This window comes from Salmo trutta, chromosome 36 (assembly GCF_901001165.1).
Source record: "Salmo trutta chromosome 36, fSalTru1.1, whole genome shotgun sequence".
Classification (NCBI taxonomy): Eukaryota; Metazoa; Chordata; class Actinopteri; order Salmoniformes; family Salmonidae; genus Salmo; species Salmo trutta.
The window spans coordinates 34956626-35074462 of NC_042992.1; the positions used below are offsets into that span (position 1 = coordinate 34956626).

General features: G+C 43.0%; 5 protein-coding genes and 1 pseudogene across 7 annotated transcripts; 2 read left to right on the forward strand and 4 right to left on the reverse strand.

Moving 5' to 3' along the window:
• The first annotated feature begins 3273 nt into the window (after positions 1-3273).
• LOC115176154 (titin-like) lies at positions 3274-39124 on the forward strand. The gene is given in 6 exon segments (XM_029735982.1): positions 3274-3413; positions 3916-3989; positions 4417-4665; positions 6516-12538; positions 14323-19617; positions 19620-39124. Coding segments are annotated over 5 exon segments (30294 nt in total). The 5' UTR covers positions 3274-3413; positions 3916-3967; the 3' UTR covers positions 38325-39124.
• An 8259-nt stretch (positions 39125-47383) lies between these two features.
• Positions 47384-58838, reverse strand: LOC115175955 (acyl-protein thioesterase 2-like). Its single transcript, XM_029735639.1, has 10 exons — positions 58759-58838; positions 56481-56573; positions 52308-52339; positions 51522-51587; positions 51285-51332; positions 50751-50821; positions 50481-50554; positions 50195-50296; positions 49769-49945; positions 47384-49478 (listed from the first exon to the last, which is right to left on the reverse strand). Exons 2-10 carry the CDS (start codon positions 56556-56558, stop codon positions 49428-49430), a joined length of 699 nt encoding a protein of 232 aa, XP_029591499.1. The 5' UTR covers positions 56559-56573; positions 58759-58838; the 3' UTR covers positions 47384-49427.
• Positions 58839-58980: 142 nt separating this feature from the next.
• On the reverse strand, positions 58981-61893 carry LOC115175956 (PITH domain-containing protein 1-like; annotated as a pseudogene).
• A 1213-nt stretch (positions 61894-63106) lies between these two features.
• Positions 63107-100085, reverse strand: eloa (elongin A). Its single transcript, XM_029735643.1, has 12 exons — positions 99972-100085; positions 98874-98930; positions 98145-98260; positions 97496-98016; positions 96803-97128; positions 96479-96590; positions 96038-96193; positions 95431-95528; positions 79420-79600; positions 69609-69738; positions 67968-68113; positions 63107-63918 (listed from the first exon to the last, which is right to left on the reverse strand). The coding sequence occupies exons 1-12, from the start codon at positions 100080-100082 to the stop codon at positions 63857-63859; spliced, it is 2016 nt and encodes a 671-aa protein (XP_029591503.1). The 5' UTR covers positions 100083-100085; the 3' UTR covers positions 63107-63856.
• klhl43 (kelch-like family member 43) lies at positions 82030-112356 on the forward strand. Of its 3 annotated transcripts, none has more exons than XM_029735641.1 (6): positions 82030-82119; positions 106974-107475; positions 107609-107955; positions 108320-108619; positions 108786-108961; positions 110356-112356. In XM_029735641.1, exons 2-6 carry the CDS (start codon positions 107034-107036, stop codon positions 111140-111142), a joined length of 2052 nt encoding a protein of 683 aa, XP_029591501.1. In that variant the 5' UTR covers positions 82030-82119; positions 106974-107033; the 3' UTR covers positions 111143-112356. The 3 variants fall into 3 exon arrangements, with proteins under 3 accessions (XP_029591501.1, XP_029591500.1, XP_029591502.1); XM_029735640.1 differs by lacking the exon at positions 82030-82119 and adding an exon at positions 102286-102557; XM_029735642.1 differs by lacking the exon at positions 82030-82119 and adding an exon at positions 102286-102541.
• Positions 112357-113104: 748 nt separating this feature from the next.
• On the reverse strand, positions 113105-115586 carry LOC115175962 (60S ribosomal protein L11). Its single transcript, XM_029735648.1, has 6 exons — positions 115565-115586; positions 114698-114848; positions 114458-114564; positions 113952-114083; positions 113713-113823; positions 113105-113184 (listed from the first exon to the last, which is right to left on the reverse strand). Exons 1-6 carry the CDS (start codon positions 115568-115570, stop codon positions 113155-113157), a joined length of 537 nt encoding a protein of 178 aa, XP_029591508.1. The 5' UTR covers positions 115571-115586; the 3' UTR covers positions 113105-113154.
• Between the last annotated feature and the right edge of the window lie 2251 nt (positions 115587-117837).

Here is a 117837-nt window from a genome sequence, read left to right on the forward strand (position 1 = left end):
ATGTATAGCCTTTTTTAGTAAGGGGTCCTTTAATCTCGTCCAAAGAACCCAACGTTTATATAGAACCCCCCAAAAAATGTGTAAGCACTTCACGATCAGTGTGGAGTACAGGATACTACAGAATTCTATAGTAAACTAGTATTTGTGGGTAGTGATTCAGTTACCTCTGTCCCTTATTTTAATGTCAACCCTCTTACATGAACTGAACTCTCATTTTAATATGGTGAATCTATTTAAAAATATATTTTACAATGAAATATTGAACATCTAATAGTCAAAATAGTGTAAAAGCAGGTGAGCTGGTTCTACTATTTTCTGCCATTTTCTGTTTTTTTTTGTGGTTGAAAACTGAGCAGGTCAAACATAACACGTCAACCCTGGCTCATATAGATAGACAGGCTATAATGTTTTAACAATACAAATGTTTTGTGAAGCTTGCATTCAATTGCCGCTTGCTGTTGCACACAACTTTCCATTCACCCTGTCACAACGGGATTTATGGCTGATTTAAGATGAAATTGTCAACTCTGTTACCTTATATGGCACTTAATAGGCACTTACTATGGTATTTTTTTATTTAACCTCTTGAGATGGGAAAACATGTTTTTTTATGAAGTTGAACATGTGCTTATGACAGAATGTTAAAATCCATCCCCCCAATCGAATTGGTGGAATGACCCATCACTGGAAGCATTTTCAGGTGTCCTTTATTCAATGATAATAAGTGCTGTCTTTCTGCTGAATACCCTTAAGCATGGTTCAGCTAGAGCTCGAATACACATTTGATATTTCAACAGTGATACCTGATGATTGGAGCTGCTTTACACAAGAAAGCAAAAAAGAGACCATGTTTGTATGTGGCTTTATTAACTCAATGATAATGAGCTTTCATTGTCTTCTTATATGCCCCTTTTATTTATCCTATGGTTCAGACTTGGTGTACAGGGAGAATATTGTAAGAATGGCCCATTTTCTGAATTCTATATTGTACATTTAGTAACAGTTCAAGTCGGACGTTTACATACACCTTAGCCAAAGACAAACTCAGTTTTCACAATTCTTGACATTTAATCCTAGTAAAAATTCCCTGTCTTAGGTCAGTTAGGATCACCACTTTATTTTAAGAATGTGAAATGTCAGAATAATAGTAGAGAGAATGATTTATTTCAGCTTTTATTTATTTCTTCACATTCCCAGTGGGTCAGAAGTTTATATACCCTCAATTAGTATTTGCCTTTAAATTGTTTAACTTGTGTTCAACGTTTCGGGTAGCCTTCCACAAGCTTCCAACAACAAGTTGGGTGCATTTTGGCCCATTCCTCCTGACAGAGCTGGTGTAACTGAGTCAGGTTTGTAGGCCTCCTTGCTCGCACACGTTTTTTCAGTTCTACCCACAAGTTTTCTATGGGATTGAGGTCAGGGCTTTGTGATGGCCACTCCAATACCTTGACTGTGTTGTCTTTAAACCATTTTGCCACAACTTTGGAAGTATGCTTGGGGTCATTGTCCATTTGGAAATCCCATTTGCGACCAAGCTTTAACTTCCTGACTGATGTCTTGAGATGTTGCTTCAATATATCCACATAATTTTCCTACCTCATGATGCCATCTATTTTGTGAAGTGCACCAGTCCCTCCTGCAGCAAAGCACCCCCACAACATGATGCTGCCACCCACGTGCTTCACGGTTGGGATGGTGTTATTCGGCTTGCAAGCCTCCCCCTTTTTCCTCCAAACATAACGATGGTCATTATGGCCAAACAGTTCTATTTTTGTTTCATCAGACCAGAGGACATTTCTCCAAAAAGTACGATTTTTGTCCCCATGTGCAGTTGCAAACCGTAGTCTGGATTTTCTATGAAGGTTTTGGAGCGGTGGCTTCTTCCTTGCGGAGCAGCCTTTCAGGTTATGTCGATATAGGACTTGTTTTACTGTGGATATAGATACTTTTGTACCTGTTTCCTCCAGGTGCAAGGAAACAGGTTGTTCTGGGATTGATTTGTACTTTTCGCACCAAAGTACGTTCATCTCTAGGAGACAGAACGCATCTCCTTTCTGAGCGGTATGATGGCTGTGTGGTCCCATGGTGTTTATACTTGCGTACTATTGTTTGTACAGATGAACGTGGTACCTTCAGGCATTTGGAAATTGCTCCCAAGGATGAACCAGACTTGTGGAGGTCTACAATTCTGTTTCTGAGGTCTTGGCTGATTTGTTTTGATTTTCCCATGATGTCAAGCAAAGAGGCACTGAGTTTGAAGGTAGGCCTTGAAAAAACATCCATAGGTACACCTCCAATTGACTCAAATTATGTCAATTATCCTAACAGAAGCTTCTAAAGCCATGACATCATTTTCTGGAATTTTACAAGCTGTTTAAAGGCACAGTCAACTAAGTGTATGTAAACTTCTGACCTGCTGGAATTGTGATACAGTGAATTATAAATTAAATAATCTGTCTGTAAACAATTGTTGGAAAAATTACTTGTGTCATGCACAAAGTAGATGTCCTTACCGACTTGCCAAAACTATAGTTTGTTAACAAGACATTTGTGGAGTGGTTGAAAAACGAGTTTTAATGACTCCAACCTAAGTGTATGTGAACTTCCGACTTCAACTGTATATTGACTACATCCGTCTTAGATCGTTCATTAATGTCTTAATTGAAATTACAGATATTGCCTCTTATCTGTTCGTCGTCCCCTTATGCCATAGTCTGTACATCTCAATTGTCAGTAGAAACCACATTTTTAAGCAAGTCAGCCATATAAGTTATGTTTTTTTAAAAGGCAGTAAATGAGGCTGAATGAACTGTTTCGCTGCCAGACAAGGCTCCGCTGATAGCCAGATGTAATAGTGGTAAGGTTTCACTCCATGGTGCTGAAAAGAAAGACAGCTTTATGTATTGCCCTAACAGTTTTTGTGCACCGTTGTTCACCGTTCTAGTGCAATTAATTTAATGTTTATTGTTGTGTTGTGGCTTTGCTGGCATGCATCTAAAAAACAAATGTTGAGTTTGTCCCACCAAGATTTACATGCTAAAATCGCCACTGGTGTGTTCACATGATTATTTTGCAAGTTCTGGGTTGGGGACTTCGGGTTGTCTGGCACCCACCCTTATCAGGACCCCACCCTTATCAGAGAGGGCCAGACTAAGGGCAAGATGCATATTAAGATATTTTACCACCCCTGTGTTGCCTTCCAACCAATCAAATGGAAGCTCACTTTCTGTTACATTTATCCACCTTCAAATTAAGTGGACACCAATGGTGTGGAAAGAGAAGATATCAAATGTTTATGAAACCTCTGCCTATTTGCTTTCTCTACTGATCTGGTATGACTGCAAAACCTACACCAACACCACATCGGACAAGCAAACGGAATAAATTCTACTCACAGATCGGTGAGTACTAAGGTGAGATGTTGTTTTAATAATTGACTCAGATAAGATACTATATACTTTATTGGTACATTCTCGATGGAAAAGTGTCTTCTGCTTTTTCCCCAACTCCTCTGATATGACATACTGTAGATTATCTACCAATACACCAATATATTAGATATTATGTTCTATAAAAAATGTGTACTACAAAAAAAACAGAACCAAAACCTTATAGAGAAAATTCAGGGACATACAGTAGGGAGGACAGAAGTAAGAAAGTTGTTATTTGAAAAAAAGAAACAGTCGAAAACGCAAGGTCTCTAAAGGTGTTATTTGTTGGCATATCGATATGTTTTGTAAATGTGAAATTTGAAACCTATTTCTCATCTTGTCGTGATATTTTTTTGTGAATCATACTTATGTGTATATGAGTATAAATATTTGGTGTGTATGCACGCGCGCATGTGCCTGCCTGCGTGCGTGCGTGTTCAAACTGAGTTTGATAACATAAAGCCACCTTATCCATTTCAACCAGGCCAGTGATCTCATAGACAGCAGCCCCCTAAGGAACATTGGAAGAGGCAAACATGGCAAAATCAAGAAACCACGGTACATCTTGCGTTCTGCAAAACAGTATATACCCTTTTGCTCTTCAGGATTGAGTTCTTATTATGATTTATATATATATAATAATTCAGCCATCATTTTCTAGTGAGTGATAAATTATAGTATTATATTATTTTCAATGATTAAAAATGAAACTATAATTCTATTTTGTGACATCTTTCGATATGTGTTTTTTGATTGACATTTCACCCTTGGCATGTGTGTGCATTGAATCATAAAATAATGACATCTAGAACAAGTAAAAATTACAATTTATTCAGTTTGTACTTATCAGGAGTCACCTGTAACTATATAAAATGTTATAGAATCTTACAAAAATCTTAGCCAGTTATACTTCAAATAAAGCTAGATGATAATGAATGAATTAATACATTCAGCAACTCATTGATATGAATTTATTAAATCCTAGTGGGGGACTTCTTGGAGGAGTTCAGAGAGCAGATCATTGCGCAGGTGAGATTATCTGGGCCCATAGCAGACGCTGTGATCTCACAACATCTTATCCCAGAAGAGCTGGCACACAGCGTCCGTGCAGCCCAGACCCCACAAGACCAGATGAGGGCTCTGTTTGAAGCCGTAGAGAGAGAGACACCCCAAACCAAACTTGCATTCCATCTGATATTGAGACGGAAAGAGCCTGAACTCATGGACAAGCTAGGTAAGATGAATTCATATGTATAATCTTCGGTCCACCTTATTATAAAATTGTTGGAACATTCTAGACATGCTCTTCACCATAAATGTATCTGCCATAAAGTTGTTATTAAACGAACAACACTGTTTTTTTTTATCAAGACGAGCAAGATTTTGTTGACGGCGGAGATAGTTTTTTTTAGTTTTAAAGTTCATTTCCTGCAATTCTAAACTTTTTATCATGAGGTGTAAAGAAAATATCGCTGTTTTAAAGAACGTTTCTGAAATTTCTGAAATGTAAATACAAATTTCATGCAATTCTACAAATTTTGCCATGGGTCAGTGATATTTTTTTGTTGCTGTTTTACAGCTAATCTCCTGCAATTCTACCCATTTTGCCATAGGGTGTAGAGAAATCTTTTCAGCTTTAAACAGGGGTTGGAACCGGTTCAGGGAACAGAACCTAAAACCGGAAAATAGTAAACATTTTCGAGGAACGGAAACAGAACCGGGCATGAAAGTGATCTCTAGTGTTCCGGAACAGAAACATTATTTTAAAAGCATAGGAACTGGTTAATAATGTTCCAAGCATTTTTTTTCAGTCCCTCAAAAAACGCAATCAAAGCACCTAAACAAAGCACTCATTCTGTCACTTAGAACCGTCTCCTTCCAGCGTCTGCCTACTAGTTTTCTAGGCTAGTTAAGGATACTATAGTTATCACGTTTCACCGTGGATTTATTACTTACAAAAAGGTAAGACGTGTTTTGAATTCCAGTGTTGCTGGATACATAAACTTGTTAGCTATCTCTGGTCCAGGGCGTTGATCTAGCCTTAGCGTTGAGCCAACTCTCAGACATTCAAAGTTCCTCCATATTAGCTGCTCCTCCGAAGGTATCTAGCTAGTATATAATTATATAATTCAGTGAAGTAATGATAGGCCTACTAATATCCTAAACACATTATAATGCACGTCAAATCATGATGCCCAGCGCTTCAAGCCAAGCCTCAACCATTTCAGTTACATCTCGCGCCCTACACTTGTCTGTCCATCAAGCATGTAAAGAACTACCTTGCCCGTCCATAGAAAGCTGCTCTATCTGCACTGATTGGTGGAATAATATAATGAGCTAAATGTAAAAACATTGTCAATTTCACAAATACTGGTTCCTTGTCAGAATGAAACGATAGGAAAATTATTTCGGTTCCAGCCCATGGATAATTTCCTGCAATTCTACACATTTTTCCATGACTTATACCATGTAATATTATATCTGAATGAGAGTGACTAACAAAATCAATGGGGGACCCCCTGGAGGTCAGGGCCCTTGGTCACCTGCCCTGTGTGCCTAGTCAGTATTCGGCCATGAGTACTACAAGTTTCGATAGCTGGCTATATCAACTTAGGAATCAAAAAATTGTTAGCTGACATGGCTAATTGAGTGACTGTCAGTGACTGCTATAACAAGAGAAAGACTTCTTGTGCACAACCATATTTCGAAATTGTGCCTTATATTCTAAGGTTGAGACCTCAGTAAGTTGAGACCTCAATATGTCCCCCCCCCAAAATAAATAACGTACATTTTTGCATGTCCACTTTTGGTCACTAACTTCTCTACCATGTTACAGGATAACAAATGTAAATGTAAATGATAACAGTATGCACAGGGGGATATTTTAAATGCCTAGTTGTTGTTGTAATTCATCTAGCTTCCACATGGGTGAGACATTCTACATGTAGCGCCTTTAAGAAAGGCTGCTTTAAAGTATGGCCAGGTGTTCTTTATCTGAAAAAGTGCTCACCTTTTTATAAATGCTATGCTCACTGGTTTGCTTTGAGAAAACTCTGATGTATTGCTCTTCCTCACCCACAACAGAGCAGAGACAACGAAACAGTAAGATGACACAGACAGGATTGGATCAAAGGTATGGAGATACCACAACATTAGAGGATAAGACAACACCAAAACGTGGCATACAGACAAAAAAGGAATCTCTTAAGAGACGAAGACAAGAAACAATGCAAGCAATTGAGGAGATTGAAAAACTTTGGGAGGGGTCAAGAATGGAGAGAAATGAAACTAACTACATGAAAGCAAAGATTAAGCAACAACAAGATGAAATAGAAAGGCTAATGGCTGAGAAACAAGAGCAAAACACAAAGATGGAGCTGATGAGGATGGAGATACAGAATGTGAATGAAAAACTGAAACAGAACATGGAGGAAATAAATGTAGAGAAAGACAGAATACGACAAATGTGGGCTGATGTCCAAACAGAGAAAGACATTCTGGAGAGAAGACACAACGAGACCATTAACGAGAGACAGAGTTTGGAATTGATCAAGTATGAGACATTGAGAGCAAAAGAGGAGATGGAGCACTGCAAGGAAACAACAAAACAAGAGCAGGAGAAAATGGAACAGATAAAGGCTGACATTCAGGGACAGATAGAGGACATGGAAATAAGAATTGCAGAAACCAATCAAGTAAAAGAAAAAATGGAAGCGATGAAGGCCGATGTGCACAGGGAGCAAGGTCAGCTGGAGACAAAAAGAGATGACATTAAAAGACAAAAAGAACAATTTGAGCAGATTAAATGTGAGATAAACAAAGTAAAAGAAGAGATGGATCGAAGGTGGTATGAAACTGAAAAAGAAGAGCTTGAGCAGAGAGTTAGGATCCAGCAAGAGAAAGAGGAACTTGCAAATGTAAAAGCTGAGCTGCAGAGAGCTAAAGAGGAGGTTGATCAAAACAGGGAGAAGATGAAGCAAGAGAAGGACCTGGTCAACAAAATTAAAGCAGAGATTCTTCTAGAAAAAGATTCACTTGAGAAGGACAAACAAGAAACATTAAGAAAACAAAAGGAGTTGGAGCAGATCAAGTATGCAATTCAAATGGACAAAGAGCAGATTGAGGAAAACAGAGAGGAAGCAAAGCGAGAGAATGATAAAATGGAACAGAGGGAAGCTGAACTGCAGAGACAAGTGGAAAAGATTGAGAGAAAAATTGAGGAGACAAAGCAAGAAAATGACAGAATGGAAAACATAAAAGCAGAGGTACAGAGAACGAAAGAAGCACTGGAGAAACAAAAAGATGACACCAGGAGAGTGAAGGAGGAAATAGAAAAAAGAAGGTATGAGACTGTCAAGGAGGAGCTGGAGCAGAGAGCTGAAATACAGAGACAGAGGGAAGAAGTGGAAATGCTAAAGTCTGAAATGCAGAAAGCCAAGGACGTTGAAAAAATAAGAGAAAACCGAGAGAGAGAGGAAGCCAAAAAGTGGAGTGAAGAAGTAAAGCGACAGAGAGATGGGATCAAACAATTGAGAGCTGAAATTCAGAAGGAAAAATACAACGTGGAGAGGAAAAAGCAAGAGACAATGAGAGAGAGGCGAGAATTGGAGAGGATTCATTTTGAAACATTGAGGATGAAAGAGGAGAATGAGCAAAGCAGGGAGATCACAAAAAGAGAAAAGGAGCAAATGGAGCAGATGAAAGTTAATATACAGAGACAGATAGAAGATATAGAAGATAAAGTTAAAGAGACAAAACAAGCAAAAGACAAAATTGAAGAAATGAAAGCAGAGATACAGAGACAACGTGAAGATTTGGAGAGTAGAAGGGAAAAGACAGAGAAAGAGAGAGAGTATTATGAAGAGGTTAAGTATGAGATAATTCAATTGAAAGAGGAAATGGAAAGGAAATGGTGTGACACAGAGAAAGGAGAGATGGAACAGAGAGCAAGAGCACAGCAAGAGAAGGAAACACTTGAAAGGTTGAAGGAGGAAAAACAGGAAGTGCAAGAGGAGATAGAAAGAAACAAGGTGGAAACGCAACGAGAAAGAGAAGACCTAGAAAAAATTAAAGCCAGTGTAAAAGACGAGAAAAACATTGCAGAGAAAATATCAGACGAGGCCAAAATAAAGAATGAGAACTTAAAGGAAATAGAGCGTAAACTTCAGGAAGAAAGGGAAGACATCCAGAGGAGCAAGCAAGTCATAAAGCAAGAGAAGGAAGAGATCGTAGAGATGAAGGCTGAACTCCAAAAGCAGATGACAGAAATAGAGAACCGTGTGAAGGAGGCAAACAGAGCAAAATATGAGGTGGATCAGGCAAAGGTGGTCGTACAAAAAGTGGAGTCCCAGCTGAAAAAGCAAAGAGATGAGGCTGGAAGACTAAAAGATGAAATTGAGAAACAGAGATATGAAGCAGTGAAAGAAGAGCTTGAACAACGAGCTGAAATCCAAAGAGAAAGAGAAATGTTGGAGAAAATAAGAGATGAGATACAGAGAGCTAAAGATTCCGAAGAAATACAGCTTCAGAACGAAAAAGGGGACATACAAAAGATGGATGAAACAAAGCAAGAGAGGGAGATGCTTGAGCAAATTAAAACGGAGGTTTTGTCAGAAAGGGCCATATTGAAAAGACAAATCCATGAAACCGCAAGAGAAAGAGACGACTTGGAATTGCTTCGGTGTGAGACCCTGAAGAAAAAGCAGGAGTTTGAGAAAAAGAAGGATGAAGCTGTCAAGGAAGAGCTTGAACTGAGAGCTGAAATGCTGAGAGATAGGGAGGAGATAGAGAGAACCAAGAAGAAAATAGAGAGGGAGTTAAAACAAGGCAGGGATGCCACAAGTCTAGAGAGAGACGAAGTCGAACGGATGAAGATTGAAATACAGAACCAGCACGAGGAAATGACAAGATCCATTGAGAGGACAAAGCAAGCCAGAGACGTGATGGAACAGATGAAAGATGAAATTCAGAGAGAAAAAGAACTTTTGGAGAGAATAAGGGAAGAAACAATAAGAGAGAAAGAACCCTATGAAAAGGTCAAGTATGAGCTAAACAGAGTAAAAGAAGAGATGGAAAAACTCTGGGACGATGTACAGAGGGACGAACAGGAAGAGAGAGCCAAACTGCAGAGAGAAAATGTGGAGTTGAATAAGAGAATGGAGGAAATTAAGAAAGAGGTTAACCAGATTGAAACAATTAAATTTGACCTAGAGAGACAGAGAGATGAGATTGAAGCAAGGATGGAGAAGACAAAGAGAGAGATGGACAAGCTGGAACAGACGAAGGCTGAAATACAAAGACAGAAAGAGGACATTGAAAACAAGATGACAAAAACAAAGAGTGAGAAAGATGAGATGGAAAGGATCAAATCTGAGATACAGAAGCAGAAAGAGGAAATTGAAAACAAAATGCAACAAGCAAAGACAGAAATGGATGAGTTGAAAAGTGTGAGGGAAGATATTCAGAGACAGAGACAAGAGATCGAGAGCATGATGCAAAAGGCCAAGAGAGAGATTGGAGAGATGGAACTAGTGAAGACTGAGATGCACAGGAAGAAAAAGGACCTTGAACAGATGATGAGAAAGACTATGAGAAAAAAGGAAGAAATGGAAAAGATGAAGGAGGAAATAGAGAGAGCTGAAGAAGAGATGGAACAAAGAAGGGAAGAGACCAAAAGGGAGAGAGATGCAATTGAACAGGCGAAGGCTGAAATAGAAAGAGCAAAAGAGGAACTGGAGATTTGTCTGGAAGAGAGCTTTAGAGATATTGATGAGAAGGAACAGATGAACGCTGAGATACAGAGATTAATCCAAGAGGTAGAGCGAACCAGAGAAATGGTACGACAAACAAAAGTGGCAATGGAAAACAGGATGGAAGAAAGCAATATGGAGATGGGTGACAAAGACAGAGTGAATGCTGTAATCCAGAAATTGATTCTAGAGGTGGAACAAACCAGAGAGGTGTTAAGAAGGGTGAAAGAAGAAATGGAACAGAGCAAGGAGGAGTTAAAAGAGGAAAAGGACAAACTCAGACTGATGAAGACGGAGACACAAAAAAGAAAAAAAGAGCTGGAGCAAAGGATGGAGAAGATCACGCGAGAGAGGGATGAGTTAGAACTGGTGAAGTCAAAGATACAGAGACATAAGGAAGAGCTGAAACAGAAGATGGAAGATGGAAAGACTGAGAGTGAAAACATGGAACAGATGAAAGATGAAATTGAGAAACAGAGATATGAACAACGAGCTGAAATCCAAAGAGAAAGAGAAATGTTGGAGAAAATAAGAGATGAGATACAGAGAGCTAAAGATTCCGAAGAAATACAGCTTCAGAACGAAAAAGGGGACTTACAAAAGATGGATGAAACAAAGCAAGAGAGGGAGATGCTTGAGCAAATTAAAACAGAGGTTTTGTCAGAAAGGGCCATATTGAAAAGACAAATCCATGAAACCGCAAGAGAAAGAGACGACTTGGAATTGCTTCGGTGTGAGACCCTGAAGAAAAAGCAGGAGTTTGAGAAAAAGAAGGATGAAGCTGTCAAGGAAGAGCTTGAACTGAGAGCTGAAATGCTGAGAGATAGGGAGGAGATAGAGAGAACCAAGAAGAAAATAGAGAGGGAGTTAAAACAAGGCAGGGATGCCACAAGTCTAGAGAGAGACGAAGTCGAACGGATGAAGATTGAAATACAGAACCAGCACGAGGAAATGACAAGATCCATTGAGAGGACAAAGCAAGCCAGAGACGTGATGGAACAGATGAAAGATGAAATTCAGAGAGAAAAAGAACTTTTGGAGAGAATAAGGGAAGAAACAATAAGAGAGAAAGAACCCTATGAAAAGGTCAAGTATGAGCTAAACAGAGTAAAAGAAGAGATGGAAAAACTCTGGGACGATGTACAGAGGGACGAACAGGAAGAGAGAGCCAAACTGCAGAGAGAAAATGTGGAGTTGAATAAGAGAATGGAGGAAATTAAGAAAGAGGTTAACCAGATTGAAACAATTAAATTTGACCTAGAGAGACAGAGAGATGAGATTGAAGCAAGGATGGAGAAGACAAAGAGAGAGATGGACAAGCTGGAACAGACGAAGGCTGAAATACAAAGACAGAAAGAGGACATTGAAAACAAGATGACAAAAACAAAGAGTGAGAAAGATGAGATGGAAAGGATCAAATCTGAGATACAGAAGCAGAAAGAGGAAATTGAAAACAAAATGCAACAAGCAAAGACAGAAATGGATGAGTTGAAAAGTGTGAGGGAAGATATTCAGAGACAGAGACAAGAGATCGAGAGCATGATGCAAAAGGCCAAGAGAGAGATTGGAGAGATGGAACTAGTGAAGACTGAGATGCAAAGGAAGAAAAAGGACCTTGAACAGATGATGAGAAAGACTATGAGAAAAAAGGAAGAAATGGAAAAGATGAAGGAGGAAATAGAGAGAGCTGAAGAAGAGATGGAACAAAGAAGGGAAGAGACCAAAAGGGAGAGAGATGCAATTGAACAGGCGAAGGCTGAAATAGAAAGAGCAAAAGAGGAACTGGAGATTTGTCTGGAAGAGAGCTTTAGAGATATTGATGAGAAGGAACAGATGAACGCTGAGATACAGAGATTAATCCAAGAGGTAGAGCGAACCAGAGAAATGGTACGACAAACAAAAGTGGCAATGGAAAACAGGATGGAAGAAAGCAATATGGAGATGGGTGACAAAGACAGAGTGAATGCTGTAATCCAGAAATTGATTCTAGAGGTGGAACAAACCAGAGAGGTGTTAAGAAGGGTGAAAGAAGAAATGGAACAGAGCAAGGAGGAGTTAAAAGAGGAAAAGGACAAACTCAGACTGATGAAGACGGAGACACAAAAAAGAAAAAAAGAGCTGGAGCAAAGGATGGAGAAGATCACGCGAGAGAGGGATGAGTTAGAACTGGTGAAGTCAAAGATACAGAGACAAAATGAAGAGCTGAAACAGAAGATGGAAGATGGAAAGACTGAGAGTGAAAAGCTGGAACAGATGAAAGATGAAATTCAGAGAGCAGTTGCAGAGATAGACCTGGCCAGGGAGGAGATACAAAGAGAAAAAAGGATGATCAAAGAGGACAATGCAAAGAAAGAGAAGGTATGTACCGAATTATTGTGTTACATATTTTTTACAAGACTTTTAGGGCCAACATCCCAAAGATTGGTTGTCAAATTTGTTGTGGAAAAATCTCTGATTCACATGCAAAAATCTCTGATCTCTGCTAATTAAGTCCAAACTCAAAATAAATCAACACAGGAATTGAAGTAAACAGAAACTTTCATTTTTTTTATAATGCCATCAATAAAATATACTGAAAAAAAATATGAACGCAACATGTGAAGTGTTGGACAAAAAACTATTTCTCTCAAATGTTGTGCACAGATTTGTTTACGTCCGTTTGTGAGCATTTATCTTTTGCCAAGATAATCCAAGAAGCTGATTGAACAGCATGATCATTACATAGGTGCACCTGGTGCTGGGGACAATAAAAGGCCACTCTAAAATGTGCAGTTTTGTCATACAACACAATGCCACAGATGTCTCAAGTTTTGAGGGAGCGTGCAATTGGCATGCTCACTGCAGGAATGTCCACCAGAGCTGTTGCCAGATAAATGAATGTTAATATCTCATAAGCCGCATCCAACGTCATTTTAGAGATTTTGGCAGTACATCCAACCGGCCTCACAACCGCAGACCACGTGTAACCACGCCAGCACAGGACCTCCACCTCTGGCTATTCACCTGCGGGTTGGTCGGACAGCCATCCGGACAGCTGATGAAATTGTGGGTTTGCACAACCAAATAATTTCTGCCCAAATTGTCAGAAACCGCGTCAGGGAAGCTAATCTGCGTGCTCGTCATCCTCACCAGGGTCTTGACTTGACTGCAATTTGGCGTCATAACCAACTTCAGTGGGCTAAGGCTCACCGTTGATGGACACTGGCACGCTGGAGAAGTGTGCTCTTTACGGATTAATCCCGGTTTCAACTGTACCGGGCAGATGGCAGATGGCATCGTGTGGGTGAGCGGTTTGCTGAGGTCAATGTTGTGAACAAAGTGGTCCATGGTGGCGATGGGGTTATGGTATGGGCAGGCAAACACAATTGCATTTTATCAATGGCAATTTGAATGCACAGAGATACCGTGCCGAAATCCCGAGGCCCATTGTCATGCCATTCATCCGCCACCATCACCTCATATTTCAGCATGATAATGCACGGCCCCATGTCGCAAGGATCTGTAAAAAAAAATCCTGGAAGTTGAAAATGTCCCAGTTCTTCCATGGCCTGCATACTCACAAGACATGTCACCCATTGAGCATGTTTGGGATGCTCTGGATCGACGTGTACAACAGCGTTTTCCAGTTTACGCTAATATCCAGAAACTTTGCACAGCCATTAAAGAGGAGTGGGACAACATTCCACAGGCCACAATCAACAGCCTGATCAACTCTATGTGAAGGAGATGTGTCGCGCTGCATGAGGCAAATCGTGGTCACACCAGATACTGACTGGTTTTCTGATCCACACCCCTACTTTTTTAAGGTATCTTTGACCAACAGATGCAAATCTGTATTCCCAGTCATGTGAAATCCATAGATTAGAACCTAATGAATTTATTTAAATTGACTAATTTCCTAATATGAACTGAACTGAAATTGTTGCATGTTGCTTTTATATTTTTGTTCAATGTATATTTCAAAATGAATCAGAGAAGTAACTTTAAGTAACTGTGTATATGGAGCTCTCCATCCTCATTACGGTTATCCACAGGGTGAATGTCAAATTGTGAAATTGATTCATTAAGACATAATGTAGTTTCTATGTAAAGTGCCCAGAAGGCAAGTTTCTAAGCTCAAATCAATTTTCTCCTTTGGAAAGGATATGATGGAGTCTATGAAAGCTGAGCTTGACAGACAGAAAGAGGAAAAAAACGGAATGAAAAAGGAAATGCCAATGATGAAGGCCATGGTCCAGAGACCACAGGATGAAACAGAAAAAACATATCTTGGAGATATGACAACTGAGATACCATTTGAGTCACAAGAGCTAAGAACCGCCATTGAAAAAGAAAGAAGAGACTTGGAACGCAGAGAGAAAAGGATTATGAGAGAGAAGTATGACCTGGAAAAGTCAAAAGCCGAGTTTGAGAAGGAAAAGGCTGAGATGGAGAACCTGATCACAAAACAACGAGAAGAGGACAGACAAATTATTGAGGACATAGAAAAGAAAAAAGAAAATCTCAAGCAAATGGATGCAGAGATGCAAAGAAAAAGACAGGTAATCGTAAGGGAAGTGCAATATAAAAAACAAAAGATGCAGGCCTTTAAAAAAGCAAAAGATAAGTTTAAACAAACGCAAGTTAAATTTAGCAAAGAGAAAATTGAAATGGGAAACATCAAAATGGCTACCGTGGCGGAAAGAAAGAAATTAGCAGTAGAGCAAGCTTACATAGAGAAACGTAAGGAGGAGATGGAAGCCATCCTTGAAATGACAAAGAAGGAGAATGAAGATCTGCTGAACTTAAAAGCTAAAATAGAGGGATGGAAAGAAGACAAAGATGAATGGGGTGAAAGCCTGAAAAGAGAAAGAAAGGAACTTGAAAATGTGAAAGGTGAGACGCAAAAAGAAAAAGAGGACATGATAAGAAACAGGAACATTTTGGAAAAAGAGAAAAAGGACTTGGAGCTGATGAGATCTGAGACGCAGAAAGAAAATGGGAAGATGGAACAAGAGAAGCTTAAGGTACAAGTTGAGAGAGAAAAGCTTGATCAAATGAAACTGGAGTTACAGAGAAAGTCCAATGACCTAGATATGATCATAGAAGACACAAAAAGGGAGAAAGTAAGTGCATCACAAATTTCAATCCAAATACAACAACAAAAGAATGAAATTGATTGTTTGGTGGAGGAGACAAAGAGGAGTAAAATAGAAGAAGAATTGATGAGAGCTGAAATAAAAAGACAGAAAGAGGAAATACACAGCAAACAAGACATTCTATCAAAGGAGAGAGAAGATCTGAATAAACTCAGAACAGAGGTAAACAATCAGAGAGAAGAGATTGAAAAAGAGCAAATGAAAGAGACATTTCTAATTAATCAGACAAAGACAGAGATGGAACAAGAGAGATGTGAGTTGGACAGAAAAAAGAAAATGATAGAGCAGAATATGGATGAGCTAAAGCAGAGAAAGTGTGAGATGAGAAAAGTAGAAAACATGATTGTCGAGCTTAAAAAAGAAGAAGAGAGTATAACAAATGAGATGAATAGGATGAGAAAGAACACAGAGCAGAAAAATCTTGAAACACAGAGACGGTCTGAAGACATAAATCAGCTCATGGATGAGACAAGACGGGAGAGGGGGAAGGTTGAAGAACTGGCTATCCAAACTCAGAAACAAAGAGAAGAAATGGTGGGTTTCATGGAAAAGAACAAACAAAAGCAGAACGAACTGGAACTCATGAATGACAAGATTGAAAGAGAGAAACAAGACATCGAAGAAAGTCGGGATGTGCTAACAAAGGAGAGAGAGGAGCTGGAACAAATGAGGAATGAGACACAGCAACAGAGAGAGGAGACAGAATCTCACATGAAAGACCAAAGGAAAGAGAAAGAACATTTGGAACAAATGACGACGGACATGAAAAAACAGTTGCTAGAGATGGATAATGACAAGGAAATGATAGAAAGCTCAATGGGTGAACAGAGATTGAAAGAGGCAGAAATGGTGAGAGAAAAGGAGATCATGGAAAACAAGATGGCTAGACTCAAAGACGAAGAGGATGGAATGCGGGAAGAAATAGGAAGGAAGATGGACAACTTGAAGCAGGAAAGTCATGAAATCAAAAGACTTAGAGATGAAATTGACAGTGAAAAGGACCAGCTGAATGCAAAATTGCTTGAGTTGGAAAAAATGCGTGAAGAACTAGTTAGAGAGAAGAAGGAAGTGAAAGACAGGAAGGATGAAATACTGAAAGAGAAAGATCAGTTGGAAGAGAGGCGAGGTAAGATAAGTAAGGAGAAAGAGGAATTGGATATCAGTCTTGAACTGATGAAAAGACAAGGGGAAGACTTGACGAGCTTGAAGGCTGAAGCAGAAGCACAGACCGAGCCTATGGAAAAAGACTGGAAGGAAAAGCTCACGAGGGAAAGACAACAATTTGAAGATGTAAAGGAGGAGATACAGAAGGAAAAAGAAGCCTTTGAGAGAAAGAAGGGATTGACCATGAAAGAAAGAGATGAGTTTGAGCTGATGAAGTCTGAAACCCAGGGACAATTGGAGGAAATAGAACAAAACAAACAAGACATTCGTGTGGAGAAGGAAAAGCTGGATCAGATCAAAGCTGAGTTAGAAAGACGATCTGAAAACATAAATCAGGTCATGGATGAGACAAGACGGGAGAGGGGGAAGGTTGAAGAACTGGCTATCCAAACTCAGAAACAAAGAGAAGAAATGGTGGGTTTCATGGAAAAGAACAAACAAAAGCAGAACGAACTGGAACTCATGAATGACAAGATTGAAAGAGAGAAACAAGACATCGAAGAAAGTCGGGATGTGCTAACAAAGGAGAGAGAGGAGCTGGAACAAATGAGGAATGAGACACAGCAACAGAGAGTGGAGACAGAATCTCACATGAAAGACCAAAGGAAAGAGAAAGAACATTTGGAACAAATGACGACGGACATGAAAAAACAGTTGCTAGAGATGGATAATGACAAGGAAATGATAGAAAGCTCAATGGGTGAACTGAGATTGAAAGAGGCAGAAATGGTGAGAGAAAAGGAGAACATGGAAAACAAGATGGCTAGACTCAAAGACGAAGAGGATGGAATGCGGGAAGAAATAGGAAGGAAGATGGACAACTTGAAGCAGGAAAGTCATGAAATCAAAAGACTTAGAGATGAAATTGACAGTGAAAAGGACCAGCTGAATGCAAAATTGCTTGAGTTGGAAAAAATGCGTGAAGAACTAGTTAGAGAGAAGAAGGAAGTGAAAGACAGGAAGGATGAAATACTGAAAGAGAAAGATCAGTTGGAAGAGAGGCGAGGTAAGATAAGTAAGGAGAAAGAGGAATTGGATATCAGTCTTGAACTGATGAAAAGACAAGGGGAAGACTTGACGAGCTTGAAGGCTGAAGCAGAAGCACAGACCGAGCCTATGGAAAAAGACTGGAAGGAAAATCTCACGAGGGAAAGACAACAACTTGAAGATTCAAAGGAGGAGATACAGAAGGAAAAAGAAGCCTTTGAGAGAAAGAAGGGATTGACCATGAAAGAAAGAGATGAGTTTGAGCTGATGAAGTCTGAAACCCAGGGACAATTGGAGGAAATAGAACAAAACAAACAAGACATTCGTGTGGAGAAGGAAAAGCTGGATCAGATCAAAGCTGAGTTAGAAAGACGATCTGAAAACATAAATCAGGTCATGGATGAGACAAGACGGGAGAGGGGGAAGGTTGAAGAACTGGCTATCCAAACTCAGAAACAAAGAGAAGAAATGGTGGGTTTCATGGAAAAGAACAAACAAAAGCAGAACGAACTGGAACTCATGAATGACAAGATTGAAAGAGAGAAACAAGACATCGAAGAAAGTCGGGATGTGCTAACAAAGGAGAGAGAGGAGCTGGAACAAATGAGGAATGAGACACAGCAACAGAGAGTGGAGACAGAATCTCACATGGAAGACCAAAGGAAAGAGAAAGAACATTTGGAACAAATGACGACGGACATGAAAAAACAGTTGCTAGAGATGGATAATGACAAGGAAATGATAGAAAGCTCAATGGGTGAACTGAGATTGAAAGAGGCAGAAATGGTGAGAGAAAAGGAGAACATGGAAAACAAGATGGCTAGACTCAAAGACGAAGAGGATGGAATGCGGGAAGAAATAGGAAGGAAGATGGACAACTTGAAGCAGGAAAGTCATGAAATCAAAAGACTTAGAGATGAAATTGACAGTGAAAAGGACCAGCTGAATGCAAAATTGCTTGAGTTGGAAAAAATGCGTGAAGAACTAGTTAGAGAGAAGAAGGAAGTGAAAGACAGGAAGGATGAAATACTGAAAGAGAAAGATCAGTTGGAAGAGAGGCGAGGTAAGATAAGTAAGGAGAAAGAGGAATTGGATATCAGTCTTGAACTGATGAAAAGACAAGGGGAAGACTTGACGAGCTTGAAGGCTGAAGCAGAAGCACAGACCGAGCCTATGGAAAAAGACTGGAAGGAAAAGCTCACGAGGGAAAGACAACAATTTGAAGATGTAAAGGAGGAGATACAGAAGGAAAAAGAAGCCTTTGAGAGAAAGAAGGGATTGACCATGAAAGAAAGAGATGAGTTTGAGCTGATGAAGTCTGAAACCCAGGGACAATTGGAGGAACTAGAACAAAACAAACAAGACATTCGTGTGGAGAAGGAAAAGCTGGATCAGATCAAAGCTGAGTTAGAAAGACGATCTGAAAACATAAATCAGGTCATGGATGAGACAAGACGGGAGAGGGGGAAGGTTGAAGAACTGGCTATCCAAACTCACAAACAAAGAGAAGAAATGGTGGGTTTCATGGAAAAGAACAAGCAAAAGCAGAACGAACTGGAACTCATGAATGACAAGATTGAAAGAGAGAAACAACACATCGAAGAAAGTCGGGATGAGCTAACAAAGGAGAGAGAGGAGCTGGAACAAATGAGGAATGAGACACAGCAACAGAGAGTGGAGACAGAATCTCACATGGAAGACCAAAGGAAAGAGAAAGAACATTTGGAACAAATGACGACGGACATGAAAAAACAGTTGCTAGAGATGGATAATGACAAGGAAATGATAGAAAGCTCAATGGGTGAACTGAGATTGAAAGAGGCAGAAATGGTGAGAGAAAAGGAGAACATGGAAAACAAGATGGCTAGACTCAAAGACGAAGAGGATGGAATGCGGGAAGAAATAGGAAGGAAGATGGACAACTTGAAGCAGGAAAGTCATGAAATCAAAAGACTTAGAGATGAAATTGACAGTGAAAAGGACCAGCTGAATGCAAAATTGCTTGAGTTGGAAAAAATGCGTGAAGAACTAGTTAGAGAGAAGAAGGAAGTGAAAGACAGGAAGGATGAAATACTGAAAGAGAAAGATCAGTTGGAAGAGAGGCGAGGTAAGATAAGTAAGGAGAAAGAGGAATTGGATATCAGTCTTGAACTGATGAAAAGACAAGGGAAGACTTGACGAGCTTGAAGGCTGAAGCAGAAGCACAGACCGAGCCTATGGAAAAAGAATGGAAGGAAAAGCTCACGAGGGAAAGACAACAACTTGAAGATGTAAAGGAGGAGATACAGAAGGAAAAAGAAGCCTTTGAGAGAAAGAAGGGATTGACCATGAAAGAAAGAGATGAGTTTGAGCTGATGAAGTCTGAAACCCAGGGACAATTGGAGGAAATAGAACAAAACAAACAAGACATTCGTGTGGAGAAGGAAAAGCTGGATCAGATCAAAGCTGAGTTAGAAAGACGATCTGAAAACATAAATCAGGTCATGGATGAGACAAGACGGGAGAGGGGGAAGGTTGAAGAACTGGCTATCCAAACTCAGAAACAAAGAGAAGAAATGGTGGGTTTCATGGAAAAGAACAAACAAAAGCAGAACGAACTGGAACTCATGAATGACAAGATTGAAAGAGAGAAACAAGACATCGAAGAAAGTCGGGATGTGCTAACAAAGGAGAGAGAGGAGCTGGAACAAATGAGGAATGAGACACAGCAACAGAGAGTGGAGACAGAATCTCACATGGAAGACCAAAGGAAAGAGAAAGAACATTTGGAACAAATGACGACGGACATGAAAAAACAGTTGCTAGAGATGGATAATGACAAGGAAATGATAGAAAGCTCAATGGGTGAACTGAGATTGAAAGAGGCAGAAATGGTGAGAGAAAAGGAGAACATGGAAAACAAGATGGCTAGACTCAAAGACGAAGAGGATGGAATGCGGGAAGAAATAGGAAGGAAGATGGACAACTTGAAGCAGGAAAGTCATGAAATCAAAAGACTTAGAGATGAAATTGACAGTGAAAAGGACCAGCTGAATGCAAAATTGCTTGAGTTGGAAAAAATGCGTGAAGAACTAGTTAGAGAGAAGAAGGAAGTGAAAGACAGGAAGGATGAAATACTGAAAGAGAAAGATCAGTTGGAAGAGAGGCGAGGTAAGATAAGTAAGGAGAAAGAGGAATTGGATATCAGTCTTGAACTGATGAAAAGACAAAGGGAAGACTTGACGAGCTTGAAGGCTGAAGCAGAAGCACAGACCGAGCCTATGGAAAAAGACTGGAAGGAAAAGCTCACGAGGGAAAGACAACAACTTGAAGATGTAAAGGAGGAGATACAGAAGGAAAAAGAAGCCTTTGAGAGAAAGAAGGGATTGACCATGAAAGAAAGAGATGAGTTTGAGCTGATGAAGTCTGAAACCCAGGGACAATTGGAGGAAATAGAACAAAACAAACAAGACATTCGTGTGGAGAAGGAAAAGCTGGATCAGATCAAAGCTGAGTTAGAAAGACGATCTGAAAACATAAATCAGGTCATGGATGAGACAAGACGGGAGAGGGGGAAGGTTGAAGAACTGGCTATCCAAACTCAGAAACAAAGAGAAGAAATGGTGGGTTTCATGGAAAAGAACAAACAAAAGCAGAACGAACTGGAACTCATGAATGACAAGATTGAAAGAGAGAAACAAGACATCGAAGAAAGTCGGGATGTGCTAACAAAGGAGAGAGAGGAGCTGGAACAAATGAGGAATGAGACACAGCAACAGAGAGTGGAGACAGAATCTCACATGGAAGACCAAAGGAAAGAGAAAGAACATTTGGAACAAATGACGACGGACATGAAAAAACAGTTGCTAGAGATGGATAATGACAAGGAAATGATAGAAAGCTCAATGGGTGAACTGAGATTGAAAGAGGCAGAAATGGCGAGAGAAAAGGAGATCATGGAAAACAAGATGGCTAGACTCAAAGACGAAGAGGATGGAATGCGGGAAGAAATAGGAAGGAAGATGGACAACTTGAAGCAGGAAAGTCATGAAATCAAAAGACTTAGAGATGAAATTGACAGTGAAAAGGACCAGCTGAATGCAAAATTGCTTGAGTTGGAAAAAATGCGTGAAGAACTAGTTAGAGAGAAGAAGGAAGTGAAAGACAGGAAGGATGAAATACTGAAAGAGAAAGATCAGTTGGAAGAGAGGCGAGGTAAGATAAGTAAGGAGAAAGAGGAATTGGATATCAGTCTTGAACTGATGAAAAGACAAAGGGAAGACTTGACGAGCTTGAAGGCTGAAGCAGAAGCACAGACCGAGCCTATGGAAAAAGAATGGAAGGAAAAGCTCACGAGGGAAAGACAACAACTTGAAGATGTAAAGGAGGAGATACAGAAGGAAAAAGAAGCCTTTGAGAGAAAGAAGGGATTGACCATGAAAGAAAGAGATGAGTTTGAGCTGATGAAGTCTGAAACCCAGGGACAATTGGAGGAAATAGAACAAAACAAACAAGACATTCGTGTGGAGAAGGAAAAGCTGGATCAGATCAAAGCTGAGTTAGAAAGACGATCTGAAAACATAAATCAGGTCATGGATGAGACAAGACGGGAGAGGGGGAAGGTTGAAGAACTGGCTATCCAAACTCAGAAACAAAGAGAAGAAATGGTGGGTTTCATGGAAAAGAACAAACAAAAGCAGAACGAACTGGAACTCATGAATGACAAGATTGAAAGAGAGAAACAAGACATCGAAGAAAGTCGGGATGTGCTAACAAAGGAGAGAGAGGAGCTGGAACAAATGAGGAATGAGACACAGCGACAGAGAGTGGAGACAGAATCTCACATGGAAGACCAAAGGAAAGAGAAAGAACATTTGGAACAAATGACGACGGACATGAAAAAACAGTTGCTAGAGATGGATAATGACAAGGAAATGATAGAAAGCTCAATGGGTGAACTGAGATTGAAAGAGGCAGAAATGGTGAGAGAAAAGGAGAACATGGAAAACAAGATGGCTAGACTCAAAGACGAAGAGGATGGAATGCGGGAAGAAATAGGAAGGAAGATGGACAACTTGAAGCAGGAAAATCATGAAATCAAAAGACTTAGAGATGAAATTGACAGTGAAAAGGAACAGCTGAATGCAAAATTGCTTGAGTTGGAAAAACTGCGTGAAGAACTAGTTAGAGAGAAGAAGGAAGTGAAAGACAGGAAGGATGAAATACTGAAAGAGAAAGATCAGTTGGAAGAGAGGCGAGGTAAGATAAGTAAGGAGAAAGAGGAATTGGATATCAGTCTTGAACTGATGAAAAGACAAAGGGAAGACTTGACGAGCTTGAAGGCTGAAGCAGAAGCACAGACCGAGCCTATGGAAAAAGACTGGAAGGAAAAGCTCACGAGGGAAAGACAACAACTTGAAGATGTAAAGGAGGAGATACAGAAGGAAAAAGAAGCCTTTGAGAGAAAGAAGGGATTGACCATGAAAGAAAGAGATGAGTTTGAGCTGATGAAGTCTGAAACCCAGGGACAATTGGAGGAAATAGAACAAAACAAACAAGACATTCGTGTGGAGAAGGAAAAGCTGGATCAGATCAAAGCTGAGTTAGAAAGACGATCTGAAAACATAAATCAGGTCATGGATGAGACAAGACGGGAGAGGGGGAAGGTTGAAGAACTGGCTATCCAAACTCAGAAACAAAGAGAAGAAATGGTGGGTTTCATGGAAAAGAACAAACAAAAGCAGAACGAACTGGAACTCATGAATGACAAGATTGAAAGAGAGAAACAAGACATCGAAGAAAGTCGGGATGAGCTAACAAAGGAGAGAGAGGAGCTGGAACAAATGAGGAATGAGACACAGCAACAGAGAGTGGAGACAGAATCTCACATGGAAGACCAAAGGAAAGAGAAAGAACATTTGGAACAAATGACGACGGACATGAAAAAACAGTTGCTAGAGATGGATAATGACAAGGAAATGATAGAAAGCTCAATGGGTGAACTGAGATTGAAAGAGGCAGAAATGGTGAGAGAAAAGGAGAACATGGAAAACAAGATAGCTAGACTCAAAGACGAAGAGGATGGAATGCGGGAAGAAATAGGAAGGAAGATGGACAACTTGAAGCAGGAAAATCATGAAATCAAAAGACTTAGAGATGAAATTGACAGTGAAAAGGAACAGCTGAATGCAAAATTGCTTGAGTTGGAAAAAATGCGTGAAGAACTAGTTAGAGAGAAGAAGGAAGTGAAAGACAGGAAGGATGAAATACTGAAAGAGAAAGATCAGTTGGAAGAGAGGCGAGGTAAGATAAGTAAGGAGAAAGAGGAATTGGATATCAGTCTTGAACTGATGAAAAGACAAAGGGAAGACTTGACGAGCTTGAAGGCTGAAGCAGAAGCACAGACCGAGCCTATGGAAAAAGACTGGAAGGAAAAGCTCACGAGGGAAAGACAACAACTTGAAGATGTAAAGGAGGAGATACAGAAGGAAAAAGAAGCCTTTGAGAGAAAGAAGGGATTGACCATGAAAGAAAGAGATGAGTTTGAGCTGATGAAGTCTGAAACCCAGGGACAATTGGAGGAAATAGAACAAAACAAACAAGACATTCGTGTGGAGAAGGAAAAGCTGGATCAGATCAAAGCTGAGTTAGAAAGACGATCTGAAAACATAAATCAGGTCATGGATGAGACAAGACGGGAGAGGGGGAAGGTTGAAGAACTGGCTATCCAAACTCAGAAACAAAGAGAAGAAATGGTGGGTTTCATGGAAAAGAACAAACAAAAGCAGAACGAACTGGAACTCATGAATGACAAGATTGAAAGAGAGAAACAAGACATCGAAGAAAGTCGGGATGTGCTAACAAAGGAGAGAGAGGAGCTGGAACAAATGAGGAATGAGACACAGCAACAGAGAGTGGAGACAGAATCTCACATGAAAGACCAAAGGAAAGAGAAAGAACATTTGGAACAAATGACGACGGACATGAAAAAACAGTTGCTAGAGATGGATAATGACAAGGAAATGATAGAAAGCTCAATGGGTGAACTGAGATTGAAAGAGGCAGAAATGGTGAGAGAAAAGGAGAACATGGAAAACAAGATGGCTAGACTCAAAGACGAAGAGGATGGAATGAGGGAAGAAATAGGAAGGAAGATGGACAACTTGAAGCAGGAAAGTCATGAAATCAAAAGACTTAGAGATGAAATTGACAGTGAAAAGGAACAGCTGAATGCAAAATTGCTTGAGTTGGAAAAAATGCGTGAAGAACTAGTTAGAGAGAAGAAGGAAATGAAAGACAGGAAGGATGAAATACTGAAAGAGAAAGATCAGTTGGAAGAGAGGCGAGGTAAGATAAGTAAGGAGAAAGGGGAATTGGATATCAGTCTTGAACTGATGAAAAGACAAAGGGAAGACTTGACGAGCTTGAAGGCTGAAGCAGAAGCACAGACCGAGCCTATGGAAAAAGACTGGAAGGAAAAGCTCACGAGGGAAAGACAACAACTTGAAGATGTAAAGGAGGAGATACAGAAGGAAAAAGAAGCCTTTGAGAGAAAGAAGGGATTGACCATGAAAGAAAGAGATGAGTTTGAGCTGATGAAGTCTGAAACCCAGGGACAATTGGAGGAAATAGAACAAAACAAACAAGACATTCGTGTGGAGAAGGAAAAGCTGGATCAGATCAAAGCTGAGTTAGAAAGACGATCTGAAAACATAAATCAGGTCATGGATGAGACAAGACGGGAGAGGGGGAAGGTTGAAGAACTGGCTATCCAAACTCAGAAACAAAGAGAAGAAATGGTGGGTTTCATGGAAAAGAACAAACAAAAGCAGAACGAACTGGAACTCATGAATGACAAGATTGAAAGAGAGAAACAAGACATCGAAGAAAGTCGGGATGTGCTAACAAAGGAGAGAGAGGAGCTGGAACAAATGAGGAATGAGACACAGCAACAGAGAGTGGAGACAGAATCTCACATGAAAGACCAAAGGAAAGAGAAAGAACATTTGGAACAAATGACGACTGACATGAAAAAACAGTTGCTAGAGATGGATAATGACAAGGAAATGATAGAAAGCTCAATGGGTGAACTGAGATTGAAAGAGGCAGAAATGGTGAGAGAAAAGGAGAACATGGAAAACAAGATGGCTAGACTCAAAGACGAAGAGGATGGAATGCGGGAAGAAATAGGAAGGAAGATGGACAACTTGAAGCAGGAAAGTCATGAAATCAAAAGACTTAGAGATGAAATTGACAGTGAAAAGGAACAGCTGAATGCAAAATTGCTTGAGTTGGAAAAAATGCGTGAAGAACTAGTTAGAGAGAAGAAGGAAGTGAAAGACAGGAAGGATGAAATACTGAAAGAGAAAGATCAGTTGGAAGAGAGGCGAGGTAAGATAAGTAAGGAGAAAGAGGAATTGGATATCAGTCTTGAACTGATGAAAAGACAAAGGGAAGACTTGACGAGCTTGAAGGCTGAAGCAGAAGCACAGACCGAGCCTATGGAAAAAGACTGGAAGGAAAAGCTCACGAGGGAAAGACAACAACTTGAAGATGTAAAGGAGGAGATACAGAAGGAAAAAGAAGCCTTTGAGAGAAAGAAGGGATTGACCATGAAAGAAAGAGATGAGTTTGAGCTGATGAAGTCTGAAACCCAGGGACAATTGGAGGAAATAGAACAAAACAAACAAGACATTCGTGTGGAGAAGGAAAAGCTGGATCAGATCAAAGCTGAGTTAGAAAGACGATCTGAAAACATAAATCAGCTCATGGATGAGACAAGACGGGAGAGGGGGAAGGTTGAAGAACTGGCTATCCAAACTCAGAAACAAAGAGAAGAAATGGTGGGTTTCATGGAAAAGAACAAACAAAAGCAGAACGAACTGGAACTCATGAATGACAAGATTGAAAGAGAGAAACAAGACATCGAAGAAAGTCGGGATGTGCTAACAAAGGAGAGAGAGGAGCTGGAACAAATGAGGAATGAGACACAGCGACAGAGAGTGGAGACAGAATCTCACATGGAAGACCAAAGGAAAGAGAAAGAACATTTGGAACAAATGACGACGGACATGAAAAAACAGTTGCTAGAGATGGATAATGACAAGGAAATGATAGAAAGCTCAATGGGTGAACTGAGATTGAAAGAGGCAGAAATGGTGAGAGAAAAGGAGAACATGGAAAACAAGATGGCTAGACTCAAAGACGAAGAGGATGGAATGCGGGAAGAAATAGGAAGGAAGATGGACAACTTGAAGCAGGAAAGTCATGAAATCAAAAGACTTAGAGATGAAATTGACAGTGAAAAGGAACAGCTGAATGCAAAATTGCTTGAGTTGGAAAAAATGCGTGAAGAACTAGTTAGAGAGAAGAAGGAAGTGAAAGACAGGAAGGATGAAATACTGAAAGAGAAAGATCAGTTGGAAGAGAGGCGAGGTAAGATAAGTAAGGAGAAAGAGGAATTGGATATCAGTCTTGAACTGATGAAAAGACAAAGGGAAGACTTGACGAGCTTGAAGGCTGAAGCAGAAGCACAGACCGAGCCTATGGAAAAAGACTGGAAGGAAAAGCTCACGAGGGAAAGACAACAACTTGAAGATGTAAAGGAGGAGATACAGAAGGAAAAAGAAGCCTTTGAGAGAAAGAAGGGATTGACCATGAAAGAAAGAGATGAGTTTGAGCTGATGAAGTCTGAAACCCAGGGACAATTGGAGGAAATAGAACAAAACAAAGAAGACATTCGTGTGGAGAAGGAAAAGCTGGATCAGATCAAAGCTGAGTTAGAAAGACGATCTGAAAACATAAATCAGGTCATGGATGAGACAAGACGGGAGAGGGGGAAGGTTGAAGAACTGGCTATCCAAACTCAGAAACAAAGAGAAGAAATGGTGGGTTTCATGGAAAAGAACAAACAAAAGCAGAACGAACTGGAACTCATGAATGACAAGATTGAAAGAGAGAAACAAGACATCGAAGAAAGTCGGGATGTGCTAACAAAGGAGAGAGAGGAGCTGGAACAAATGAGGAATGAGACACAGCAACAGAGAGTGGAGACAGAATCTCACATGGAAGACCAAAGGAAAGAGAAAGAACATTTGGAACAAATGACGACGGACATGAAAAAACAGTTGCTAGAGATGGATAATGACAAGGAAATGATAGAAAGCTCAATGGGTGAACTGAGATTGAAAGAGGCAGAAATGGTGAGAGAAAAGGAGATCATGGAAAACAAGATGGCTAGACTCAAAGACGAAGAGGATGGAATGCGGGAAGAAATAGGAAGGAAGATGGACAACTTGAAGCAGGAAAATCATGAAATCAAAAGACTTAGAGATGAAATTGACAGTGAAAAGGAACAGCTGAATGCAAAATTGCTTGAGTTGGAAAAAATGCGTGAAGAACTAGTTAGAGAGAAGAAGGAAGTGAAAGACAGGAAGGATGAAATACTGAAAGAGAAAGATCAGTTGGAAGAGAGGCGAGGTAAGATAAGTAAGGAGAAAGAGGAATTGGATATCAGTCTTGAACTGATGAAAAGACAAAGGGAAGACTTGACGAGCTTGAAGGCTGAAGCAGAAGCACAGACCGAGCCTATGGAAAAAGACTGGAAGGAAAAGCTCACGAGGGAAAGACAACAACTTGAAGATGTAAAGGAGGAGATACAGAAGGAAAAAGAAGCCTTTGAGAGAAAGAAGGGATTGACCATGAAAGAAAGAGATGAGTTTGAGCTGATGAAGTCTGAAACCCAGGGACAATTGGAGGAAATAGAACAAAACAAACAAGACATTCGTGTGGAGAAGGAAAAGCTGGATCAGATCAAAGCTGAGTTAGAAAGACGATCTGAAAACATAAATCAGGTCATGGATGAGACAAGACGGGAGAGGGGGAAGGTTGAAGAACTGGCTATCCAAACTCAGAAACAAAGAGAAGAAATGGTGGGTTTCATGGAAAAGAACAAACAAAAGCAGAACGAACTGGAACTCATGAATGACAAGATTGAAAGAGAGAAACAAGACATCGAAGAAAGTCGGGATGTGCTAACAAAGGAGAGAGAGGAGCTGGAACAAATGAGGAATGAGACACAGCGACAGAGAGAGGAGACAGAATCTCACATGGAAGACCAAAGGAAAGAGAAAGAACATTTGGAACAAATGACGACGGACATGAAAAAACAGTTGCTAGAGATGGATAATGACAAGGAAATGATAGAAAGCTCAATGGGTGAACTGAGATTGAAAGAGGCAGAAATGGTGAGAGAAAAGGAGAACATGGAAAACAAGATGGCTAGACTCAAAGACGAAGAGGATGGAATGCGGGAAGAAATAGGAAGGAAGATGGACAACTTGAAGCAGGAAAGTCATGAAATCAAAAGACTTAGAGATGAAATTGACAGTGAAAAGGAACAGCTGAATGCAAAATTGCTTGAGTTGGAAAAAATGCGTGAAGAACTAGTTAGAGAGAAGAAGGAAGTGAAAGACAGGAAGGATGAAATACTGAAAGAGAAAGATCAGTTGGAAGAGAGGCGAGGTAAGATAAGTAAGGAGAAAGAGGAATTGGATATCAGTCTTGAACTGATGAAAAGACAAGGGGAAGACTTGACGAGCTTGAAGGCTGAAGCAGAAGCACAGACCGAGCCTATGGAAAAAGACTGGAAGGAAAAGCTCACGAGGGAAAGACAACAACTTGAAGATGTAAAGGAGGAGATACAGAAGGAAAAAGAAGCCTTTGAGAGAAAGAAGGGATTGACCATGAAAGAAAGAGATGAGTTTGAGCTGATGAAGTCTGAAACCCAGGGACAATTGGAGGAACTAGAACAAAACAAAGAAGACATTCGTGTGGAGAAGGAAAAGCTGGATCAGATCAAAGCTGAGTTAGAAAGACGATCTGAAAACATAAATCAGGTCATGGATGAGACAAGACGGGAGAGGGGGAAGGTTGAAGAACTGGCTATCCAAACTCAGAAACAAAGAGAAGAAATGGTGGGTTTCATGGAAAAGAACAAACAAAAGCAGAACGAACTGGAACTCATGAATGACAAGATTGAAAGAGAGAAACAAGACATCGAAGAAAGTCGGGATGTGCTAACAAAGGAGAGAGAGGAGCTGGAACAAATGAGGAATGAGACACAGCGACAGAGAGAGGAGACAGAATCTCACATGGAAGACCAAAGGAAAGAGAAAGAACATTTGGAACAAATGACGACGGACATGAAAAAACAGTTGCTAGAGATGGATAATGACAAGGAAATGATAGAAAGCTCAATGGGTGAACTGAGATTGAAAGAGGCAGAAATGGTGAGAGAAAGGGAGAACATGGAAAACAAGATGGCTAGACTCAAAGACGAAGAGGATGGAATGCGGGAAGAAATAGGAAGGAAGATGGACAACTTGAAGCAGGAAAGTCATGAAATCAAACGACTTAGACATGAAATTGACAGTGAAAAGGACCAGCTGAATGCAAAATTGCTTGAGTTGGAAAAAATGCGTGAAGAACTAGTTAGAGAGAAGAAGGAAGTGAAAGACAGGAAGGATGAAATACTGAAAGAGAAAGATCAGTTGGAAGAGAGGCGAGGTAAGATAAGTAAGGAGAAAGAGGAATTGGATATCAGTCTTGAACTGATGAAAAGACAAAGGGAAGACTTGACGAGCTTGAAGGCTGAAGCAGAAGCACAGACCGAGCCTATGGAAAAAGACTGGAAGGAAAAGCTCACGAGGGAAAGACAACAACTTGAAGATGTAAAGGAGGAGATACAGAAGGAAAAAGAAGCCTTTGAGAGAAAGAAGGGATTGACCATGAAAGAAAGAGATGAGTTTGAGCTGATGAAGTCTGAAACCCAGGGACAATTGGAGGAACTAGAACAAAACAAAGAAGACATTCGTGTGGAGAAGGAAAAGCTGGATCAGATCAAAGTTGAGTTAGAAAGACGATCTGAAAACATAAATCAGGTCATGGATGAGACAAGACGGGAGAGGGGGAAGGTTGAAGAACTGGCTATCCAAACTCAGAAACAAAGAGAAGAAATGGTGGGTTTCATGGAAAAGAACAAACAAAAGCAGAACGAACTGGAACTCATGAATGACAAGATTGAAAGAGAGAAACAAGACATCGAAGAAAGTCGGGATGTGCTAACAAAGGAGAGAGAGGAGCTGGAACAAATGAGGAATGAGACACAGCGACAGAGAGAGGAGACAGAATCTCACATGGAAGACCAAAGGAAAGAGAAAGAACATTTGGAACAAATGACGACGGACATGAAAAAACAGTTGCTAGAGATGGATAATGACAAGGAAATGATAGAAAGCTCAATGGGTGAACTGAGATTGAAAGAGGCAGATATGGTGAGAGAAAAGGAGAACATGGAAAACAAGATGGCTACACTCAAAGACGAAGAGGATGGAATGCGGGAAGAAATAGGAAGGAAGATGGACAACTTGAAGCAGGAAAATCATGAAATCAAAAGACTTAGAGATGAAATTGACAGTGAAAAGGAACAGCTGAAAGCAAAATTGCTTGAGTTGGAAAAAATGCGTGAAGAACTAGTTAGAGAGAAGAAGGAAGTGAAAGACAGGAAGGATGAAATACTGAAAGAGAAAGATCAGTTGGAAGAGAGGCGAGGTAAGATAAGTAAGGAGAAAGAGGAATTGGATATCAGTCTTGAACTGATGAAAAGACAAAGGGAAGACTTGACGAGCTTGAAGGCTGAAGCAGAAGCACAGACCGAGCCTATGGAAAAAGACTGGAAGGAAAAGCTCACGAGGGAAAGACAACAACTTGAAGATGTAAAGGAGGAGATACAGAAGGAAAAAGAAGCCTTTGAGAGAAAGAAGGGATTGACCATGAAAGAAAGAGATGAGTTTGAGCTGATGAAGTCTGAAACCCAGGGACAGTTGGAAGAAATAAAACAAATCCAGATGGAAAGGGAGGAAATGAAAAGTGTTATTGAGGATTTCAAGAGAAAAGAATCTAATTGGGAAGTGATGAAAACGGAGATTGAGACAAAGAAACGTGAAACAGAAAATATCATGGAAATGATCTCAAAAGAAAAGGACAACATCGAAAAAATGAAGATTGAAATGGAAAGGGAGAGGGAAGAAATTGATATCACCAAGGGCAAGATGGTGAAGGAGATGGATGAGCTGGAACAGAGAAAAGCTGAGATCGAGATTGGAAAATATGAAGCAGAAATGCTGATGGCTGAACTGAAAGAGGAAGAGCAAAGTATGAAGAAAGAAATTTGCACGATGAAAGACAGTCTAGAGCAGATTAAAGCTGAAATACAACCACAGAGAGAAGACATTGAAAGCAAGATGGTGGAGCTGAATGTCCAAAAGGCTGAGTTGGAAAATGCTATGACAGATATCGACAGACAAAAAGAGGACATGCAATGCCAAAGACAGCAAATTGATCAAAACAAACAACAGATGAGAAAGGAAAAGGATGATCTGGAAAGGATTAAGATGGAGATAGATACACGATCAGAAAATCTAGAAACTCTTTTTGAGAAAACAAAGAGGGAGAAAGAGGATGCTGAGATAATGGCTATTCAAGTCCAGAAGGAAAGGAAGGAAATTGAAAGTATTGTCGAAGAGAACAACAAACGGACAGAGAAACTGGAATTCATGAAAACTGTGGTGGATAAAGAGAAACAAGAAACAGAAAACATCAAGGACATGGTAACAAAGGAGAAGAGTGAACTGGAACAGATCAAGATGGAGTTAGAGACACGATCTGAACATCTAGACAACATAATGGATGAGACAAAGAGGGAGAAAGAGAATGTTAATGACATGACTGCCCAAATCCAGAAAGAAAAAGAGAACATTGAAAACTTGATAGTCAACAACAACAGACAGAGAGAGGAACTGGAATTGATGAAAGCTGAACTAGAGAAAGAGAAATCAAAGACTGAAAATGTCAAGGATGTGCTATCAAAGCAAAATAATGATCTTAAACAAATGAAGATTGAGATGGAAAGAGAGAGAGAAGAAATGAATAACACTAAGGACAACATTGCAGTTGATATGAATGAGCTGGAACAGAGAAAAGCTGAGATAGAGAATAGAAAATATGAAGCAGAAAGTTGGATGGCTGAACTGAAAGAGGAAGAGCAAAGAGTGAAGGAGGAAATCTGCAAGATGAAGGAGAACCTGGAACAGATCCAGACAGGAATACAACTACAGAGAGAAGACATTGAAAGCAAGATGGAGGAGCTGAATGTAAAACAGGCTGAGATGAATAAGGCTATGGCAGATATCAACAGAAAAAAAGAGGATACGCAAAATCAAAGGGAAGAAATACAACAAGACAAACAAAAGATGCAAGATGAAAAGGATGAACTGGAACAGATCAAGATGGAGTTACAAACACGATCAGATAATCTGGAAAACCTCATTGAGGAGACAATGAGGAAGACGGAGAACATTGAAAGTATGGCTTTCCAGATTCAGAAGGAAAGGGAGGAAGTTGAAAGTATTGTTGAGGATATCAAGACAAGGAAAGCTGATCTGGAATTGATGAAAGCAACGGCTGAAGTAGAGAAGCAAGAAACAGAAAACATCAAGGAAATGATCTCTAAGGAAAAAGACAAACTAGAACAAATGACGATTGAGATTGAAAGAGAGAAGGAAGAAATTGATATCACCAAGGGCAAGATTGAAATGGATATGTATGAGCTGGAAAATAGAAAGGCTGAGGTAGAGAATGGAAAATATCAATCTGAAAAACTGATTGCTGAATTGAAGGAGGAAGACCAAAGAATGAGGGAGGATATCAGGAAGATGAAAGAAAACCTAGATACTGAAATACAGCTGAAGAGAGATGATATTGAAAGTAAAATGGAAGAGTTGGATGTCAAAAAGAGAGAGCTGGAAAACATGTTGACTGATATTTACAGAGAAAAGGAGGAAATACAAAACCAGAGAAAGGAAATAGAAGAAGAGAAACAAAATATACAAGATGAAAAGGATGGGCTGGAACAGATCAAGGCTGATTTACAGATGAAGAGCAAAAAGGAGAATGTTGAGGGCATGGCTGTCCAATTCCAGAAGGAAAAGGAGGAAATTCAAAGTGTAATGGTAGAACCCGAGATAAGAAGAGAAATACCGGAATTTACAAAAGTGGAGGTAGAGAAGGAAGAAACAGAGAATATCAAGGACATTGTATTAAAGGATCAAAAGTATCTGGAACAAATGAAGATTGAGATGGAAAGAGAAAGAGAAGAAATTGATAATACCAAGATCAAGATAGCAATCGATATGGAAAGGCTGGAAGCGACAAAGGTTGTAACAGAGAGAAAACTGAAAGAAGAAGAACAACAAATGAGGGAGGTTATCAAGAAGATGGAAAGCAATCTGGAGCAGATTGATGCTGAAATGCAGCTGAAGAGAGAGGACATTGAAAGTAAAATGGAAGAGCTGAATGTCAAAAAGAAAGAGTTGGAGAACACCATGACAAGTATCAACAGACAGAAAGAGTACATGCTAAACAAGAGGGAGGAAATGGAACAAGAGAAACAAAAGATGCAAGATGAAAAGTATGAGCTGGAACAGATTAAGATAAAGTTACAAAAACGATCAAAACTTCTAGACAATCTAATTGAGGAGACAAAGATGGAGAAGGAGACTATTGAGGACATGACTGTCCAAACCCAGAAGCAAAAGGAGGAAATTAAAAGTGTTATTGAGGATATCAAGACAAAGAAAGATGAATTGAAATTCATTAAAGCTGAGATAGAGAAAGGAAAAGAAGAAACACAAAACATCAAGGACATGGTATCAAGCGAGAAAAACAATCTGAAACAAATTGGGCTTGAATTGGAAAGAGAAAGAGAGAAAATGGATAAAAGCAAGGGAACATTAGAAACAGATGTTGGTAAGCTAGAACGAACAAAGTTTGAGGATGAACAGTGGATTTATGAATTGAAAGAAGAAGAGCAAAGAATGAGGGAGGATATCGAGAAGATGAAAGACAACCAAGAGCAGATCAATGCTGAAATACAATTACAGCGAGAGGACATTGCAGCCCAAATGGCAGAGATAAATGTCAAAAAATCAGACTTGGAAAACATCCAAGCTGATCTAGACAGACAGAAAGTAGAACATGATGAGATGAAAAAATATATATTTGTGGAAAAGAATCAACTGGACGAGAGGAATGCTGCCTTGCAAAAACAAAGGGAGGAGGTGGGTAAAATCATGGAACCAACAGCTATTGTGAAGAAAGATGTAATAATGGCTGAAGTACAAACACAGACAGAGCCCATGGAAGACAGCTTGGAGGAACAGCTCAAAAGTGACATGGAAGAAGTTGAAGGTCATGGCATAGATAAAGAGGACCTGGAACAAACCAACAGGCTGACAATGATAGAGAGGGATGAGTTGGAATCCATGAAGTCTGAAATAGGAAAACAAAGACAGGAAATAGAGGAGAACAAACAAAAGATACAGGATGAGAAGGATGAGATTGAAAAGATCAAGAATGATTTACAGAAACGGTCAGAGAATTTAGACAACCTCATGGAAGAGACAAAGAGGGAAAAGGAGAATGTTAAGGACAGGGCTGTTCAAATTCAGAAGGACAAGGAGGAAATTGAGCATGTTATTGAGGATAGCAAGACAAAGAACGCTGAACTGGAAATGTTGAAAGCTGAGATAAAGACAGAGAAACAAGAAACATTCAACCTGAAGGACATGATATCAAAGGAGAAACGTGACTTGGAACAAATTAAGATGAAGATGGAAAAAGAAATACAAGAATTGGATAACACCAAGGACATGATAGAAATTGATATTAGTCAGCTGGAACAAAGAAGGGTTGAGTTAGAAGGAGAAGAAGATGGAATGAAAAATCTGATGGCTTCACTGAAAGAGGAAGAGCAGAGTATGAAAGAGAATATTGGGAAGATGAAAGAAAATTTAGAGCAGATTAATGCTGAAATACAACTACAGAGAGATGACATTGCAACCCAAATGGAAGAGTTAAATGTAAAAAAAAAAGAGTTGGAAAACATTCAAATGGACATCGACAGACAAAAAGAACAGATGGACAAAACACAAAATGCTATAATCATGGAAAAGAATGAACTGGAAGAGAAGCTTGCTGGCACGCAAAAACAAACGGAGGAGGTGGAAGCCATCATTGAAATGACAAAGAGGGAGAAGGAGGATGTGATGAGGATAAAGGCTGAAATAGAGGAACAGAAAGATCAAATGGAAGACAACCTGATGGAAACTCTGAGACACGACAAAGAAGAACTTGAATGCCTGAAAGAAACAGAAAGAAAGGAGGAAACTAAGGGCATAAAAGAGAAGACAGAGAGGGAGAAGGATGGGTTAGAACGGGTTAACATAGAGTCCCAGAGAGTGTTGGAAGATCTGGAGAACGTTGTGGAGGAAACCATGGAGAAAGAGGGTACAGAGGAAATGGCTATCCAAATACAAAAGCAAATGGAGGACAATGTGAGAATCATTGAGGAGATGGAGCAAAAGAAGGCATATTTAGAGCTGATGAATGTTAAGATGCAAAGTGAGAGAGAAGAAATAGACTCTAACAAGGCCATGATTGAAAGGGAGAAGGATGACCTGCAACAAATGAAGTCTAAGATTACACAGCAAAGATGCGAAATTGAACAAATTACAACCGTCTTAAAGGATGAGAAGGACACTCTTGAGCAATTTAAGACTGATATGGAAAGACAGAGACAAGAGATGATGAACAATATGGACTTGGTGGAAAGAGAGAGAGATGAACTGGAAAAGACAAGGTCTGAGATGGAACACATGACAGCTAAAATAGAAAGACCGAAGGAGGAAATTGACATAAGAAAGGGTGCAGCAATGATGGAGGTGCCTCAGCTGGAGGAAAGAGAAGACAGCAATCAGAAACCGAGTTTTGAAGTCGTCTTCATCTCAGATACAACACAGACAGAAAAAATAAAGGATGAACCCAAACAAAGCGAGGTTGAGACACTTCAGACAAAGGAAGAAACGATGGACTCAATCAAGAAGGACAGAGATGATCTAGAACAAATGAGAGCTGACATACAAAAACACATGGAAGACAGAAATAAAAGCAAGAATGTGACAGATTGGGGGAAGTATGAGTTGGAACAAAGACAGTTACTACTAAACCAGCATGAGGAGGAAATAGAAAGCTTGAGGCAAAAGTTACAGGTGGAGAGAGAAGTGCTGGATGAGGTTATGAATGACATACAAAATAAGCATGACATATTAAAGAGTGAGAGGGATCAATTGGAAAAGATAAGGGTTGAGTTCCAGAGAGAAAAGGATACAGAAGGTTACTGGATTACTCAACATAAAGAAGAGGAGGGGAGGAAAATGGAACACCTGGAGCGGTCTTCTGCAGAGACAGACACTCTTAGCTCAGGAGCAGACAATATAATGGCAGTAGGCAGTAGAGAGATGGACAAGAAGAAAGAAATAACACATACAGCAGAGACAAAACAAGAAAGTGGAGACATGGAGGAAGTCAAACTGGTAAAGCAAGAAACAGAAAAAGATGTAAGCAAAACTGGGTATAAAGAGAAAAGGAGCTATATAAATGCTGTGACACAAACGCAAGAAATTGAGGAAGTAGGACAGCTGAAGAACGAGGATGAGGAGGGTGAGCTTGCACTACTGATGGTTGAAATAGACAAACAGAGAAAAGAGATTGAAAACAACATGGTGGAAATAGAGAGACAGAAGAAGGAGCTGCAACAGATCAGAGCTGAGATACAGACAGCCAAAAATGAACTGGTGGAGACTGAGATGCACGGACAGATCAAAGATTCCAGTGAGATCCAGAGACAGGTCGAAGATTCCAGTGAGATCCAGAGACAGGTCGAAGATTCCAGTGAGATCCAGAGACAGGTCGAAGATTCCAGTGAGATCCAGAGACAGGTCGAAGATTCCACTGAGATCCAGAGACAGGTCGAAGATTCCAGTGAGATCCAGAGACAGGTCGAAGATTCCAGTGAGATCCAGAGACAGGTCGAAGATTCCACTGAGATCCAGAGACAGGTCGAAGATTCCAGTGAGATCCAGAGACAGGTCAAAGATTCCACTGAGATCCAGAGACAGATCAAAGATTCCACTCAACTCAGAGAAGAAACTGAGAACAACCTCGGACAGAAGACAACTACAACGCAAGTGGAGTTGGATCAGACAACAGATGAAAGGCTCCCAAAGAGAGATCATTTGGAGAAAATCCGTCAAGAGGCTCAGGCAGACAAGGAAGAGATTGAGAAGATTAAGCACAGAGTTCATGAGATGAAAGAACATCTAGAGGAAAGACTAGCAGTGATTCAGAGACATGAGTTGGTACAGAGAACAAGGATACAAAGAGAGAAAGAAGAGCTAAAGAAGATGAAAGAAGAGTTGGAGAGAGACAGCCAAGCTCGGCAAACAGAGTGGGACAGAGGCAGGAGGAAACTTCAGGAGAAGGACCAAGAGCTTGAGATGCTAAAAGTGGAGATGTTCCGAGAGATCGAGAGACTGCAGGTTAATATGGAAAAAGAGATGGAAACACTCAAGACAAGTGACAAAGGTATCCAAACCTCAGACATGGTATTAACCATAGAAGAAGAGAGAATGTGGTTGATGGAGGAATCAACAACAGAGGAGTACAGTATGCTGGCAGAAATAAGCCAAGAAACAGAGCATACCACAGTGGATATGACATTCGCCAGTTCATCACTGGAGCTCCAGGGTCAATCAGAGGAGCTCACAGTGATAGAGGATGCTCAGATGAGCGTAGTAGGAGCAGAAGCTTCTCCATTCAGCAGGTTGCTACGGTGGCTTTGGCGCTACTGCTGTAACTGCTGCCGCTGTTGTGACTGCTGCGGAAGGGAGTGTGAAGAAGAGGAGGAGAACATAGTATAGTCCCAACTCTTAAGTCAGCAAAATTGTGCTTCAATAGAAGCTTAGAGTACATGAAGTTAAACAACTTTAATTCAATGTGTATTTATTTTTTCATAGCTTTTCCAGATAGTTGCATTTAGTGTGCAATAGTATCGCCAGCCTTCACAACAATATCAGTGGGGCTCAAAATAAATGAATTGCTATGTAAAGACTGTGTGAAAAAAATCTCGTTCAGTAATATGAATTGTGAAACAACACCATCAGTTATTATTCATTCAGTTACATCATGTATGATATGTATTCTACTATGCCCAAGTGATATGAAATCGTGTTGAGATTATGATATGCAACAACCTGATTTATATGGCTAAATTGCAGTGTTGTAAGTGTTGTGCAGTATTGCAGTGCTATGTATTTACAATTATGACGAACTAAGTTTGCACTGAATATTACATCTAGAGAGAGCAAAACGTACCTTTATTTATTTATTATATTTTATAATGAAATATATATTTATTATATCTTTTTACAGCTTTTGTTAAAGGTGCACTGGATACTAAATGGACTCTCATCAAGATTTGTCGTAATAATTTGTCAAAACAAGTTATTTCTATTACTTTTAGTTTTCTTATTTTTATACACACGGAATTTGCAATAAACAAAGCGCCATTCTATATTTTTCTCAGGGACAGTTGTTGTTCTTTAAGCCAGTACTTTGTAAGTGTAAAAGCCTTGTAATTCATTTATAAGCGTGTGATTCGAATGTATTTGATTTGGTTATTTCTGCATCTCTTTCTCTATACATCCACAATTACAACAAACATTTGTTATTATGTTTTCATATGGGATGAATTTACAGTGCAGTAATGGATACTAATAGTGACTGAAGAAGTACAAAATACACTGGATTATTTTGATATGAGTATTGGCTCCCTTTATGAACTTCAGTGAGGTCTGTGATTCACTCAGTCAGTCCTAATTTAAAAGCATTTACATTGCAAGGTTGGGTCAATAATCAGCAATGACAGTAACCCAGACACAGAGGGTTAGGTTGGCCTCAGCAGACCTAAACCATTGTTGTCGGAGGCAGCTGAAAGGGCACACTAATAAAGTAGTCATTACCCAGGAAATTGCTTATAACTTGTTCCTTGTCGTGAATGGCAAGGAAAGTTACTCAAAGTTGGCACAGGAACTTGGCAGTGGGGCATACACACTTGCCCCACAACAGTGGTCTGTGAGAGCTGAGTTTGAAGTTTTACGAAAGCTTCATGTCATGTCAAAAGAATCAATGCACTATGGGCCGGTTTCCTGGACTAAAAAGGATACTCTATGGAGACTATCCATACTTTTTCTTTTTAGTTCAGGAATAGGTTTAACTAGATTATTCTCTCAAGTATCATTTTGACCCAAAGACCGATGGGAGATGCAGGAATAAAAAGCAATTCTCACTCACAATATGACAGACACTATTAAAAGTGCAAGAATATGCAAATCAAAAAATTACATTTCTGACATTGGAGGGAACATTCATATTCCAGTGGAAAAGCACAGCTGCAATGCCTGGGAAATCCATCAATCACTTGTTACGGTGGGGGCAGAGCTAGGGTGGTTTATCACCTTAGTTCCTTAGATTTTTACTCCTGTGGGTATCACTGGAGATAGGGGTCAGCCGAACCTGTCCCTGGTGCTCTTAGTCCGATTCCTTGTCCTCTCGTGTTTATTGCTGGGTATGGGACTTAGAGTATAAAGCATAAATTCTACCAGATAGACTAGTGCTTCCTGAGTTAGAGATTTTTAGTGGTAGTTCCTTTGTGCTAGATTCTTTATCCCTTTTAATATCTTACTATTATAGACTCATCTGTTTCCAGTAGAGGGCGTCCCTCTCCTTCCTTTGTAGGAGATCTAAGTATTCAGAGTATTATACTTCCTGGTTTAAATAACGATACTGCAGAGTCGTCATTTATAGTTAGCAAGCGCTTAACAATTAAGCGTCAAAGTTGCGTATTTATTTTGTATTCAATCATCACAAATGATCAATGAACCTACCAGGTACAACCCCAAAGCCGTAAACACGGGCACCCTCATAGATATCATCCTAACCAACTTGCCCTCTAAATACACCTCTGCTGTTTTCAACCAAGATCTCAGCGATCACTGCCTCATTGCCTGCATCCGTAATGGGTCAGCGGTCAAACGACCTCCACTCATCACTATCAAACGCTCCCTGAAACACTTCAGCGAGCAGGCCTTTCTAACCGACCTGCCCGGGTATCCTGGAAGGATATCAACCTCATCCCGTCAGTAGAGGATGCCTGGTTATTTTTTTTAAATGCCTTCCTCACCATCTTAAATAAGCATGCCCCATTCAAGAAATGTAGAACCAGGAACAGATATAGCCCTTGGTTCTCTCCAGACCTGACTGCCCTTAACCAACACAAAAACATCCTGTGGCGTTCTGCATTAGCACCGAACAGCCCCGGTGAAATGCAACTTTTTAGGGAAGTTAGAAACCAATATACACAAGCAGTTAGAAAAGCCAAGGCTAGCTTTTTCAAGTAGAAATTTGCTTCCTGCAACACAAACTCAAAAAAGTTCTGGGATATTGTAAAGTCCATGGAGAATAAGAGCACCTCCTCCCAGCTGCGCACTGCACTGAGGATAGGAAACTCTGTCACCACCGATAAATCCACAATAATTGAGAATTTCAATAAGCATTTTACTATGGCTGGCCATGCTTTCCACCTGGCCACCCCTACCCCGGTCAACAGCACTGCACCCCCCACAGCAACTCGCCCAAGCCTTCCCCATTTCTCCTTCTACCAAATCCAGTCAGCTGATGTTCTGAAAGAGCTGAAAAATCTGGACCCCCACAAATCAGCCGGGCTAGACAATCTGGACACTTTCTTTCTAAAATTATCTGCCGAAATTGTTGCAACCCCTATTACTAGCCTGTTCAACCTCTCTTTCGACATCTTAACCGCCATAGATAAGAAACAGTACTGTGCAGCCGTATTCATTGACCTGGACAAGGCTTTCGACTGTCAATCACCACATCCTCATCGGCAGACTCAACAGCCTTGGTTTCTCAAATGATTGCCTCGACTGGTTCACCAACTACTTCTCCGACAGAGTTCAGTGTGTCAAATCTGAGTGCCTGTTGTCCGGGCCTCTGGCAGTCTCTATGGGGGTGCCACAGGGTTCAATTCTTGGGCTGACTCTCTTCTCTGTATATATCAATGAGGTCGCTCTTGCTGCTGGTGAGTCTCTGATCCACCTCTACGCAGACGACACCATTCTGTATACTTGTGGCCCATCTTTGGACACTGTGTTAACAACCCTCCAGTCGAGCTTCAATGCCATACAACTCTCCTTCCGTGGCCTACAACTGCTCTTAAATACAAGTAAAACTAAATGCATGCTCTTCAACTGATCGCTGCCTACACCTGCCCGCCCGTCCAGCATCACTACTCTGGACGGTTCTGACTTAGAATATGTGGACAACTACAAATACCTAGGTGTCTGGTTAGACTGTAAACTCTCCTTCCAGACTCACATAAAACATCTCCAATCTAAAGTTAAATCTAGAGTTGGCTTCCCATTTCGCAACAAAGTATCCATCACTCATGCTGCCAAACATACCCTCGTAAAACTGACCATCTTACCGATCCTCGACTTTGGCGATGTCATTTACAAAATAGCCTCCAACACCCTACTCAACAATTGGATGCAGTCTATCACAGTGCCATCCGTTTTGTCACCAAAGCCCCATATACTACCCACCACTGCGACCTGTACGCTCTCGTTGGCTGGCCCTCGCTTCATACTCGTCGCCAAACCCACTGGCTCCAGGTCATCTATAAGACCCTGCTGGATAATGTCCCGCCTTATCTCTGCTCGCTGGTCACCATAGCTGCACCCACCTGTAGCACGCGTTCCAGCAGGTATATCTCACTTGTCACCCCCAAAGCCAATTCCTCCTTTGGCCGCCTCTCCATCCAGTTCTCTGCTGCCAATGACTGGAACGAACTACAAAAATCTCTGAAACTGGAAACACTTATCTCCCTCACTAGCTTTAAGCACCAGCTGTCAGAGCAGCTCACAGATCACTGCACCTGTACATAGCCCATCTATAAATATCCCAAACAACTACCTCTTCCCCTACTGTATTTATTTATTTATTTTGCTCCTTTGCACCCCAGTATTTCTACTTTGCACACTCGTCTACTGTCAAATCTACCATTCCAGCGTTTTAATTACTATATTGTATTTACTTTGCCACCATGGCCTATTTATTGCCTTTACCTCCCTTATCTCACCTCATTTGCTCACATTGTATATAGACTTATTTTTCTACTGTATTATTGACTGTAGGTTTGTTTTACTCCATGTGTAACTCTGTGTTGTTATATGTGTCAAACGGCTTTGCTTTATCTTGGTCAGGTCGCAGTTGTAAATGAGAACTTGTTCTCAACTTGCCTACCTGGTTAAATAAAGGTGAAATAAAAAATACATGAAAAAAAATATTTAAAAAATCAGTATCACATAAGCAGTTTAAAACACTTTTACAAATAATTCCTATCCTGTTGTTCCTATATCAGTTTACAGCGTGTCTACGTGTAAGAATATTTACCAGTTCCTTGTTGACACGAGTAGAGGGTATTAGGAGTCCAATCCAGGAGAGTGTACTATGAATTATTTTAGTCGGCTATGTTCCTTTGGGTGGAACGCTATCGCTTATACTTCCTTGAGTTGATAAGTGTACTTTGAGACCTTTGGATTGATCAACTACAAGACAGTGGCCAGAACAACCTCGTTCTGAGGTTGTTTCACTAGTATCAAGTACGTGAGGGAAGGTACTCAGTCTAGCTGTATCAGGGCTGTTTGTGCAGAGTTCCTAGATTGTACTTGACTTTTCGTTGAAATCTTACACCTTCTATCAGAGTCGTTCGGTATATCATTTACATTTACATTTACGTCATTTAGCAGACGCTCTTATCCAGAGCGATTTACAAATTGGTGCATTCACCTTATGATATCCAGTGGAACAACCACTTTACAATAGTACATCTATATCTTTTTGGGGGGGTGGGTAGAAGGATTACTTTATCCTATCCCAGATATTCCTTAAAGAGGTGGGATTTCAGGTGTCTCCGGAAGGTGGTGATTGACTCCTCTGTCCTGGCGTCGTGAGGGAGCTTGTTCCACCATTGGGGTGCCAGAGCAGCGAACAGTTTTGACTGGGCTGAGCGGTAACTGTGCTTCCGCAGAGGTAGGGAGGCGAGCAGGCCAGAGGTGGATGAACGCAGTGCCCTTCTTTGGGTGTAGGGACTGATCAGAGCCTGAAGGTACGGAGGTGCCGTTCCCCTCACAGCTCCGTAGGCAAGCACCATGGTCTTGTAGCAGATGCGAGCTTCAACTGGAAGCCAGTGGAGTGTGCGGAGGAGCGGGGTGACGTGAGAGAACTTGGGAAGGTTGAACACCAGACGGGCTGCGGCGTTCTGGATGAGTTGTAAGGGTTTAATGGCACAGGCAGGGAGCCCCGCCAGCAGCGAGTTGCAGTAATCCAGACGGGAGATGACAAGTGCCTGGATTAGGACCTGCGCCGCTTCCTGTGTAAGGCAGGGTCGTACTCTGCGAATGTTGTAGAGCATGAACCTACAGGATCGGGTCACCGCCTTGATGTTAGCTGAGAACGACAGGGTGTTGTCCAGGGTCACGCCAAGGCTCTTAGCACTCTGGGAGGAGGACACAATGGAGTTGTCAACCGTGATGGCGAGATCATGGAACGGGCAGTCCTTCCCCGGGAGGAAGAGCAGCTCCGTCTTGCCGAGGTTCAGCTTGAGGTGGTGATCCGTCATCCACACTGATATGTCTGCCAGACATGCAGAGATGCGATTCACCACCTGGTTATCAGAAGGGGGAAAGGAGAAGATTAATTGTGTGTCGTCTGCATAGCAATGATAGGAGAGACCATGTGAGGATACGACAGAGCCAAGTGACTTGGTGTATAGCGAGAATAGGAGAGGGCCTAGAACTGAGCCCTGGGGGACACCAGTGGTGAGAGCACGTGGTGCGGAGACGGATTCAAGAAGGTCATTCTGAGAAAGATAGCAAGAGAGCTGGCCAAGGACGGCACGCTCAAGAGTTTTGGAGAGAAAAGAAAGAAGGGATACTGGTCTGTAGTTGTTGACATCGGAGGGATCGAGTGTAGGTTTTTTGAGAAGGGGTGCAACTCTCGCTCTCTTGAAGACGGAAGGGACGTAGCCAGCGGTCAAGGATGAGTTGATGAGCGAGGTGAGGTAGGGGAGAAGGTCTCCGAAATGGTCTGGAGAAGAGAGGAGGGGATAGGGTCAAGCGGGCAGGTTGTTGGGCGGCCGGCCGTCACAAGTCGTAAGATTTCATCTGGAGAGAGAGGGGAGAAAGAGGTCAAAGCATAGGGTAGGGCAACGTGAGCAGGATGTCGTTTGACTTAACAAACGAGGATCGAATGTCGTCAACCTTTTTTTCAAAATGGTTGACGAAGTCATCCGCAGAGAGGGAGGAGGGGGGGATTCGGGAGGGAGGAGAAGGTGGCAAAGAGCTTCCTAGGGTTAGAGGCAGATTCTTGGAATTTAGAGTGGTAGAAAGTGGCTTTAGCAGCAGAAACAGAGGAAGAAAATGTAAAGAGGAGGGAGTGAAAAGATGCCAGATCCGCAGGGAGGCTAGTTTTCCTCCATTTCCGCTCGGCTGCCCGGAGCCCTGTTCTGTGAGCTCGCAATGAGTTGTCAAGCCACGGAGCAGGAGGGGAGGACCGAGCCGGCCGGGAGGATAGGGGCCATAGAGAGTCAAAGGATGCAGAAAGGGAGGAGAGGAGGGTTGAGGAAGCAGAATCAGGAGATTGGTTGGAGAAGGTTTGAGCAGAGGGAAGAGATGATAGGATGGAAGAGGAGAGAGTAGCAGGAGAGAGAGAGCGAAGGTTGCGACGGCGCAATACCATCTCAGTAGGGGCAGAGTGAGTAGTGTTGGAGGAGAGCGAGAGTGAAAAGGATACAAGGTAGTGGTCGGAGACTTGGAGGGGAGTTGCAGTGAGATTAGTAGAAGAACAGCATCTAGTAAAGATGAGGCCAAGCGTATTGCCTGCCATGTGAGTAGGGGGGGACGGTGAGAGGGTGAGGTCAAAAGAGGAGAGGAGTGGAAAGAAGGAGGCAGAGAGAAATGAGTCAAAGGTAGACGTAGGGAGGTTAAAGTCACCCAGAACTGTGTGGTGTGAGCCATCCTCAGGAAAGGAACTTATCAAGGCGTCAAGCTCATTGATGAACTCTCCAAGGGAACCTGGAGGGCGATAAATGATAAGGATGTTAAGCTTGAATGGGCTAGTGACTGTGACAGCATGGAATTCAAATGAGGAGATAGACAGATGGGTCAGGGGAGAAAGAGAGAATGTCCACTTGGGAGAGATGAGGATTCCAGTGCCACCACCCCGCTGGCTCGATGCTCTAGGGGTATGCGAGAACACGTGGGCAGACGAGCAGAGAGCAGTAGGAGTAGCAGTGTTATCTGTGGTGATCCATGTTTCCATCAGCGCCAGGAAGTCTAGGGACTGGAGGGTAGCATAGGCTGAGATGAACTCAGCCTTGTTGGCCGCAGACCGGCAGTTCCAGAGGCTGCCGGAGACCTGGAACTCCACGTGGGTTGGGCGCACTGGGACCACCAGTTCTAGTTACACTTATTTAGATCTCCCTGTATAGCGTAATAAGATTCCAATTGGTGCTCTAAGAGAATTCGCTAGCCGTGCAGTGCAGTAGCTCTGTCTCTAAAATTTGGTCACACTCTCCCATTGAATTCTATCTCCTTATATACTCTTTTAAACTCTGCCTATGGTTTCAGCTAGACAAGTTATCTATGTCATGGTGTGCTAGAGAAGTTATCTAGCCCCATTTCCTGTAACAATTGTATCCAGTCAAGTGAGTCATCCTCTTCAGCCACTGCTCTCTCTACCCAAATAGGGTCATCGATGGAAACAGTAGCAGAAGTTGAGTATTGTACAGGAGACCCCACAGCCATTCTTTGTGATTTTGCTACACACTCATGTGCCTGGATCCTATTTACCATTTTTGTCAAATTACTGTTTGCCTATAACCCAATAAAGACACCATTAATAAATGTGTTCTGTTTCTTTTTTCATTCCCCTCACATCATTATAGCTTATCTGTGAGTTTGTGCTTCGCATTATCGAATGTAATAAGCACCCCATGTCTGGAAAAAGGCCTAACAATTGCATCGGTGGCAAGAATGCATCTGTGGTAGGCTATCTCCTAGCCTACATATTATATTTTGAGAGATTTGCAGGCAGTGGTTAACTATATGTGCCTTTTTTTCCGAAAATAGGCTTGTGAAATGTGATGAACTATAAGACAATGGTCGACAATGCAGTGCTGCAAACAGATGCCATTTCCTGAGTTTCTGAACTCACCTCACTCCTCTTGGGGACAGGTCGACTTTTGTTAACTTTCTGAAACACAACTCAAAGGCAAAAAAAAAAAACTATTATATAGCTAAATGTCTCAAGAAACATTACGTTTACCTTTCTGAAGCCGTTAAGGTAGTAGAACAATTCATGCATGTCATTAGGCTACACTTAAGTGACAGACTCCTTTCAAACAGACTCGATCATTTCATTCCCTGAAATATTTATGTTATATAGCTTGTTCTGTTCATTTAGCGTGTTAACTACCACTTAACTACCCAAATACATACATTTTTTAGGACTAAACTTTATATCGGTGTCATTACAGCGTCTGTGATAGCATGGGCAGCGCCATTGAGGCTACAACCCATAGGAATTCCCATCCAGTTGGCTACTTTAAAAAAGGGCAGAAGCATGGTGGAAGCCCTCAATGGCGCTGCCCATGCTAAAACATCTTTTGGGCCACTAGAGGCCTCTATCATTCTCTATGGTCTGCACTGCAGAAGTCTGCACAAGAGACGTGTACATGCACGCTTTGGCTGTCCCTAATTTCTTGAACGATGTGATGTACAGTTCACAGACCAGAAATATTACTACCATAACCATTCCACAACAAAAAAGCTCAACTCAAATGCACTGTTGTTATTTGCATCATTTATTCCACACATACAGGTGTCTTGGAAAAATCAAATAACCTGAGGGACAAACAGCCGCTCAACATGTTTTAGCCAGTCAAATTAAAAAGACACAAAGACGAGATGACAAAGTGACCAAACGCATTGAGACAAAATGACAAATCAAAATGAGTCACAACCGTAAAAATTCAAACAATTACAAAGTACAACTCAGGAGAACATGAGACACTTTATCCAACCTTGTCCCACATGGAATTAGGTGACCGGATGGGACTAGAAGGCAAAAAGGGATGGAAGACAAATAAGAGAAAGTAACAGAGAAAAGAATACAAAAGGTAGCCCACTAGTACAAGTGAAAAGTAACAACAGTTGTGTTGGGTCAAGGAATATGACATGGGGAAACATGTAATAACAGACAAATTAGGGAGTGAGACATTCATTAAATAGCGGAACAATCAATAGAGATTTTTTTATTCTCCAATGTCTACCCTTTTAAATTAGGTTTCAGTAACACAGAATAGGTCATCATACAGAGAAAACATTGACAAAAGGAAAATACAGAACACCTTATTATAGCACACTAACTCAGAGTTAAAGTCATACACCCAAGCGCCACAAGTTGTTCAAGATTAATGCTTTAAAAAAAAAATCACCCTTCAATTAAAAGTTACAGCTTTTTTCCTATCAAAGCCTTCCCAGTGTATACCCATTTTAAAATTTAACTAGGACCTTTTCACACTTTACTAGTGGGTGCCAGTAAGTTGTCAAATGAGTAAATAGTTTTGCTCGACAGTAAAAATGACCTGTCAGCGTGAGAGCTGAAACTGATTTGTGCTGGACACATGGATGGAATGGAACTTGGCTCACTGGTCAAATGCTAGATGCTGAGAGGGATCGGCTAGGAAGAGCTGCAGTCAAATGAGTCAAGTTCTGTCTACTACACTTTATGTCCTGGTCTGGTTCCATCTGGTGTGAGACAACACCAATCTAGGTTTAGCTTTGCTGACTATTTATTTCGTGCAATAAACGAACAAGCAGCTAAAATAATTTAGAGGATTTTTTTAAGCCCTAAGGTGTATGAAATTCAACATTTTAATCTTTATCAGTCAATACATTTTTATGAAATCCTGCCACGTCATTTTGGACATGCAATGGAAATAATGTCTGATTTTATACATTTATTTTTGTTATCATTCCCATTCATGTCAAACCAAATAAATCATAAAATGTACACTTTATCCACATCATCAATAGCCCTAAATTGTGGTAAAGAACAGAAGATGGTGGCAAAAGTAATGATCCATAGGTTTCCTTTATTTCCTTTTTTTATTTTTAGAATGTCAGATATTTGAATCAGCACAAGTAGGGGCACCCAGGAGTAACGGGGAACCCATGGGTAGCTGGGGTGTGACCACAACCCCACCAGTGGCCGTGAACCCGTTGGGAACAGCATGCAGAGCAGCGTGGCACCAGAGTCACTCCAGACGGCACCAGAGTCACTCCAGGCGGCACCAGACCTCGGGGCCTGAGGACCAGAACCACAGGCTGCTGAACCTGAGCCAGGCTCTCTGACACCAGGTGGCATCTAGCAACAGGGCCACCTGCAAACTAACTGCTTCACTGACTGACTGACTGACTCACTGACACACACAGCATCGGAGGGAAACAGGAGTGGAGGTTGTGAAAGGAAAGAGAGATTGAGAGAAAGAAAGAGGGGACAATGGCGGGTTGGATAAGAGAGAAAAGAATCCCAGGGGAATGTACTGTGTGAGTGAGTGATTCTCGCTCAAAAAGGTAAGACTTGAGTGTGCACTTCAGTGTGTTAACAAATGTGCGTTTATAAATGGTGTGTCCAGTATGATGTGCGTTGGTTGGATTTTTTTGGAATGTATTATGTGCATATGATGATGATATGTGAAATTAAGTGTTACTGTGTATGTATGTATGGGGAGGGGGCAGTGCTCATGGCTGTTTCCAGTGGGAGAATGGCAGGTCAGAGGTGAGAAGTCAGTGTCTAAGGGTCACAGTGGGGTTGAGGCGAGGTCAGATTCGGGGCAACTGCTTCTCAATGAATTCCTTCACTGCTGCCATCTCCTGCAAAATCAAAATAAAGAGGCTTATAAGAAACCGAACACCATGAATACTTCCAAACCGATACTCATAGAAAACCATTAGCACACATAGAACAACATTGATACTCATAGAAAACCATTAGCACACATAGAACAACATTGATACTCATAGAAAACCATTAGCACACATAGAACAACATTGATACTCATAGAAAACCATTAGCACACATAGAACATCGATACTCATAGAAAACCATTAGCACACATAGAACATCGATACTCATGCACGTTACAACCAACATCCCCTTTTACCTGAGGACAGGAGCTGTGCACGAGTCCCGGGTAGGTCCGGAAGGTAATTTTCTGAGGGTTGACGATGACCTTGAGCTTCTCGGCCGTCATGGCCCCAAACTGCACTGGGATCATGGGGTCCATCTCCCCATGACACTGCAGTATGGGCATGTCTCTGTTCCCACTGGCGCTCGCCGCCTAATGGGAACAACAGACCATTACATCCAATTAATACAATGCAAAAGGTGAAGACCAAGACCAGGTTCTAACACCAAAATCACATATCCAGTTCATTCATATCTACACAGCAAAATCATCAAGACCAACGGAGAGTACATTTTCCAGTTTGGAATCCAGCCCAGTAATAAAAGAAACAGCTCTGTGGAATGTTCAGGGGCCAGAGAGTACCGTGCATTTTGGACAAACAAGTAAGCTGTGTAACTGTACCTGTGGGAAACTCTTGTGAAGCGGTAACCAGCAACTGAGAGCGACCACGCCCGCCAATTGCTGCTGACAGGTGAGAGCGGTATACAAGGACAGAGCCCCACCCTGGGAGACGGAACAATAGAGGGAAATAGGGGTAGAATGTGTTTAGACCTATAATGTTCACATGGTTAACACAGTTTAAACAGCAATGTTGAGAAGAAAAAAAAAATCACTGATAATCAGGAACTCCAAAAAAAGAGGACTTAATTTGCACAACACCTCCGTAGCGATTCACATTGACGCTTACCTGAGAGAACCCTCCAAGCAGCACACGATTGGCGGGTATCCCATTCTTTGCCTCATGGTCGATTATGGCCTTGACTGTGGAAAAGAATGAAAACGGAAATTGAACATATACAGTATATAGTCGGGGTGATAATGTCTAGTAATGATGCACACTGTGCTTTCGCTAACATGGTTGTGTGAATAGAGATTGGTATGATATCTATATGCATCTACAATGATATATATATAGATATATATATATATAGTACTGGTGTCACACTGAATGACTTACTGTTCTCCGCTGCCCTCTTGATGCCAGCCTCGTCCTCTGGAGAATCTGGGCTGAGACCCATCAGGTCAAACCTACAGATCCATGGTCAGTCAATTGAATACACATCTCATACAGTGAACTCCAAAAGTACTGGCACAGTGAAATGTTTTGTTGTTTTGGCTCTGTACTCAAGCACTTTGGGTTTGAAATGATTCAATGTCGATGAGGTTAAAGTGCAGACCATATCAGATGAACCGTTTAGAAATTATAGCACTTTTTGTACATTTTAGGGGACCAAAAGCTCAAATTCCCTGAGATTAAAGCTGACAGTCTACACTTCAACCGTCAATATGTCACTGGCCCAATACTTTTGGAGCTTACTGTATATCTTATGTGCCCCTGGTATCCAGATAGTGTGTGAATCCGTCTTTGAAGGAATTCCTCGTTCGACAAATCTTTTACCCAAAGGAAATCTCTTTTCCACTGAAGTGTAGGTTAGAGTCAAGCCATTGGCCAATGACATATTTTTCAGATCAGTGCAAACATATAACTCACCATGAGGGCATGGTCATCTTCATATTGAGAGTGACGGGGATTCTGGGACTGCGGACAAACAAGCGAATCAATGTGAGTACACATGGGTGGAGGAATACAAAGTGGTTGTATAGAAAGATCAGAGATGAGACACTACCAAATAGAAGATTCAACTCTCTGATTACATCCTACTCTGGAAATTGAGACAGAGGCACTTAAGCAAAGAAATAAACTTGTTAGAAAATCATACAGACTTACGCGTGGGGGCAGATATACTTTACATGTGGCAGTCGGATAGCCGTCATGGCATCTGCCCAGCTATGCCTGACAACATGAAGAAAAAGAGCAAGTCAGAGAGAGAACGTTGTACTCTATACAGATTAGGCTAGAAGACAGAACGATTTATACAGAGTATAAAGGCGCCCTCATACTAGGTTCACTTTCCTCATAGCAGAACTTGGCTAGGCGAAGTGAACATCTGTGCCTCGCATACTCCCTTAAAAGACTGTCGCTTGAAAAACTATTTTAAAAAAAGCAATTTTTACCGTTTGTCCCTCTTGAGATGCCGTAAAAACAACAGTCAGTATACACCAATGACCGTATATATGAAGGTGCACACTTCCTCAAAATAGTCTGAATTAATCTAAGATAAATCATGAAAACTGTAATAAATTGACGTTTTTGATGAGGATGTCTTAGTCGCGCAATTTTACATCTAACTAACATGTTTGGTGCAGTATTTCTCAAGTGAAAACATTTGCATGAAACTAGTCGTCTCTCGCTGAATGACAAGAAACACTTTAATTGAAGAATCCCGTCCATAGTACCTAATCCTACTAGGAGTAGTACTGTTGATCAATCCCTGACAAAGGGGCGCAGACTTCGGCTACCGAACTTCGACTTGCCTCAAGAAGAAAAAAAAAGATGTGTGCATGAACATCCGGAAAAAAACCTGCCGAACACCAAAACGTCTCAAAATGTTGTTTTAATACATGCAAACTGTTGACTGGGAAGCATGCAACGGGCTTCAGACAGAAAACTCACCCTGAGTCACCCAAACCATGAAGGAAGATCACCTGTGGTAGAATAGGGGAGATTGGTTAATGGTGCATTACGAACCTCAGAGAACATCAATGAGCATGCCAGTTTACTGGCTACTGCACTGTATTTGCATATGAACACCATGAACAAGTGAATCAGGCCCAACAACAACAACGGGCAAATTCCTACTCAGTTGATATTACTGCTTGCCAACTCTAAATAATAGTATTTAATCAGAGGCAGCATAAGAGAAAGAAAATGAATTTTGCGAGCCAGATAGAACATACCAAAAAATCTGTAAAAATCAAATATGAGCATTCACAAATGAATTCAATTGAGTTGGTTTTGACCTTACAAGTGCTTAACAGACCCAAATAACTTTGGTGTAATCAGTTTGTTATGCCTTCCAGCGGCAATATTTTAACATAGCACAGTTCTGATAGGGCTGTGCAACCACACCAAATAATCTCTCACAGGGCACAGACGGCAGTTCAACGTTATGTTATTTACATTTGGTTGAATTGTTAACTAACGCGAATTCAAATCAAATCAAATTTTATTTGTCACATACACATGGTTAGCAGATGTTAATGCGAGTGTAGCGAAATGCTTGTGCTTCTAGTTCCGACCATGCAGTAATATCTAACAATTTCACAACTACCTTATACACACACAAGTGTAAAAGAATGAATAAGAATATGTACATAAAAATATGACTGAGCGATGGCCGAACGGCATAGGCAAGATGGTATAGAGTACAGTATATACATATGAGATGAGTAATGTAGGGTATGTAAACATTATATAAAGTGGCATTGTTTAAAGTGGCTAGTGATACATGTATTACATCAATTTTTCATTATTAAAGTAGCTAGATATGAGTTGGTATGTTGGCAGCAGCCACTCAATGTTAATGATGGCTGTTTAACAGTCTGATGGCCTTGAGATAGAAGCTGTTTTTCAGTCTCTCGGACCCCTCTTTGATGCACCTGTACTGACCTCGCCTTCTGGATGATAGCGGGGTGAACAGGCAGTGGCTCGGGTGGTTGTTGTCCTTGATGATCTTTTTGGCCTTCCTGTGACATCGGGTGGTGTAGGTGTCCTGGAGGGCAGGTAGTTTGCCCCCGGTGATGCGTTGTGCAGACCTCACTACCCTCTGTCTGGAGAGCCTTACGGTTGTGGGCGGAGCATTTGCCGTACCAGGCGGTGATACAGCCCGACAGGATGCTCTCGATTGTGCATCTGTAAAAGTTTGTGAGTGTTTTTGGTGACAAGCCGAATTTCTTCAGGCTCCTGAGGTTGAAGAGGCACTGCTGCGCCTTCTTCACCACGCTGTCTGTGTGGGTGGGCCATTTCAGTTTGTCCGTGATGTGTACGCCGAGGAACTTAAAACTTTACACCTTCTCCACTACTGTCCCGTCGATGTGGATAGGGGGGTGCTCCCCTTGCTGTTTCCTGAAGTCCACGGTCATCTCCTATGTTTTGTTGACGTTGAGTGAGTGGTTATTTTCCTGACACCACACTTCGAGGGCCTTCACCTCCTCCCTGTAGGCCGTCTCGTCGTTGTTGGTAATCAAGCCTACCACTGTAGTGTCGTCTGCAAACTTGATGATTGAGTTGGAGACGTACATGGCCACGCAGTCATGGGTGAACATACCTACACGTACGCTACGGTCACAAGACGCAGGCCTCCTAATTGTCCCTAGAATTTCTAAGCAAACGGCTGGAGGTAGGGCTTTCTCCTATAGAGCTCCATTTTTATGGAATAGTCTGCCTACCCATGTGAGAGACGCAGACTCAGTCTCAACCTTTAAGTCTTTACTGAAGACTTATCTCTTCAGTAGGTCCTATGATTAAGTGTAGTCTGGCCCAGGAGTGTGAAGGTGAATGGAAAGGCTGGAGCAACGAACCGCCCTTGCTGTCTCTGCCTTGCCGGTTCCCCTCTTTCCACTGGGATTCTCTGCCTCTAACCCTATTACAGGGGCTGAGTCACTGACTTACTTGTGTTCTTCCATGCCGTCCATGGGAGGGGTGCGTCACTTGAGTGGGTTGAGTCACTGACGTGGTCTTCCTGTCTGGGTTGGCGCCCCCCCCCTTGGGTTGTGCCATGGCGGAGATTTTTGTGGGCTATACTCGGCCTTGTCTTCGGACGGTAAGTTGGTGGTTGTAGACATCCCTCTAGTGGTGTGGGGGCTGTGCTTTGGCAAAGTGGGTGGGGTTATATCCTGCCTGTTTGGCCGTGTCCGGGGGTATCATCGGATGGGGCCACAGTGTCTTCTGATCCCTCCTGTCTCAGCCTCCAGTATTTATGCTGCAGTAGTTTATGTGCCGGGGGGCTAGGGTCAGTCTGTTTCATCTGGAGTATTCTCTTGTCTTATCCGGTGTCCTGTGTGAATTTAAATATGCTCTCTCTAATTCTCTCTTTCTCTCGGAGGACCTGAGCCCTAGGACCATGCCTCGGGACTACCTGGCATGATGACTCCTTGCTGTCCCCAGTCCACCTGGCCATGCTGCTGCTCCAGTTTCAACTGTTCTGCCTGCGGCTACGGAACCCTGACCTGTTCACCGGACGTGCTTGTTGCACCCTCGACAACTACAATGATTATTATTATTTGACCATGCTGGTCATTTATGAACATTTTAACATCTTGACCATGTTCTGTTATAATATCCACCCGGCACAGCCCTTCGTATATCAGCTGAAATCTCAAAGTGCTGTACAGAAACCCAGCCTAAAACCCCAAACAGCAAGCAATGCATGTGAAAGAAGCACGGTGGCTAGGAAAAACTCCCTAGGAAAAACTCCCTAGAAAGGCCAAAAACCTAGGAAGAAACCTAGAGAGGAACCAGGCTATGAGGGGTGGCCAGTCCTCTTCTGGCTGTGCCGGGTGGATATTATAACAGAACATGGTCAAGATGTTAAAATGTTCATAAATGACCAGCATGGTCAAATAATAATAATCATTGTAGTTGTCGAGGGTGCAGATTAGCCTTGTTAAAATCCCCAGCTACAATAAATGCAGCCTCAGGATATGTGGTTTCCAGTTTACATAGAGTCAAATTAAGTTCTTTCTGGGCCATTGATGTGTCTGATTGGGGCGGGATATACACGACTGTGATTATGATCGAAGAGAATTCTCTTGGTAGATAATGTGGTCGGCATTTGATTGTAAGGAATTCTCGGTCAGGTGAACAAAAGGACTTGAGTTCCTGTATGTTGTTATGATCATACCACGTCTCGTTAATCATAAGGCATACACCCCCGCCCTTCTTCTTACCAGAGAAATGTTTGTTTCTGTTGGCGCGATGCGTGAAGAAGCCAGGTGGCTGTACCGACTCTGATGACGTATCCCGAGTGAGCCATGTTTCCGTAAAACAAAGAACGTTACAATCTCTGATGTCTCTCTGGAAGGAAACCCTTGCTCGGATTTCGTCTATCTTGTTGTCAAGAGACTGGACAATGGCGAGTTGTATGCTCGGGAGCAGTGCACGAAAGTTGGGTGAAAAAAGACTAAATTACCTTACGTTGAGGACTTGTTGCAAATCCAATCAGTTTTCCCACATTGATTCAACATCAACACATTGATTATTTTTGTTGAAATCACATGGGAAAAAAACGTTGATTAAAGCACTTTTTGCCCAGTGGGTTCACAGTAGGGCCGGGACGATACCAGTATCACAATACTTGTTGCTGTAAACTAGGGGTGGGACGATCCTAGTATTGCAGAATTTTTTTCCATGGCAGAAATGTTTTAACCAAAGTATTTAGTCCTTTAAAAACCTGCTGTAGATAAAATAGTGTTCTTTGCATTGGAAAATAAATACTTGTCAGTATCTTGGCAAGCAAACAAAACACGAAGCAGATTTAACTTCTTTAGGAAAAAGTCCTAATTTAAGAGAAACATCTGTCATCATTTATTTATTTTCCAATTCAAAGAACACAATATTTTACATAAAGCAGGTTTTTAAAGGACTAAAGACTTTGGTTTTACATTTTTGCCATGGAAAAAAATACTGCAATACTAGTATCGTCCCAGCCCTAGTTTACAGCGCCTCTGAACTACAAATTAGGTTTAGCATGGCAACTCTTGCACTTCCTTTGATACTTTGCAACAAGTGGGCAAATTTGCTGATGGATGCCATAAGTTACACTATGGTGTTGGTGTGGTCTCTCACCGCAGCGGTCTCCTTCTCTGTCCCGGACACCGTCACAGCCTCGGCAAGCAGCGGCAGAGACATGTTGTTGCCACACATACACTGTAAGGGGTGCTAGAGAGAGGATGGGGGAAAAGGGCATATCAATGACGTTGGCTGGTTATCAACGCAGCTATTCAGCATAGGGACAGACATGATGACAAAAGAACTGAACCTCCCACAGATTATGGCTGCTTTGAACCAAAGAGACAGGCTGAATACTGAGAAGAATCTCTTCAGTCAGCAAGTTTCGAAACTCATCAACTAAATGTACTCTTCCTAACTGTATTTATGTAATTAACCAAGATGCCAATAGGCTAGGACTGATGCCACTGCCTATCCACTGATAATGGATATCGGCTAGCTAGAGCATATTGTTTTCAAAATCAACTTTTAATACCCTCGTAGTCAGGTTGAGCGACATATGACAACAAAAAGATGAGGCAAGCAAGAGAGAAAGAAACAATGAGAGGAGAAAATGAAAGGAAAAGTAAGGAGGTTAATGTATAAACCTTCAAGGAGATCATACACCGAGTTAGTTACAATTCCACCCACCTAATGACCGGCAGTTAGTGAAAGCAAAGGGAGAGACAGAAAAAGAGCCAAATCAGGGGAATGATAATGACAGGCTCAATAGGGAGAAAGAACAGGGCCGTGCATCACACATCACAATAACTTTCTGAACTGCAGTGACACGCATGCTCATTGTGCCTTTGCCTCATTTCCTTGTGACTGTGTCAGCTATTGCATGCTTTAATAGACCAAGTTATATGATTCCCCCAGGCAGGTAGGCCTACAGCACTCTGTTCTTGCTATCCAGAATCCTTGGGACATCCCTACCCAATTGAAGTTGACATTTAAAACGGTTAAGGTTAGGTATACGTTATGGTTACGGTAGGGACGTACCAAGGACCCCAGATAGCATAACCCGATATGATGTGCTCCCTAGATAGTAGGCCTGTTCTGAAGCAATTGGATAGTAGCATCTAGCATCAATGACACAGATGAGGCTTTGTTCCAGCATGCCAGTGTAGTCCTTAGACTTCATACCATCACTTAATGTTAGGCAGCCTATAATTGTGTTTGCAATGCAAACATCCTCAGTCCCTTCAGAGATGACAGAAAGACCACAAATAGCTAATCGGATGGAAATGCACTGATTTCACAGTCACCTCTCTCTCCCTCTGCGCAAGGCTTCTGCTGGTGATACAAACAATGCCGCCCATGCACGGCTACACCATCACGAGTTCCCATCTGACTTGCATTAAACTGGCTGGGACAAACTAAACGTTGACTGGTTCAGTGTTTGGCGTAAGAAGATGTCCCCCTTGGCTCTTTATTCACTTGCATTTACAGCAGCTAATGGCTCGATTTCCTCAGTAGTCAAGAGCAATAATTACTGGGATAAAGGCCCTGTAAGGTTTACCCGGTGCGTAAATTCTAGCCACCTGGCAAGTATCAAGTCATATGCGGCAGTCATTATAGCCATCTTTCACCAGCAACACCTGGGGTGTATTCATTCCGCCGATTATGTTGCAAAACGTTTCATAAACGGTACAGGGAGGGACCTACCTGAATTTTTCCAGTAGAAAATCTAGTTTTAGTTGCAAAACGGAACTGTTTGGACTAATTACACCGCTAATTTTAAAAGCCAGCTTGGTTATGCAGGCTAGCTAGCTGGTGTGGCTACTTGCAACGTAAGTCAGTTATCTTTTTATATTACTTTATTTCGATAATTTGAAGTAGACATATGTGGCTATACATAGACAACCTGCGATTCAGGGTACGGCTATTTCGTTCATTTGCTAGCTAAAGGATAGGAAGGGGGTGGGGATAAAGAAACAATGGGGCTGAGAAGCAGCTTAGCTCACTAACCCAGTCGTTGAGCGACCCGGTGGGAGAATTCGGGAGAGGATTAGTGCAAAGCCACTAGCTAGATTGTTTCAAACATGGAAAAGCTAGTTAGCTACATCCAAGTAGCCAGTTTAATCCTGTTTAGCTGGCTATAAATCATCACAATGACTAGTTTAGAAAGCTAACCACACAGCAGCAATCTGTATTGTCTCAGTACACTGCCTTCCGCTGCCATTCGAGCTTGGTTCGATTGACATGTGGCCTAAATTCGACCAGGTATTTGAATACATCACTTCCCCATGCCCTTGAACCCCAGTGGTAACCAAAGGCCCATGTGGGTTCGGTACGGACGGGGTAAATGAGTATTGTAAAACCGCGGCCCGCTAATACAAATTCATACACTCACCACTTGCTGTCCAAGAATATCAACAGAACTTCCGCTACTGGTGTAGAGGGGCGGGGATTCTTCGTAGTGATGTCATGATGACGTCCCCAACCTCTCTCGAGCTCGCGCTTACCGTACACCCCCCCATCAATTGATAGTTACTTTGATAGGCAATACATTCTAGTCCAATTTACAATAAACAAATATATTATACCAAATTCAAAAAGCATCCTTTTACACAAATAACAATACTGTCCTTTATTAATCCAAAATCTACATTTCGATTCAATTTTATACTCATTAGAAATATATATTATGTAACACATCTTTATTCTTCAAATAATTACATTACACACAACAGCAGAGAACATTTACTATTTCTCAGCCTACGCATACAGCAAATTCCCAACTCCAATATGTCGCACCAAGCCATCACGTTCAGCCACTGGCGGTCACAGACTGCAATGTGACACTACATTAATAATGCAATGAAATCATCAGTTAAATAGCTTTTGTGTTTGGCGGGTGTCAAAGAAAGCTGTGTGGTATAGTACGCAACTCACCCCTAAAGTAAATGTGTGTATGTGGGTCTAATCTAATCAAATGAAAACCTTATGCTGATCTACTTTGGTTGTGTCAAAATGTCTACATAGTCACATTATTGCCATGCCATTCAGAACTTGAATGAAAAAATGTTAGTGAGCTCCCACTGCAGGGGACTTGAGTCATTCCAGTTTTGCTGAGACAAGTTGTCATATTACAACAAACCACTAGGTGGGAGACAGTGTCCAGATATAGTTTTAGATAAAAGCACCGTGATGCTTTATAACAGGGTTACCAGCAACTGACATTAAATGTATTCATTTACCAAACTAAAACTTACTTCTTTCAGCCTCCACTCGGTGGTACAATAAGTGTAACTGAGAAAATCCAGATTAGACACTGATGTTCAGTATTAGGCATACCTGACCTCCAATGAGAAAGTTCACCCACCAGGCCTAAGTATCCATCACACTTCCTTTTGACCCATCTCTGTCAATGCAACTATCCCACCCCTCCTTTCTCTCAGGAGATCACATTTGTTTGTGGGATGATGCTGTCGACTTTATGGTCTGCGGGGTTAGCGGATGCCTCGTAGTTGCAGATGGTCACTTCATGTCTATGAGCCTGGGAGGAAGAGAGCAAAACAGATGAGACAGAGGTGAGGTGTTTTGCCATTTAAAAAAAATGGACAACATATAACAGTCAAAGTAAAGTCTGATACATAAGTGAAACAATTGTGGAAATCCTTAGAGCAATAAGAAAAATAAACTCAGCTGAGGCATACACTGTCAGAGCTGTATAAGATAATTTACTGAACGTTGGTCTCATGTTTGTTCTCACCTGGGAGTACTCCCCTCTCAGACCCGTGTGGACTCTGTCCCAAAGTTCCGTGTTATGTGAACTGACAAGTGATTAACGTTGGAAAAACGGGCAATCCTGGAAAGAATGTCAATTTAGGGTTGATTCGTTTGGTGTGTTTTAGGTTTGGTGGTTGCTTAGGCATAGTTCACCGAAATTGTATAATAAAAAATTAAAAAATGGTTTGTTATTTTGTCTCAGAAATAGTCTACGGGTGAGCAATGACCACAAACCCCATTGTTTTCTGGGAAAACAATACTACTTTTAGTGTGTGTGCGCACTTCTTTTGCTCTTACCTAGTTGTGTATTCCAGCTGAGCCAGTGGATCTCTACTGAGACGGAAGACTTGTTCAGGTTCTCTGCATGTGTCATATGTTCTTGTATCTACAGGGACAATGCAAAAACAACACATAGTTAGTTATCAAAACCACACACGCTGACAATAAATAAAATGCAGCTCCATGCCGATGTAGCAGAAGCGATCTAATTTCTCACTAGCCGTCTTGATCTCACGGGGTGAATAATGAGTCAAATGTCACTCACGGAGCAATAAGCTAGCTACAATACTTACTCTTTCAGTTTGCACAGCTGGCTCAGAGCTGGGGGGTGTATTAACTATGAACCAAACGAAAGCAAACAGAATTAAACGTGGAAGGACCTACCTGAATTTGTCCAATAGAAACTTGTTGTAAAACATTTCCCATTGTAACCCCTTTCGCACAAATGAATACACACCGGTTGACTTTGGTGAGTAATAACCATCAAATCTCAAAGAGTTGATACATGCTACACTGGCTCAAGGTGTTTCTGAAAGGCAGAAACAATACTCACAGTCTCATTTCAGCAGGGTGCGATTCATCGTCTTCCCTGGCGACACTTCCGGTGAACCTGAGAAAAACTTGATTTGTGAAAGATAACGCATAAACACAATATGATGAAACAAGTTTGAAGTTAAAATGACAGGATAAAGGGTGAGAAGGTGGTTGAAGGGGGGGGGTTCTTACAGGATGTTGAACAGGAGCTCTTCATCAGCATCACTCAACAAACTGCAGAAGATAGGGAGCATTTCAAGATAATTAATACAAGAGAATTAATTCATTAGTATCACATAACAGTTATGAGAAAGTTAACCAACAGTGGCCTTTCATCACATTAGAACGGTTCTAAGAAATTGGCCTTAAATGAAAGAAGAGGACATTTGACTTCACCAATGGAAGAGGTCCAGATCAGCTTTATTAAGGAAAGGCTCATTGACACTAAAATGTTCCACCACCTGTGTACATATTTCGTTCAGTGTACAAAATAAGTAAACATGGGTGTTCATTTTTTTCAATGTTTGATTTAACGCAGAGCCACGTAATTTCAGTGAAGGATTCAGGGATTCTACACCAAAATGGTTCATTTAAGATGATGTACTATACGTTCAATGAGTCGATAACATTACCTTCTCCCTGTCTGTCCGTTGATCCCATGGTTTAAATACGAGTTTCCCATCGCCTTCTCTTGCTTCGTTGAGGAACTGCAGTTTCTCGATGTCAATGTGCTGATACAGTGCATACTCCAGGCCCCGTTCCGCTGGCTCGTGCTCGTCTTCACAGCAGCCGTGACTGTGCCCACCGTGACCGTGGCCGCGCCCAGACATCGCAGGTACTAACTATATATCGCACTTTAGGGAAATGTAAGTCCTATCTAGTGATGACTGTCTAACTAGCTAAGTTATTTGTTTCACTTTTCCACAACATTCTGGAGAGGAAACATTTTAAAATGACACTTACGTTAATAGCCAATCAAGATGGACGTACAGACGCACAACGTCAAAGTGCTCTCTGATTGGCCTGGCCAACACCAATGAACAAGCACAAGGTTTCACTAGATTTTTGACCAATGAGTTATAAATAATTTATATATACACTAGAATTACTAATTGATTGGGGACGCCGTGTTGAAGCCACCGTTCCTCCATCTTGGCACTACCCCAACATCGTAAAAGAGTTTGGAAGCTTTAGAAATGCATTTAATGTCAATCAACATTCCTTTTTGCGACGTTTATTCTATTAGACACCTCAATGCAGGGACTTCAAACTCATTCCATGGAGGGCCAAGTGTATGCTGGTTTTCGTTATTTTCCGTTAATTTGTGTCGAATTAAGACCTAGACAACTAGGTGAGGAGAGTTCCTACTCCCCTCAATCAAGTACAAGGAAGCAGCGAAAATCCGCAGACACTCGGCCCTCAATGGAATGAGTTTGACACGTGCCTTAATGCATACTTTTAAAACATGAGTAAACATAAAAAATATAAAATTCTTTAAAGTATAACTTTTAGAGATCACTAATGTTACCGTCCCCACTACAACAAAACATTTAATTGAAATACCTTTGAATTCTATTAATTCCTGTGGAGAACTGCTCCTACTGGTGTGGGTTCAAAGCCTCTCAATAGCCAATACATAGCATCTGCAATCCAGGGTTTGTATACATAATTGTTTTATGCGCAGTCAGATTGCACAGCCACAAAGTCAAAATTGGCTACATAAATTAGGTTTTTGGTCTTGATTTAAGGTCAGGGTTAGGCATAAGGTTAGCAGTGTGGTTAAAGTTAGGTTTAAAATCAAATTTTAAAGATAAATTGTAAAAATGGGCAGGGTTTATGACTTCGTGGGTATACAAAGTAGTGGCAACCCAAGCACACAAACCTGTAAAACCAATAACTGAGCTTAGATCAGTGTCTAGTGGAAAGCTACTCCCATTTGTTTTGCACCCAGCATCCATTGCATATTTCTTTCAGTAGTCATTATTACAGTGATACAATATAAAGCTGAACAATGACATTCTCTGTTCTCAGTGTGGGGCATACAGAATGTACCCTATTACAGCAACTTATTCAGTGCACTATGGCTTGGTTCCATTGCTAGATTTGAGCTGTGTTTTTCAACATCAACACAGACCGAAGAAAATAGACCATTAACATATGAGGGCAAAAAGTCAATTTTATTAAAAATGTCCATATAACATTTATTAAAATCTATTAAAATGACTATTTCATCCACTTCCATTTGGGTCTGGGTTCAGGGTGACCCAGGGGTCCCAGAATTTAAAATAAATACATACGAGTGAAGCTGCAGGGTCCTATCACTTGCTCTTTACGCTCTCCCTTTTTGTGTTTTCCTCTACCCGCAGTCACTTCATTCCTCACTCATCACAGTGAACCAGATAAAAGTAGGGATGCACATGTGGTTCAACACTGAACACAGTAGGAAAACAAGGTGTGGATGCACTGGAGTAAAATGATGTCTACTCAATTGTATTTAAAAAACATGACTAACAGCACTATGTAGTTTGATGTCTTAACTTACGCGTACCATAATAAAGAACAGTTCTGTGTGTCAGAGTCCCTCTGTAGTGTGATACTGCTTGTATGAACTTGTAACAAATGACTAGTTTCACCTTTGAAATGTTATTTTGTCTGTGTGTACAAGTGTGTGTTTGCCAGGGTCAAACTGGGAACAGTTCAAAATAGAGGACATAATTGTGTGTGTATTTAAGAAATGCTAAAATAATGGAATAAATCTGTGTGTGTGTGCGCGTGTACACATGTCTGGTCAGGACTTGTAGATCTTCCATAATTCATTGAATAAAAAAAAAAGAAGAGCTTAGCTCACTTAGCTCCTACAATCCCTCTTCCTCTCAATAACTCCATACATTCATCTCTCTCCAACTCTATCGGCGGGAGAATCTGTTCTTGAAAGCTTTGATAGTTTTAGCCATCATGGGGGCGATTTCTGCAAGACAAACAGACGTGACATTGTAACAGCAGAAAAGTTAGCCACGCAGACATGTCATCTCAACACAGATTAAAGTCAAAATGTTTTAAAATCAGAAGAAAAAATATATATTTTTTGACATGAATGTTGAGTCCAATTGTTTTTGAAAGAAAAGGTTATTTTTTGTCCATTTAAAATAACATCAAATTGATCAGAAAAACAGTGTAGACATTGTTAATGTTGTAAATGACTACTGTAGCTGGAAACGGCAGATTTTTTATGGAATATCTACATAGGCAGTCACAGGCCGGCTCATAGCCTGTGGCAAAAATGAGGGGACATGAACAACAGGTATAGGCCAATCAAAAGGTTCTTTATTGTAAACCAAAAACGATTAACTTTAAACAAAGAAAAAGGAATGAGGTGTGGAAATGTCATAATGTAGGGTGTATGTAAAGTGCATGGATGCATGAATCTGTGTGTGTGAACATGACTGAGTGGAAACTAAGTAAACCTACAAAAGGAACAAACAAAACAGGATCACACCTGGAGGAGCAGGGAGAGAGGTTAGTGAAGCAGTTTAAATAACTTGAGCCCAGGTGGCTCCAATCACGCCAGCTCCAATCACTAACGACCCTCCTCTGCCTGCAGGAGGAACCGCCCCTGCACTGCAGAGGAGGGGCCGTGACGCCCCCCTCCTTAAAATGAGGGTCCCACCCTCAACCCAAATTTCGACCCAACATATTTAAAGCAATCCAAAATTCCCCCCCCAAAAAACAAAAAAATGGATACCAGTCCCGGCTCCTAGCAGTAGCCCCGTGTCCCCTAGCTGACTGTCCCCCCTCAAACTCAGCAGCCCTGGTACCTGGGGAGCAATTTAAGAGGAAAGAGGCGCAGACAGCCCGCAGGGGTCAGCAGAGAGAAAATACAAACTAGGTTAAAGGAGCACGGGACAGAGCATCAGCAATGATACTATCCTTACCACTAATGTGTCTAATATCGAGGTTGAATGGTTGCAAGAACAAAGCCCAACGCATCAGGCGCTGGTTGGGATTTTGCAGGGACTTAAGAAAAATAAGTGGGTTGTGGTCAGTGAACACAGTTAAAGGGGTCAAACCAGAACCAACATAGACTTCGAAGTGCTGTAAAGCCCAAATGAGACCTAAAGCCTCCTTTTCAATTACAGAATAGTTTTGCTGATACTTATTACATTTCCGGGAAAAGAAACTGACTGGACACTCAACATTGTCATCATTTTCCTGGAGAAGCACAGCCCCAGCACCGATTTGACTGGCGTCTATCTGCAATTTGAAAGGTTTCTCAAAATTTGGTGTTACCAACACGGGTGCCAAACACAAAAGAGCCTTAACTGCATCAAATGCCTATTTACACTGGGTGGACCAGATAAGTTCAGCCTTGGCCTTCAACAGATTGGTCAGGGGGGACACTACTACCGAAAAGTTTTTACAGAAAGCACAGTAGTACCCCGCCATTCCCAGGAAGCGCATCAGTTCTTTCTTTGTGGAGGGCTGTGGGAACTGCTTCACAGCCTGAACCTTGGCTTCCACGGGACAGACAACACCCTGACCAACAACCTTGCCTATGTATGTGACTGTAGCTTTGGCCAACTCACACTTTGCCAAATTGATAGTCAACCTGGCCCACACCAGTCTTTCGAACAGGGCTTGCACTCTACAGACATGCTCCTCAGAAAACAAAACAGGGTAGCTTCTAATAAGAGCTACCAATTCATCACGTTTCTCAGAGTCTAAATTATCTACCAAAACCCCAAGGTTTTGCAAAGTCGGGGAGTTTTTCAACCGACCTTGTAAGACCTCATCCGAAACCCTAATTACCGTAAATTCCGGACTATAAGCCGCAACTTTTTTCCCAGGCTTTGAACCTCGCGGCTTAAACAATGACGCAGCTAATGTATGGATTTTTCCCGCTTTCACATTTTTTTTCTTCCAAAAAAACACATACTGTGACGTGCTCAGTTTTTTGTCGACATGAAGCTTTCATTAGACCAATGAAATTGCCGAACGGGTTAAGGTCAAACAACTTTTTTGTTTACTGTTTAGATTTAATCGAGCGCTCTCAAACTTCCCATCATTCTGATTACGGTAGTCATTTTGTCACCCTCATCATGGCAAAGACACGGAGAAATGCATATGATGCAGCTTTCAAGTTGAAGGCGATTGATCTGGCTGTTGGAAAAGGAAATAGAGCTGCTGCACGGGAGCTTGGTCTTAATGAGTCGACGATAAGACGTTGGAAACAGCAGCGTGAGGAATTGACTCAGTGCAAAAAGACAACTAAAGCTTACTGCTAATTTAATTTTTTTTGTTACAAGCCGTGTTTCGTTAAAGCCTATTTATTTTTGTTACAAGCCGTGTTTCGTTAAAGCCTATTTATTTTTGTTACAAGCCGTGTTTCGTTAAAGCCTGTGTAAAGTTAATTTGTTTCAATGTAGCGGTAGGCACCAGCGGCTTATAGACATGTGCGGCTTATTTATGTTCAAAATAATATATATTTTTTAATTCAGTGGGTGCGGCTTATATTCAGGTGCGCTTAATAGTCAGAAAATTACGGTACCTCCTCTACTCCCCCCTCCACAAAGTTAAAGCCACAAGATGCAGTGACTGGAGCAGCAGTCAACGCTGACCTCACCGCTGGAGTGCCTTCCACTTTGCTTAGATCACGGGAGTGATAACATTTTAATAGGTTCCCATGGCATAATTTAGAGGACTTCCTATTACCAGGGGTTTCAATAAGATAGTTCAAATCTGACACTTTGCGCAACACAGTGAAAGGACCACAGTATTTTGCCTGAAAAGGTGAACTTACAAGAGGCAGAAGAGCAAGTACTCGATCACCGTGACTAAACTCATGCAGCTCAGCCTGTCCGTCATATTTCAGTTTCATTTTCTGTTAAGAACATTTGAGTTTTTCTTTCGCCAGTTCACAGCCTACACAACTTCAACCTAAAACCATTTAGGCCCATTATCAGCAACTCCTGTGTTCCAATGGCACGTTGTGTTAGCTAATCCAAATGTATCATTTTAAAAAGGCTAATTGATCATTAGAAAACCCTTTTGAAATTATTTTAGCCCAGCTGAAAACAGTTGTTATGATTAAAGAAGCAATAAAACTGCCCTTCTTTAGACTAGTTGAGTATCTGGAGCATCATCATTTGTGGGTTCGATTACAGGCTCAAAATGTCCAGAAACAAAGAACTTTCTTCTGAAACTCGTCAGTCTATTCTTTTTCTGAGAAATTAAGGCTATTCCATGTGAGAAATTAAGGCTATTCCATGTGAGAAATTGCCAAGAAACTGAAGATCTCGTACAACGCTGTGTACTACTCCCTTCACAGAACAGGGCAAACTGCCTCTAAACAGAATAGAAATAGGAGTGGGAGGCCCTGGTGCACAACTGAGCAAGAGGACAAGTACATTAGTGTGTCTAGTTGAGAAACAGACAGCTCACAAGTCCTCAACTGGCAGCTTCATTAAATAGTACCCACAAAACACCAATCTCAACAGCAACAGTGAAAAGGCGACTCCGGGATGCTGGCCTTTTAGGCAGAGTTGCAAAGAAAAAGCCTTTCTCAGACTGGCCAATAAAAATAAAATATTTAGATGGGCAAAAGAACAGACCCTGGACAGAGGAACTTGGCCTAGAAGGCCAGCATCCCGGAGTCGCCTCTTCACTGTTGAGACTGGTGTTTTGCTGGTACTATTTAATGAAGCTGCCAGTTGAGGACTTGAGGTGTCTGTTTCTCAAACTAGACACTCTAATGTACTTGTCCTCTTGCTCAGTTGTGCACCGGGGCCTAACACTCCTATTTCTATTCTGGTTAGAGCCAGTTTGCTCTGTTCTGTGAAGGAAGTAGTCATTTACAACATTAACAAATGTCTACACTGTATTTCTGATACATTTTATGTTATTTTGAATGGACAAAAACTGTGCTTTTCTTTCAAAAACAAGGACATTTCTAAGTGACCCCAAACTTTTGAACGTTAGTGTACATTTCTGCACCCATTTTCTCACACACACGATACTCACTTTTGACCTGTGGCTTGTTGTCTCTTGCGCTGGGGCAACCCCCACCGCTGGGGCCTGAGGAGCGAGCGGTCTCAGGGGGACTGTCGTGAGAGGAGGAGTGGCTGGGCTCAGCCAAGTGAGAGCTATAAGACATGGCTGGCCTTATTCTGAAAAAAAAAACAGGAAGGTTATCCAATCAGTGTACAGGAATATACAAAACAGTATAGTTTCATAATAGTATGTTTTCAACCCTGAGGGGCATTATAAGCACCATCTACATCATTTAATAGTTCTCAGAATCAACATTTCAAGAAAGTTTCAATTTGCTCTTCTTTACTCATGTAGCCTAGCTGCTATATCCTCAACCTGTCGTCAGATTGAACAACTGTCTCGCTTTCTTTTCCTGTCAGGCTTTCACAATGTCTCTGAAGCTTGCCGTCTCCCTGCATGTTCGGAACGGCCAGAAAACGTCAGAATGTCTCTCTCTATTCCATTTCATCCTCCAGTGTGTTGAAACTTGATATCTTATGGCTACTCATTCATTCTTCAAAACAAGACATATTTGCCTCAAATTTTGGATACAAATATGCTGAAGTGCATATTATCTTAAGTTAGCATTCAGCCAAGCATTTCTGTGTATATGAAAATGTAAGTGCCAGTATAACCAAATGTTTGATGGTGGTGGAGAGATTAAAGGAATTCTGGAATGTTTGTATGTGCTCTTCTCTTTCAGCCTCTCCATCCTCACCCTGACACCAGATTGAACACTGGGAAATCTTTCGATTTAGACACTTGCTTTTCCTGTTTAACATATGGTCCTCTGGCTACTCTGGCATCCCTGAAGCTGTGTGTCCTCCTGCAAGTTCAGAAATGCCAAAAAATGTCAGGGGGAGTTTCAGCATTTTATTTCAATGTAAGGAATCGTAATCCCTCCGTGAACTTGATAACCTTTATAAACTTCCCATGATGACGTTGCCACTATTCACATAGAATCATAACGGTTGGCCTCCCGAGTGGCACAGCGGTCTAAGGCACTGCATTGCAGTGCTAGAGGCGTCACTACAGACCCGGGTTCAATCCCGGACTGTATCACAACCGGCCATGATCGGGAGTCCCATAGGGCGGCGCACAATTGGCCCAGCGTCGTCAGGGTTAGGGGAGAGTGTGGCTGGGGGGGCTTTACTTGGCTCATCGCGCTCTAGCGACTCCTTGTGGCAGGCCGGGCGACTGCAGGCTGACCTCGGTTGTCAGTTGAACTGTGTTTCCTCCGACACATTGGTGCAGCTGGCTTCCGGGTTAAGCGGGTGGGTGTTAAGAAGCACGGTTTGGCGGGTCATGTTTCTGAGGACGCATAACTCGACCTTTGCCTCCCGAGCCAGTTGGGGAGTTGCAGAGATGAGACAAGATCAAAATTGGGGTGAAAAACAGGGTAAAAATATTTTTAGAATAATCATAACGGTCAACTTGTTCATGAAAATATGATCTAGTGAACCTTTGAGAATAAGTTTGAGAGTCTGAATTACATGTTAGCATACAAAGTTACCATTCAGCCAATCATGTCTTCAGATAAGGAAATGTAAGTAGGAAAAAATAAACATGGAATTGCCAACATGCAGTACTATGCAGTTTTTGATAGTGGTATGCACACTAGTGTCCACATACTTGATCGGAGCAGCAGCTGCGGTGGAGCTGGCAGTGGAGGTGCTTGTGGTGCCAAACTTCTCCTGTCGCCGGCGGACATCACGTGGAGGTTTTGCGACCGAGTTCACAAATGCCATTTTAACCTGTCGACCTGCGAGGAAAACACACACATATACAGTACCAGTCAAAAGTTTGGACACCTACTCATTCAGGGGTTTTTCTTCATTTTTACAATTATCTATGTTGTAGAATAATAGTTAAGACATCAAAACTATGAAATAACATATATGGAATCTTGTAGTAACCAAACAAGAGTCCAACAAATCAAAATATATTTTATATTCTTCAAAGTAGCCACTCTTTGCCTTGATGACAGCTTTGCACACTCTTGGCATTCTCTCAACCCACTTCACCTGGAATGCTTTTCCAACAGTCTGGAAGGAGTCCCCACATTTGCTAAGCACTTTTTGGCTGCTTTTCCTTCACTCTGCGGTCCAACTCATCCCAAATCATCTCAATTGGGTTGAGGTCGGGTGATTGTGGAGGACAGGTCATCTGATGCAGCACTCCATCACTCTCCTTCTTGGTCAAATAGCCCTTACACAGCCTGGAGGATTGTTGGGTCATTGTCCTGTTGAAAAACAAATGATATCCCATCTGGTTTGCGCTTAGTGGGACTGGCCTATCACTGCAGAATGCTGGCATAGCCATGCTGGTTAAGTGTGCCTTGAATTCTAAATAAATCACAGACAGTGTTACCAGCAAAACATCTCCACACCATGACACCTCCTCCTCCATGCTTCAAGGACGGAACCACACATGCGGAGATCGAAGGTTACGTATGTAACCACGGTTATGTGAGCTATGTGGATCACTCCAATTTATTGGTATTACTCCGCGGCGGAGGGATACATCCGAGGTGAGGATTTACAGATTTACTCCCGTGTACACATGTATCACGGCTGGAGTCTGCCCCTATATATAGACCCCATGGCCGAGACACACGTTCTCCAAATCATTTTGAAGCACCTCTAGCACTGTAGAGGATTGGAGTGATCCATATAGCTCACGTAACCGTCGTTATGTTTCACTATATTGGATCACTCTAATACATTGGTATACCCGTACCAGATTTAGCTGGTGCTAGAGGGACCTGGCCAGCCAGCAGCGAAGTCCTAGCGCGGGACCGAGATGCAGGGGCCGTCAATGTGGATGGGGGGGTCCCGGCACAGTCCCCGGAAGGGAAGGCGACGCCCAGGACCGCTGAACCAACCGCAGAGGGAGGTGCCACATTTACCCGATAGCACCTAACAGGAAGCCCAGCTGGCCGCAGCACAGATATCATGAGGGCACTCCTCTCAGTAGAGCCCAGGACATAGCCACACCTCGTGTTGAATGTGCCACCACAGATCCCAGCACTGGCTTGCCAGCCAGTCGGTATGCTGTCGTAATCGTGTCCACGATCCAGTGAGAGAGCCTCTGCTTTGAGATCCCAGCCCCCAGGACTCTCTCACCATAGCAGACAAAGAGCTGGTCTGTTGTTCTCACTGACCGTGTCCGCTCCACATAGGCAGCCAGTGCCCACACAGGGCAAAGCATGCCAGAGTGAGGCCTAGACTCCCGCCACTGCCGGGGGGGGGTCGTAAGCAGACAGGATAAAAGGGATGTTCACATGCCTGTCTGATAGAACCTTCGGGGGGAATGAAGGGTTGGGGCGGAGAGATATACTCCTCCCACCGGGGTCCATCCTGTAGAACTCAGAACGTACCGAAAGAGCATGGAGCTTACCCAAGAAAGCCACCGTCATAGAGAGGTGTTTCAGGAGGGCAGACTCCCAACGGTTCGAAAGGAGGCTTTGCCAAAGCTGCCAAGACCACATCCAGATCCCAGCTCGGCATTGAGCGGGTCCTAGCTGGATGCAGGCGACGAACCCACTTCATAAACCTGGAGACCAAGGGATGGTGCCCCACTGGCTTGTCCATCCACCCCACATGGCAGGCAGCTACAGCAGCCAAATGCTTTCTCAGTGTAGAGGCTGCAAAGCCCTCATCCAAGCGAGACTGCAGGTATTGGAGGACACACTGCACCCCGCATGACTCAGGCACAACCTCATTACCAGTGCACCAAAAGCAGAACAACCGCCAGCGCAACTGGTATGCCGCGGTTGTGCCCTTGCGCTCTGCATGGTGTTCATTACGCCCTCCTGTAGTCCTAACATGGACCATTGGTGCCGTTCAGTGGCTAAGCCCACAGACTGAGGCGGTGCGGTCTCGGATACCACAGAGTTCCCCCGGCCTGAGACAGCAGGTCGGGTCTCAGGGGCAGTTGCCAAGGTGTCCCAAACAACAGGGACAGGAGAAGGCTGAACCAGGGTCGTCTGGGCCAGTATGGGGCCAACAGCAGCAGACGATTCTCCACCATCCTGGTCCCATCCAGCACAGCCTGGATCAGGGGAAAAGGGGGGAATGTGTAAAAGCTCCAGCCCTGGCCAATCATGAGCCAGAGCATCCATGCCCAGAGGCCTTGGTGGCTCTGACATGGAGTACCACAGGGGGCAGTATGCATTGTCCAGGGAGGCAAACAGGTCCACCTGTGCCCTCCCGAACTTGTCGCACAGGTGCTGCACCACCTGGGGATGTAGGCTCCAGTCCCAATGTGGCAGGCCCTCCCTCGAGAACATATCCACAGCCACATTCAGGATGCCAGGTACGTGCATTGCACATAGAGATGCTAGACATCCCTGAGCCCAGAGAAGGAGCTCCGTGCCATAAGATGGAGGCGGTGGGACCTCAGTCCACCCTGATGGTTGATGTAAGCCACCACTGTGGTGTTGTCCATTCTCACCAGGACAGTTCTTCCCTTCAGATGTGGAAGGAAAGACCACAGGGCCAGCAGTATAGCTGTAGTGCATTGATGGGGTAGCCAACAGCTGCACATCCTCAGCATCTCCACCCTACCTGAGAGAAAGGAGCGACAGCGCCACCTCAACAATGCCCTGAGGCACTGTGCGGTCACCCGCAGCTGGCGGTGATGGTGGTGCTTTGGGTGCAGCCGGTGAGAGTTGAACCATTGTTGAAGAGGCCACCATCAGCAAGCACAACAGGCATTGGCAGGTCAGGGCGGATACCACCCGCCCCTGCCGAAAGTGGTCGAGGCAAGATAAGATCACCTGAACCCTTCTGATGGGCAGTAGTGCTCTCATGAGGACTGAGTCCAGTTCCATGCCAATGAAGACCACCCTCTGGGTGGGAGTCAGACGACTCTTCTTGTTGTTTACAGTAATGCCCAGCCTGCCGATGTGGGTCAGGAGCATGTCTCTGACAGGACCTGGGTCCTGTTCGGGGCACAAATCATCCAATTGTCCAGGTAATTAAGGATCAAAAATCCTCGGGACGTGAGAGGTGCCAGGACAGCGTCCATGCACTTTGTGAAAGTGCGGGATGCCAATGAGAGGCCGAAGGAAAGAACCATGAATTCGTAAGCCGTCCCTTCGAAAGCGAATCGGAGGTACTGCCAATGAGCTGGGTGAACAGGAACATGGAAGTACGCATCCCTCAGGTCCAGCGTCACAAACCACTGGTCCCTGGACACGGCCTGCAACACACGGGCTGGGGACAGCATGTGGAACCTCAGTACCTTAAAATACCCATTGAGGTTGCTGAGGTCCAGAATCGGTCAAAACCCTCTGTCTCTTTTTGGGACCTCAAAATAAGTGGAGTAGAACCCGCCTAGCCGTTCTGATGTCTCGATCCTGCGGACCGTGGTGACACAAAGGCCCCTGAAAAACGGGGGCCGGCACCGGAATTGGAGTCGGTACCCCTCAAGCATTGTGGACAACACCCAGGGGGACTCCACACCCTCCTCCCACGGCCGCTTCTCCCGGGTCCAAGGCGACGGTTCGTCTGCCTTGGACCCGGGGTGGCGGCATGAACCGTCTCAGGGTCTCCTGATCCCTACGAACCTTATTGGTCTGTTCCAGAATGTCATCAACCCCTAGGCCAAATGTCAGCGCTGGGGTGATGGGAAGAGTGGCAAACGTGCTCTGGAGAGCAGCTGGCAGACGGGATTGGGCCAGCCAGAGATGGCGACGGGAGGTAACCACTTGCGCCATGGCCCGTCCGTTGGCGTGGGCCACATCCCTCTGGAGCAGGGAAAGCAGGCAAGACACCTCCATTGCTTCCCGAAGGAGCTCCTCTGTGCCCTCCTGCAGCCGGGGCAAGAGAGTATGCAGGTAGGCCTGCAGCTGCATGGTAAGGCAGTTGGTAGGGCGGCCAAGAAAGCAGAGGGACCAATATGTGGCTTTCAAGTCCGCATCAAAGACTCTGGGGGGTCCCGGCTTCAGTCCTATAATCTCCCGGTGCGGGAGGACCATGGCAGCTATCATGGTGTCAATGATCAGGTACTCCCAGAGGCCGAATGACTCTGCGCCTGCAAACATAACTCCATGGTCCAGTCTCTGCTGTGTGTCAGAAGCACCCCCTGACAGAGGCCCAGCTCTTCTGCAAGGCCTCGCAGAACTCAGCAGAGATGGAGAGTCATCACTATCCACTAGTTTGATGTCCAGTACAGTAGCTACCCGAGTGAGTAGGTTCCTCATAGCCTCTCGAGCCGCTGGGGGTGATGAATCCCCGCTGCCGGCTTCTGATGGCCTGTCAGCCCCGCTCACGTTGGTGAACAGTGCCAGCATCGTCCCCCAGGAACAGTCTATCAACCTCCTGACGCAGGGCATGCGCCCTCCGTTCAAGGTAGTCCCAGCGGTCCGACTCCTGCCCCCATCCAGGACTGGCAGCAGATGGGCTCCGCCTGCGGTGGCTCCGGCCACGCTTTCTGGGATGAGTACTGTGCCCAGGAGAGGGATTAACAGCTTGCTGGCGCACCACTCCTGAGGGAGCTCGTCCCCAGCCTTAGCCTGGCCGAACCACTCGCACATGGCCTCTGAGAACACCACACAATAGGCATCCAGTAGGGTACTCCACCACCCTCTCCGCATGACTCGAACCCAGGCAGTGCATACACGAGGTATGCGGATCCCCAGGGGGGATGCCACCATCACACCTGTCACAAAGGGAAGCCATAAGCTCAGCCAAGCCTACAAGGCCACGAGGCAGGGGTCTGACGCCCTGGGAGAGCTTATGTCATGACCCACTTGAAGGAATAGGAACCCGGTGAGAGATAAATTACCCAGGACATCTGGGGGAGAAAAAAAACTGGAAAGACCAGTGTCGGAAAAACAGGCAGACAAAAAAACAAACAAAACAGCAACCAGGTAATGGATTTGATTTATTTGTTTTACGCCAACTACAATATTACCTAGCTGGTTTAATATGGAAGCAGTAAAAACAGCATCATATGATGGAGTAACTCTGTTAAAGAACTCAAAAGTTAATGTCTCAATGTAGCGGAAAGCCCACCACAATACTCTTACACTCTGCAGGGGAAAGAACAAGAAAAGAAAAAAAACTTGCAGGGTAATTAGCAGAGAATCCACACATACAGCACAGGGAGTAGCATGTTAAAGCAATTCACAACACACACATAGAACAAGCCAGTGGGCAAGTTGTGTAAGGTAAATTACAGTTTGTGGCAGCAAGAGCCACCATACTAATGGATGCACACGGAATTGTAGTGTAACGGTAACGAAACACAAGAACGACAAACCACGGGCGGAAGATACAGATCAAACGAGTGCAGCGAGTGCAGCACTTCCATGCAAGATATTACACTTACCAGTGACTTACCAAGCAAACCGCAGAAAGTTTGTACCTCAAACCACACGGACATCCACCGAGAAAATGAAAAAGAACGTGTCGCGGCCATGGGGTCTATATATAGGGGCGGACCCCAGCAATGATACAGGTGTACACGGGAGTAAATCCTCACCTCGGGTGTATCCCTCCACCGCAGAGTGATACCAATATATTGGAGTGATCCAATATAGTGAAACATAATATCTGCGTCTCACAAAGACACAAATCTGGACGCAGAGCAAAGGACAGACTTCCACCGGTCTCATGTCCATTGCTCGTGTTTCTTGGCCCAATCAAGTCTCTTCTTATTATTGGTGTCCTTTAGTAGTGGTTTCTTTGCAGCAATTTGACCATGAAGGCCTGATTAACACAGTCTCCTCTGAACAGTTGATGTGTCTGTTACTTGAATTCTGTCAAGCATTTATTTGGGCTACAATTTCTGAGGCTGGTAACTCTAATGAACTTATCTGCGTGAGACGCAGAGGTAACTCTGGGTCTCCTTTCCTGTGGCAGTCCTCATGAAAGCCTGTTTCATCGTAGCGCTTGATGGTTTTTGCGACTGCACCTGAAGAAACTATCAAAGTTCTTGCAGTTTTCTGGATTGACTGACCTTCATGTCTTAAAGTAATGATGGACTGTTGTTTCTCTTTGCTTATTTGAGCTGTTCTTGCCATAATATGGACTTGGTATTTTACCAAATAGGGCTATCTTCTGTATACCACCCCTACTGATTAGCTCAAACACATTAAGAAGGAAAGAAATTCCACTAATTAACCTGTTAGGGCTAGGGGGCAGTATTTACACGGCCGGATAAAAAACGTACCCGATTTAATCTGGTTATTACTACTGCCCAGAAACTAGAATATGTATATAATTATTGGCTTTGGATAGAAAACACCCTAAAGTTTCTAAAACTGTTTGAATGGTGTCTTTGAGTATAACAGAACTCCTATGGCAGGCAAAAACCTGAGAAGATTCCAAACAGGAAGTACCCTCTCTGACCATTCCTTGGGCTTCTTGGCTCTGTTTAAAGAAAATTTAGGATCTTTGCTGTAACGTGACACTTCCTACGGCTCCCATAGGCTCTCAGAACCCGGGAAAAAGCTGAATGATGTAATTCCAGCCGCTGGCTGAAAAACTTTAGCGCCTTGGTTAAGTGGTCGATCAGAGGGCCATCAGACTGAGGCTCGTGCACGAGGGGATCCCATGTTTTTTCTTTCTCTCTCTTTGAACGTAAACACGCTTTCCCGGTCGGAATATTATCGCTTTTTTTACGAGAAAAATTGCATAAAAATTGATTTTAAACAGCGGTTGACATGCTTCGAAGTACGGTAATGGAATATTTCGATTTTTTTTGTCACGAAACGCGTCGGGCGCGTAACCCTTATTTACCCTTTCGGATAGTGTCTTGAACGCACGAACAAAACGCCGCTATTTGGATATAACTATGGATTATTTGGGACCAAACCAACATTTGTTATTGAAGTAGAAGTCCTGGGAGTGCATTCTGACGAAGAACAGCAAAGGTAATAACATTTTTCTTATAGTAAATCTGACTTTGGTGAGAGCTAAACTTGGTGGGTGTGTAAATAGCTAGCCGTGATGGCTGGGCTATCTACTTAGAATATTGCAAAATGTGCTTTCACCGAAAAGCTATTTTAAAATCGGACATGGCGAGTGCATAGAGGAGTTCTGTATCTATAATTCTTAAAATAATTGTTATGTTTTTTGTGAACGTTTATCGTGAGTAATTTAGTAAATTCACCGGAAGTTTGTGGGGGGTATGCTAGTTCTGAACGTCACATGCTAATGTAAAAAGCTGGCTTTTGATATAAATATGAACTTAATTGAACAAAACATGCATGTATTGTATAACATAATGTCCTAGGGGTGTCATCTGATGAAGATCATCAAAGGATAGTGCTGCATTTAGCTGTGGTTTGGATTTATGTGACATTATATGCTAGCTTGAAAAATGGGTGTCTGATTATTTCTGGCTGGGTACTCTGCTGACATAATCCAATGTTTTGCTTTCGTTGTAAAGCCTTTTTGAAATCGGACAGTGTGGTTAGATTAACGAGAGTCTTGTCTTTAAAATGGTGTAAAATGGTCATATGTTTGAGAAATTGAAGTAATAGCATTTCTAAGGTATTTGAATAACGCGCCACAGGATTCCACTGGCTGTTACGTAGTTGGGACAATTTCGTCCCACCTACCCTAGAGAGGTTAACCTCTTATGGCTAGGGGACAGTATTTTCACGGCTGGATAAAAAACGTACCCGATTTAATCTGATTATTAGTCCTGCCCAGAAACTAGAATATGCATATAATTATTAGCTTTGGAGAGAAAACACTCCAAAGTTTCTAAAACTGTTTGAATGGTGTCTGTGAGTATAACAGAACTCCTATGGCAGGCAAAAACCTGAGAAGGTTCTGTTCAGGAAGTACCCTGTCTGACCATTTATTTGCTTTCTTTGACATCTCTTCCAAAAACTAAGGATCTCTGCTGTTACGTGACACTTCCCACGTCTCCAATGGGCTCTCAGAGCCCGGGAAAAACAGGAATGACGTAATTCAAAGCCCTGGCTGAAACAATAGAGAGCAAAAGCTAAGTGGTCTCTCAGTGGAGAAATGCTTACGCTCGCGACATGCCCCGCCCCCGTCTTTCAGTTTTTCCCTCAGTTTACAGACATGCAGATTCCCGGTCGGAATATTATCGCTTTTCTACGAGATAAATTGCATAAAAATTGGTTTTAAACAGCGGTTGACATGCTTCGAAGTACGGTAATGGAATATTTAGAAATTTTTTGTCACGTTCTGCGCCATGCTTGTGACCGTGATTTACCATTGGGATAGTGTCTAGAACGCACGAACAAAACGTCGTTGATGGAACATAACAATGGATTATTTGGGACCAAACCTACATTTGTTATTGAAGTAGAAGTCCTGGGAGTGCATTCTGACGAAGAACAGGAAAGGTAAGACCATTTTTCTTATAGGAAATGTGATTTTGGTGAAGGCTAAACTGGTTGGGTGTCTAAATAGCTAGCCCTGTGATGCCGGGCTATGTACTTAGAATATTGCAAAATGTGCTTTCACCGAAAAGCTATTTTAAAATCGGACATATCGAGTGCATAGAGGAGTTCTGTATCTATAATTCTTAAAATAATTGTTATGCTTTTTGTGAACGTTTATCGTGAGTAATTTAGTAAATTCACCGGAAGTGTTCGGTGGGAATGCTAGTTCTGAACGTCACATGCTAATGTAAAAAGCTGGTTTTTGATATAAATATGAACTTGATTGAACAGACATGCATGTATTGTATAACATAATGTCCTAGGTGTGTCATCTGATGAAGATAATCAAAGGTTAGTGCTGCATTTAGCTGTGGTTTTGTTTTTTGTGACATTATATGCTAGCTTGAAAAATGGGTGTCTGATTATTTCTGGCTGGGTACTCTGCTGACATAATCTAATGTTTTGCTTTAGCTGTAAAGCCTTTTTGAAATCGGACAGTGTGGTTAGATTAACGAGAGTCTTGTCTTTAAATAGCTGTAAAATAGTCATATGTTTGAAAAGTGGAAGTTTTCGGATTTTAGAGGAGTTTGTATTTCGCGCCCCGCCCATCATTGGATATTGGAGCAGACGTTCCGCTAGCGGAACATCTAGATGTAAGAGGTTATTAACAAGGCACACCTGTTAATTGAAATGCATTCCATGTGACTACCTCATGAAGCTGGTTGAGGGAATGCCAAGTGTGCAAAGCTATCAAAAGAAAAGGGTGGCTACCCTTGAAAAATCTCAAAATATATTTTGATTTGTTTAACACTTTTTTGGTTACTACATGATTCCATATGTGTTATTTAATAGTTTTGATGCCTTCACTATTATTGTACAATGTAGAAAATAGTAAAAATAAGAAAAACCCTGGAATGAGTAGGTGTCCAAACTTTTGACTGGTACTATATATACACACACATATGCTCACTCAAAATAAACACCCTCGGTACACTTTCACGGATAAAATAACTCCTAGTAATAACTACTGTATAGTAGGATCCAGCTCATAGATAGGACATAGAGAACCTTTGGGCTTGTTGGCATGGGCAGAGCTGATGTTTTGGGTGAGCTTGCGCAGGCGCTCCTCCCGCTCGTCATGTTTCCGCAGGTACATCTCCCGCCATGATTCGTACTCCTGGGGCGCCTCACGCTTGAAGTCCCGCTGGCAGTGGCGTTGCCAAAGCTCATCAGAGTCCTCCATAAAACACTGAGAGGAAAATTTAGGGTTAAAATTATAAACTACAATACAATTTACAAGAGTATTGACATGAAATACAGTGCCTTCAGAAAGTATTCATATCCCTTGAATTATTCCACATTTTGTTGTGTTAGAGCCTGAATTCAAAATTGATGAAATATATTTTTTCCCCTCACCCATCTACCCATACCCCCATTGTGACGACCCTCCCACTCTGTCTGGCAAATCTTTTCTCTTTGCTCGTTTTCCTTAATAGGATGTCGGTGGGCGGAGCCGGGAGGGTCGTCAGTGAAATGGGACACATCTGGGTTCGGGTGTGTCCCGGGATAAATGCATCTCGTTCCCCATTCATTGAGGAGACTCTCTCCATGCAGACACAGATTTTGGTTGTGGCATTTTTGTGTTTGTGTGTGATGGCACCTTGCAACACCCCTCATTATCACATTTATGCACGCAACCACTCACTTATACTACTGATTACACACACCGTTGTTAATTATATTTAGTTTACTTTAGTTAATAAATACATTTTGTTATTCCTTATCTCCACGTTGTCTCCCTTTATATGCTGGTTCATGACAAGTGGGGGCTCATCCGGGATCACAGAGGTTGGTTCCTAGACATTTTGGCATATACAGTGGGGGGAAAAAGTATTTGATCCCCTGCTGATTTTGTACGTTCGCCCACTTACAAAGAAATTATCAGTCTATAATTTTAATAATAGGTTTATTTGAACAGTGAGAAACAGAATAACAACAAAAAAATCCTGAAAAACGCATGTCAAAAATGTTATAAAATGATTTGCATTTTAATGAGGGAAATAAGTATTTGACCCCTCTGCAAAACATGACTGAGTACTTGGTGGCAACCACAGAGGTCAGACATTTCTTGTAGTTGGTCACCAGGTTTGCACACATCTCAGGAGGGATTTTGTCCCACTCCTCTTTGCAGATCTTCTCCAAGTCAGTAATGTTTCGAGGCTGACGTTTGGCAACTCGAACCTTCAGCTCCCTCCACAGATTTTCTATGGGATTAAGGTCTGGAGACTGGCTAGGCCACTCCAGGACCTTATAATGTGCTTCTTCTTGAGCCACTCCTTTGTTGCCTTGGCCGTGTGTTTTGAGTCATTGTCATGTTGGAATACCCATCCACGACCCATTTTCAATGCCCTGGCTAAGGGAAGGAGGTTTTCACCCAAGATTTGACGGTACATGGCCCCGTCCATCGTCCCTTTGATGCGGTGAAGTTGTCCTGTTCCCTTAGCAGAAAAACACCCCCAAAGCATAATGTTTCCACCTCCATGTTTGACGGTGGAGATGGTGTTCTTGGGGTCATAGGCAGCATTCCTCCTCCTCCAAACACATTGAGTTGATGTCAAAGAGCTCCATTTTGGTCTCATCTGACCACAACACTTTCACCAGTTATCCTCTGAATCATTCAGATGTTCATTGGCAAACTTCAGATGGGCATGTATATGTATTCTTGAGCAGGGGGACCTTGCGGGCGCTGCAGGATTTCAGTCCTTCACAGCGTAGTGTGTTACCAATTGTTTTCTTGGTGACTATGGTCCCAGCTGCCTTGAGATCATTGACAAGATCCTCCCGTGTAGTTCTGGGCTGATTCCTCACCGTTCTCATGATGATTGCAACTCCACGAGGTGAGATCTTGCATGGAGCCCCAGGCCGAGGGATATTGACAGTCCTTTTGTGTTTCTTCCATTCGCGAATAATCGCACCAACTGTTGTCACCTTCTCACCAAGCTGCTTGGCGATGGTCTTGTAGACCATTCCAGCCTTGTGTAGGTCTACAATCTTGTCCCTGACATCCTTGGAGAGCTCTTTGGTCTTGGCCATGGTGGAGAGCTTGGAATCTAATTGATTTGCTTCTGTGGACAGGTGTCTTTTTTACAGGTAACAAGCTGCGGTTAGGAACACTCCCTTTAAGAGTGTGCTCCTAATCTCAGCTCGTTACCTGTATAAAAGACACCTGGGAGCCAGAAATCTTTCTGATTGAGAGGGGGTCAAATACTTATTTCCCTCATTAAAATGCAAATCAATTTATAACATTTTTGTCATGCGTTTTTCTGGATATTTTTGTTGTTATTCTGTCTCTCACTGTTCAAATAAACCTACCATTAAAATTATAGACTGATCCTTTCTTTGTCCGTGGGCAAACGTACAAAATCAGCAGGGGATCAAATAATTTTTCCCCCCACTGTAGCACTTTGTTGAATTATGAAGAACTAACACTAGTGTCGTTTGGCTTACTAGTATGTGTGTTGTGTTTGGGAGAAAACGTGGAGTTAATGTTAAACTCTGCAGATGCTTTGTTTGCATCCTTTTGTTACAGCTTGTTTGAGTTGTAATGTTTGGTGCCCAGTACTGGTTGCCTTTGTTTGCTTGGTAAACTTGCCACTGCGGTGGATAGTTCGTTGTGTGCTGCGTTGGAGAAAGTACATTGGTTAGTTTCCAGGCCCCTGCCAAGGCTGGAGACTCTTGTTCTACTCGCTATTGGGACATCAGTCTGAGGTGAGTACAATTGGCTGTGTACCTCAGTGGGAGATTTGGGTAGGGTAGTGACACTAGCTACCCGGAGCTATAGCCTTTTTTCCTCTGTCAGGCTTAGCGATGTGTTTCACTTTGGAATATGTTGGGCATGGTTATTTTTGTGTGGTGTCTGGACTGAGCAGTTGTCTCAGGGACACATCTGTGACTTGGGAGAATCTGCCAGTGTGCTGGGTGGTTTATTTCCTTGCCAGTGGGCTACAGTGCGTAATTACCCATCGCAAATCCGCACGAAGACTAGGGTTGAGTTACTGTAGGTTTTGGGAAAGCTCCATATCTCATCTCTCTTCTGTGGTGCCCAGTGTGATTGTGGTCTGGTGTGCTCAGCAGAGGGAAATGTTAATTTTTTTGTAGTTTCTTATGACTATGGCGTCTTACATAGACGAGTTCATTCGCTTTCCATCAGAGGAACTGTTAGAATTATGTACTAAAGAACAGCTGTTGAAGGTTGCTGAACACTACCAGGTTTAAATTAGTGATAAACGTCTAAAATTCTATTAGGTTAATATTGAAGGCCAATCTGATGGAGAGTGGTATTCTTGAAGTTACCACTGGGGCAGCCTCTGCTGAGGACTCGCCGTCTCCCCGTAAAGTCACATTGGCCGCTCCATCTGTTAGCCCTAGTAGTCTTCTTTTTGAACAGCAGAAAGAACTGCTTCGTTACAGCTAGAGCATGATCGTGAGAAGCTAGAGCATGATCGTGTAGAGTATGAAAAATAAATGGCATTTAAACAGGATTTGGAGCGTGCTAAAAATCAAGCTGCAACAAGAGCGGCTAGAGCTGGTTAGGGAAGGAAAGCTCTCAGGGGAGAGTTTCTCTGGGAAGGTGACCCAGATGTACCTAGGGGTCGCTCCTCTTTTGGTCGTGCCCGGGACACATTTGATATTGTTGGGAACTTACGGTTGTTGCCTAAATTTAATGAAAAGGACCCTGAGACATACTTTTCGTTGAGTGTGTTGTCGACGGTAGGAGTTGGCCTGATTCTGACCACACTTTAATGTTGCAGTGTGTGTTGACTGGTAAAGCGCAGGAAGCATATTCAGCTCTTAGTGTAGCCGACAGTGTCAGTTATGATAAGGTTAAAACGGCTGTGTTACAGATTTACGAATTGGTTCCTGAGGCTTACCGCCAATGATTTAGAACTTTAAAAAGGGATGATCAACAGACTCATGTTGAGTTTGCGCAAGAATTATCTTCAGTTTAATTGCTGGTGTTCCGCCTCTGCAGTTATGACTTTAAGGGCTGTGTGATCTGATTATGCTAGAGCAATTTAAGGACACAATCCTTGTTTGTATAGCCACGTACATTAACGAACGAAACGGAAAGACTGTCGCTGAAGCTGCGGTTTTGGCGGACGAGTATGTTTTGACTCACAAAAGTGTCTTTGCAGAGCCCCGTTTTCGGAGTGTGTGGGGGCGTTCGGAGAGATTTGGGCCTCGCTCACCGAGATACTCTGGTTCACGGGCAGAGTTTCATTCAACTAGGGTTGAGCCTGACTCCCGTGGTAAAGCTGACTTTGGTCAAGAGTGTCACTACTATCAAGGTTCGGGTCATTGTAAAAACGAATGTCCGGTTCTCAGGGCTAGGGGTAAATTCAGTACTTGTGCTTATGTTAAATCTAAGCCCACGGCGTCAGCTGCGCCTGTTCCACATCAGTTCACTCCTGACACATTGTCTCATGCCCAGGGACGTGAAAGTCCATATTGACCCAGACCATTTACCTTTCATTAGAGGGTTTTGTGTCTGTTAGGAATTAAGGACCTAGTGCCAGTGAAAATCCTGAGACACAGGTGCTTCTGAATTGTTTGTGTTGGAGTCTGCGTTACCCTTCTCTGCTGAGACTGATTCGGAAAATAGTGTTCTAATTAGGGGAATAGGTTTGAACACTGTCAGTTCCATTGCATAAACTGATGTTGGATTGTGGACTGGTGAAAGGTGAGGTTGTTGTGGGGGTGCGTCCTTCGTTGCCTATTAAGTTATTCCCAAGTCATCCTTGGGAATAACTTGGCTGGTGAGCGTGTGGCCTGTCGTGTTTCCGTCTCTAGTGGTTTCTGCTAAGCCGTCATTTATAGGGATTCCTGATGAGAGTGCGCAGAGTTTCCCAGAGGTGTTCTCTGCGTGTGCAGTGACGCGTTCTATGAGCTGTGGCGACCTGGTCACTGCGCCGGCTAACGAGAATACCACAAAGAAGTCTGTCACTGCTTTCCCTGTTATCTGTATCCCGCTCCAATCTAATCAATGCGCAATGGACTGACCCCACATTAGAACAGTTGCGTGACCAAATTGTGCCTGTGGAACAGTTGGGAGATGTCACCCATGGATATTTTCTCCTAGAGGATGTCCTGATGAGAAAGTGGGTGTCTCATGGTAGTTGTTTTGTGGGGGAGGCGATTAGTCAGGTTGTGGTACCAGTTAAGCTTCGTGAGTTGGTGTTGACAACTTCCCACAACAACGTTGCTGGACATATGGGTGTGACGAAAACCTACAACTGTATACTAAGACATTTCTTTTGGCCTAGGTTAAAGAGGGATGTGTCGGTGTTTATCAACTTGTCACACCTGTCAATGAACTGGTAAACCTAATCAAGCCGGTACCACTGTTTCCTATTCCTGAACTCAGCCAACCTTTTGAGTCTCTGATTGACTGTTGGTCCTCTGCCTTGTTCTGAAAAGGGTAGTAGTTACCTGTTCACAGTGATGTCAGACCACTAGGTTTCCTGCTGCCTATCCTCTCCAGTCTATCACGACTAAGTCTGTGCTAAAAGCTTTGACTCAGTTTCTCACTGTTTGGAATCCCTAAGGTCATTCAGAGTGATCAAGGATCTAATTTCACCTCTAATCTGTTTGGTCAGGTTCTCCAACAGCTCCATATTAAACACAATTTGTCTAGAGCCTATCACGCGCAAAGTCAAGGAGCACTGGAACGTTTCCATCAAACACTTAAGTCTTTGAGAGCTTATTGTACTGAGATGAATAAGGATTGGGACGAGGGGTTGCCTTGATTACTGTTAGCCGCTAGGGAGGTTTCACATGAGAGTACGGGTTTCAGTCCAAATGACCTTGTGTTTGGACATAGGGTATGTGGACTTCTATCTGTTCTCCAGGATGACTGGAAGTCTTCAGAGCCACCTCAGTCCTTGTTATCTTGTGTGTGATTTCCGGCGACGCCTGTACGCCACTGGTGAAATGGCTAAAGAGAAGCTATCATCTTCACAGGAGATGATGAAAGGCATATTTGATCGGCGAACTGAACCTCGTCACTTTAGTCCATTAGTCCAGGTGACCAGGTACTTGCTCTGCTGCCAATTGTTGCTTCTCCTTTTCAAGCCAAGTTTCAAGGTCCATATACTGTTGTGAGTCAGTGCACTGAGCAAAACAATCTTGTTGCCACTCCAGAACGGAGAAAAAAAAACACAGACTGTGCCATGTAAATTAGTTAACCCTATTATGCACATTTCTCTGAGGCTGAACAGTGGGACTCTACAGTGGACAGTAAACCTGTTCTTTTGGCCGATACCGTTATTTCGCTGGGTTCTTGTCATGCTAGGTCCGTGCATGCGGAGGAAGATGGTCCTGGTCCCGACAATTGCAGGGTAGATAAAAAAAATTCAGACACTGGATATTTTAGACGGCCTTCTCGCTCATCTACCCGTTGATGGGCGGGAAGAGATGATAGGTCTGATTCTGAGATTTCCAGGTTTGTACATGTAGGTGTATCTGAAAACTTAATAGAACACGATATTGACGTTGGAGATGCTGACCCCATTCGTCAGCGGTTCTATAGAGTTTCTTCAGAGAAACTGCGTTGTCTGGATGCTGAGTCCGGTACATGCTGGAGAGTGAGATGGCAGAGCCTTCTTTCTCCAGTTGTGCTTCTCCCTATATCTTGGTCAGTAAACCGGATGGGACAAACAGATTTTGTACGGACTACCGTAAGGTAAAGTGTCACTAAGCCAGATTCATTTCCGCTTCCTCGGATAGAGGACTGCATTGATCAAGTCGGAGCAGCTAAGTTTGAACAAATTTTACCTGTTAAAGGGCTATTGGCAGGTGCCACTGACAAGTAGGGCACGTGAAATCTCTGCCTTTATTACACCTTCTGGTCTGTACTCCAATCTGGTTATGAGTTTGGCCTGCGTAATGCACCTGCCACTTTTCAGCGACTTATGAACAGGGTTGTCTCCGGTCTGGCCCGGTGCGCTGTTTATCTGGACGATGTAGTGATATATGCAGATACTTGGGAGGAACATCTGTCCCGTATTCAAGCCTTGTTCGACCGCCTAGCTGCGGGTCACCTCACGATAAACCTGGCTAAATGGGAGATTGCTCAGGCGACCGTTACATAACTTGGAAAGGTGGTTGGGGCAGGGTGAAGTGCGTCCTGTTCGGGCTAAGGTGGTAGCTATTGATGCTTTTCCACCAACTACTTAAAAGGAACTGATGCGTTTCTTGGGAATGATTGGTTATTACTGTGGTCGCTCCCTTGACAGATTTGCTGAAAGCTAAGGCTGTTTACGTATGGTCTTCTCGTTGTCAACAGGCTTTTGAAGATGCAAAGAGGTTGCTTACCTCAACTCCGGTGCTGGCTGCTCCCCGTGTGGATTTGTCATTTACCTTGCAGGTGGATGCTAGTCATGTGGGGGCAGGTGCAGATGTGTCTGGTGTTGAGAGGCCTATTAGTTTTTTCCCCAAGAAGTTTAACCGTTTAACTACTTGTTTAACTACTCGGTCAAAGAAGCGCTAGCACTCATATGGGCGCTACAACACTTCCCGGTCTATGTTGGGTCGGGGGTAGATAACCCTCTCACCTTTGAGGTCCATGATGTGTCCTAATCAGAGGATAATGAGAAGGTGTTTATTTTTACAAGCATTCCATCTCAATGTGCGGCACATCCGGGGGACTGATAATGTTGTTGCTGACGCGCTCTCTCGTGCTCCCTGTTCCTGAATGTCCACATGACTGACCACTGTTATTTTGTGTTTGGTATTGTCCTGTTCTGTCGCTCCTGTCTGTTCCCTTCTGGTCTCGCTTTCTTTCCTCTTAAAGGTTGCTTCCTGTTCGCAAAGGTTGAGGTTGGTTGGGGCAAGTGGAAGAGTGAACACGTAACCCCCATCAATTTGGGATGCAGAGGCTGGGTCAAATTGTTTGTGTGACTGGTATGGTGTTCCGGGGTCCTTGTTGGTCCCCGGTTTTATGGGGGGGGTGTATCGATTTCCTTAATAGGATATCGGTGGGTGGAGCCGGGAGGGTCGTCAGTGAAATGGGACACACCTGGGTTCGGGTGTGTCCCAGGTAAATGCACCTCGGTCCCCATTCATTGAGGAGACTCTCTCCATGCAAACACAGATTTTGGTTGTGGCATTTTTGTGGCTGTTTTTGGTTGTTTGCGTTAGCACCTTTCAACACCGCTCATTATCACATTTATGCACGCAACCACTCACTTACACTACCGATTACTGACTACACACACACACACAATTGTTAATTATATTTACTTTAGTTTAATAAATATTTTGTTATTCCTTATCTCCACGTTGTCTCCCTTTTTGTTATGCACTGAGCCGGTTTGTGACACCATAATGACAAAGTGAAAACATGTTTAACCTTTTTGGCAACTTAAAATTAAACACAGAAATATCATTTACACAAGTATTCACGCCCTTCAATACATGTTAGTCACCTTTGGCGGTAATTACAGCTGTGAGTCTTTCTGGGTAAATCTCTAAGTACAATATTTGCCTGTTATTCTTCAAGCTCTATCAAATTGGGTGACGCTTGCTTGACAACCATTTTCAAACAGATATAAGTCAAAACTAACTCGGCCCCTCAGGAACATTCACTGTCTTGGTAAGCGACTCCAGTATAGATTTGGCCTTGTGATTTAGGTTATTGTACTGCTGAAAGTTGAATAGAACAGGTGTAGAGCTTACAGTGAAATGCTTCCTTACATGCCCCTAACCAACAATGCAGTTTAAAAAATGAGTAAGAAATAAAAGGAACAAGTAAAGAGCAGCAGTGAAATAACAATTGCGAGACTATATACAGGGGGTATCAGCACAGAGTCAATGTGCGGGGGCACCGGTAAGTCGAGAAAATATGTACATGTAGGTAGTTAAAATGACTATGCATAGATAAGACATTAACAGTGGTGTAAAAGAGGGGGTGGGGGGGCAATGCAAATAGTCTGGGTAGCCATTTTTATTTTATTTCACCTTAATTTAACCAGGTAGGCAAGTTGAGAACAAGTTCTCATTGACAATTGCGACCTGGCCAAGATAAAGCAAAGCAGTTCGACACATACAACAACATGGAGTAAAACAGTCAATAATACAGTAGAAAAATAAGTCTATATACAATGTGAGCAAGTGAGGTGAAATAAGGGAGGTAAAGGCAAAAAAGGCCATGGTGGCAAACTAAATACAATATAGCAAGTAAAACACTGGAATGGTAGATTTGTAGTGGAAGAAAGTGCAAAGTAGAAATAATGGGGTGCAAAGGAGCTAAATAAATACAGTAGGGGAAGAGGTAGTTGTTAAGGCTAAATTATAGATGGGCTATGTACAGGTGCAGTGATCTGTGAGCTGCTCTGACAGCTGGTGCTTAAAGCTAGTGAGGGAGATAAGTGTTTCCAGTTTCAGAGATTTTTGTAGTTCGTTCCAGTCATTGGCAGCAGAGAACTGGAAGGAGAGGCGGCCAAAGGAGGAATTAGCTTTGGGGGTGACCAGAGAGATACCTGCTGGAGCACGTGCTACAGGTGGGTGCTGCTACGGTGACCAGTGAGCTGAGAAGGGGGGACTTTACCTAGCAGGGTCTTGTAGATGACCTGGAGCCAGTGGGTTTGGCGACGAGTAGGAAGCGAGGGCCAGCCAACGAGAGCGTACAGGTCGCAGTCATGGGTAGTATATGGGGCTTTGGTAACAAAACGGATGGCACTGTGATAGACTCCATCCAGTTTATTGAGTACAGTATTGGAGGCTATTTTGTAAATGACATCGCCGAAGTCGAGGATCGGTAGGATGGTATGTTTGGCAGCATGAGTGAAGGATGCTTTGTTGCGAAATAGGAAGCCAATTCTAGATTTTACTTTGGATTGGAGATGTTTGATGTGAGTCTGGAAGGAGAGTTTACAGTCTAACCAGACACCTGGGTATTTGATTAGATGTTCAGGAGTCTTGGGGGTAGAAGCTGTTTAGAAGCCTCTTGGACCTAGACTTGGCGCTCTGGTACCGCTAGGGTGGCTGGAGTCTTTCACAATTTTTAGGGCCATTCTCTGACACCACCTGGTATAGAGGTCCTGGATGGCAGGAAGCTTGGCCCCGGTGATGTACTGGGCTGTATGCACTACCCTCTGTAGGGCCCTGCGGTCGGAGGCCGAGCAGTTGCCATACCAGGCAGGGATGCAACCAGTCAGTATGATCTTGATGGTGCAGCTGTAGAACCTTTTAAGGATCTGAGGACCCATGCCAAATCTTTTCAGTCTCCTGAGGGGGGAATAGGTTTTGTCTTGCCCTCTTCACGATTGTCTTGGTGTGCTTGGACCATGTTAGTTTGTTGGTGATGTGGACACCAGGAAACTTGAAGCTCTCAACCTTCTCCACTGCAGCCACGTCGATGAGAATGGCGGCGTGCTCGGTCCTCCTTTTCCTGTCGTCCACAATCATCTCCTTTGTCTTGGATCATGTTGAGTGAGAGGTTGTCCTGGCACCACACCACCAGGTCTCTGACCTCCCTATAGGCTGTCTCGTCGTCTGTGATCAGGCCTACCACTGTTGTCGTCGGCAAATTTAATGATGGTGTTGGAGTCATGCCTGGCCGTGCAGTCATGAGTGAACAGGGAGTACAGGAGGGGACTGAGTATGCACCCTTGAGGGGCCCCTGTCCTGAGGATCAGACTGGTGGATGGATTGTTACCTACCCTTACCACTTGAGGGCGGCCCGTCAGGAAGTCCAGGGAGGTGTTTAGTCCCAGGGTCCTTAGATTTTTGATGAGCTTTGAGAGCACTATGGTGTTGAACGCTGAGCTGTAGTCAATGAATAGCATTCTCACATAGGTGTTCCTTTTGTCCAGGTGGGAAAGGGCAGTGTGGAGTGCAATAGAGATTGCATCTGTGGATCTGTTCGGGCCATATGCAAATTGGAGTGGGTCTAGGGTTTCTGGGATAATGGTATTGATGTGAGCCATGACCAGCCTTTCAAAGCACTTCATGGCTACAGACCTGAGTGCTAGAGGTCGGTAGTCATTTAGGCAGGTTACCTCAGTGCTCTTGGGCACAGGGACGATGGTGGTCTGCTTAAAACATGTTGGTATTACAGACTGGGACAGGTTGAAAATATCAGTGAAGACACTTGCCAGTTGGTCAGCGCATATACACATCTTGGTAATCCGTCTGGCCCAAGGGCCTTGTGAATGTTGACCTGTTTAAAGGTCTTACTCACATCAGCTGTGGAGAGCGTGATCACACAGTCTTCCGGAACAGCTGGTGCTCTCATGCATGTTTCAGTGTTATTTGCCTCAAAGCGAGCATAGAAGTAGTTTAGCTAGTCTGGTAGACTCACGTCACTGGCCAGCTCTCGACTGTGCTGCTCTTTGTAGTCTAATGGTTTGTAAGTCCTGCCACATCCGACGAGCGTTGGAGCCGGTGTAGTACGATTCTATCTTAGTCCTGTATTGGCGCTTTGCCTGTGATGGTTCGTCAGAGGGCATAGCTAGATTTCTTAAGCTTCCGGGTTAGATTCCCGCTCCTTGAAAGCGGCAGCTCTAGCCTTTAGCTCAGTGCAGATGTTGCCTGTAATCCATGGCTTCTGGTTGGGGTATGTACGTACGGTTACTGTGGGGACAACGTCATCGATGCACTTATTGATGAGCCCAATATCTGATGTGGTGTACTCCTCAATGCCATCAGAAGAATCTGTGTGTGCTAGCAATACAGTCCTGTAGCTTAGCATCCGCTTCATCTGATCACTTTTTTATTGACCGAGTCACTGGTGCTTCCTGCTTTAAGTTTTGCTGGAATCAGGAGAATAGAATTAATGTTCAGATTTGCCAAATGGAGGGCGAGGGGGAGCTTTGTATACACGTCTGTGTGTGGAGTAAAGGTGGTCCAGAGTTTTTTTCCCTCTGGTTGCCCATTTAACATGCTGGTAGTAATTAGGTAAAACGGATTTAAGTTTCCCCGCATTAAAGTCCCCGGCCACTAGGAGTGCCACCTCTGAGTGTTTTCCTGTTTGCTTATGGCGGAATACAGCTCATTGCTGGCACTAATACTGCACTCATCGGTCTTTGGTGGTATGTAGACAGCTATGAAAATACAGAAACTCTCTAGGTAGGTAGTGTGGTCTACAGCTTATCATGAGATACTCTACCTCAGGCTTGCAAAACCGAGACTTCCTTAGATATCATGCACCAGCTGTTGTTTACAAATATACATAGTCCGCCCCCTTGTCTTACCAGACGCCGCTGTTCTATCCTGCCGATACAGCGTATAACCAGCCAGCTGTTGATAATGACGTTGTTCAGCCACGACTCCGTGAAACATAAGATATTACAGTTAATGTCCCGTTGGTAGTTTAATCTTCCTCGTAGAATTTATTTTCCAATGATTGCATGTTAGCTAGTAGAACGGAAGGCAGTGGGGGTTTACACAATCACCTACGAATTTTCACACGCTGACCAACCCGCTCGTGTCGCGTGCGTGAACGTTGCAAAATAAATTTAAACATACATGTTCAATTATTGCACCCACACTGCTCACGCGCACCAACGAGTGTCTGCGTTGCCAAGCGCTAAAATAGAAGTCAGCTCTATTTGTGACGCTGAAAACGGTGCAAGTCCTGCCTCTCCCATCTCCTCATGAGTTTATAGAAGCAGATACCCAAGTGCCATCTCCTCATTGGTTATATTGAAAGATGAACTGAGGTCGGTCGTCGTGGTAACTAGGAAAGTTAGCTGCCAATCGCCATACGAAGTCCAAAGAAGAAAAAGCCTGGAAGGATGAGAGATGACTAGAAACGATTCGGTTGACTGTTTTAAGTGTGGATTAATTGTCAGAGTAGAAGACCTTGTGTATTTCAGGTAAAATAACTCAATGTTTATATCCCAGGACAAATTAGCTAGCAACAACAAGCTAGATAAATAGGACAAATTAGCTAGCAAGCTAAATTGCCATAAATGTTTAATGCTTTTGACCTGTCCCCAAATTAATATAATTGGGTCAGAGTTTGTTTTGATATTTTAACCTGCGTTTCGTGACCGCGTTTGGTGTGGGGGGGACAAAATCAATTTGTGCATGTTGGCGCGCGCGGCCGGTTTGTGTACAGTGTCAGAAGGCAGCCTGACCTCCATCCTCTGTCTTCTCTTCACGCAAATGGGGATTTGGGCCTGTTCCCGGGAAAGCAGTATGTCCTTCACGTCGGGCTCGTTAAAGAAAAAAAAAAGCTTTTGCAAGTTTGTAGGGAGTGATCGCTGTTCTGATGTCCAGAAGTTATTTTGGGCATAAGAGACGGTAGCAGCAATATTATGTACAAAATGAGTTAAAAAAAAAGGTAAATTAAAAATAAAAAAAAAACCTGGTTAGGAGCACGTAAAACATCAGCCATCTTCTCTGGCGCCATGAATTCATCTCCCAGTGTCTGATGGAAAGCAGACAACCAGGTGTTTCCTCTTGGATTTTGCCTGTGCTTAGCTCCATTCCGTTTCTTTTTTTATCATGAAAAACTTCCCAGTCCTTAACGACTACAAGCATACCTTTAACATGATGCAACCACCACTATCCTTGAAAATAGGAGTGATCCTTAGTAAAGTGTTATATTGGATTTCCCTTGAACATAACACTTTGTATTCAGGACAAAACGCTAATTGCTTTGCCACATTTTGCAATATTACTTTAGTGCCTTGTGGCGAACAGGATGCATGTTTTGGATTATTTTTATTCTGTACAGGCTTCCTTTTCACTCTATCAATTAGATTATTATTGTGGAGTAACTACAATGTTGGTGACCCATCCTCAGTTCTATCACAGCCATTAAACCCAAACTGTTTCAATGGGACCATTGACCTCATGGTGAAATCCCTGAGCGGTTTCCTTCCTCTCCAACAACTGAGTTAGTCATCCTTCCTATCTTTATAGTGACTGGGTGTATTGATATACCATCCAAAGTGTAATTTATTTATATATATATTTTTGCCCTTCTTTGCAAGGCATTGGAAAACCTCCCTGGTCTTTGTGGTTGAATCTGTGTTTTAAATTCACTGCTCAACTGAGGAACCTTACAATTATCTGTATGTGTGGGGTACAGAGATGAGGTAGTCATTCAAAAATCATGTTAAACGCTATTATTGCACACAGAGTCCATGTGACTTGTTAAGCACATTTAACTCCAGAACTTATTTAGGCTTGCCATAAAAGGGATTGAATACTTGACATTTCAGCTTTCAAATTTAATTAATTTGTGAACATTTCTAAAAACATAATTCCACTTTGACTTTATGGGCTATTGTGTGTAGGTCAGTGACAAAAAAAAAAAATCTACATTGTATCCATTTTAAATTCCGTCTAACACAACTAAATGTGGAAAAAGGCACTATTATCTACAATTTAGTAGTGAGAGTAAACACCATTCAAAGCTTAAAGCATTACAGTTAGGAGTCAAGTTTGTTTACACACTTCACCTAGGGTGTTCCTGGTATACAATGTGTCTTGGCAGGGTACGACAGCTAAAGTCGGAAGTTTACATACACCTTAGCCAAATACATTTAAACTCAGTTTTTCACAATTCCTGACATTTAATCCTAGTAAAACGCCCCTGTCTTAGGTTAGTTAGGATCACCACTTTATTTTAAGAATGTGAAATGTCAGAAAATTTGAATGATTTATTTCAGCTTTATTTCCTTCATCACATTCCCAGTGTGTCAGGAGTTTACATACACTCAATTAGTATTTGGTAGCATTGCCTTTAAATTGTTTAACATGGGTCAAATGTTTTGGGTAGCCTTCCACAAGCTTCCCACAATAAGTAAGGTGAATTTTGGCCCATTCCTCCTGACAGAGCTGGTGTAACATTCAGGTTTGAAGGCCTCCTTGCTCACACACGCTTTTTCAGTTCTGCCCACAAATGTTCTATAGGAATGAGGTCAGGGCTTTGATGGCCACTCCAATACCTTGACTTTGTTGTCCTTAAGCCATTTTGTCACACCTTTGGAAGTATGCTTGGGGTCATTGTCCATTTTGAAAGACCCATTTGCGACCAAGCTTTAACTTCCTGACTGATGTCTTGAGATGTTGCTTCAATATATCCACATAATTTTCCTACCTCATGAAGCCATCTATTTTGTGAAGTCCACCAGTCCCTCCTGCAGCAAAAGCACCCCCACAACATGATGCTGCCACCCCCGTGCTTCATGGTTGGGATGGTGTTATTCGGCTTGCAAGCCTCCCCCTTTTTCCTCCAAACATAACGATGGTCATTATGGCCAAACAGTTCTTTTTGTTTCATCAGACCAGAGGACATTTCTTCAAAAAGTATGATCTTTGTCCCCATGTGCAGTTGCAAACCGTAGTCTGGCTTTTTTATGGCAGTTTTGGAGTAATAGCTTCTACCTTGCAGAACGGCCTTTCAGGTTATGTCGATATAGGACTTGTTTTAGTGTGGATATAGATAGTATTGTACCCGTTTCCTCCAGCATCTTCACAAGGTCCTTTGCTGTTGTTCTGGGATTGATTTGCACTTTTCGCAAAAGTATGTGCATCTCTGAGACAGAACGAGTCTCCTTCCTGAGCGGTATGACAGCTGCGTGGTCCCATAGTGTTTGTACAGATGAACGTGGTACCTTCAGGTGTTTGGAAATTGCTCCCAAGGATGAACCAGACTTGTGGAGGTCTACAATTTTTTTTCTGAGGTCTTGGCTGATTTCTTTGGATTTTCCCATGATGTCAAGCAAAGAGGCACTGAGTTTGAAGGTAGTCCTTGAAATGCATCCACAGGTACACCTCCAATTGACTCAAATGATATCAATTAGCCTATCAGAAGCTTTTATAAGTGAAATAATCTGTCTGTAAACAATTGTTGGAAACATTACTTGTGTCATGCACAAAGTAGATGTCCTAACAGACTTGCCAAAACTATAGTTTGTTAACAAGAGATGTGTGGAGTGGTTGAAAAATGAGTTTTAATGACTAACCTAAGTGTATGTAAACTTTTGACTGTACATGTTCATGGACCATTTCATACTGGGTGAGGGTTTGTGAAATCATACTTTTATTGTGTGTCTGTGTTACCTGATTGCACTGCTCAATGCGGTAAAGCTGTTCTGGGGTGCATCGCTCTAGTACTGGTTCCAGAATCTCAAAAGGCACGCCTCCCACCTCATCAATTGCTGGACAAACATGCAGTAAGCGTCTCATTATACAATGACACAATCAGCAGGGTGTCAAGCACCTCTAAGATAAACAATGATAGTGTGATTTGAAAATTGTGGCATGAACAGAGCTGTGGTTAGAATACATTTCCTGGATTTTGACATATAAAAGTCCTAGATGAGTGAGACATACTAACAGTCAATGTAATGTTAAAGAGAACATCACGTGTTGCTCTTAGTTTTGGTTAAATGATTTCAAGAGTGTGTACAAGTGGATCTAAGTTGGCCAGCAGCCATAAGAATCCACACAACAATTAAGTTGGTGGTGTTTGAACAATAGCCCATTATAAATGAGGTAAATAATCCATGTCTTTGCCTTCTCCCTTCTGGGAGATGTTAGGTGTAGGACATTAACACTTGACTAAATGAAGTACATAATGTGATAAGACGCTGAAATTATAAACTAAGCATTATGATAACAGCGCCATTACACGGCATTCGCAGTGTCGCTAGGAGACAACACTCACAGTCAATGTTGTTTTGTAGCACCCTGATGCACTGCTCGTACAGACTCATCATCTTGGGCAGATAGGACGTCTTTGAACCCGAGTAGACCGTCATTTTAGAGTTAAAGCGTCTCCCGGTGAAGCCGGTGTCCTCCTCGGCGTCATTTGACACAGGACCTGCCGGAAAGAGGTGAAAAGTTAAACATGACAAATTGCTGACAATCAGAACTAACTGGTTTAGACCTAGAGAGTAATACATACTGTATCTTAATACACATTTACCCAAATTAAAGTCCAACACATATAAATTCTACTTCCAATATCCAAAATATCATAACACATTGATTGCATTCCCAATACATAGAATTAATCTGTTGTACAGTATTATGGATATTGGAACATACCCACATAGACATACACACAGTGTGAAGGAAGAACCAACTTCTTTTTTTTTTTAAGTACCTTTGCGCCGCTGAGGGGACAATGGTGTGAGATCAATGGAAGGCAGAGGTCTGTAGTTAGGCTGGATGGCTGGCAGAGGAATATCAGGAAGTGTGGACACAACCTCGACCACCTGGGGTAAAAGAAAGAGTACATTGAAAGAGGAAGAGTTCAGTCAAGAACCTGAGAACATCAGGGTCAGGGCAACTGGTTAATAAAAATATATACGATCGTAAGGACTTACTGTCCAGCACCAAAAAATGTTTTACAGCAAATATAACATTCTCCAATTGAACATACGCATGATCGAGTGAGAGGAGAAGTTCAGTGAAAGTCTGTTCTTACCCTCCTCCGTTTCTCAGGCACCGGGGTCGTTGCCGTCTGGGCTGGATCAGCCCTCTTGCTGCGGTTCCCGTTTGCCTTGCTGGGCTTGGACTCCTTGGAGGAGGAAGGAGCAGCAGGCGAAGGCTGGACAGGCAGACGAGGAGGTGTGTGGTGGTGGGAGGAGGGCCGACTGCTGCTGCCGGGCTTCTTCTTCTTCTTAGTGGGTGTAGGGGCGTCATATGTGAGGAATGATTCAAACGATACGGTGGGGGTATCAAATGCCTCTTCTGCCTGCTCCTCAGGTGTCTGGGCTAATATAGGAGAGTCCCTAGGCTCACGTGACCTCCCTAGAGAGTAAGGAGAACAAGGAAGGATGTTAGTGTGAGACAACCCACATCTTTAAGGGTCAAATGAATGGGGAAATGTTAACAATCACTAGTATCATTGCATATTTTAAATCAACCATAGCAGTACTGTTACAGAGTTCTGATGAAAAAGACCATGGGCCACCATATCCACAATACAGTAAAGTTCTTATTATCCTACATGTATAAATATAATACACGATTGGAAAACCATCTATTAACAGACCAATACTGACTCAAAGATTGAAAGAGGCATCTATGTAATAGGATGTCATTTGAGAACCAGCCTCTCTGTAAATGTCACAATGACACAGAAGTCACAGCGAACTTCTCTCAGCAGCACACTCACCATCACTTCCCCCTCTCTTGTCCTTCTTGCTCTCATGCTGCGTGGAGTGCCGACTGTGCTTGGAGGCCTTGCCACTGTGCTGCGGTTCCTTACCCACGCTGCTCTTCTTCCCTTCGCCACCACGGCTACTCGCCTGGGCGTGACGTTGCCGTCTCTCCTCGCCCCGGTCGCCGTGGGAACCGTGATGCTCCCTCCCAGGCTCTTTTTGCGGTTTGGCGTGTCGGACCTCTTTGCGAGGGGGGCTGGGCGCGGGCTCTGGCTCTTCCTCCGTGGGGCTCTCGTAGCCCTCCGACTGGTACCCCCCTCGTTGGCCACCGTGGCCAAGCTGTGGGGGGCTGTAGTGATGCTGAGGGGGGGAGGGGGAGTAGTTTGTGCGGTAGCCTCTTTCCTCCTCCTCTTCGTCCTCCTCTACATGAGGCGGCTCCTCCGGGGATAGTTCCCGGACACGTTCTCGCCTCCCGTCCTTTCCCTCAGAGCTGCGAGGGTGCGCGTGTGTCCGTACATCCTTTGCATTGCCGGGTCTGTGAGGAAAAAGAAAAACATTAAAAAGCTACACTTTAGTAGAATTCAGATGAAAATACACTAGACAATGAAAAAAATGAAGACGAAAAATCAGAAGATATCCCCAAATCCCTCAGTAATAATGTACCTTTCAGCAGACGGGGCGGGAACCAGTTTCTTCCACTTGGCCACAAGGCTCTTCGCAAGATCTCCAGCAAGATCATGTTTCCGGAATGAATTCACAGTTTTTCCTACTCCAGTTTCCTGCACCGGAGAGAACAAAATATAAGCGGGACACAGATAGTAGTAGGGTGTCCTCCTCAGTACATTATGTTTTGACACTAGTGTCATTGAGAGAAACATGGGTGGTTTGTATAGATTCAGGAGCTCTAATGGTTAAGTGAGCAGGCCAGCACACTTTGTATTGCACATAACAGGCCACATTAGCATTATTGCCCATCATAAAAGGAAGTGAGCATGCTCTGAAGGTTACTTGACAATATTGAAAAGCACACCAACTCCTATAGAGAAACTGGCTACACAGGGCCACATCATCCGGTTGCAAAACCAAAGACTGTATTTGGCTTCCTCTTCTAAAGAACACTTCGCAGTGACTGAGGAACTAGGGCGCAATGCAATCAACATGGGGCTTTGAGACTAAAGAAAGAGATGCTATCAAAATCGTGACATGAGCATTTTTAAAAAAAATTGTCATTTAGCAGACGCTCTTATCCAGAGCAACTTACAGTAGTGAGCATGCACTGATTTATTAACAAAAAAAATGTAGAACAATTTTAGAACCCACTACCCTGGTGTTGCAAGCACCATGCTCTACCAACTGAGCCACACGGGACAATACATTATTTCAATATCTTACCACAAGGATATCCACAGTCATAGGCAGCTCCCCCAGCCTTTTGAGGGTCTTCAAGAGCTAAATAGTGCAAATACAGAAGATTTACACAGTGCTCACCACATACTTGGTACTGATTGACCTAACTAGCCTGATTCTGAGAAAAACAGAACAGTCTACACACTAGCAAAGTGCACAAAATGTCAGGTATGCCAAAAGGGAGGATATAGCTGGTTAAAGGTACCGGTCAGGTTAATTCAAGGCTGCTGAGCATTGAATGAAAGAAAACATAGCGACATAACAATATTTACAAAACCACAGCATTGATGACAACATGGGTCTACTGTGCGAAAGTGTACGCTAGCGTTATCTGTGTAAAAGTGTAGGCCTACTGGTAGTTTGACTTTGTAGGCTATATATGCCAAACTGTGCAGTACTTTCAGGATGTATTTGGGTCAGAAATTGACAAATGTGCCCGAATTGCGCACTGTCATGGCTCATCGAGATGTGTCCGTTGTCGTGGCCTATGGGGGTTGTGAGGTAGGCTAGTTACGCGTATCCGGAGAGGGGGTTGTGTTTACTAAAGTCGATCAGCTGATAAAAATCCAGCCAGACACGGCAGCGTGTGCAGGGATTGCGATGTTCAACGAGAAACAATCAAGAATAACATCACAATAACGCACCACAACCCAATGTATTGTTGTTTCCCTTCAAATTTGGACTGGTCCATGAGTGAAGTGCAACAATCTAACAACTAGGCCCGTGCTGATGTCGCTGTCACTCGATCGTGGAGTTTATACAATCGGTGTCGTTTCTTGAACACTAGCTAGATGGCTACATTATTAGCATTTGAAAGTGGCAATGTCCAATGCATAAAGTACAGTTCTGCGGACTTGGCAGGTAGCTCGAGGACTCGGTTAAACTTAACATGAACTATGATTAAGAAACCCAGTTAGTTGGCTAAGTTACGCATCGTGACGTGATCTTAGAAGAAGAAAAAAAATCAGTCGCTAGCTACATTCGCGGAACTACCTGCCACGCGACAATATTTGAAAACATTCTAGCGAGCGCAAGCCATCCGCCACAGCCTTGCCGTTCCATTCTGGGCCTTACGATTATTACCTTGCGAGGCTCTAGGTTTTCGGAGAGCCGAGACTGAAGTCTCTCCACCACTTCCAACAGCTCCTCCGCCATGTTTAGTGCTGGTGTCCTGTGACCCGGAAGCTGCTTCATTACAGCAGAAATGGGTCAGCGCTGTCCTATCCACTGCTTCAGTCAGCCTGCAGTTGACATGGAGATTAACGGAACTACGTCATAAAACAGCTGACAAAGGATAAACCAGACACCTGTTTGACGATGAAAGGCCCAATGCAGCCGTTTTTTAATATATTTTTTTATCTCAATGTAAAATCCTTTCTGGGTAACAATTAAGTACCTTACTGTGATTGAGTTCAATTAAAAAGGTCAAAAAGAAAAAAATATCCATTTGAGTCAGGAACCAAAACTCCTACATTGTGGCCCATGAATGTTTAGTCTGCAGCATTTGGTCACATGACAGCTAGATCAGCGGTTTGATTTGACTTACCAGCATGTCAACACAGCCAGGATCATAGTCAAAAGTATTTCGTATAATTTTTGTGTATTTCCACTGCATGCTTGCGTTTAGTTCGTTCAGTTTCCCAAATATGTCTGTTACATAGCCAAGGAGCCACATTTTATTTTATTACACAGAAAGTCAAGACTTTTTTTTGTTTTACATACATTGTGATTGACAGCAATTTCTCTCTCAATTAAAAATATATTTCCAACACTCCCCCTCGATAACCACCAACCCTCAGTGTGAAATAGAACATTGTCATGCTCTGATCCCATATCTCCACATAGTTTTGCCAACAGGTGTGCGCAATTTAGTTTACAATCGAAGTTACCTGCTGCATACCTGCTGCATATCCTCCTCTTTTGCCCCCAGTTGCTCTCGGTGTATCCATTATAGCTCAGAGGGTGTATCATACAATGCGTCCACATAGCAGAGGGAGACACATTCATAACTAGAGTACAGAGGCTTTCTGCCGCTACTTGATAGATGTAGCCCCAGCTGTGCAAAAGCCCACCATTCGATCCCATGGAACCTGTTTTCATCAAAATAGCCACGCAGCACACTGAATATCCCCTGTGTCATTTCATGCTTGGGAATCGTGAGACAGAACAATATTTACTTGTGAATAGCCTCCCCCTAGAAAACAAAAGTCAATGCATGGGCATCTCGGCCCTCACAGCTAACATCCATTTGGAGAGCATAAGGTGGGGAGTTTTTGAGTCGTTCAGTCAGTTTCCTCTTGATTGTTAGCGATAGCATCAATTCTTAGTTTCACAGTGTTATCTGACAAAGGTATTGATGTGAGTTTCTGTGCCTCTGCCTCCCACACATTTTCTTCACTATAATATGAAAGTATCTGGAATAGTGTGTGTTTTCATAGCATAGCAGGCTTAGACATTCACGATCTAAGGGCGCTCTCTGGTTTAGTTTTAACTTTTATATTGATATCATTTTCATTTAGATTTTATAAATTAACCACATTACAATGATTTTGAGAGACAAAGACAATATTATCGGGGTGGCAGGTAGCCTAGCAGTTAAGAGCGTTGGCCCAGTAACCCCGAGCCCACTAGGTTAAAAATCTGTCTATGTGCCCTTGAACAAGGCACTTAACACTAATTGTTCATGTAAGTCACTTTGTATAAGAGTGTCTACTATAATGTTACATTCTTTTCCGGATTTTGGAAATTCTCCCACGACCCCATTTTCATATCAGGCAACCCCACATGGGATCGCAAACCCTAGTTTGGGAACCACTATTTTACACTAAAGGAGATTATCATAATTTTCACAATTTCACAGCGTTATTCTAACCTCATAGTGTGGAAATGTATATATAAAACACAGGCAAATTACATATTTACTGCACTGGGCCTTTAATATCCTTTGTGATGTCATAATGATATTGGTGATAACGTACTGATATGGCCCTATAGAAATGTCACATTTTACAGTTTTTATCATATCTTTTTACCATCATTAGTTATTGCCCTTACAATACTGGTATTCAGATGCTAATCTATTAATAATCAATACAATTATATTGTTGTCAGTGTCATAGTGCATGCCTCCTTTCTTGTTGATAGAATCTCTACAACATCCGGTGTGTCAACAACCCCATCAAGTTTTTCCACTACTTTGTTAAAATAGCACCAGAGCCTCTTCCTGATGCGCGAGTGCACACGCACGCACGCACGCATACACACACACACACACAACACAGAGAGATAGACTGTGAGACAACAGAAACTTGAGCACAGCATATTGGCATACTCTGCTCAGCCTAGTGGCTGAAGGGGGTGGATGGCAGAGGGCTGGCCACATATGGAGTATTTTTGGTGGGGAGGGAGGGGGTGCCTGCATTTGGAGTTGTAGGTGGTGTGAGCTGGAAATTAGAGAGGGAGGGGGTCTCATTTCATAGACTTGGTTGGACCTTGACTCACTCAAACGCTGAACCACAGTGCACTGAAAGACAGACAGAGGACAGAGGGACAGAGGAAACAGGAAGAGAGAGCAACCTGTGAGAGAAAATCAACAAAGTGAAAGAAAGCCAAGAAAGAAACAAAGAAAGAAAAGGAAGAAGAGTGAGAGGAAAGTGAGTGGAGAGACAGGTAAAGCATATTGACTGTATTTTTCTCGAACTATTTGCATGATTCTTCGAGTCATGATTTATCCAACTTGATGAGATAGCCTATCCTAATTATAAAGCATTTATATATATATAATAAGTAATATGTTGACATTAGAAGTTGCACTGCTGCGCTCTTGTATTTCACCAGAACCTTAACTTAACCATCGCCAATAATACAAAATACAAGTGTGCAGACATTGGCATGAAAGACATACCCAAATAAGAACCTTTTCAAACATTTCATCACCTTAAATAATGGATGTAATCACAATAATTTACACACTATGTAGAATCTGAAGTTGCATTTTATTTCACTCACACTCACAAACAGTTAATGTGAGGCCAAGTTGATAGCAGGATGCATACGAGCTATAGCCTCAAAGGCACAGTGTTGCTCAGCATCTATAAATAATCTCTGGAGATAGGCAAAGGAATTCTGACACTGGGGGAGGTGGGAGTCAGACGCATGATGGCATTGTGTACCGCACAGAGTTCTGGGCTTTGAGATTTTATTTAACCAGGCAAATCAGTTAAGAACAAAGTCTTATTTTATTTTGGCCTACCCCGGCCAAACCCTAACCCGGAGGACGCTGGGCCAAATGTGCGCCGCACAATAGGACTCCCAATCACGGCCGGTTGTGATACAGCCCAGGATCGAACCAGGGTCTGTAGTGACACCTCTAGCACTGAGATGCAGTGCCTTAGACCGCTGCACCACTCGGGAGCCCAATTTTGCATCAACACCGGTAAACAACAGGTGGTGTTAGTGCTAATGATCATTCTTCCAGGCTTTGTTTTTGTTTTGTCACGGTGTCACCTACTCAGCTACCTCTACCACGTTCCAATATCTTTCCCGCCGATTTTGATCCATCTCCGCTATTTTCCTTATGTTCATGTCCCCTTTTCATTTCTGTCCTCCTCTTTCTTTAGCTTCATAAGATGTTCTCTCTGTTCCTAACCTATCCCATACGATGTTTTTCGTAGGATCTGGTAGTTCATCTTTCCTTCACATTATTGTCCTGTTTTCCTACCAATTCTGACCCTCATCATCCTCGACAAATACATATTTTCCGTATGGAGGTTATGGCACACTCGGTCACTCCAATACACATTTGAGAAGTACACTCAATCAATCAATCACATTTATTTATAAGGCACTTTTTTACATCAGCAGATGTCACATAGTGCTATACAGATACCCGGGCTAAAATCCCAAACAGCAACCAATGAAAATGTACACCATAACCTCCCAACATTAAGCTCTGCCTCAGACCTCAACTAGCTTACATTCCTTTTTACAAAGATTCACATGCATACTGTATAAGATTCTCTGCCTCGCTCCCTCCCCTCCTACTCATTCTCTCTCAACATGATGTTTTCAAATATCCCCGGTCAGTGCAGTGAACGATGCTTGTGACTGGGCTGTGTTCCCCCCATATGGAGAGGGGGACAGGACAGCAGCTGTTGTTGGTGTCATATGAGAGAGAGCTGACACTGGGAGATAAGTTGGTTACATGCCAAAGGGAGGGTGTGAGTAGCCACCTAGTTGGATGTCGCAACACACCCCAAAAGAGATGAAACAGCAGTGACCAGTGATGTACTGTACCACTAATAATATCTTGTGACAGACTTGCCAAAATCGAGTAGATGGCCAGAGGCCACCTCTTACGCAAGATTTGTTCTGGGTGCCGAAATTATAACCTACCATTACTGACCTATAGCTGGTCCGCACCAGAGATTCCACTGGGCACGGACGTCAATTCAACGTCTATTCCACGTTCGTTCCAGTGTGTGCCCAGTGGGATGAGAACTATTGGAATGATGGGGGAAAGTGATCCCTGACGATTTGACCTAAATTGTTGATTAGCCAACAATTTCGGTAAGCATCCTCCTTGAAACGTCAACAACACAAGTAGAGGCTGCTTATGTAAGAAAGAACCTGATATTTCTGAGACCACTTTCTTAAATCTTCTCTGCTGGTGGGCAAGAACCTGACCACCAAAAGGAAGACATTTGCAAAGGTCTTAGAATATTCAGCAAGGTTCTAGAAATGTAGCTAACAATGCGACGTGATTACATCAAATGAAAATAACCTTCACATAGCACATTAACCCTCACAAATATCTGTAACAATGGTTGGTGGGAGTCACAGCTGCTGTGTCATCCCCCATACTGGACGCCCCATGGCAAATAGACACAACAATAGAACAACATCAGACTTCATCACAGGAACCAAAAATAGCACGACATCTATTCATTGAATGAAATTAGTATCTCTTAAAACTGGTACTTCATACAGCATAGTACATTGAGGAGATGTACACCCCTTTGATAGGTCAAGGATGATTGGTGACCCATATCCACTGCTTCTGTGGGTGATCTGTAAACAACAGTCTGGACATAAATAACCTTGGCTGAGGGTCAATTTCCAACAGGATCTCCATGTATGTATTTTCATAACACACGTGGTGGAAAGCACCTGCACTCTGACATGCTGTTATACGCTGACTCTGGCCATGGAAAGGTATTCTGTTTACTGAGAACATCAGCAGTGTCACACGGGTGGTGAAATGGAGACCAAGACGCAGCGTGGATAGTGCTCATTTTCAATCTTTTAATGATGACACTTGACAAAATAACAAAAATGACCAACACAGTCCCGTCAGGTACTTAGACTACAACGGAAAACAACTACCCACAAACCCCAAAGGAAAAACAGGCTGCCTAAGTATGGCTTCCAATCAGAGACAACGAAAGACACCTGCCTCTGATTGGAAACCATACCCAGCCAAAACATGGAAAACAAAACATAGAAATAGAATACTAGCAAAACCCACATAGAAACAGAAAACCCAAAATACATACAAAACAAACCCCCCCCCTGCCACGTCCTGACCATACTACTATGGCAAATGACCTCTTTCACTGGTCAGGACGTGACAAGCAGCATGGAGTGAAACATCTCCATTTAGCCTATCTGATTTGGTTTTTGAGAGAGAAACAAATGTCCTTTCACACAAAACATATACATATTATCTCCTTTCTTGCCACTTTATTTAAAAAAAATAATATTAATCTGCAGAGGAATATCACAAGGTATGTAAAAAGCATGTGTTTCTATTTGTACAAGTCAAAACAGGCATGAAGCAAAATGAGACTCTTTGCCAGAGTATTGACCCAGGGGTCAATACAACAAATCACCGTGAAATACTTACGAGCTCTTTCCCAACAATGCAGAGTTAAAAATAAGAACAATTTAAATAATAACAGGAGGATTAAAATAAACAAGAATGAGGCTATATACAGGGAGGAGTAGTACCAGATCAATGTGCAGAGGTACGAGGTACTTGAGGTAGATATTTACATAAAGGCAGGGTAAAGGGACTAGGCATCAGGATAGATAATAAGAGTTAAAAAAGAACAGAGTAGCAGCGGTATTTCCAGGTTTTGGTCCTCTGTTGATGATAATGACACTGTACCCTTGTAATCAAAGGGTTAGTCATGATTAGGTTGTCCCACTATGATCCTTTTAATTGCTTGTGATCCTTTGTATTTTATATCTATAAAGGCCACAGTCCCAGCTTGTCCTTCTGTGTTTATTTACAAAGTGATAAGCACTGAATGAAAGTCATTTGGGTATAGTGTGTCAAATCACTGGGAGGATATGATGAGGGGCAGGTATGGGGTGTGGAACCAGAGAGGTGGTTTACTGGGTAGTAATCCAAGGGGCAGGGGCGCCGCTATACTCACTTTGCCCTTAGTGTATTTTTAGGTGACATGAGCGCGCCTGTGTATCTGTGATTGAAGTTGCCAAAGATGTTGAGCTAGTGAGATGTGTGTATTTTTCCAAGTATGTGTTACAAGTATGTGCTTAGTTTGTCGTAATGATTGAGACACTTTGAAACTTGAATAACCAGCATGTGTATAAGCAACGTTTGTACTGAATTGTATGAATACAAGCACATGTATGTCTGGCTGCTATAAGCCATAAACCTGACCCGAAGCACCCCTAGAAACCTGCAGCTGTCAATCACACACCCCTCTTTTTTTAGACTCCGTCTGTGATAGAGAGCGAGATAAAGAGTATATGTCGTTACTGTATTGCCATGGCCTTTTTCTCTGATGTTGTGGTACTTAGTACTTTCTCATTTTCAGGTCCTGTGTGCTATCGCACTGAAACTGACCAACCCCACCTACCCACCACCCTTACACACCGGTGTCTGTCAATCTGTTCCTAGTGTTCCCCTTCTGTTAGCAGTAGAGAACACATAGCTAGTCCAACAGTCACTCAGTGTTTCGGTGGTTGATTATCAATGAAGAAAGTCCACCTTATCACACTCAGTAAAAAGTCTGCTTTGTCAATTTGTTGATTAGTTGTTCTGTCCTCATCCCTCAGTGCTTCAGTCAGAACTCGAGAGCCAAAATCTTTAACCCAACTGTTAAAGTAGCTGTCGCCATGGCTCCCAAGAAGAAGGTCAATCATACAAAGAAGATTGCCATGGAGCCAGTTGTCACCCAGGTGACCACTGTTACTACTCAGATGGCAGGAGGAGTGGTGGTGGTGGAGAGCGTGAAGAAGATCGAGGAGATGGCTGCACTGGATATCGTGCAGCTCAACCACCTCAACCTCCCCCTGCCCCCTCCCATCATCAAGCCCGGAGAAAAGGGCCTGGGTCTGGGCTGTGAGGTGACCCGCCCCCTCCACGGCAATGCCCTGCTGGAGGAGCTGAGCCGCATGCGCCAGGAGCGCTTCCTCACTGACCTGGAGCTAGCCTGTAAGACCAAGGCCTTCGACGTGCACAAGCTGGTCATTTCTTCCGTCAGCCAGTACTTCCGGGAGATCCTGGCCAAGGACCCCGGAATGAAGCGTCTAGAGCTGACCTCACTCTCCCCCCTCGGTAGGTTTCAAACTTAACCGCCTAGCATCTATAGCTGATATTTATTAAAGGCAGGAACAGTCTTGTTTGGAAAGTCCACATTAATAGACAAAAACACATGAATAAAGCGATGCTGTTGTCCACCTATTCCCAGGCCTGGCCAACGTGATCACCTTTGCCTACCTGGGCCGCGTCCACATGTCCCTGTACACCATCGGCTGCACTGTGTCAGCTGCTGCCACCCTCCAGATCCCCCAGCTGCTCCAGATGTGCATGGACTTCCTGCTGGCCGAGATGAACGTGCAGACGTGCGTGTACGTGTGGAACATCGCCGCCGCCTACGGCCTGATTCCCGTGCGTGACGCAGCCCGCCGCTTTGTGCTGGAGAACTTTGTCGCATTCACCGAGACGCCCCTGTTCAACCAGCTGACCCTGGAACAGATCACAGCTTTCCTCCAGGAGGACAGCCTGCTTCTGCCATCTGAAGTCACCGCCTTCCAGGTCAGCTCCGCTCACCTTGCTTTAACCTACTTTTCTGCATGTAATAACTGACTTAGGATCAGATCTCCTCATTCCCTACCCCCAACTACAGCCATTTTGAACGAAACCTAAATCAATCCTCAGATCAGCTGTTAAGGGCATGATATAACCACATGACCCTAGTAAACAGACACTTGCCAGGCTATTTGACATCCTACTGTGTATAGAAATAGTCAGTATAACTCACTGTATGTATAGTTATTAATACACAAAACCAGTAGGGCAGTAGGGATGAGAGACTTTGCAAGGAAACAGAGAGGGAGCGGTATTTACAAGCCGAATCGAATAGGATTCTAAGTATATTTCTGGTTTCATTCAACCACAGTTGGCCATGAAGTGGCTGGACTTCGACCCTAAGCATCAGGTGCACGCCGCCGAGCTGCTGTCCCACGTGCGCTTCGAGACCATCCCTGCCAGCGAGCTGGTCAGCGAGATCCAGCCCGTGGCGAGGATGATGACGGACCCTCACTGCCACCGCCTGCTGGTGGATGCCATGAACTACCACCTGTTGCCCCACCGACAGAACACGCTGCAGTCTCGTCGCACGCAGGTGCGTGGAGGACAGGCCACCCTGCTGACCGTTGGGGGGCGTCCCTCCATCACCGAGCGGGCACTGAGCAGAGCGGTGAGTGTGGCGGATCTTGTGGTGGGCTAAACTTTAGGCAGAGGTCAAAGACATGATGAAGAAGTAAACCAACATTTTAGAAAACTACTGTTTCAGCAATCACCATGATTCAACAGTATTATCCAAAATGAGAAGTGCTAAGTTGTTGACGTTGGTTCTCTTCCAGGTGCTGTGGAGAGACCCACGTGAGGGTGCGGCTACCTGGCGCCACCTGTCCCAGCTGCCCGCTAAGAGCTTCAACCAGTGTGTGGCTGTGATGGACGGCTTCCTGTATGTGGCAGGAGGAGAGGACCAGAACGATGCACGCAACCAGGCCAAGCACGCTGTCAGCACCCTCAGCAGGTACATGGATATCCTGTATAACACCAGCAAAAAAAGAAACGTCCTCTCACTGTCAACTGCGTTTATTTTCAGCAAACTTAACATGTGTAAATATTTGTATGAACATAACAAGATTCAACAACTGAGACATAAACTGAACAAGTGCCACAGACATGTGACTAGCAGAAATGGAATAACGTGTCCCTGAACAAAGTAGGGGTCAAAAGTAACAGTCAGTATCTGGTGTGGCCACCAGCTGCATTAAGTACTGCAGTGCATCTCCTCCTCATGGACTGCACCAGATTTGCCAGTTCTTGCTGTGAGATGTAAACCCACTCTTCCACCAAGGCACCTGCAATTTCACAGACATTTCTGGGGGGAATGGCCCTAGCCCTCACCCTCCGATCCAACAGGTCCCAGACGTGCTCAATGGGATTGAGATCCGGGCTCTTCGCTGGCCATGGCAGAACACTGACATTCCTGTCTTGCAGGAAATCACGCACAGAACGAGTAGTATGGCTGGTGGCATTGTCATGCTGGAGAGTCATGTCAGGATAAGCCTGCAGGAAGGGTACCACATGAGAGAGGAGGATGTCTTCCCTGTAACGCACAGCGTTGAGATTTCCTGCAATGACAACAAGCTCAGTCCGATGATGCTGTGACACACCGCCCCAGACCATGACGGACCCTCCACCTCCAAATCGATCCCGCTCCAGATTACAGGCCTCGGTGTAACGCTCATTCCTTCAACGATAAACGCAAATCTGACCATCACCCCTGGTGAGACAAAACCGCGACTCGTCAGTGAAGAGCACTTTTTGCCAGTCCTGTCTGGTCCAGCGACGGTGGGTTTGTGCCCATAGGCGACGTTGTTGCCAGTGATGTCTGGTGAGGACCTGCCTTACAACAGGCCTACAAGCCCTCAGTCCGGCCTCTCGCAGCCTATTGCGGACAGTCTGAGCACTGATGGAGGGATTGTGCGTTCCTGGTGTAACTCGGGCAGTTGTTGTTGCCATCCTGTACCTGTCCCGCAGGTGTGATGTTCGGTGTATGTACCGATCCTGTGCAGGTGTTGTTACACGTGGTCTACCACTGCGAGGACGATCAGCTGTCCGTCCTGTCTCCTTGTAGCGCTGTCTTAGGCATCTCACAATACAGACATTGCAATTTATTTCTGCAGTCCTCATGCCTCCTTGCAGCATGCCTAAGGCACGTTCACGCAGATGAGCAGGAACCCTGGGCATCTTTCTTTTCGTGTTTTTCAGAGTCAGTAGAAAGGCCTCTTTAGTGTCCTAGTTTTCATAACTGTGACCTTAATTGCCTACCGTCTGTAAGCTGTTAGTTATGTGTAGATTTAATTTCAATTTAGACAACTTCATATTCTGACTCATCACTGTTAATCTCTTCCTCCTCAGGTTCGACCCTCGCTTCAACACCTGGCTGCATCTGGCTAGCATGCGCCAGCGCCGCACCCACTTCAGCCTGGTAGCCACCGACGGGCGCCTGTACGCTGTTGGCGGCCGCAATGTGGAGGGCCTGCTGGCCACCACCGAGAGCTACCTGCCTTCCTCCAACACCTGGCAGCTCAAGACGCCCATGGAGATGCCACGCTGCTGCCACGCCAGTGCCGTGCTTCCCTCCGGAGACATCCTGGTGACCGGCGGCTACATCAACTGCGCCTACTCGCGCTCCGTGGCCTGCTACAACATTGAGACGGACACCTGGAGTGAGAAGGCCAGCCTGGAGACCCCCCGAGGCTGGCACTGCTCCTCCACCCTGGGAGGGAAGGTGTACGTGGTGGGTGGTAGCCAGCTGGGCCCCAGCGGAGACCGTGTGGACGTCCTGTCCATGGAGGTGTTCTCCCCAGAGAACAGCGAGTGGAGCCGGGCCTCCCCCCTGCCCCTGGGTGTGAGCACGGCAGGCCTGTCGCCGCTCGCGGAACAACTGTACCTGCTGGGTGGCTGGAACGAGGCCGAGAAACGCTACAAGGCGGCCGTGCAGAAGTACACCCCGGCAACTGACAGCTGGTCCATGGAGGAGAATCTGCCCGAGGCCACTGTGGGTGTGTCCTGCTGCACCCTGACCCTCCCACCCCGCCACACCCCCCGCAGGCAACAGCACCGCAACACCCCAGCAACCAAAGAGGAGCAGCTACCGCCACAGAGAGAGAGCAGTGTGGCCCCACAGCCCATCACTGCCTAAGAGTGAGATAAAAAATAAAAAAAGGAGAGATGAATATGGAAGGGAGGAGTGATAGAGGTGGAGGAGAGAAGAGAGCTGTAGATAGAGGAACAGAGCAGTAAAGGAAGGAAAATTAAAGATGGAAGGCAGAGTGAATTAACTCCTATACTGGTATGACAACAGTACATTAGGGAGTTCAATGGAATGGGGCCTATGTGGTTGTTGAATGTGAATATGACTGTAAATTAAATCAATTTGCAGTATGTGTACAATATGTATTGCAGTTAGTAAGGTGGAACATGTAACGACTGTGGTGATTACGTGTGTGTGTGTGGTTGCAAGAGTGTGAACATTCTGGAGTGAATGATAGTGTCTGGGTGTTCTACATTAAGCCATACAATCTTATGACAAATATTGCAATATGACTTTCAGCAAAACGTTAAACATTTCTCATTAAATACAATCAGCGAATATATGTATAACAGTACTGTAAAGTATGTTTGTCTAAAGTAGTTTAGCTCAGAAAATTTGTATTATACATCATTTAAAAATGTTTAAGTGCAATGAAGTGAGAGTTGCTGTGACTGCTGAAGTAAAGGTGGACAAGGTTAGAGGTCAAAATAACATGATTACAATGTCACCCACTGACGAACACAGGTAGAGAATGTCTGACAGGGCGATAGCCCAGCACCCTGTGACCCTGACCTATTCACAGGCCTCAGAATTTCCACCTACCAGAAACAAAACAGCAGACCTTTGATTCTGAAAAATTAAATGGATGACCGTTTAGATTTGGCTCAGGTCATGTTTTGTATCTAGGCCATGGGTTCCAGCTCACCTGTGTTTGTTATAGAGTCCACCTCTGCCAGCTCCATCCAGGCGATACAATTACAAGCTACCAGGAATCAGTAAAACTCCCAAAGATGGGAACCTGCCTAGCAAAAATTGGGGTCAAGTAAATGAGGACTCAACCATAATGTAATTGGATGCTAATTAGCCTTATTTGATTGGAGGAATCACTCTGTGTTAGTCTTACTGAGAGTTGCTGGCACAGGGTAAGTGTATGTTGGTGCTTTTGGCATTTACATAAGCAGCCCAATTCAGATCTTTTGCCCAATTATTAGAAAATGATTAGAATTGAGCTGCCTGTGCAAACAGCCATTGTCTGTCCAGACGAGCAATTCCAGAAGCAATGTAACCCTGGTGTTTCACTGAATAAAGCTAAACTGACCTAAGGGGATCTGTCTTATTTCAAACCTGAGTTAACTTGTGGTCACATTAACCAGGAAACGATTTCTGCATTGTCCATTGCCACATTTTTTTATAAAATGGCCAACTCTGATGAAGTGCCATGGCATCACTGCGTTTGGTAGTATAAAATCTCCTATGCCTGCACGAACTCGTCTCCGACACCCTCCCAAAAGCATTCTGAAGAGACACCAGACAGCTGCTTAATTCCTGATTTCAAAAGCCGTGACCTCCAAAAATCGTATCGCCAGACAAACTCATTTCACCCAGACTAGTCATTTTAAGAGCCAATACTGCCATCATGTGGCAGAAGAATGAAACACCAAGTACTACATACACAAACCGTTCAATACAACTGGCTGCATTTAGGAAAGTACGTCGGGCAAATCACTCAAAATCAAATACATTGTCTCCATCGTGCATTCTGATTATATATTAATTTCCCCTTTAATAGCTTCCTATGGTATAATTACAATTTGAGCTTCAGAGGCAAAAGCTTCTCAACAGACCCTTTGTATTCTGTTTTGAGAGCAGACTAAGAACATACTAATATGTGCTTGTAAGGAGCAAGCACCATTCTTTCCAGAATCTAGACCCATTACTATAGTCTGTCCTTTGAGTCATGTTACTGTCAACAGTTTCCTATTATGCAGAATTATAAATGTGGATTACTCAAGAACATAATAAAATTCAGCATATGATTCATATCACTTCAATGACCACAGAACCAAACACTGGTATTTTCCCATTTTATTATAGTTATAAACAAGGTCAATGATGGTCCTTTACTTCCCAGGGAGGATGATACCGTCATACTGAAGAAGAAAAAAATAATAATAATTAGATGCTTAGCAAGAAAGTCTACTCATGCTGCACACAAGAAAAGCTGTCAATTTTATATTACACAGGTCATTCAGCCTTACTATACAATACGAGTCAGCAGAGTTCTTACCAACAGCATTCAAGCAGTGGTAGGCAATCATACCTGCATGGGGGCACTGAGTGCAGGCTTTTATTTCAGCCAAACCGTACCCGCCAATTCAAAATGATCAAAGTCAACATTGAAGACCAAATTGTTGATTAGTAGACTCAGGCGTGCGTTACTGCTTAACTGGAACAAGTACCTAGTTCATGTGGTCCTCAGAACAGTGGATACAATCCAACGGGGGTACTAGGTACACAGTCGGTGAAAAACTGCTGATATTTTGGTTGGCAACACGCAGCAAATAATCTGCATCCACAGACATTTGCAGGTATGATTGCCCACCCTATATAAGAGAACCCATTCAAAATCATGAGATATATATATATATATATATATATTTTTTTAAACAGAGCCACACCTTCTGCTGGAACCAGCGCATGGCTTCCTCTTTGCGGATGCGGTGCCTGAAACCGATGCGGCCTGTTTTCTGCTTCTTGTCAGCAATGCTGAAACCGGGTCTGCCCAGGACCTGAAAACAAAAAGCGTGAGAAAGGGGCGTGGTTCAGATCAGAAGACATGTAAACACTATCGTATCCCAACTGGCAGGTAAAAGTAAAACTATTTTCAAATAATTCTAAAGTACGTGAAGCCACTCACAACGTAGAAGTCCAGTCCGTAGATACCGATGCTGGGGTCGTACTTGATTCCCAGATCAATGTGTTCCTGGATGCCAAAGCCAAAGTTACCGGTGTCGGAGAAGTTGTTCTTCCTCAACTCGTACTCACGCACCTTTGGAAGGAAGAGGTATTCCATTTAGCAGGGGCAACATTTTGCAACATCAAGCAATATGTCTAAATACATTCCTAACCATGTGGACAATAGTCAAAGTTGACACCGCGCCAAAACACCATTGGCTGAGGATGAACACGAGTGATACAACTTAACCATAAGTATGCGGAACTCTAGAAAGCTACAAATAAGGGTAAATGTTCCCACTACACTAAGCCCTACCCTAAAGGGTGTCAGAAAGAAACATTGCCTTGACAAATGAATGGCGATTAAGAGTTTTGCATAGTCAACAAGGTCACATCCAAAAACACTTCATGCAGTGGTTGTAATAAATAGGTGTAGTAAATGGACAGTGTATAAAATATTGAACTCACCTTGAGTCCCTTTTCCAGGATCTCCTCAGCCTTAGCTCCACGGACGGTACAGTGGACAGCAATCTTTTCATTTCTGCGGATGCCGAACGATCGCACAGTGTAGCGGGCTGAGGGGTACAGGGGGAGGAAGACTTATTAAGCACAAACATTTTCCACTAACAATGTTTCAATCGACAGGGTAACCATCAAACACCCAGCCACAGATTAACATCATAAACAAAATAGACATAAGATACCTACCCTTGGAGAAGACAGGGGTCTGGCCTGTGAGCTGCTCAAGCACCTTAGCAGCACGGGTCAGTCTGTCACCACTCTCCCCAACACAGATGTTCATACAGAGCTTGCGAATGCGAAGCTCACGCATGGGGTTCTCCTTTTTCTCGCCCTGTTCCTGTTGAAATCAAACGTTGGCATTAGGTGGCTGGGAGGTTAACGGTTACGTTTCGTTATTCCATTTTGTATGTTTCGCTAGCTACATCAGCTGTCCGCATTGCAGCCAGGCTGGGTAGCTAGCTAGTTGCCAACATAGCAACATGTCGATATTAACTAGCTAATAAATCCTGGTCAATGTCAACAGATACCCAACTGGCGATCTTTAAGCCGTTTCCAAACAGCCACACATGTTTACACTATATTCAAAAACGTGATTCAATATGTTCTTTAACTTCCTGGCTAAATAGCCAGATTCCTGCCACCAGGACATGCCGGTGGATATCCTATGGCTTATCGCCGGCTGCTGCTAGCCACCTTGCTAAGGTATCATGTTCACAATGTTGCAGTCAATTTTACAATTTCGTGAATGTTCATATTTTCACTGTTCACATGTTAACGTTCTACCGATGTCGCGTCAACTGCAACAAAGTACTGAGACACATAGTCGGAGAAACCTCGACTTCAACAGCCATGTCACTTTCCCTAACATACGCTTCAATTAAAATCAATGACGCATATTTTGTGCGTAATACAACTTTGTTTCAATGGTGCACATGAAGCTACTCATATCTGGTTATAAAAACAATGGGTTATTGGCCGTATAACGCTGATGATTGTGGATTTAAAAGGTAAACCGCGAAATCTTGCTTCCTTATGCGTAAAACCTGCACTCACCGCCATGTTTGATCACTTGAAGAGGACGACACATTTCCGGGCCAGCGCATTTATAGGGAAGTGTTTAAATAAATGAGCCCTACGTACAATCATGCATTTGAAGAAAGGTTCCATAGGCGCACAAATTCAATAATAAAATACAGTAAAACTGTATATATCATTATTCACTTGCGCTGAAAAAGAATATTTAGATTCAAGAATACAATAAAAGTGTTTATTTAAAGCAAAATTACAAGTGGAAAATGTAATCTGTATTTTTGTTGCCTGATTTGCATGTTATTTTGGCATTAATATGTGTCACATATCAGTTTGCAAACAATGTAAAAAATGTTTTTATAATAATTTAGTTAATAAAGCTGCATGCAAACATGGTCTCTGTTTTGGACTAAGGCTGCTCCAAAATGCAGGTGTTTCTGCCTAGCTCAGTGCTTTCTGTGGTGGTGGGGCAGCAGCGGAAAATATGGAGCGTAGGGGTTGGTAATGTCCTCTATTTGCGCCGTGATTGGCTCAGTGTTCTGTCACTCATGGGGACACTACGTCACCGCAAAATCTATGGGGACAGCTCGAAAATTCAAGCCCTTGGTGCTGCCATAGAGTTACATTAGAAGTGCCCATCCAAGAAGGCTCAAGGTCATTGGCCACAGATAAAATGACATCAAATCACGTTGTATCTACCGTGGCTTTGATTGGACTGATCATGTCAACATCATACTTTCAAAATCTTAGCTAGCAAGCTAGACAAGCAGTCATCATTTTGAATCACATCTACAATCTACTGGCAAATCCTTTTCAATCCTTGTCTTATGAAGATAACTTATAGATAAAATGTATTGATGCTCATCGGCCATTGGACATAAACATTACACAACAAGTTTGAAATCGCAAATTCAACAATGAGTGGTTTGGAAGAAATCAGTGGCTAACTGCAAGCGTTGCAAGCAATCACTAGCCTGCTATTCAGTGGGGTGGGTGTGTGGTCCAAGTCTGGGATTAAGAGTCTCTTTACCAAGCTTAAAAAGATAAACATTCATGCTGTCAACCCAGCATGAATTCTGCCGTGTTCAAAACAACTGGGAAATCTCAGACTTCAATGAGTTCAAGACAACTGGGAACTCTGAAAAAAAGAGCCCCGACTGGGAAAATAAGTTTTTGAATGGTCATCCAACTCGGAATTCCAAGTCGGAAACTCAGGCCTCTTTCTATAGCTCTAACCTGAAGATCACTGACATTGTGATTCTAGCTTCTTTTTTTTTCCAGTTCCCAGTTGTCTTGAAAGCACAATAAATTCTGAGAATGCCAGACTTTGATGACAACATTTGCCCACAAGGACCGCTGCGCCACCTTCCTGTTCAAGTGAGCACAGCACAACAAGGTGAGTCCAAAAATGTCTTGTATGCTGCTGCATAAATTATGTAAAATGCCAGGGAGATATGTATACTGTAGCTAAGAACGTATTAATAAGCATATGTTGTTTAGTAAGCTGTTAGTAGCCCATGTGCCTCACCCTAATAATTTGGTTCCTTTCCCCCTCATAACTTAGCCTACTGTTCTGACTTGGTGGTGCACATGTAGCCTCAAATCAAATGTTATTGGTCACATACACATATTTAGCAAATGTTATTGCGGGTGTAGCGAATTGCTTGTGTTCCTAGCTCCAACAGTGCAGTAGTATCTAACAGTGCTGTAGTATCTAAAACAATTCACAACAATACGCACAAATCTAAAAGTAAAAGAATGGAATTAAGAAACATATAAATATTAAATCGAGCAATGTCGGAGTGGCATTCATTACAGTAGAATAGAATACAGTATATACATATGAGATGAGTAAAGCAGTATGTAAACATTATTTAAACGTTATTAAAGTGACTAGTGTTCCATTATTTGCCATTATGGGGTATTGATGAGGACAATTAAAAACCAAATACATTTTAGAAGAAGGCTGTAACGTAACAAAATGTGAAAAAAGGGAAGGGGTCTGAATACAATTTCAGAATGCACTCTATATGCCCCCTTTATTTATCCTACGGTTCTGACTTGGTGTACAGGGAGAATACTGTAAGTACGGCCCATGTTCTGAATTCTGTTGCTGTACATTTCTAAAGTGCTGAACAAATAGTTATATTGACTACGTCCGTCCTAGCTCGCTCATTAATGTCTTAATTGAAATTACAGATTGCCTCGTATCTACTCGTCATCCCCTTATGCCATAGTCTGTACATCTCAATTGTCAGTAGAAACCACATTTTTAAGCAAGTCAGCCATATCAGTTA

Coding starts and splice junctions, on each gene's coding strand:
- klhl43 (XM_029735641.1), top strand. CDS start 107,034: ATGGCTCCCAAGAAGAAGGTCAATCATACAAAGAAGATTGCCATGGAG. Junction 107,956..108,319: donor CTGAAGTCACCGCCTTCCAG/GTCAGCTCCGCT, acceptor ATTCAACCACAG/TTGGCCATGAAGTGGCTGGA. Junction 108,620..108,785: donor AGCGGGCACTGAGCAGAGCG/GTGAGTGTGGCG, acceptor GTTCTCTTCCAG/GTGCTGTGGAGAGACCCACG.
- LOC115175962 (XM_029735648.1), bottom strand. Junction 114,565..114,697: donor GACCCCTGTCTTCTCCAAGG/GTAGGTATCTTA, acceptor TGTACCCCTCAG/CCCGCTACACTGTGCGATCG. Junction 114,084..114,457: donor TCCTGGAAAAGGGACTCAAG/GTGAGTTCAATA, acceptor TTCCTTCCAAAG/GTGCGTGAGTACGAGTTGAG.
- LOC115175955 (XM_029735639.1), bottom strand. CDS start 56,558: ATGTGTGGCAACAACATGTCTCTGCCGCTGCTTGCCGAGGCTGTGACG. Junction 50,555..50,750: donor CAAGAGGGCAGCGGAGAACA/GTAAGTCATTCA, acceptor TCTTTTCCACAG/TCAAGGCCATAATCGACCAT. Junction 50,297..50,480: donor TGCTTGGAGGGTTCTCTCAG/GTAAGCGTCAAT, acceptor TCCGTCTCCCAG/GGTGGGGCTCTGTCCTTGTA.
- eloa (XM_029735643.1), bottom strand. CDS start 100,082: ATGAAGCAGCTTCCGGGTCACAGGACACCAGCACTAAACATGGCGGAG. Junction 96,591..96,802: donor TGCCTGAGAAACGGAGGAGG/GTAAGAACAGAC, acceptor CTTTTACCCCAG/GTGGTCGAGGTTGTGTCCAC. Junction 95,529..96,037: donor GCTACAAAACAACATTGACT/GTGAGTGTTGTC, acceptor ATGTTTGTCCAG/CAATTGATGAGGTGGGAGGC.